This window comes from Caloenas nicobarica, chromosome 2, assembly GCF_036013445.1.
Source record: "Caloenas nicobarica isolate bCalNic1 chromosome 2, bCalNic1.hap1, whole genome shotgun sequence".
Lineage (NCBI taxonomy): Eukaryota > Metazoa > Chordata > Aves > Columbiformes > Columbidae > Caloenas > Caloenas nicobarica.
Genome location: NC_088246.1, coordinates 11,240,545 through 11,345,000, shown reverse-complemented (window position 1 = coordinate 11,345,000; position 104,456 = coordinate 11,240,545). Strand labels below are relative to the sequence as shown.

General features: G+C 38.6%; 1 protein-coding gene across 1 annotated transcript; it reads left to right on the top strand.

Annotated features, from left to right (window-relative positions):
* Positions 1 to 18,339: 18,339 nt before the first annotated feature.
* Positions 18,340 to 73,383, top strand: VIPR2 (vasoactive intestinal peptide receptor 2). The gene is made up of 13 exons (XM_065627794.1): positions 18,340 to 18,494; positions 21,640 to 21,742; positions 34,671 to 34,778; positions 38,384 to 38,481; positions 51,627 to 51,724; positions 56,109 to 56,250; positions 59,130 to 59,280; positions 60,005 to 60,065; positions 62,286 to 62,355; positions 67,519 to 67,610; positions 70,654 to 70,783; positions 70,872 to 70,913; positions 72,547 to 73,383. Exons 1-13 carry the CDS (start codon positions 18,444 to 18,446, stop codon positions 72,718 to 72,720), a joined length of 1,320 nt encoding a protein of 439 aa, XP_065483866.1. The 5' UTR covers positions 18,340 to 18,443; the 3' UTR covers positions 72,721 to 73,383.
* Positions 73,384 to 104,456: the final 31,073 nt, after the last annotated feature.

Here is a 104,456-nt window from a genome sequence, read left to right as displayed (position 1 = left end):
AAAATCAGGTTCATATGTTTTAAAACAAGAGTAGACTGTTATTAATATAGATACTCTGACTTCTTACGCAGGTGACTAAAATTCTCTAGTTCTGCTCGAATATTGGAGCAATGGATGATGTTCCAGGGAGTTCTTCTGCCTCTGAATAAGACACCAAGAAAAAGGAGAAAATCTTGATGTTGCTGTGGAATTTGGAAGACAAATGTTTGATTTCCTCCATCAGCATAGACTGTGTATATGATTCTGAACACATCATTTGGGTCTTGGTAGCAGGAAAGGTTCAGATAGCCTGATGCTAAGCCTTGCAATGCCCAACTCATAAGTTCCTGGTCTCCAAAGAAGGAGTCAATAACAGAAAGAGAAGTTCTAGATCTCTCCAATGCACAAAGAAAGCACAAACAGGATCATAACTGGCACCACATAAAGCAGGGGTCTGCCTGGAACAGTCAGCGGGCTCTAGTGAACATTTTTGAATTCTGTCTCACGCCAAGTCCTAGCTCAGGCCTGCAAAGGGCTGCCTCTCTTGAAACAGAAATAGTCTGGCTAGCTCTATCACCTGATGGGCCAAAACTTTAAATTTTGGGGGGCAATAAGAATGATTTTTACAGCTGTTATCATGCTTGCTGCTATTGTTTTCTCTGAGATCCAGATTTAGTTCCTTCCTCTGCTGTATCTCCTACATCTCTGGAGGTGCCCTAATTAGCAACTGTCAGCTATTGCAGGGCCTGGGAGTTCTTTGTCCCCCCACTGGAGCTCTACTCTTTCGCATAAAGCAGAGGTTCATGGGGTAAGAAATGGAGTTTTGGGGATCACAGTTTTGTATTTTCCCTCTATATTCCACACAATAGCTCTTTTTAAATTTTATTTTTATTTCACTAGTTTATTTTTTTTTGTCGTTTAATCTGTTGTGTCTCAGTCTCTCATCTATGGAACCAGGAGGATGGGCCTACCTGAACTATCAGCTGAGCTCTGAAAGCAAAGGCTGTACAGATTTTGAGTCATTATCATTGTTATTAGAATCATATAACTAACTTAGATATATAAAATAAAGCTAAAGCTGAGGATGTGTGTTCTTAGAGCAGTATAAATCAATTCTCTCACTTAAAAAAAGGAGATATCCAGGAAAATATTTTTGGTTAATTCCATTTTTTCTTTGTTTACAATGGACTTTTATATGCAGTATAGTACACTGAGGACAGAGTTTTTGCATTCAAATACAACCCCCCCAAAGCCATACCACCTTAGTTACCATGGAAAATGAGAAACTAAGTTGCCAGAAACTTTATGAATGTAGCTGAATCAAAAAGGAAGAATTCCAGGAGTCGATCAATCCCCACATGGGAGAAGAATACAGTTATAGTTCAGGCCTTGCTACAAAGAGGAGAATTCATGGAAGACAGAAATGTTAGAAATGTTCTAAGCATGGGAAAAATGTCAGTGGGAACTTTACCTTATTAGGCACTGATGAATGTACTCCTCCCTCAAGATTTTTCTTCCATGTGAGCTCCCTGCAGTAATGTTCTCACTTAAAGCTAAACACGAATCCTGTTCTCTTCCATTGGTCCTGCAGTTACTTTTTTGTTGTTGTTTTGGTATTTTTGTGGTGGGGTTTTTTTTGTGTGTGTGTGTGTTTGATGCAATTTAGATTTTAAAATTCTAGGAGCCTATACTTTTCTCTAGACTAAGTTTGGTACTTAGGAAAATCTGGTTGCTGGTTTCAGTAGCAAGTTTTTAAGCAATTGAAAGAATTGCATTAGATGCTTATGGAAAATCTCAGCTCAGGAGGATTTGCTCTGCTAGGTAACACAAGCAAAAATAAAATTTCCTCTCTCTATAGTATAAGGGGTTTAATGAGGTTGCAATCAAGAAAAAAAAAAAAAAGAAGAAGCTATAACGCTTTTATTCTAATATGAGCAGACTCAAAAGTCTGTCTGGAAAGATTAGTGGAATAGTGACACATCCTAGATCAGAAGTGACATCCCAAGACCAAAGGCAGTGGAACTAGAGCTATTCAGAATAGAAAGGATTTCCTCTCATGCTAATGAAAACGTTCTGGACTTTCATGGCTCTTTATTATTTGTTACTTAACTTCAGGAACTGCACTAACCCTTTAAAAAATATTCAGTATTCTTCACATTTGAAAAAAGGTATTAACAGATTACAACAAACAACTTAATATTCTCAAAATAATGATTCAACAAAACAAGATAAGAGTTGATATTTATGGGGTTTTTTTTTAAGCTACAGGTTAAAAAAAAAAAAAAAAGACAAACATTTTCCCCCAAATAATCTTCTACCCAAATCCCCATTTATTTTACAAATGGTAGGTAGCAGATTCCTATCAGCAGTGTGGTCACAAAGGACTCATCGTCTTAGGAAACCAGATACAATTTTTTGCAGATGACTTTCGAGAAAGGGCTTCAAATTTACAGCCAGGTGTCTCCAGTAAAACCCTTCATCTTAAAACTAAGTATGAGAGTTCATGAAAGAAGAGAAGTTTTCTTACTTAAAAGGCTGAGACCTCAGTTGACATATGCTTTACAGGCTATAATGGAACAGATGTTTCTCTCCATGTTCAGCAAATGAAAAATATTATAAAGAAATATATATACAAATATGAGTCTAAAATGAAAATTTCAGGATAATACTCTAGAAATTGGAACTATGAAAACTATTTTTATTACTATTTTGAGGTCATCTGATGTGAAACTGAAATAACTTCAGAATTATGTTGACACAGTATTTCAACAAGTTTATACTGTCTTTTTCATCTAGTTATTTTAATACAACTTAAATTTATGTCTATGCATTTTGGGGTAGGAGTGGTGGAAGACATTTTACTAGCTGGGGTGGGAAGTGGAGGGTATCTTACATACCAAGTTCATTCATACGTCTGCCTATGCATATACAATGAAGTAAAGAAATAAAAGGCAGTAGATGAGATACCGCAATCTCATATTGGAAACTGCTAAAAGAAAGTTTACTTTTTGTTTAATTAGCAATTGGAATATACACAAAAGACAAAAACTTGCATTTGATGTAATAGAAGAAGTTGCATTGGAGGCATTTAGAAATAATGATCAAAACTTTTGGCATGGCAGAAGTCTATGCATAGGTATATAGACTGGGGAGAGATCAAGAAGAAAACCAAACAGCTAAAGAGGAGGGTCAGAGATAGAGCTAAAAACCAAATTCTCCTGAGACTGCTATGTCCTACCCTGGTAGGCACTCCCTAAGGAGTGCTCAGTGTATTCAGTACCCGTTTGGTTGCACTTCTTAAACTTTCTTATGAGATGTATTCCACATGGAAGTACAAAAGAGAACCTGAACTTTGTTGCTTTACAGTCAGACTTATTTTTAGACATACAAAATATTTTAAAGGAGTGCCTTTTTATATGAATTAAATAGTTGGAGCACTATAGAGCAAATCGCTAAAATGAAAATTTTGCACTACTCATTATGTCATAACTTTATATTAAGTAGGTGAGTACACATCAGATAGAAGGGCACGAAAGCTATCCAGTGGCTAATATTTGGTCCCATAATCAAGCATTAGTGTCAAAGCCTTCAGAAAGAATATATGGGCTACTTCATTTCATCTGAAATGAGGAACTGGAAACAAGGACCTGTGCTAGCATTCAGGAATGTATTTAATTTTCTTTGACCTGATGCCCCATTATATGTTTTAAAACTGGGGGGATAAATTCTGTATCTTCAGTTTGTGGATGGAACTGGTTTTCAGCTGTTTATCTGATTTGTTTATAATTCGGTAGGAAGGATTTAGAAATTAGATTTATCTTTCAGAGAAAGTTATCACAGAGGAATGAAGCAGTTTGGAACAGAAATAATAAACAAGGATATGTATTAATCTTAGCAATACTGACCTTGCAGGAAATTAATTTATACTTCTGTTTCTGGGTAATTCCAGAGAAAACTTTACTAAATAATACACAGCTTGTTACTGAAATACATTTTATAAGTATAAATATTTGGAGTTAACTAAACAGTTTGAGCATTTGTATTGGGACTCAGTCCAGCCTTGTGGTGTTAAGGCTGCTTAGTCTTCACCTTGCAGCACGTTTTTAGGATGAGATCCTAAAATCATTGCCAAAGTCTAGAAACACGTTAACACATACTTTTGGAAATCACAGTCTTCCATGAACATGAACAGGAGCTCGCAACTCTTCTCACTGAGGCAGTCTGCAAGTACCAGGATTGAGCCCACAATTTTTGGAAATACATTTTTCTTTTGTCCACCAGCAATTGGTGTTGGGAATTATAGGGCTGTTTACTTTTAAAACTTGCCTTTTAGCCGTTCTTTACCAATATTTTTAAAATGTAGTCTCTGCCAGATTTTTCTTGATAAAAGAAAAAGGAAACAGAAAAAATAAGAAGAAAAAGGAATAGGAAAAGAAGAAAAAGAAAAGGAAAAAGGAAAAGGAAAAAGGAAAAGGAAAAAGGAAAAAGGAAAAAGGAAAAAGAAAAAGAGAAAGAAAAAGAGAAAGTGAAAGAAAAAGAAAAAGAGAAAGAAAGAGAAAGAGAAAGAGAAAGAGAAAGAGAAAGAGAAAGAAAGAGAAAGAGAAAGAGAAAGAGAAAGAAAAAGAAAAAGAAAAAAAAGAAAAAGAAAAAGGAAGAAAAGAGGGAGAAAATTGACTGTGAGAGAGATCCTGATATTCTTCAGAAATAATACAAACAAAGCCAGCCATATCATAATGAAGATTTAAAAATGACCATTAAACAACATTCTATCATGGATCTTAAGATGGCCCTGACATACAGTGTTTCTATAGGAATTAGCATCATATTGATGCATGCTTAACAAGATTCACAGAAGCAAATAGTCTTTCCTGTGTGCACAGTTTTTCCAAAACAACCCACAGCTACTTTGCTGCAGTAGCTGTACCAGCTCAAACCTGTGTGCAATGTTAAAGCCTGTGAACAAGTGTCCCACGTTCCTGTACCATTAAGGAAGCAACTGGTTCTATCACATTAATTACTGATCACTGTAGAAAACTACATTCTCCAAAATAAGTCATTGTTGTTGCTTAAATCAGTTACTGCTCATTTATTGGTAACAGCAACAAGCAGCTTTGTGAGGATGACATGCACCGACTATCCCAAACCACTAATGACACACATGTGGGTGTCATGTGTATGTATATATACATACCCACAAAGACTGTCTTCTGAAGGGAGACAACCTTTATGGATATCTATATACATACATATCCACACTCTTGAGTCCAAGGCTTTTCAGTCCTAACAGCATCCACAAAAGACATTCCTCCTTTGTGTGCTCTGTACTCCAGCTGGGAGGAAACCGGTTTCTCCTAAGTGTGTTTTTGCCTGTAGTGTTACACCTTGGAGTATCAGTCTTTTCTTCCTTGTGTCCCTTTGCAAAACTGAATATCGGTTTCCCTTTAGAGAGGTATATTGTCTTTTTTCTTTACATTCTGCCTACTTCATGTTCCATCACATTTTCATGTTCAGCCTGTGTAAGGGGTTGTGTTAAATGGGCATTCCTCGCATTTGTTTGGCTTAGGAGAACATGACATACCACTAGAATATCATATTTATGCTGCCAAGACCTAATAAAGAGCATCTTGGAAGATCTCTCAGTTTGACCTCTGACATAGATGAGCCATGCTGCAGACAGCAACTGGTTGCTAACACAAATTTTGTTTTGGAAGTAGTGAAACACTGCGGGTCATTCCTGATACATCGCAAGTCTTTGGAGATCCTGTTGTTATATTATTTTAAACTTCGAGAAGGAGAGGACTCCTAGACTGTATGAGGTATGTTGTACCTGACTAATGTATGGAATAAGTGGTGTAAGAATGAATTTATTTGCCAAATAAAATATCAATCTAAATGGATCTTTCTGTGCTCACTCGTTTGGGAACACAGTGTACCATGGACTTGGCTAATACATATTGCTAGTTGCTGTTTCTTCCCTTTAATAAAATCTTTTGAGGTTGATATAGTTTTGGCTTTTCATTTCCTTACAATTAAGTTGACACCAAAAAGTGCTTAAGCATACTTATAATAGTAAATATATTATCATAAAAATTATTAATAATCTTGCCTGTCAATAAGAAATAGATGTGCACTTTCATCTAGTAAATAAGGTGTTTACAGATGTGTATACACTTACACAAAGTGTATACTTGCTCCAAAGAGCAAATTAAAACTAAAACTAACGTGAAAAAAGTAATTAAAAGGCAGAATTTGTATGCTGCTTCCTCTTTTCCTGTTCTGTGTTTCTTTATCTTTCAGTCTGTTCTTATACATTTTGTGTAGAGCTGTAGAGGAGTTAAATAAACAGAGATCATTTGCCTCATTTGTTCATCTCCAAGGGAATGATTTCTAATCCCAGCTCCTGCACAGCTGCAGGTTACTGAGGATGACTCTGGAGAAGGAATTTGCCCTCTTCCTGTTAATTACTTGCAGAAGAACCAGCAGATACATTTTTTTGTTGAAATTGCTGGAACATAAAATCTAACATCATCAAGACTTCCATACTTATCCAATACCCTATCTCTTGACAGCAGCAAACAGCAAATATGTAGAGAAGAGTGTATGAACAGGACAAAGACATTTGGTCTTTCATGCATACTCTCCCTGAATCCAGTGATTTGCATTCAAAGTGCATCCTAAACTGGTGGTAATATCTTTGTATTTAAGCCTCTGTGGGTTTTTCTTCCATTAGTTTGTTCAATGTCTTACCCGTACAAACTTTTAGGAACCCCAGCATCCTCTAGAAAGGTCTATGCATTGTCTGTGCACTGTGTGCAAAAGTAGCTTGGTAGTTTAATTTCATGTCCTAACTGGTCTTTGTATTGAGAGAGAGTACCAGCAATCTTTCATTTTTCATCTCCACGCCACACACACATCCCCTGGAATACCATTTAAAAATTTGTACCATATTAACTCACTGCCACTCTTCTGCACAAATGATTTAAGTGAGAAATCGCACACTACTGTTAGATGCTCAGTTTTTTCACTTGGGAATTCCTCTAGGATCCTTTGAGAATGTTGTCAAGCCTAGCAGTCACTGTTCTTTTTGTCTGTTCCATAACTTCTACGAAAATCTTGACTAGAGAGAGATTTTCCTGAAACATCACTTACAAGTAAGAATCTCAGCTTTCAAAAGGTTTTCTCTTTCTTTTCTCTTTCTTTCTTTCTCTCTTTCTCTCTTTCTTTCTCTCTTTCTTTCTTTCTTTCTCTCTTTCTCTCTTTCTTTCTCTCTTTCTTTCTCTCTCTCTTTCTCTCTTTCTCTCTTTCTTTCTCTCTTTCTTTCTTTCTCTCTTTCTTTCTCTCTTTCTTTCTTTCTTTCTTTCAATAACCTCCTCTACCCTTCTGTTCAGCCATGCTGGATTTCTTTTTGTCTTTCTAAAATGGGATGCACTTGACCCGAATTCCTATATGGTGCCTTTGAATAATGTGTTTGCTGCTTGCCAGACCTTTACCCTTTGACTGTCCCTTTTATTGAGCTTCCTCCTCTGTGTGTAATTCTTTTTGAAAATAAGAATAAGAGGAGTGGCATCCTTGTGTATGTATCTCCTACCACAACTGAAAATACAACCGATATCTAGGCCTTACCCAGAGACATCGTTTATCCTTTAACCCAAGAGGCTCAGGGCATTCTACTCCATAGAAAGTGACAGAGTGCTGAGCATCATCCTATAGACCTTTCCATACCTTATCATTCCGTAAACACTTATTGCATTTCATCATTCCAAGAGCAAGCATCTATTTCTTGAACTTTGTGCTACCTCCTTGAATTGATTCTTCCCTTATGTGTCCTTTCTGCAGAGTCATGTCTGCATCTTTCTTCCCATCAGCATTAACATAATCAATGCACTCAGCCCTTGGCAGAACGGCAAGCCCTTCGCATCTCAGAGTAGCTACAAGAAAATAGAAGAACATACCATTCATTTTCAGAAACACATAATTCTTTTCAGAAATAACAGAAAGGCTCTTAGTTCCAAATTCAGTCAGGTTAGTGACCTCCATGAGCAATATATTCAGAATGAAGTACTAATGAAGTTGCTGTGGCTACTGTGGAAAAAATCATAGCCACTGGGTATTTTGAAGTCCAGATATTGTCCAACCATTGCACTCCCAGGGAAGCCAGCATCATGGCTTGACAAATGGGAGTTGGCAAACGACCTTAAGAAGCCGTTGCAGCAAAAAACAGTGAAATTACTACCATTTACTATCTAGTGTCCAGCCAGTACAAGGTGGATAGACAGCAGCAGAGAAAGGCCAGATGACAAAACAATGAACAGCAAGCACACAAGTAGATAACACTTTGAATGTGAGCCCTGTAATTCATCATCATATCACAGTCAAAAATCAAATCAGCAGCACAGGTGATGACCAGCAGTTCAGGGACAGAGATGCAGCAAAGGCTTGCAGGATGTGTGAGTTGGGGGCTGTGCCCAGTAATAGAGGTGAAGAATTAAATGAGTAAGATCAACATGTAAGTTTAGTATTGCATGAAAGCTGGTGTTAGCATTTGATCTTACAGTCTTTCATGTCCCCCTGTGCCAGTATGGACTGAGATACTTCTAGTGAGCAGATGCAGATAGTTCAAGCATAATGTAATTTGGAGCTCATTTACTTTAGAGCAGTCCATGCAATCAAAGCTCTGTGATGAAAGCTGTTTTTCAGATAAAACACATCAACATTAAAGGTTTGTTACCAATTGGCATATGCAAATGCATTTAGTAAAAGGGGGGCAAAGTGGAATGACTAGGAAGGGAAAGAGAGCACTGTGTGTGCTCTTGCTATGCTCTATTTGGATGGAACTTCAACCTTTCAATCCAGCTCCTCGCCCCCCACCCCCCCCAAAAAAAGAAAAAAAAGTAAACCTTAAAATCTCTGCAGAAAATTGCTCATAATCATCTTTCAGAACATTCTGAACTTGTTCCTTTGTTTTAGGTTCTTGTCTGGTTTAACTGCTTTGTGCCCCATGTCATTGCTAATGGAAGGAATATGTAAAATACCATCAAATTTGGAAAAATAGGACATTACATCCTCTCCAGTCATCTTGCTCCAGTCTAAATCACTACATAAGGTGCAAGGCAATAAAGACTGAGCACCATTGTATTTCCATAGCCTGACCTTAATATTAAATCCTATGACTGGTGAGTCAGTTTCTGTCTGGTATTTTGACATTTGCCTCTACTAATCATTCTGTATAATTCCATTAATGACAATATATATTGAAGCAGGGAAATTATATCTCTTAGGATTAATTTCTAAGTTTCCAACCCAGAATAGCATTGCAACTGGGGAAAAGTCGAACTGGCCTTTCAGTTCAGGAGACTTGGTTAGCTAATTGCTGGCATTTTTAGTTAGTGCATATCATTCCTCAATACATGAGGTGGCTCACACTATAGCTGCTCTAAGATACTTGAAAAAGGAGGAGACTGTGCCATCATTTCTCTGATGATCATGAGCCCAGCCAGCTATGTGCTCACCTCAAAAAGAGCAATGTAATTTATGGAAATTTTAGGTCTGAGCAGTATTTACATGGTTTCACAGTCAAGCGCTTGGTTGTGTTCCCAGCTGAAGCCAATGGGACTGTCACTGATCTCAAGGTGAACAGGTTTGGCCCAGAAATGCAGGATTAAGGCTAACAAGGCAATTCTCAGTTTCTCTTGAAGGTTCAGGGATTCCAGTCTGAGCTTCCTCAATACCCACTGCAGCTACACAAAACCCAAGGACACCACACCTCTCTAGAATCAGAGCAAGAAATTTTGGAAGTAGAGTCCCAGGCCTCAGTTAGCACTTGTTGAAGAATGATTCAGGAAATATGGGGCAAGACATACATTTCCCCAGCAAAATTTAAGCATCCAGGGCCTACAAGTGCTTTATTACATCTATTCAAAGCCATAGCTGGCGATGCCAATCTTTTGTGTAATACCGCAGCAATAAATGCCCTTTCCCAGAAAGAAGAAAACGTGGGTTTCCAGGGTAAACTAAGCCTGAGAGGGTTTGAACACTCAAATCCTAGCTGTCCAGTCTACCAGGCTCTCTGCTCAAAGATGTCCTTCATGTGTCCTCTAGAACCCGGGCCAGTATACAGATATGAATCCGGCTGTCGTTTTCTAGTTACCTATTTCTAACAACTTTCAAACCAGTTAGCACATCTCAACCAAAAAGAAAGTATCAAAGATGTAATTTTCCTTCATATTTCATGAAAATGGATGACCAAACAGAGGAGAGGCTTGTCTGTCACCACCATCAAGTGAAAAAGCACAGCACAATCTCGACTGTCCTGTGATATCAACGTTCCTCTGGGTTGGTAATTGGGGCTCATTCACATGATGGCCATGATTCAGGTTGAACTAGGGAAGATGTGGAAATGAAGTCCTCAGCAACCCTGAGGCTACTGTGCCACAAGGGTTCATAGCTACCTTCTCTTACTCTAATGTTGCTTTTTGGTTTTGAGGTGTTTCTTTTAAGGAATTAATTCTGCCCAACTAGGCCTTTATTTTTCACAAAGCTTTCTGGATCCCGAATGGACAAAGACATCTAATTGCTAGAGAAGGACAGAGCACACATGTGCTCCTAATATTTAATTTTGCAGACAGATGCCTGCTCAGTCAAATGCCTTTCTTCACCCACTAACACTGGCAACCTGTGTCACAATTGCCCTGTCTTTTCCTGCTTTTCAGACGTTTTCTGTTCAACTTGAACACCTGAAGTGAGTGGTATTGATTTTGTCTATGGAACATTCCTGTGGATTACAGGGGCTTGTTTTGTCAACATGTATTTCCTTTGCCCTCCTGTAATGTGGGAAAATTCTTCATACAACAGTAATCCATTCTTGATTAGACTGTCATCCAGGTCATATTACACTGGACAATTAGGTTTCACTTATTACCTTATGCTGTTAAATTTTTCTCTTAATGGAGACGCCATTTTAGAGTGTTTAAAAGTTTGACTACACAAAGATGAAGTTTCTCCTTTCATATCTCCTGGGTAAACTGGAGTTAAGCAATAGAAATCAAGCCACACATTGATCACTACCCTGAAATCTCATCTCTCTTCTTTCTAAAATTCTTGCTTTGTGTATATCCCATCAGGCTGATGGTTATAAAAAGTTTTTGACAGAATGATGTTCTGAATTTCTAAAGTATGCCAAGCTTCAATCTTCTTCCTGAAGTGTCAAAAAACCCCCATGTTGTAAACAATATTCTATCCTAAAAATACAAAAACTTAACAATCAAAACAACCTCAAGCTGTATCTTACTCTGACTAAAAATTCACTATATATTTACTTGGCTCTATTCCAAAATTTAAAATAACGCAAAATTAGCACTAAATCTTTTGGCTATATTAATGCAGCTTTGCCCTCTCTCCCTTTACCAAGACTGGAGGAAGTCTGGATTTTTAATCTCTTTTTCAATCATCCTTTAGTACAAGTCGTAATGTTTCATCTCCCCCCTATTTCTGGAGAACAGCCCAGCACAGGGTTCCTGATACAAATACTCCCAGATTACCAAAATATGAAGATCCAGATCCAGCTTTTGTAAATTGGCCTAAAATTTGCTTTGTATCAGTAAAAGATTCCACTGAACAAAAAAATCTTCAGAAAGTAGAGCCTGGTAGAGACTTTTTCTTCCCTTCTAGCAAAATTTATGGTTGTTTTGAAAAGCCTCAAGTGGAAACATTTATCCAAAAGCTAAATATTTGTATATCTGCCAAAAATATTCATATTTTTGATGGAAAATAGAAATTTTCCACAAAGGTGAGCACTTCATATAGAAAACTATGTTTTCTGTGTAAAAAGACAAAACGATCCAGCTACTAATTTTCCGTAGAACAGTGATTTTGATTGAAAAGTTTGGAGAACGACTATTTACCACAAAGTGGGATGGGGGCTTGGAAAAGACCTCTAGAAAAGTCTGGTCTGATATTGGTGCATGGAGCTTAATTACAGAATCGTTCCATGGTTTATGCTGGAAGGGAACCTCTAGTTCCACTCCCGTGCCGTGGGCAGGGACACCTTCCACTAGTCCAAGTTGCTCAAAGCCCCATCGAACCTGGCCTTCAACACTTCCAGGGATGGGGCAACCACAGCTTCTCTGGGCAACTTGTTCCAGTGTTGCACCACACTAAAAAGAAATCATTTCTTCCTAATACCTTATTTAAATCTACCGTCTCTCAGTTTAAATCCGTTACCCCTTGTCCTATCACTACAATCCCTGACAAAGAGTCTCTCCCCCATCTTTCCTGTAGGCCCTGTTTAAGTACTGCGAGGCTGCTATAAGGTCTCCCCAGAGCCTTCTCTTCTCCAGGCTGAACGACCCCAACTCTCAGCCTGTCCTTATACTGGAGGCGTCCCAGCTCCCTTCCATGACCCTCCTCTGGACCCACTTGAGTTGTGTCTTCCTTATGCTGGAGGCCCCAGAGTTGGATGCCGTACTCCAGGTGGGGTGTCTCGTGTTTGGAGTAGAGGGGGAGAATCACCTCCCTCGACCTACCAGCCACACTTCTTTTGATGCAGGCCAGAATGCTATTTGCTTCGTGGGCTGCAAGAACACGTTGCCGGCTCATATTCAGGTTTTCGTCCACCGGTACCCCCAAACCTTTCTCCGCAGGGCTGCTCTCAATGCACTCACTGCCTGGCCTATACCTATGTCTGGGATTGCCTCGACCCACGTGCAGGATTATAAAATCCTTTTTGCTGGCTGATCAGGTTCTACCTCTAAGAACAAACTATTTCTTTGCCCTCACTGTTAATATATTTGTCCAGAACAGCTACTTCGATATCATTCTGTGAATTTGCTCACACCTAGGTTAATCCACCTGTTATTCTGCCAAATTTCCATTAGTCTACATAGTTCCTTTCCTGGTGACATGTTTAATCTCAGTTCATATTTTATCAGGCTACTGAACCAAGCATTCTCCGAAACCCTTAGGTCTTCACTTATTTGCTCTGCACCTGCCCAATTCATCTTTCTTGACTTCAGATTGCTAAATTTATATGCAACGCTCCAGGTAAGATCTGACCAGTCCATCGTGTGTTACCTAGCCTCATTACTTTTCTAACTCTACAGCGAGCATATCTCCTGTATGTCCTAAGATCACATTTATTTTTCAATGGTCATGTCACATTAATATTCATATTTGCCACACACTGACTTGTACACACAGGACTTCCTGCTGTTGCCCTTTAGCTTATGGTGGATACACCTGTTCGTTGTTTGTTAGCACATGACCCTCCATTTTGCTCTTTTAAATTTCCAACTTTTTTCTAGTGCTTAGTTTTCAGTTCATCCAGTTCTGTAACATATCCAGATACTGCTTACTGTTGACAACACCTTAAATCCTTAGCAAATCTTGTTTTGTCAGAAATGAAATAATTACTAAAAATAATAAAATAGAATCCCAGCTTGATCTCTGAGGAATTTCACTGTTACTTCCTTTTGCCCTCTTATTTACACATCAGCATTATTTGTCGGGTTTCATGTAACCACATTTTGGCCAAATACATTTTTCATTAAGCTCCATCATTTCAATTTTAACTAGCAATTTCTATGGCACTGTATCAAATGCTTTACTAACAGCTATCTAGAATATATCTAATGTCTTTTCATTGAGTAGAAAAAGTCTTAGTAAAGAAAAGTATTGGATTAAGCTCATACTGACTCCTCTTAATAAACACTATTTTTATTTTATTCTATTTTTCATTCGTCTTCCCTTCTGCCCTTACTCTTCTCTACTTTTCTAAAGCCTTGCCTACTACTCTTATCAGTTCACTTTTTCAGCAGTTTTTGAGTTTTGCCTCTAGAGTTTTTTGGCAAAGTCTATCCTTTGCTTTAGGTTGTTAAAAAAATATATCATCATAATAACTAAGCATTACAAAAACCCAAAAACTAATGGGGACAATTTTCTCCTCATGGTATCAGAATAAAAAATACTTCAAATTTTCAGAATAAAAAGATTTGGTATCTTCATGTCCAGTAAAAGATGCAAAAATCACTGATCAAACCTGTAGTAAATCATAGCTAAAATGATGTTAGCCAAGTATTTTCCATTATGTCAGACACCCAAATTATTTATTTTATATTTAATTTATAAATTGAAAAGATCAGATTCTACTTCATAAATACATGTAAGTGTAACAGAATACCTATTAATTTAATGTGTTCAACAAGTATTAATGAAAGGACCTGCCTGTAATAGAAATATGAAAAATAGAATATCCTGGCCAAGAAATTGGAAAGACTTATTGTACTGAAAGGACTTATTGAAACTACAAAAGACTTGGAAGTCTTATAAAATTGAGGGAGAGAGGACAAAATTGCATACTTCTACACAAAGTATTATGGACTACACTCTGTGTCTTTGGTGAACGATGTCCTTGTGTCATATCCTGATGGAAGACTTCACAGTTACAGACATCTCCTTAATCAAGCCATTTAAAAGCTGCAGATAAAACACATCAGTGAGTTTCTTTCATTTATTCAGAGAATCTGCATTTCACCTTCTCCTCTTTCTGCAGCTACTACAATATCTGGTGCAGGAGGGTCAACTGTTGGACAGAAGCAACACTGTGCTGCTTCTCCCAGGGTGGTGTCATAGCCAGATGTCCCCTGGAGCCTGTCCAAGGTCTGAATTCCCGTTGTCATGAGCCAAATACACATCGTTTGCCCCACTCAGGCTGGCACCTTCTTTGTCGTGCTTCCATCCGATCACTGAAAGAGGCTCATTAAGATCATCTACATTAATAGTTAACAATGTTTAAATTTTGGGGAACTTTAATCTTCTCCAATATAAAAGGTCCAAACAGCACATACAGTAAAGTTGTAATTCCTTTTTCTTGGAAATCCTCTCTGATGTCTGTTTCCATGGCTGATAAAATCTTTCCTTAAGTATTTGGACTGCAGGAAAAAAAAAAAAAAAAGCCGTACAAAATGCAGTAGAGAGTGCCTTTGGGAGATTTAGGAATATCTGGTGAAGACCTAGTCTCTTCGCTGAGTGTGAAGACTTAGGAAGAGCATCCCTTTTGCAATGAGACTTAGTACAGCTTTTGGCATAAAGTGAAAGCAAAAAATCTCCCTGTGGTCTTGAAAGCAGGACTGAAAACATATGAAATAGCTTGAGCAGCTCAAAGATAGCCACCCTTGAAAGAGGGACATTGTCCGAGATGGCTAGTGCACATGCTTTAAGTGAAATCCTTTTAAGTGTCAGGTATTTCTGGCAAGTGTACGTTATGCATTGTGTAAACAATAATTGTTAGATGATTGAACAAAAGAAAATCTCCTTTTAAACAATGAAAGCAATGGGGTTTTAGTCTTTATACATGACAAGAACATGATTTGTGGATAGAATACAAATTGTCAAAACATCTTGAACTGCACAAACAATTTAAATAAGGATTCAGCTCAAAGGGGATTGATGTCATTGCTTCAGTATGCAAAGCTGTCAGCTTCTTCTCCATGGGTCTGACCAAAATCACATCAGCTACTTATTGCCAACACTGTGTATCAAAGGCCTCAGAATAGGCAGCTGGTCAGGCAGAAGGTACTTGTTACTTATAACTCTGCTGGCACACACGTTTCTTTGGTAGGCAGACTCTTCCAGCTGCTGGAATTGGAGCAAGCCTTCTGGCTCCTGCATATGCCATGGGAGCAGACAGCTTGCAGTACCTCGGCACTGCTTGTCACTAAGACCATTACCTGCCACTGAACTTTCCATTTCCACTTTTAGTGCCCTCTCTCTAGTACCCAGGCTCTGCTGATTCAAAATAATATCTATCGTGAAGAGGGGATGAATTTCCCTCCGTGTTTGGCCGCCACCCTTGTCCTCCATGTCTATGTAGTCCTTCTGTACCTCATGGATACCTCCACAAAATCTCTCTCTCTGTTCTTTCATTTGAATTTGACAGGCCCTTCTTGGCAATGGAATCAAATCTACACTGACTGTCTAAACTCATATGACTCCTTGGTGCCTTCATAACCCTATCTGTTCTTTGCTGCATAAGAGTATCAGCCTCATCGGTATATATCGCTATGTAACAACAGCTGTTTTAGTTCCATTCTTGTTCTTTTTTTCCCTCTCTACATCTACTGTCACAGGGTACTGAACTGTGCTATGTTTAAGCAAAATGAACCATGTTTTCTGGGCTTCATTTTTCAATAATTTGTATTCCTTTTTTAGGGGGAGGCGGGGAGGGGAAGCACTTAGCTATACCTAAACAAAAAATATTACTGTTTGATGCATCTCTTTTATCTGGTGTCAAAGAGTCACTGGGATATAACTGATGATTTTTCTTTTCACCTTAAAATGCTGATTCATTGGAAACAAAACATCACAAAAAACTGACTCTGGACAATCTTCTGATAGAACAGATACAAGTTTCAAAACTTCTATGCCAGTTCTGGGATATGTGGCCTGCCTACTACCCAAGATACTAGTTTCTGTCATTCCACAGAAGGAATAATGATGACAGTTCCCAAGACTGTTTCTACACAGAATGTTAACACTAATTTGTTAATTGGTTTCCCAGGCTACTCAGCTTCAACAGCATAATGAATCATCTGCTCGAGGAATCAAGCACTGGGTTTTGGTGTCTGGCAACTCGTGTGTCCTCAGCTGCTGGGCAGCCAGGCTGGTGGACAGTCTGCCCGACAGCTTCTCTGCAAAGCCGCTGCTGTTGGGTTTGCTGCTGAAGTACTTGAAGAGCCTTGACATGTATAAATTTCACTCATGAGGGTGACTGGGTTTAAAGACTGGTTTCTTAGCAGGATGCCAGTCATCACAAAGTACAAGAAATAACTGCTAAAGAGAGAGAAAACAGCTTTTTCCAAAGCCTTGCAACAATGATAAGACATCAGATTCCTGTAAAACAGAAGATTAGAGAAATGTTTTTGAGATTGTTATTCTGGAAGGTTTGACTCTGGAAATCCCAGAATTAGAGTTCTGAGAGAATCTCAGAACTAGAGGCACTACCAGGGTCTTCCCCAACCCAGCTGTTTTAGAAGTAGGTGCAATTTGGCATTTCGGTCCACATATCACATACAAATCAAAGTAAATCCAAAGGGATACTGTTTTCTGTTACAATGAAAATATTTTCAATCATATGCCATCCTACAGGAAGTTTTTCTCTCTACATTAATGTTTCTCTCTGCTCTGAGCATGTAGGTTTTAACACTGCCCATTATGGTTTGCAGTATTTCTTTTTAATGATACCGCAGAGGTTATAAGCAAGTCTTTCTTCTCAATATATGATTTTTTTCCAAAACCATTAAAAAAATGAAAATTCTCCTCAGCTTTTTTGTGGAAGCGTACTTGCTTTGCTTATAGCTGATTATTTTGGGTGGCATAAGGCTATTTAGGAGTCTTATGTTGCCCACTCAGTCCCTTTTAACACATACTACTTAAATTACAGCACATATAGGACAGTGGAAAGACAATTCTAATTTATTCTCATCCTCAGCTAAAAGCCAGTATATAAACTCTGCTTTTTCTTTGACAAAAGGCATGGGCTAATATAAATGTCAATTATATATTTTATATGCCTTGTAAAGGAAACCCCAAGATCTATGCTTGGTAAACTGCCAGGCAATAATACAGAGTTGCCTTGAGATGTTGGTCCTGTACTGAGACCTCAAAAAAAAACCAGCTTGGGGGGAAGAAAGATTTGTAATACATTTGCTGATCTGCCCAGTGAGAAGACTAACCCTGCTAGGGATCACTTCCCTTACCCCATATCTGTGGGGGAGTTTTTGTGTGTGTCTATCTTGAGGGAAACCGTGCTCTATTATCCTGATGGTTTCACGGGCAAAACGCATCCCGGCATCAGTCCGGGCACCCAGACCCCTCTGGATGTGTGCGCAGGAGAAGAGGGGACTTATCCAGCACCTGGGGACGGACGGGCGGGCGGGGTAAACCCTCCCCATAACCCGGCACCAGCCCGGGATGGCAGAGAAGCACCTGAGGATGGGCGAGAGGCATCCCGGCTGAGGGGAACGTCTCGCACCTCTTATGGAGGGAGCAACCGTGGCAGGGAGAGGGAGGAGGAGAAAAGGAAGCGGAGGAGAGGGGCTGAGGAGAAGCAGGAGAGAAAGGAGCCGGGGGCTAGAGGAGGAGCTGAGCGCAGAGAGGCGGCGGGCAGGGAGCTGACGGCCGCCGAAGCGGGAGGCGGCCGGGGGCAGGTGCGGGAGCCGCCTACAGCCGCAGGGCGGCGGCCGCCCGCGGGGCGGGGGGCTCGGGGCTCGGCTCGGCGCCCCGGCAGCGCGGCGGGGGGCTCGGCTCGGCGCCCCGGCAGCGGGGCTCGGGGCTCGGCTCGGCGCCCCGGCAGCGCGGCGGCGGCCCCCGGGCCCTATGCTGCCGCGGCGGGACCCGGCTCCTGCTCGCCGCCTTCGGAAGGCGCCCGCGGAGCGGCGCGGGGCAGCGGAGCCCGCCGGCTCTCGGCTGGCATGAGGAACCTGCCGATCCTCCTCCTATCCATCTGCTGGAGCTTGGGGCGGGTAAGTCACGCCGCGCTCTCCCCCGGCAGAACGGTAAAACTCGCCCCTCCAGACCGCGGACGGGGTGACCCCTACGGCTCTACCCGCCGCCCCGGTCCATGAGGTGCCCGTGCGGTACCCGGCGGGCTGGCGGTTCCCTTACAGCTTCCCCGTTCCCCGGAGCGGAGGGCTCAGCCGTAGCAGGTGCGGAGACTTCGGCCCCGCCGCACTCCGGGAGCAAGTAAGTCCCGCCGGCCGCGCTTACCGGGTGTCCCCGGGCGGGGATGTCGCAGGGAGGGGGCTCCTGCCCCCGGTGGATCTCCCTGCCCATCTCCCCTCCGGCGCTCCCCGAGCAGGCTCCCGGGCCGCTCAGGCAGCGGCGGGCCGGTCGGAGGCGCAGGTGGCGGGAGGCGCTGCCCCGCAGCCCCGTGCGCGACTCGGGGGCCGGGACGGCTCCGCCCCGGCCGGGCAGCGCGGGCCGGGCCCGGGCCCCATCCCGGTCCTCATCCCGGTCGTCACTCCCGGTCCCCATCCGCGGCGGAGCGGGGCCGGCGCCGTTTGTCGCCGAGTCACTCGTTCCCCGCTGTTTCCCCCGCAACCGGTGGCCACCACTAGTTTGCGAGGAGTTTTCACAGAGCACCGTCCTGGTACCGTCTGGAGGGTCGTTAGCAACCATAATATGGTGAAAAAAACGGCGCATGTTTAATTTGTCTTTAATGCATGCAACCGGATAACAATGTACGAAGCATTCAGAATATTAAAGACTTCCAATGTGGAGCGTCTGCTTTTAACATCTTTACATTTTTAAGCATTTCTTCAGTTGTCAGTCTATAACATTGCTAGAAACATGATTTATGAAATAAAACCCAAAATCTGCCCTCTAAATTTTTCCATTTTTTGTTACTGTAAATTTAAAATAACAGATGATGTTCGCCAAAAGTCGGAAAACCATGCTGAAGGTAAATGTAAGCTGCTTGTCAGAAGTGTTTTTCCGGTCAAACTGCTGTTCTGGATGCCTTAAAAATTGTTAAGTCACTAAAACCACAGAGTCCTCAGCTGGATTGCCAGCTGTGTACCTTTACAGTGTGCAACACAGCACACGGTTCTGTGTTCGGTAGTTACAAAGGATAACCTACCCCTGGTAAAGCAGGGGTTTGAGCACCAGCCCTGAAAAGTGGTGAGTGCCCTCAAAATCCATTTTGGGGTTCTCGATGTATTTTGGGATGTGGTCAGTGCCACGTAGTCTTGAATGTGAATCTCTTTAACTTGGTGAAGTACATCTGAATAAAACTGATGTATATATTAGGACAAGAGTATATTATAGTTTGGTATGCAGCCCAGGTTTGAAAAAGTAATGTTGTGTTAGCTTTGGGCACTAACAAATTTATCTTCTCAAAGTAACCTTTGCTATTGCATCACCGATACTGACGAACTTGCATGTCTTTCTTAAGTATGAGAGGGAAAAGTCACTTATTCTGCAGGTTTCTTAATTGCAGTAGCTGCTTTGATTTACTTCTGATTTAGTTAACATTTCCATTTCTGTATTTATAATATGTTTTGATGAGTAGGAGATCTACTCTCAGTTACCGAATGTTTGCAATCAGAAAGAAAAAAGAAAAAAAATCTATGATGTGAAAGGAAAATGCAATTAAAAACATTAGATATACATGGGACTTCATTTTACATGGGAGCAATTGGGAATGTAGATAATACATAAGAAAACACAGATATTTTCAGTATAACGCTGCAATTTCTACTGTAAGTGCTAAAACCCCTAATTTATGTTAAGGATCTGTACAAATTCACTCCAAAGGAAAAAAATCTGCCTTGAAAACATATAATTTCAACTGTCAATATAGAGAAAAGATGGAGAAAAGGAAATAAAGTTCTGATGTCGTAGACAGTGAAACGAGACATTTGGAGAAGAGACAGGTTTTCGTGAGTTTTCATAACAGCTCCTGCTGTTACCCTTATGGCTGTTACGCTGTATTTTTAAAAGCTGCGCAAGTGGCTTGCCCACAAAGAGACTGCAGAATAACCAGTTTCTCCATCCTAACTCTGGGTCCTAGGTTCTGGGTTCATGGTCACAGCTTAATTAATTATTACTTTTTTTTTTTAAGTGTCTCATGAATCCGATACTATTACCAGATTCTACTATTAAAAGTCTCCTAGAAAAAGTGAGAGAATGAAAAGGGCCGGGGAGAAGCTTGGAGAGAGACCACACTTTTATTGGTACTACAAGTGTGAGGATGACTGAAGTACAGCGTAGTCACATTTTATTTCATTATGATGTTATTTCATTTGAGCTAATCTCGCTGTCCCCTCAGGGCCAGTGGCATTTCCTATTTTTCCATTGTCACCTCCTACAGTCATTTTTCCTGTGCCGTCTCTTGCGGTCTCTGCATGTTTCTCTCTTAGATTCTGTCTGCCCCTGTGAATCCAACTGACTTCAGTACAACTTCTTAGTGTCTTGTTTCTCTCCCCAGTGCTGCTGCATCCCTGTCTCTTCCCATGGACATAAATAATCCTTTCTGAAAACCAAGGAACTGGGGGCAGGGCTAAAAATGAGTAAAGGCAATAGTGCTTTCATTTTTAAAGGAGTGGGCCTTTTTTCCTCTGTAGCATTTGCTTGAATCAAATAATCATGATCTGGGGCCTTCGGGAGTCAAAACATACATGGGGGGGGGGAAGGGAAGAAAAGCAAAATTTACCATGTCAGAGAGAATGCAGTTTGATCAGTTTTCATGTTCAGCGATTTGTATGAAACTTTCAGCTTCCTAACTTACTGCAAAAGCAAAAAATGCAAATCTGTTTACTTTCCTGCTTCAGTTTAACTCACAGTTTTTCTCAAGGAAAAAATTGCATGAAACGATATTGCAGAATGCACCAGAAAGTTAAACATTTTCTTGTAAATGACAATTGGCCTTGAAATGCTACAGAAAGGAGCCAGTGAATGCTCCAGTACATTATTTTAACATTTTGTTTTGAAAAGTCAATGTGTGAGAAGCTAAAATGGGCAATGACTGTGTCTGTAAAATGCCTAGCACGTACTTGGGCAAAACCAGTGACAGTTACAGTTATGGATTTCATTATTGGTAGTTGCATCCTTCATAAAGCACTTAAATTCATGTTTCAAGACCCTGGCCTGTTTGTGAAATTGACACAGGTGAATGGTGTCCATCCAGAATGCAGATTTCAGCTGGAGATTCACAAGGAGGAAACAAGGTGCATGGAACTTCTAAAGAATGCAAAGCCAGTGGACTACAAAGGTAAGAAAAGAGAAACTGTAATGCAAAGACAACTGGAGTATTCAAGATTTTCTCCCTTTACCTTCTTTGCTGTTGCGGTTTAAGTTGCTGTGTTTGTCTGTACTGTGCTTATAGTTTTATGGCTTTTAGAATTTATGCAGATTTTGTGTTAAAGGTACAGCTGCAGCAAGCATGCAGGGAGAGGTGTGCCAGGCAGTGGGCACGCACCGGGTGGGATGCTGCTTGGGACCAAATGCATTCTCCTGTTTTCAGCTGTTGCTGCTGGTGTTTTCTGACTGGCAGAGAAGCTGCAGGCTGGTGATGCCAGGATCAGCGCTAAGAACAAGTCTGAGGAAAACCTGAAAGCCTTGGATCCGAGCATCTCTCTAGCTGTGGCTGGAAGTAAAGTACTAGCGGCAGGAATGACCTCTGGGTTTCCCAGGCAGAAGATGTTTCAGACAGAAGATCAGATTCACACCCAGCCTACTACGGAGTCATGCAAAGGAAAAACTGGATAGTAGTGTTACATTCAAAAAACCCCAAATTCTATCTGTTACTTCATTGTTCTTATTTTCTCTTTATGTAGGAAGATACATATATAGGTACAGATATGGCCAACTGTAATTTAATAGAACAAAGAAGGAAGAGGGGATGTTGTTTATTATTTTTTAACTTTAGATTTGACTAGATTTCCTTGCTCCATTTTCACGTGAGTAGAACATAAGATTATGAAAAAAAATTACATTTTTCTTGCAAGTTGGAACTGCTGATAAAGCCATTTGTTCAGCAAGCAAAATACAAAGGTGACAGATAAATCCGGACAGCCAAACTAAAAGCAAATCTGTAACGTTAAAGTAGCTAGGGCAGAACTTGCCCCAGTTTTTTGTCTTTACAGGAAAGTTGGAAGTGTGTATTACTTTTTATTATGACAAAAGTATTTACAATTAACTAATCATAAAACCTTACGATAATTATCTTTTGTAAACTGTATGCCAGAACTTGTGAGTAGAAAATGTGAAAAGGTAAAAGCTCTTCTTGAAGAGCTTCATTTACATGCTGCCCAGCACTCCTCTGGTAACATGTAGATATTGAAGGGAAGGATGGGCTTTCAGTGAGACTTAGGAAAAGGGGAAAGAAATTTTAGATCTAAAGGCAACTGAACACTTTCCAGGTCAAAATTCAATTTTGATTTTTACAAAGTAATGACATGTCTAAAACTAATCATTAAATTTCTCTTGTTAAATGATCTGAAAGTATCTGGAAGTATTTAATTTCACATTAGTTCTACAAAGCCGTAAACATCATTGTTGTCCTGCCTTTTGACATGGTAGTCCAGCAATGTATTATCTTGGGAAAAACTGGGCTCCGTGGAATACTACAGCTCTTGCAGTGCAGTTTTTTTGCTTTGGCTGAACTAAGTAATACATAGTGTATTTGGGGTGTTTTTCCCACATTCAGTCCTTTTTGAATGGGCTGTGGAAATGGATACGATACTTCAGGGACCTGCCATCTGCAGTGCCTTCTGAGCATAAACATGAGTCCCAACTCATGACACTTTCTCTACCTCTCTTCTTTGTTTGAATGTCTAACTCCTTCAGCACATACTCTAGTATCAATTTGTATACAACAAAATAATTAAAAGGATCATCAACAGTTTGTATTTTACTATAATTTTTCCTTTTGGTTGATCCACATCAGTAATTAGAAAAATTATAGTAGCGGAGAATGATTTACACAGATATCTCTTCCAAGGAAAATCTTACTAGTGTGAAGCCAGATAGATGAGTACTAGGACAACTTAATGAATTAAATCTTGAATAAATAAATTAAGTAGTAGCTATTACACAGTTTTGAAAGTCAAGCTTTCTTTGAGATCCTCTTTTGTGACCCAGATGCTGGGCTGCTCTAAGGGTATCCTTGTGATGAACACCAGTTTTATTCTGGGTTCCTTAGGGGAAGAAAGAAGTTTTCTGTCAATATTTTCTTTACAGCATCTTTTCACTGGAAGGGGCTGCCTCCTGAAGGCAAACTGCTGTGTAAGAACGTCATGTCTTGGAAGGCGACAGTATGTCTGATGGTGTTGATTCAGCCCTGCAGGTAGTGACAAAACAGCAGGGGAAGGACTTATACATTTAATTGAATGCCTAAATAAAACTAAGGAATATTCCATTTCGTAGGAGACCGGAATAAAGCCCCTCTGGTAATGAACCCTTAAAAGCTGTATGTTTAATGTTATAGGAGAATTTATCCTGTTCTTCGTGTTATAGATACCTTTACCAAGAACATGTCCAGAAGAGCCCATGTTAAATATATGGATTTGCATTTCCAGAAATATCCATTCGCTATGTGTCCTTATTTTCCTAATAAGCTCTCTGTATTCATACAAAGATGTAAGGAGTATTTTGAACAGAGATTTGCAGATTGTTACAGTGATACTCTGACTGCTGATAAAGAAGAATTACTAATGAAAATTGGCAAGCTGGAACTAAGCCAAGTCCTGGCTCCACACCTAAAACTTGTAGTACACTTGAAACACAATTCATTACAATAAATTCACAAAACCTCTTTCACTTTTTTTTTTAATGGAACTATTATACAGCCCTTGTCACGCTTCTCTAACTTTAGTACGTGCTACCTGCCTCACAAAAGCTATAATGAAATTTAGTGGAAGATCCTGACTAGAATTTGGAAATAAAGTTTCACTGAGATTTTCCACAAGAGGTTTGGGCCTCTATTATCAAAATCAGTGGGGATTTTTTTCATTAACTTCTTGTGCACCTGAGAAGCCTTCGCATCTCTATGTAGCAGGCTCTAGAATTTGGCCAGCTGGCATGCACTGCTACTGACTTTTGGAAGACCCAAATTTTATGGGACAGGCCTTTTCTCTTTTGGCCTAGATGGCAGTTAGGTACGGAATACCTTATCTAATGCTCCCAGTTAAGGAGACATAAAGGAAAGATTTAAAGGCGATTGTGGTTTGTTTGTTTGTTTGTTTTACATAATAAACTGATGTTGTAGTCATCTTACCTGAGCTGCCTTAAAATACGAGCTCAGGAATTTCACTGAGTAATTTTTGTAGTGCACCTCAAATCATTGGCTATGAAGTCTATGGAGGACTTGTTTACTTCATGGCTTAATAAAACAATAGTGTGTTTTGGAAAGGAAACATTGTATGCATACTGTGTGAATATCCTCTGAACAACACTAAGAGTGTATTAAAACCACAGGACCCAGTTTGTCTAAATTCTGCCCATTTGCCAACATGAAACTCTTAGACATCCAGGCCTCCTGCTTTGCACCCTTTGGGGGATGTTCAGGCATTAGAACATACTCTTTCATCAATTGAGAGAATTACACTCCAATTAGGGAAGAAAGTCATTCACCAGGGATCTGTGGCAGTGCCTTCCTCTCTATTGTGCTCTCCAGCAAATCTAGTTGTTTATTTTATGAAGACTGCATTAGCTTCCATCTGTATTTGTTTTCTTCTTTCCTCCTATAATTTGATACCCAAGGTAGGGATGCACCTTAGCTGGAAGACTAGGAGAGGATTTTTTTTTTTTCGTTCTCATTATTGGAGTGCAGATTAATTGCATTCTAAGTAGCTCATAATGGCTACAGATTTTGTGGGAAAACACTAATTTATCTTTCATCTACTACCCGTGACTTGGCTTGTCTTCTTAAAAACATAGAAAGCTCCCAACAGAAAATTTCAAACTGCAAATTTCTGTCTTTATTTAGTATTTAGAATTTTACCTTATAAATCAATTGATTCATTTCCATTCACCTTTAAATGGCAAGTGAAATCTTACAGCCAAAAATGTTAAAACTCAATCAGCAGACTTTTTGATAGGGTTCTACATCAAAAAAGTTCTGAAAAGATCTCATTATGAAAAAATGAAGCCTGGGGTTGGTTGGTTTGTTTGTTTGTTTTTTCATTTTGGATACAGTGGCTGTACAATTAAACAAGTCTTTTAAGCTCTTGTTTTCCGAAATTTGTTTTTGTGAGACCCATATGCCAGACAACATTTTTAATTTTACTTATGGCATCTTAACTTTGAGAAAGGGATGTAGACAGAAAGAGAAATGGCTTTGGAAAGAATTTCATAAACCTCTCAAAGAGAGGCTTCATAATGCAGCTAGTAATAGGAAATTAAAACAGACAGGTCTACCAAAGTGACACACTCATTCATAAATTTAAAGCAAGATATCACTATGTAATCTGATCTCCCGAATTACACTGCCAGTAGAATTTGACTTGGTGATTCCAGCACTGAGCTCATGATGTTGTGGATGAAACAGGGCGCATCTTTCTGAAAGCTCTTTAGAATGGTGGGATGAATATTCAAATATTGGACCCATGGCAAGTTGTCCAAAAATTAGTTTATCCAAGTAACCTCTGCTGTTAAGGTTATTTCTCCAGTAAGAAAGGTGCCTATTTTATATTCCAACCCTCCCCCCGCCCCCACACCCACGTATGTCTGCATTGCACAAAAGAAGGACTGACTGTGAGCATAACTAAGCCAACCTGATGACCACTGTCTATTCTGCATCGGTAAACAGCAGGAGACTTACACAAAGAGAAATGATGCTGTTCTTTTGCTGCGTAAAAAGGAATCTCCTCAAGGTTCCTCCATTCTTAATCCTCCCAATCTCATCAAGGTCTGCCATCATTTGGGGGGTGGGGTGGCTGTTTGTTTGGTTTGTTTGTTTGTTTCCAGCTATTTTTCCTGTAAAATGAGTCAGTATTTCAAACTATAGTGTTTCTTAGAGTTAACCAAGGTAGCATTAAAGGCAGAATTAAATGAAATAGTGGGGTCATAGAACTTTCATGCAGCATCAGTAGCTCTTGGCAGGAGAACTTTAGCTTTCTTGAATCTCTGTGCTGCTGCTTTTCTAGCTGTAGTACAGACCTGTTACTACTTTTTGGTTCACACTTCTTTTTATGAGGGCAGCTAAAGGGGCTGCTTTGAACATTTGTCTACTTTGGATTTCATTAATTGAACTGTCATCGTTAATGACACCACATAAAAGTGATCATCCTTATGGTGTTGACAATGCCCGGGCTTTGTGGAAGCTGTACTTAGTTACTGAGGGCAGAAGAGAGGCAGAGCTGGCTTATCTTTTGAGGAGGCTAGGTGATAGGTGAGAAAGAACCTTGAATGAAAGGAGTTGCCTACTGAAAAATAACCAACAGGAAATAAGCGGTGAAAATGTCCTGATCAGCCTCATTCAGAAATCTCAAATAATAAAGGTTAGTAAGAGTGACAATAACAAAATTTTTTTGAAAGAAGAGAGGCAACATGTGGCCACAGATACATTCCACAATTTTGAAAGTCTGAAGTCCGCCCCCCCTCCCCAAACTTAAATAGAAATTCAGCAGTAGACATTAATAAATGACATTTGGAGCCCTGAAAAGGGAAAGTGCACAGCCGTAAGTGAATTTATTGTGTTTTTCAAAAGATTCTGGAAGAAATACTGCTCCAGATAGTTTTGCGCTTGAGTCGTGATAAGGCAGCTGTGGTCATGGCAGTCTGCTCTCCGTGACATCCAAAGTTCAAATACCACGAGGAAGCAATCTCAAATACCAACACAGTAAAAAAGCTCCAGCTAATACAACAAATAGCATGTGGGTTAGACATAATCCAAACGAACAGAAATATATCGTCCAAATACTTTACAGAGATTTTAATATTTTGTGGTGGGGTTCATATGAACAGGAAATTGATATTTCAAAATATTTTTGGAAGAATCTACGGCATGTCTAAATTGGGGCAACATAAAGATGAAGGTACCTCTTACAGCTTTGACTATACATCCATTAATATCTTTCCAGTATAACAGTAAATGGTGTTCTTAGGATAAGATTAAAGTGTTGTCCAGTCATACAAAAATAAATGCTGCTGTCTCCAAAGAACATTTTGAGCAATTGGAAAGCAGGATTTACATGGTAGAAAAATTGCAGCAAAATGTGTTTTCTTTTTCAGAGGGTTTTATTCGAAGTTTTTAGCTGGCAATTCTATATTTCCTTACAGTACCCTTAAAATATGTTAATTACATTTAAAACTAAAGTTGACTTATGGATTTTTGATTTCTGATGGGAAACTGTTCTTCAGAAAGGAAATAAGGCATTTCTTCTGAAATGTTTCATTTGGTGAAAATTCAGTAAGCCCCTAGAAATCTCAGCAACAGTACTTTTGCCATTCCTGGTAATAGGACTGGCTTTTGAAAACCTATATACTGCGAACATTTTATGTTAATATGAGATAAACACTACTGGTTTCATCATTCTGTTTAACTAGTTAAATCTGATGCGTACTGTAGAGTTCCAAAATTCTGCTTGCTGTGTATGAGTAGCTTCTGTTAACCAGTAATTTTAAGAAGTTTGTGTTCGCGTTTCCTCAGTATTTCTGAATGATCAGAGCCTGTATGCGCTCTGTACAATTTCACAACAGCGCTTTAGTTCAACACAGGCGTATTGGAGCTGCTTCCTGACTGTTGGGACAAGGGACAGCTGGTGAGGGGCCAGGATCTGGCCCAGGGCAGGGGGCCAGGGTGGGACACGGCCCTGAGGTGGCCGGGCAGGGCCATAATGGTGGGTCAGGCCCCCACGTACAGACCCAGGCCCTGCTGTGAGGAACCTGAACTCAGGGGTACCCACAGCATCGCTGGAGGCCCAGGCTGGAGCTCGACGGGACTCTGGTCAGGGGTGTGAGGCTGATCAGGGCCATTAAAGTTCTATTAGTGCTTGCAGGGCCCTGACAAAAGTAGACAGCAAATAACTTTAGCAAAGCAGCTTGGAGCAAGAGTATTTTTGCTACTGTCTTCTTCCTATCACCGCTTTAAGCAGATCTGCTGCGCGCTTTGCTAGCTCGCTATTTCTCTCGCACCTGCTTTTCTGCTTAATTGTGTGAAAACACAAAAAGAATATCAGTCCGTATATGTTAATAAATTCTCATGCGGCCTAAATTGCATGCTGGGGCGTTGAGACCTACAGTCTAGAAAACACTGCCCATAAGAGGTGAGATTGCTTCTGCTTTGTCAAGTTAAGTACAAAAATCAAAACGTTTCCCTGCTTGAAAAATAAACCCTGGACTAGCCGACAACTTTCTGGCTGATTTTCAAAGCACTTTCTTTTTGTTTCATGTATCATGCATACCTAAAGAGCTTAAAAAATGCTAAACCTCTCTGTTAATTGGCAATGTTAAAAATCCAAATGCATAGTGCCACCTAGTGGTTAATATATGGATAAAATTTATATCTAAACAAAACTTGGCAGTGCAAACTCAGTGTTACACATTTTTCTAGGTGAAGAAGCAAACGTGGGTAAGCAAATTTGTTGTTCAAAGACTGGATCTCAGATCGCAGGATGACAAAAGTGGTGGCAATACTTATGTACGCTGAAAAAAATGAGAAAATGTAGTTTATATTCTGTTCCATTTCTTTCATTATAGAGTATCTGCAAATTCATCACTAGCATTAAAAACGAAACATTAAAATAAGGTCAGTGATCTCATTGAGACTAAGAATAGCATTTGCAATATCATCTGGAGGAGCAAGAGGGAAGAGCAATAGAGGTGTGAGACACCATGGCCACACTTTTGAGCCAGTCATTGTGCAAAGGTTTTCTGTGAAGATTGATTGTTTCCTTGGGTATGCTGTGAATGACACACCAGAAAAATAAATTATGCATATGAAGAGGCGGAAAAGAGATTGTTACATGTAGGGTGAAGGGGAGTTCCTCTAGACACCACAGAAACAGAGATGAAGAACGTTGTGGTTTTGTTGTTGTTGTTTTGGTTTTGTTTTGTTTGTTTTCTTGGTTGTGTGTATGTGTGTGTTTGTTTTGTTTTTCTCTTTTTCTTTGCTAGCTTTATTAATAGGTAAAGAAGGAGGTAAATAGTAGTGGGAAAAGCTGGAGAGCTAAGACGGATCAGGAGCTGGACTGGTTTTACGTGTCTGCATATCAGGATGAAAGGACAAAACCATTCAAGGCTTGAGAATTTATTGAAGCTGGGTACAGAGACTAAATCAATGAATGAACATAAAAAGCCGTAAATATACTTTAAAATACTTTGAGATACTTAGAATAATTTTAAAAATATGATAAATAAAGAAAATTGCAGATATGAAAATAAGCACTGGAGTAATTTAAGTTTCGTTTAAAATGTGGGATATTTTCTACAGAATTATTGGTAGAATTGTTACTAAATGCAAAACTTAAAACCTCATTAAAGCTACAAATAAATATGTTTTGTATCTTAATTGATTAATATCCTTTGGACATAGCAGGAAACAGATTTATATATGCAGAAAATTGGTAAAACTTCCAGAGAATAAGAGTGTACATAATGATTTTATGAATTGTGGCAGTGATGAATGACAGTCCAGAAATCCTAACACTGAATGTATGAATGGCTGGACAGAAGTAGTAGAGAGTGAGTAGAGAGGAGAATATCAAGCTCGATCAAGCTAGATATTCTATGTGCAGAAAGAGACACATTTAACATAGCACTTATCACGCCTTCATTTTTCAACAGTATAGATATTTATAGCACTGTAGGCTGCTCTATAGTCACTGGAGAGAAACAGGCAATTATTGGGAGCGATTAATCTGGTCTATTTTCATCTGGTTTAGCATGAAGTGAATCATGTTCTGTCACTCTCTGACAACATTGCATACACCATTGTTGTTACTAAAGGATACTATGGTGGACAGTGAGCAATATCTATTTGGAAGATCTGTGAAACTCATCAAGGTCTCCAGGTGTGCCACATCTTGAATTTCCAAGATCAGTGGGAAATTAATTGATAGCTTCAGCTGTGCACAATCAAGCTCGTGCTGCACAATAGAGATATGTTTTTGGGGTGGAAGAGGCAAATTGATTCAAACGTAGTAAGAATGGACTTGTTAATTGTATCCCACCTCTGCATAAGGGTGTGTTTTGTTAACAGAATCAAAAGATATATGGCTGCAATGTTGTCAAAAATCTGTAGTAATAGGAGGAGGAAGAAGAAATGTGTGAGCTGAAAGCCCAGAAAAGTGCATGTTGTTTAACAGTTGTACTTCTAACAGCCCCTAGCAGGGCACCAGTAGCATCACCATTCCAGCATTCAGCTCTAGACCAGTTTTCAGAAGCACACGGTAGTCATTCAGTGGCTATAAATGCCTCCAGGACCTCTCAGCAGTTTTCTCAGCTTTCTAGTACCATAATAAATAAGGCTGGAAATATACATAAATTGAGGCTTATTGTTCTTCTTGAAATTCTGATGACAGCCACACAAGTTTCACCGATGCATCTGAATGTAGTCTAGATGTAAGAAATACAGCTTTTGTGTTGTTTCATCTATTTGACTTAAGGAGTCTGAAAAAGTAGTATTCTCTCCTGTGCCATAGATGCCTGTAAAGTCATAAAATACTGAGGAAAAACTGAGGTAAAAAATACATTCCCCAGAAAACATTAGTGACTTGTAATGTTTTAAATGTAAAGAATTTGTATTCTGATTTCCTTCCTGCAAGGTAGCTTCAAGTTCTGATGCAAATTGTGTTGATGTAGTTTATTTGGAATAGGACTTGGAACTCTGTTTTTCTGTATAATATTTCATATAAATGAAGCTTGAAGAAGAATTTTGGGTTTTTTTTTGTGGAAAAGGTACTAATGGAGCTCTGAAGTCCATGTTGTTCAGCTGCCTGTTTAGCAAAACCTTAATCCAGTCCATAAAGCTGTGTAGCAAAAATTTATAAAGGCCTCTGAATTGTTTGCAGATTACAGTAGCAAATCCACCATTTTACAGAGAGTATACTGAACAAAAGGGAAAATTTGTGAAAGTCATCAGCTTTTATGGGTGTGCATGAACACTTTCATGACTCATCTCAGCTCTCACTTGTTAGTGGAATTCGGGATGAACTAAAAAGGTCTGAAGTCGCACAAGATGTTAATTATTCTTGTGTACTCCAGGGCTTGTTTATGCTGGCTCAGGCAGTACATCCATCAAAGCCAAAAGAGTTGCATTTTGTCACTGTAGTTGAGCGTGCTGGCAGATGAAGAAAATAGTTTCTTTGTCTTTCTTGCATGTCACGTTGTTGATGTTGCTTCTGGCTTAAAATCAATTGGGAAGAAGCATGACCTGAATTGACTGAATTAAATATTCTTTTGCTTTGCGTAAGCCCTGATGTTGCATCATAGAGATGTAGGACTTGATTTTAATCCAGTCCTGGAACTCAGGAAGCACCTAAGCATGTTTAAGTTCCATTGACTTCAAAGGGTACGAAGGCGATTTGCTCAGATGTAGACCTCTTGAATTATATATGCATGGCAAAGTCAACATCACCTTGGAGATATCATTACTAATGCTAAAAGAAAAGCCACAAGTACTAGAGAGAGTAGAAGGTAGTCAGGTAAAAGAGAACATACTTAAAACTCATAGGAGTTAATTCTTAAAGAAAGATATGAGCCCACTGTAGGGGCAGATACACTAGAAAGGACAAACTCTGCCTGATCATCAGGAAAAAAAGGAATGATTATGGAGTTCAAAGAGTATTACATCGAATCATTTGCTAAAAACACTCATTCAAGAGTTAAGGACCAGAAACCTGGAAAGAGTGAATCGTCAATGGGAACAGGAACTTCTCAGCCAGCTGTGGGATACAGATAAAAAGAATGCCACTCTCACAGTTCCTAGTCCTAAGTAAATCTCCCTTACCCTAAGGTAAGGCTAAAAGAAGAAATACGATATATTGGTCTAGGAGTCAGAGTTACTAAAGGTACAAAAAATAATTTGACCTCTTCAGGTAACTGGAGGACGTGACAGGCTGAGGTTAGTCACACAGTGTTAAGCAAATAAGGGTGAGATTGATTAAAGACAGTTACCTACAGTCTAAATTCTGCAACTGAATCAACAACTTCAGGCTCTTCTGGGCAGAAATAAATGATTTTTAGGATGAAATTCTTTGGACCCGTTTTAGATTTTTACTTTAGAAATACGTTATTTAAACACAAATCAGCAGTGCGCCTTTACGGAGGTGAGGTTTAGCCATATAGTGTGCTACATGAGCAAACTGGCCGATCAAGAGAAGCAGTTCTCTGTCTCACTTTTGCTCTTGTGAGACTGCATCTCAGCAGAATACTGTGTCCAGTTTGAGCCTCCTCTGTACGGGAAAGCCACTCATGGGCTCAGCAAAGAGCATGGAGACGGCACTGCAATATGTAGCATATTGACTGAAAGCTGGGTTTGTCCAGCTTGGAGAAGAGTGATCTGATTGCTGTCTTCATTTACCTAATGGGTTATAGAGAAGATGAAGCCAAACTCTTCTCAGATGTGAACAGAAAAAGAGAGAGAGAAAAAAAAAAGGAAACAAACAAACAAAAACCCAAACCCAAACAAACCCAAAAAACCCCACAACAAGAAGCAGTGGAAACAACCTGCAGTAAGGGAGTCCTGATGAGATGCATGACAAAATTCTTCATGCGGGAAGTTGTGTGTGTGCAGGTTGCCCAGAGAGATTGTGATAGACTGGAGATCTGGAATGTCCAGATCTCTTTGGAGATTTTTGGTGCTTGACGGGAAAAGACATTGAAGCGAGTATGGGTGAGTGTGTGAGGTAATGAACAGTAATACATTTGTTGCATCCTTCTTTGGAGGTTGATACAGCATACAAGGCAGTGGAGAATAAAGCATTATATATTATCTACGCACACAAATAAATTTTGTGAAGTGTTTCCACTAGTAATCCCGTATTTTGGCATCATCTTTCTGAATATAGAACAGATGCTGCATTTAGAGCTGTATAATCCAAGAGGGAGTGAAGAAAGACCCAGTCCCCATGAACAAGCGACTCCTCTGGAGAATAGCAGTTCCTTGGAAAACTCTGTAAAGATGGCTCTACAGAACTGGTGTCCAAATGCTGAATTTAGCCACTTTGGGCATGACCTCACTAGCACAGAGTAAATGAATAGCGAATTGCTAATACTATACGTATTCTGAAGAACAGTGTTATACATGGATGTGAGTAGTTCCTAATCCAAGTTTCATGTTCTCTACTGAAGGAAGCAAACTGTCCCTTATACTTTCTAGTAATCTTATGGAGGTGATACTGGTAGGATAAAAGTTTTGTTTCTCTCTTTAGCATTTATTACAAATTTAAATTATCAACTGCCAATTGCCTTATTTGAAGTCATAAATTCCCAGAAGTCAGAAGTTTGCACATGATTTTTTTTTTTTTTTGAGTGAGAGAGAACTTGAACTGAGATGATATGAGTAACGTTTCCTTACTTCTTTGTACTCATAAACCTTCATAAGGCTTATACTCAGAAATCTTTGTAACTCTTTCCTTAGCTTAGAAGGCCTGCATTATGCATTATTAGCATTCACCTTTAAACAAATAGAGCATGCGTGATCGGAGTGCCTGTGCCAAGCTACAGGAAGATTTATGCTCATTCACAAGACACTGCTTTGGAACCACATTTATAGAGACATCAGCATGGACAAGACTGTAACTTATTATATACTAGTAACATGTTGTTAACTAATACTACTATAAAAAATGCCTATAACATTTTATGACCTCTCCCTTCCTGAAATAAATACACAGAAACATTCTTTGTTCAAATCTCTGTTATTTAGTTTAGGGTACATGACTTTAGGGTACATGGGTCCATACCCATTGTTCCAAAAAATTCTCCAGTCATGATGCACTTTCATTGTATTTGTGATGCTGAGTCCGATGAGCCACTTTTACTTTTTAAAATATTTTCGTATATTATCTTTTCTTAGCATGACCCCATCAAAATGACGTAGTTTTAAGGAGACATTTTGCAAACAACGTATTAACTGACCTAAAAATCAGCTGTTTCCAAAGCTTCCACCATGTCTTTATAGGGTAAATACAGTAGGGTGATTTGGACCAGTCTGAGCTTTCAAGTCTGGTTTCAAACTGCTGGTTTTGTTTCAGGATGTGTTGGAGTTTGGGATAACATCACCTGTTGGCGTCCTGCGAAGATTGGAGAGACTGTCACTGTCCCTTGTCCAAAAGTATTTAGCCTTTTTTCTGGCAAACCAGGTATTTCATTTTAGTGTGTATTTTTGCAGGCTTCCCTTTTGTATTTCGTAACATAATATGCTACTTTTTTCAGTGTAAGGTTTTAATTTTCTTTTTATATAGCTAACATTCTTAACAGATTCTTAACAGAGCTGTTCATGATGCATCATGAAAAGACCAAATAATTGTCTTTGTGGTCCGTATGGTATTATTTGAGTCAAATACTAAATATATATGCTGATATAGCGATACTCATCTAGGCTGAAGACATTGCTTGCTCTTTTTGACCAATTTATGGTAATTATTAAGGCAGCTGAGCCTGACTGACATCTTTAACAGTTGCCAGAAGGTCACATGTAGGTTGTTCCTTCTGTATTCAGGAGGGGAGCTCTGCCTTGCCTTCAGGAGAATAATGAGCCCAAATTAACACATAATACCTAAACATTATCACTATTTAAATTTAAAGTAGTTATTATAAAAGCTTTTATTCTGCTTTTTATAGGAACTTGGGAAAAGCTCACTAGTGTCTCAGACTGCTGAAACATTTAACTGTTTTAAGTCTACCATCTTCTGCACCATCTTGTCAATATATCATTTTGCACTTTGGCTTGTTAGTGGGGTTTTAAAAATAGAAGATGCACACATAGCATTTCACATACGTATCTCAAAATGCAGCAGGAAAATCTTATCCCCATTGCTCAGGTGGGAAACCTTCATCATGGAGAGCTGGTGAAAGATGCAAAATTTATCAGGGTGATTCAATTCTGCTTTTGAGGTCTCTGTGGATAGCTTTATAACAATATTACTTTTAAAACAGAGTCTAACTTGTGGTATGACTAAAATACCTTTATTCTCAAACTGTTGATTAAATCTTATTCCAGTAAAAAATAGATAACTAAAACAATATACAGATGAGCAAAGGTTTTCATTCCTGGAGCTGGTGAATCTTGGTTAGTTTATCATGGATAGTCTAAACAGTTTATAAAGGAGAAAGTATGAGTAATCTTCACTAAATCTTGTGAAATCTATAAAAGTATTCAAATCACTCAAACAAAGATATTACAGTCTTGTCATGAGACAAGGCAAACTAATAAATATCAAAATTTTGAAGTCTGATTTAAAACACACCGCTTATGTCTCTTTGCCAAAAGCTAGAGCATACACGCTCTCTCTGGTGTGTGGATGTTTGATATTTAACAACTGCTGGTATCTTATATTAAAATAACATTTTAAATTTCCTATAAAACTACAAGAAATATTTAAGTCTGAAACCTTCACAATGCATTACAACTCCATCTCACTTGGGCATGGCATTGCCAAGACTGAAAGATCACTTCCTTTATATAGTTTCCCATATACAGCTTTTTTATAGCTACCTGCTTATTTCTTGCTTGTGGAACTAGCAGGTTGGGTTTTTGTTCAATTAAGAGGATTTTTAAAATCTTGACTTTCTATAATTTAGAGAAGGAAGACAGAAAAACATACTGCATGGTTGATTCAATTAAGATCTAACTGAGCATCTCAGCACCTTTATAATTCGATTGTGCTCAGAAACATATAATTTATTTAATTCATACACAGCACATTTCAAATTAGTTTGATTCTTATGACAGGAAATTATGAAAATATCTTTAAATGAGAAATATAACTCTTTTTATTTAGCCAGATTTCTGAGATGTAGCGGGGGGGGAGGTTGCCTTCTTTTTAATGGAACTATTCCAAATCATAAGTAGGATTTTAAATACTATCAATTCTTTAAATGATTTCTTAATTTAAATTGTGATTTTAAAAAGTAATTGTATTCTCATCTTTACAACTTTTTGAGAACTATCTCCTAATTTCTACTGTGATGGTCACGGTTATAGTTTAAGCGTACCACATAATTATTTCTCTATTGAATATTAGTAACTTTATATTAAGTTACTTTTTACTGTAAAAGTGATCATATCATTCTATAATATTTTTCATTTATTGTACATGACAATGTAAGTATATGAGTATCAGAAAGTTATTCGGTGAATTTTTTGTTCAATGTATGTGTCAAGTTAAGTTTTAAATGAGGTTGCCATCTGAAATATTTAATTGCATAGAATGATGGTGTAGAAATAAACCATGTCTTCCATAAAACATTGCCTAACTGTCTTTAAGTTAGAAGGTCTTATAGTACTTATAGTACAAAATACTTCATCATCTTGAGTACGCAGAGTCTTTTTCTTGTAAGACTGGCTTTGACGTACTTTGTGGTTCTGTTAACACTTCGCTCTGCTCTGCAGAGTCAGAGAATCTTGATGTAGTTTTGAAGAGAAGACTCTTCAGAGTGTATAAATAGGTAACATTTTCTATAAAAAATGCTATTTCTATGCCAAATGGCAGAAGTGTTCCTGTTGTTTGAGGAGACACTGTGGTTTGAGGTCAAGGCCTTGTTGTAAGCTAGAAAGATTTGGTTGTTGGTTGGTCAACCATTTGTAGGGTATTTACAACTTTCCACTGAAGACTTTATACAAAGAAGAAATTCCAGTAACCAATCAGCAAGATAAAATCACAAAAGCTTTAGTTTGGAGTATATATAAACACCTCTGGTTATTCGTGGGCAAAGCTGATCTGTGATACATACATATGTTTGTTCTTGTGTGGTGAAAACCAGGCATCTGTAAGTCAAAGGCCAGTGGTAAACTCCAAACGAAAGCAGTATGTTATTATACATTTGAAGTATCATGGATATAAAAATTGCTGTAAGAAAGATGAGGGGAAGTTGCTTATGATTTAAAATTGCAAGATTAAGTTAGAATAATTGTAATTACCGTTCTTTATCCTAACATTAGACTCTTCAGTTTTCTCCTATTGAAGCTGTCCCGCATTGTATGAACATTAGTTCACATTAATTAGATTAAGGAGTAGAATCATGGGTTGCCCTCATCTCATCTGTGTGACTTCATCTGGGAACAGAGTCAACTTCTCTCAGTTCTAGCTGGAAAATCCATTCTGAAATTAATAGATGTTCAAAATTCCTTTCCAACCACACTTGCACGTCACCTGTGCATTCCTTGGACTACATTTTTTCATGGATTGGTTCAAAGAGTCAGATTCAGCATGCATCTTTATTTCCTTGTTCTTTAACCTATCACATAATTTAGCCTTTAAAGTTCATTACCAGCTCTACCAACATTTACTTTATTCATCATCATGATATCTAAGAACTTTTATAACTCTTCAGTAGATCGTTCGATATTACCTTCTCAGAAAAGCTTAAATAGGAGGTTAGAACAACTCTCACTTAAATTACTTCTCCATCAAATTACTTTACCAATGAATTATCTTCTTTATAGAGTGAGCTGAAGGACTCCTTCCGGAATACTTTACATAAAACAGTAAAATATTTCAGGCTTTTGTAGATGTAACAGAAATAGCTGTTATACCAGAGCAAAAGCCTCTCATCACAGCTTGCAATTACTTTTCTTTTTCTTTAATGCGAATGTAACTCAGAGCAAGAGTAAAAGCCAAAGTAACAGGAGGGCTGGGAAGTACAGCATGTGAACAGAGAATGGTGAAGTTAGATTATCTAAAGGTTCATTGATCAGGAAACTTTTGAATCTTTCTGATTTAAACTCTCTAATTTTGCTTTGCAGGAAATATTAGCAAAAATTGTACAAGTAAGGGATGGTCAGATATTTTTCCTGACATCTTAAGTACTTGTGGATATAATGACTATGAAGATGATTATAAGGTAGGAAAAATACTTTTTCTGTTCATTTACATGTGGGTGTTCAATACAGCTGTCAGACATACTCTGCTTCTAATAATTCAAATTTTAGTCTATCATCAGAATTAATGGAAATCCGTAGTAATTTTTGGTAGCATTGATTGCCATATGCTTGGATTGCAAATGCCATATAAGATAGAATCAGAAACGTAGAATTCAGTAACTGAAACTCAAGGCTATAAATCTGTATTTCTAATATTGCAGTGTTACTGGGCTTATGCACAGTAAGTTTTTCATCATGTTATTTCTAGAAGTTTCTATTATAACAAGGCCTAATACTGTAATAATCTGTTAATAGTATATGAACCACTTGATTGCTGGTATGTGTTTAAGTTATAAGTAAAATAGGGTGAATTGAGGTCATTGGAATTATTGCAAATTTATATTGGACTTCAAAATGTGTTAGGAATTAGAAGTGGTTCAAAAAGCTATCAAGAAATCTTAAATAGACTATAAATGGAAAAAACAAATTTATTCACTTGGTGGATCCTATTTTTCATTCTTTTTCATGAGGGAAGTACTTTTTCCATCATGTTTTACCTATTTTCTATCTGTTTTTCTGCTGAGGCTAACAGAGCAAGGTTTTATTTACAAGGATGAGCACATAATGTCAGTAAAACTTGTTATCATGAACAGAATAAGTCTTCTCATGAATAAAGATGCTTGGCTGGTTGGGTTTTTCTGAATTTTCATATGTATGGAATGGCTCTAGCAGACCTGCTCTGTCTGTTTTGCAGAGATGTGCTGGCATTCTAGCTAAGACATGCAGTTCTTGCCATCTCTTTCTGTATTTAAAAGCTCATCCCAGCCATTACTGTAGTTGAAAATAGATAATAAAGAAAATGGGTGGAGTATGTTGTTTTCCCAACTTTTCTGAAGACACATTCTAAAACATTGGTATCACCTGACAGCTTGGGGACGCACACACATTACTGCTAAAACAGCCATTTTAAAACATTGTCATCCAACCCAGACATTGTCACGTGGAGTGAAAATGGGTCAAGATGTAAAAATTTGCATTAACAAAAGATAACATTTGAAGCAGTGAGAAGTATTTAATTAGCAGTAGTATATTAGTATAATAGAAAAGCAGTTCTTGTTTGACATATTCATTAGCAACCTCAAGGAGAAGAATCAAATGTAAGTTGACCGTACTTGCAGGAATGAACCTAGAGAAACTGGAAATAGGAACAGTACCAACACTTACAAAAGCCTGGAAAAGAGCAAATAATAATCCAGTGAGGATAAAAATCAAAAGACAGGTGTGTAAAACAGGTACTGAAAAAAATTATTAATTTATAATTATTAATTATTAACAAAAGTACGACAGATAGATAGAATATCATAGATCTCTAACAGATTGTGTACAGAATAAGTGCACAGCACACTGCAGGGAGGGAAAGGGGAAATGCAAGCATTGATTGCATTTCATCAGCATGGCCCGAGGGCCCTTTCCTTTTTTCTCAGGTACCAGTGTCATTGCTCAGGGAATATTCTTTCCCTGAAGATCATAAACTGGTTATTTCATGGGACAAGTCAATAACTCTTTATTAAACTTAAAGTTGATGAGTCAAAAAGTGGATACAATAGTGCTGGCTTGTCAGAAGATAACCTGTTCATCTGCAAATATTATATTTTTGGTAGATAAAGAGAGGACAAAAAGAATAAAATCTGAAAAGGAAAACAGGAAAGTTTATGTTTAAACCCGTATCTTCATGTGAGGCAATATAAAAAATACAAGTATCATGCAGTTGTGAGATTTCAGGGGGCGTTTAAGGTTCCGCATCAGTTAACTGTTACGCAGAAATATGTTTTCTGGAATTGCATCTTAGTGCTCCTCAAACCAAAAAATCTTTACTCAAAATGAATCAGAATAGTTCATTTTTATTTGACCTAGAATTTCAACAAAAAGAACTGAAAATGAAATCCTAAGAATTTATATACAAAATCCTAAGTATTTTGGATACAAAATATTTTGGACATATATAATATGACAATATGCTTTGTGGGTGATGTATGAGGTTGCCCTCATGTTACAGTAACTAAGGGCATCATATTTAGTGAAGGTGGCAAAATACTTTTCTTATGGTAAGTCTTAAATTTTCTTCTATATGTTTTCTCTGAAGACAATGTTAAAGGGTTAGGTAGAAACTGTCTCAGGTGTCAGTTAAGTGCCTGCATCTTACTGCTGAATGAATCTCCATTATAGATCCAATTGAATATTTCTTACTTTTTTTTTTCCCTGTCTTTTAGGATGTAGACTTGTATCTTTACTTCAAAGGGGACTTACTTCTATACATATTTTATATTTATTTTTATATATGTATCTCTCCAGATATGCATCTATTTTGGGCAGTTTTGAATATTCTAGGGAATGTTTAAATGATAAAGATTAGTGAGCAATTATTGAACAGGCAATATGTTAATAGGTACCAAATTTTTATGCTGAAATGCACTGAAATGAGAATGTTTATTTAAAAATACCATAAGTATGTTATCTATTATTTCTCTGCCAAGTTCACTGATACTGTTCAGGGTATGAAAGAACTTGTCTGCTTCCAGAGTTTGCATTGATTTTACGCAGAGTCAAAACATTCAATTTTTATTCCATGTCAAATGGGTATATTAGCAGGTTCTATAAAAATAGACGATCTGCTTAACACTTTGAAATTACCTATAAGTTCCTGATACAGCACCCTTAAATAGAATGTTTTATTTTATGTTAGATCTCCTGTTAGTATTCTCTAAAGCTCCTGTCTGTATTTAGAGGGGACCAATTTGACAAGTATGACAGTGTCTCTACAAACGTATCTGTATGTTGTTATCGCATCAAATTGTAGATCTAAATATTATTAATATATACTTGCAGTCTCTTTCCTATAAGTAAACAAGTTACTGCTAACCTTCAGGATCAAGTTTTAGGTTCATCAAATGAGTGTCTTTTTTTTTTCTTTTATATTTCTGTTGAGGTCATGGCAGCACAAAAGGAAAATGAGTAGCTTGATTCGACCACACTAGAAATGCAGGCCAAGGTCTGTTAACCCAATCCAAGCCTCACCTCAGTCTTTCCTTTTATGTGGACATATCTTGACACCTTCCATCTAGACTGAACGAGCTAGAGATGTGTCCTAGCTGTCCTCAGAGGGTATTAGACTCTCTGTCAACATTATTAATATATGTCAACACTATGAATATCTGCCAAGATGCTTGGTGAATGTAAAGGATTGAAACGTGTCCACTTAAAAGAATGACTGGGTCAGTTCATAGAGTGTTGTATAATCTTAGCGTGAACTGGCCTGAGGTTTATTCGATCACACAAAAAACGGTATATACAAGTTACAGGCTGTGTGATTTGAATGCATAGGGTCATACAAAGACAAATTAATGGAGAGAAAGATCCTCAGGGCTGTCAAATGTGCAGCTTGTGCATAAGTAGAATCATCTACGGAAGAAGCGTTCCTCTATTTGGCTGGTTTCCTGAAGCACCCCTCTTAGGCTGCTGTCAGAGATAACGTCCTGGGTGTGCTACCCACTGCAGATACACCACGGCACTGAGGACAGGACTGACACAAACACTGTCTTGAATGTCTGCAGCCACCTTTAGAACACAGATATATTTGTTCTTCGTGGAGTGGATCATTGCTCCGGACTAATGGATTGTTTGTATTGAACCTAAATTGAACTCTTCCCCATCAACGAAACATCATGCAGGGCAGCCATCTACCAATGCTTTTTCTGTGGGCTGATGAGTCATGTCATATTTATTTACGTTACACTCTGCATTTTTCATTACTTAATGATGCTACTACTACTAAGAGACACTTAAAGCAATGCTGGTCTCATCTTTGTTACTATGATTAAGAGACACTTAAGGCAATACCGCTCTCATCTTTTTGGGGTGATGTTTAAACTTAAGGCGAATTGAAGGAGAAATATGTCAGAAAAGGCATATTGTTAATTATTTGCATAAAGATTATTAACTACCATCAGGAATACCAATTTTATTACATATATTTTTAGTAAATTCTGTGTTGCTCTGCAACATTTTAAAAAGTGTACAAATGCCTAATAAGAAAAAAATAAATTGTCCACAACATGTAATCCATCTCTTTATGTCAGTTTATATTTATTCTCTTCTAAATAAGTACTACCAGATTTTAGAAATGGCTACTGTGTTGTCTAAGTTCATTGTGCAAAGGGAGAGAACTAGGGTTCTTTATTCAACTTCTATTTGCATTTGCCCATTCCAGTGTTTCTAAAGCACTGAACTCATTTGTTAGGCCCAGTTCTGATTTTACAGTGTTTGTATGGTTTCAGGTTTTCTGCTATGTTCTTCTAGTATGAATATTTAGACATTGTGGAATGTACTCTGACACATGTATGGTGAGAATGTAAGACCACGAATTTTAGTATACTTGTGATTAATCGTATCTGCAAATACTCAACTCTCTTACCTACAGTATTACAGGAATATATTAGCCCACAGAATAAACAAAATGAAAAGTCAGCCAGGATTCTAATGATCCTAAATAGTTTAGTAGTGATCAATTAGATTTTTGGTTAAAGTAATAAAGAGGTGTGGGTTTTTCTTTTATGTTAAGGATGATGTGTGCTCAATAGTAAAACTATTCAAGCCCTAAACTGTCTTCAGAGCGTTTTGTCCTGCAGCACTGACTTACCCTCTCGCCCCTAGAGGTCCTTCCAAACCAAGGCTGAGGCTGGAATAGCCACTGGGTAACTGTCAGCTTTGCATAGGAAGCTTCTGCGATATGTCTGTTCTGTAAATAAACAGGAAACTTCTGTCTCCTGAACCTAGTAAAAATAACACGAAACAAACTTTGGAGGAAAGAATTGCAGAAAAATGTGTCTGTTCTAAGAAAACGAAGCACAAGTGTTTGCAAGAATAGCTTTCACAAAAAAGAGTATTCAGGATAACACTAATTACATGAACCTGTACTAATACAATTTATTTTTATATGTGTGGTTTTTCCGTACTCTTTTAAAAACTGTTAACATTAGATAGCCACAAAAAAAGAGGAAACATTTTAGGATTAGGTATTTATAGACTAGAAAGCAGTTACAGATTCTTCAAATATTTCCATAGAACTGCTCTGAAATACGTAAGCCACTGATTTTTGCTGTGCCTAACTACCTATTGAGTTTAGTTTAGTGACTATAATTTGAATATTTTCCTTAAAACTTTAAAAGTAAATTGGTGGATTTCAGTTTTGGAATCAGTATTGCTCAGGTAATCCTGTGAATATTTTGCAGAGGCCAGATGTTCTTACTACTGTTGCAAAAGTACTATTTTTGTTAGACATGCAGAAAATTTCATGGCATTTCAATTTCATAATGACATTTCAGCTTCACATGCATGACTCTAATCAGTTTTGACTACAGTTACAAAATCTAAGCAGGTTTTGGTATTTATCCTGTATTAAAATATTTTAAAAATATAATTTAATTTAAAATTCTGTTTTGAACAATCCACACCTTTGCACTCATTTTACTCCTGCCAATCTTGCAATTTTTTATTAAGTTCAGAGGTTAAAGCTAAAGTGATTTCCAGGTTTTCAACTACCACAATACAATGCAGAATTTAGTTATTTTTCTTTATGCAGGTAATGTGTATATTTAATACATATTTTATTTCAGAATACCATTTGCCAATCTTTTTGTTGAGTCACTGATAGTTATAGAGGTCTTAAAAGAAAATTAAGACACTTCTATTTACGCTCATACAGGAAATTTAAGTCTGAGTCTGATAAAGCGCTTCATGCTAATCATCTAAAATTTTGCTTGTTTTTGAAAATTGTAACACCTGAATTTAAATAATTATATTTTTTATGTAATGGATTCAAAATGTAGTAGTGCTTACTTGACTTTGCAATAGTGTGAGAAGCAGGGTTAATTTTTGATCAGTAGAAAATTTAAAAACATTTAAGATTTCTGGCCATCATAATACCAGACCATTAAAATGATCTGAAAGAAGGAAATGGGCTCATTTGCCACAATTTCAAATGCAGCATAGAGAATAATTAAAAATCTGTGTTGTATGATAAAATAATTTCAATTGTGCAATTAGACCTTATTTGCTTTTACTTAGTTTGAACAAAATGACCATGGTTAGTATTAAGATAATGTCAAAGTACTCTTGGCTGAGTAGCTTCAGTCCTGACTTACACCTCCTTGTAGCTGTCCCGTGTTCACCCAGCAGACAGACTCGGTCCTGCTGACACTGACAGCTGTTGTGCTGGACTAAAAGTATACTGGATTCTTGTTTTGATTTTAGTCAGACTGTTTGTTGTAGGGGTCATGCATGTGTACAGAGTGCTAGAAACATTATTTTAAATAATGTTTTGGGTTTTTTTCTGGACAAAGACAACCTCTTCTGTTCTCCCTGGTGGGTAGGAGTGACAGGAGTCATCTTACATCTAGGCTGCCCAACAGCTACTGTCAAGCTCAGACTGCGTAGCCAGAGGCTAAATTAGAGGCGCAATAACATCAGTGTGGCTGGACAACCGAGGCTTTGTTACAAAGTTCATGCGGCATCTCATCTTTTTTTCCTTCATTTAAGAATTCTGGAATCATACAAGACAGGTTCAATTTCAAAAGATTCCGTCAGTGGAGTTTTTCTGAAATAAAATCTATGCAGATTTTTCAAGACGATACGGAATGATAAGAATAATCAAAACAAGTCCAAGTTTTTTGTTGGGCATGTTTCAATCAACCCAGTGCTGTTTGAACCACAGCTACTTTCTTTATGCCACAGTACAAAACACTTTCTTGTTATATAGTCCAATGGCTGAAAAGTAATGTTTTCAATTTGGTAATATCAACACCTGCCTTGCAAGCTTGTTTATGGATGGAAACAATTTTGGTAAGTTTATGCAGTTGAATTCAATGTATGCATCTACATCTGCAGTTGGAGTTATTAGACAGTAGTCCAGCTCCCAACATAAATAATGGTGGTTTATGATGCCTTTAAAAATCGACAAGGTGAAGGACCTTTCAAGTTTCAATTCTATGAACATAGTGCATATGGCTGGTATAGTTCCATCTACTTCAAGAAGTGACACATTGCTTACATATAGAGGGCATGATTCTTGGGAGAATGCAAATATTATGGCTCCTGTATTTCTTGCCAGTGCTAAAGAATTGGCCACTAGATGCTTTCTAAGGACTGAGATCATCTCACCTGAAAGTTGATAACAGCTGAAGAGTGAGAGAACTGGGGTAAAGGATGCCTCTAGTGGGGATCCTTTATTGCCCTCAGGCGATTTCTGGACCATTCACCATTCTTTTTAGCAGATGCATTTACTACCGACTTTGGAAATTCACTCCTTACATGTAAAAATAATCTCACAAATGCTGTTAGGTATTTTTTGTTGAATTCAGAGACTGCCTGCAAATCCATTTAAGCTATTTTCCTCCTCTTTGAATGTTTATGAACATTTTTCTTAAATAACATCCTTCATTTTTTTCTTCGTATGTTATTCCTTTTGTCTGTTTATTTGATGCCTTTGCAAACTGACAGCCTCCAAAGTTGGTTAACTTGGCAGCATGATGGCAGATCATAGTCTAGCCAGACCAGTTAAGAGCAGACCTGAAAGGAACAATTTGTCCACTTAACCATAAGAACTGAGGGGTTACGAATTAGATGTAAACTCTCCAGGATGTTGTGGAGTCATTACTACAGACAGTTGAGAGCTTTGTGCAGTACACTTTGGTAAAAACAGCAGATAGTGTTTTATTCATGAGGGAAGGAGTCCCTTAGGCAAAAAATACCTTTCAGTTGTTCTCTCTCCCTCTACCTGTTTGAGTTTAGATTCACACCTCATGAAATAGACAGTACAAGTCAAAAGACAAGTTACACAGTGAGGTATTAAGAGGAGACGTAGCTTTAAGACATTGATTGTGAGATAAAAAATGTGTTAGAGACGGGCTTTTAACTCTTAATGTTTCTATCAGAACTTTTCCTCAAACAAATACAACATAGGGATGCTATTAAAAACCAACAAATTTGAAACGAACATCTTGGTTTTCTTTAACATACTATAAAATCATTCCACAGCACTGTCTTCTACAAGACACCGTTTAAGAGAAAAGCACAGGATATTTTGAGCAATAATAACATCTGCATTTTGCAGCAGCCAGAACTGGAGCGGTGCTCACTGTGTGCTCTGTGCTCATTTTAGATCTGGTGAGAGCGACAACTCCTTTTGACCAGTGTCTTGCTTTGAACAAATGTAAACTACAACAGAAGAAATGAACTAAAAAGAGTAAGGCTCAAATTCTGGCTACCCAGAAAGAGAAACAGAAATCCCTTTGACTATGTGGTTTTGAAGTAAGCTGCATTGATGAACACTGTATTTAATTTTGTTCAAAATAGGTTTACTTATCTTAATTTCTAACTGACTTATAAAGTATACATCATCTGTGTGCATACATAGCTGTATACACACATTAAAACCCCTCCCTATTGTGAGAATGTTGCAACACAAGATTGAAATCCACAATTTTTATATATTTCTGTGGGAAAACAGTATTTAAAGTGTAGCTTAATCAGTAGCTTCTGACACCTGACCTTTTAGTGAATTACCCTTCAAAAATGCCTCCTCCCTCACTTCCCTGTAATTTCTCTGTACCAAGCACTGCTGGTTTATTTTTCATTAGTCTTTAGTAACGTTGAGATACAAGATCATCATGTTACGCGCTGGCATCACGAGGACCGTCTGCAGTTACCAGTAGTAGTGTGATGGCTGCTAATTTAAGGATACATCACAAAACTGAGATTTTTGAACACTAAGCAAAAAATATGTACTTTTGCATGACTAGGATTACAAGTCAGATGAATTTCATCTGACAAGATTTTACAAAGTACTCATCTGCATTTCATCCAGACAGCCTATGGCTTCTCTACAGTCAAAGGAGATCTAGTCTTTGGAGCCTGGATGGAAATCATATCATCCACATTTCTTCAAATTACTACAACCACAATGAAGCACATTAATTGTAGTGCAGAAGAGTCTGTTCTTCTCCATTGCCTCCCCCACCTTTTGGGAGACAATGACTAATTCTGTTGAGTTGCCTGCCTTTTATAAAGATTATATCCCATTGTTACATGTATTAAGCTAAATGAGTCTGACCTTCTTCATTTCCCCTAGTCACCAGTAGTTATTTGAAAGGTTTTAAAATAATGTTATATTTTTTCTTTGTGACATTATTACTGAGAAAAAAACCCTTGTGGTATCAGAAATCCCATGAGAGTTGGACCTCAGTTGGAAAAATTCAAAATAAAAGCAAAAACAAATGCCAAACTTCTAATGTTGGCCTTCAAAATGAGTTGGAAAAAAAAGAATAAGGGAAAAAATCTTAATGAAGAAAGAACCCAAAGTTTTGTAATGCTTTTACTGCCCAATGGAAAGCTGACCAAACCACTGGAGAAACTCCTGGGACAGGGTCCTGTTGTTTGACTTCAGACATCTGTCATCTGCATCTGCACTTGTCTCTCTAGGTTCCATTCATATTTAATGAAGAAAAGGTGTTTTTACCTCACTATCCTTCTAAATTATTTTAGATGCCTGTTTTAGGATGACATTAATAAGCACTCTGCTGCTCCTAGTCACTGGTTATAAAGAGATTCTTGAGATTCAGCTCAGATGACCTCATCCCTGCAAAATTCAGTGGCTATTAATGCATCTGTTTCTTTATTGTACTGTCCTGCGCTTTATTCTAACTTGTTTTGAGGAAATAAACAGGGACTCTGCATTCCTGGACATGGAAAACACTTACAGGAAGGCAAAATCGCTTATCCTAAAATCAACTTTATAGAGATCTCAAAAAATTTATTCTACAAAAAGTCAAAAAAATACTCAGTTGAATTACATAAACCAGATGAATTTCAGTGTTGTTACTCAATGTAATGGATTCCAAGAAAAGGGGAAGTAAAAGATACTTGAGTTCAAATTGTTGACATGAAGCAATGCAGAACATATAAGCAGAATCAAAGCTTTCCCATGGGAACATTGGTCTGACTGCAATTTCCCAATAACTACTTTGATGCAGAATAATTCCTATAAAAATCGTAATGCATGCCATCGAATGACTATAGTGACCATGTATTCTTAGAGTCTGTAAATCAGTTGATTCTGTGTTCTTAATTTATGAAAGTATAATGGGTGCTGTGTCTACGACAGGAATGGGGAGATGAAAAGAATGTATGAGCGGTGTATTTCATTCTGAAACAATTATGAGAGAAGTATGGAAAAAAATGAGTAAAGGCAATGCAGACTAAACACAGGTAGAATTTTGATATACTTAGCACCAAACAATTTGCATATTTCCTGAACAAAATCTTCCTAGGCAAGACAAAAATTAAGGAGAACATATAATCTCCGTCTAGGTCCGGCATGCATGCTTGGACCTTTTAAAGGATTATTAATGTAATAAAAATATAATACATAGATGAGAGAATTATATAATAGCACAAGTGGTGACTGTTTTATAAGCAGTGAACTTGTTGAATTGCAAATAATTGCATCAGAAGACAAGAGATTTGTTCTTACTCGTTCAGAGTAGAAGCCGAATGTGAAAACTTCCACTCACTGTATGCATCAGGTTTTCTTACCTGGTGGGCACTGACTCGGCCTTGTCCAGAACATCAGAGCAGGTGCTGGAACAAATTTTTTTGATCTCTCAGTCATGGCTGTGCCAACACAGTCAACCACACCAAATTCTTCCCAGTCATTTACATTCACATGCTTACCATGTATTTTGAACCCTGGAAGGCTGAAATTTAACTTGCAAATCAAAATTCCTGAAGTCAGATATTTACTTGAATTGTAGGTGTCTAAGCAGTATTGTGTGGAAACGGGGCTTGATGTGATTGCCTGAGCACAGGTATCTAGTGCCAGGTGACTCGCCGCTGCCATTCCAGCAAACAGGTCCCTTGTCACATCTGCCACGCAGCTGTCTTGGGTACCCCAGGGGCATCCCAGGTAGTACCAGATCACTCCAGTTAGGCAAGTAGGTCCAGTTTGTTCATTGTGTCAGGGGAACTTGCGTTGACCAAACAGTGATGTCTGCTTAAGGGTGAACTGAACGTCTCTCTTGACTGCGTTTTTTCATGTCTTGATTCTGTAATCAGTATCTCTGGCTGTGTAAGGAGGGGAGCTATATGTCTGTTGGGCAAACCTTTCGGTAACGTAAAATGTTGCGAGTGGGATCTTGGCAGATGAGAACATATCTCTATCCTTTCCTACGTGGTAATAAATTGTCATCCATGATAGCCAGCAAAGCTGTTTTTATCTCAAGGACTGATGTGAAATCAGCTGGTGCTACATCTGACGTGTTCATTCCAGTGTAGTGAGTTTGTATCTTCACTGTATTCAGTCTGGCCAACAAAAAAAAAGGCAATTTGATAACAGGGGTTTATTGCTTAGACATTTTATAGCTATTTCATTTTCCTTTACGTAGTTCAAAGGAGAATGAATATCAATGAGTTGAGATATTCTATACTGATGAGCAGACTGCACGCTCTAGACTTAGTGCGATTTAAGACATTTCAGACATTAAATGTAAAGGTGCTGATACGGCTTAACTGCATCATTATATGTGATAGTAAGATGTGTAGTATGCAATAGGGTAAATCTTTAGGTTTTACCACTTTAACCACTGAGGGACACCACTTTTTTTTTAAAAAAAAAAAAGGCAAGGGGTTTTTTTAGGATTTTAACTCAGGAACTTTCTTATGGTCTTTCCAATGGCACTGGAAACTTCATTCAGTCTATATTTTCCTTCTTTATTTCTGCAGTAAATGAATCTGATATAAAGCAAGCAAAACATGAAAATGCCAGAGCTGTTGTCGAAAAGGCCATCACAGCTTACTTTTCTAACTGAAAAAAAAATCCGTTTCCTGTGACAGCTCATATACCCCTTTTAGCTCCTGACAAACATGAGAGTTCCTATGAATACAAATAAGATTTATGGCAGTTATGTTTGTTTTATTTTTCACCTTTAACCATATCTGCTATAGTGCAGTTTCAAGATTCTGCATTTCACTTCACATTTCATTAGACCTTTACATATCTGTATAATATTTGCTAAGTGAATGTCCAGCTAATTTCATAATGAATTGGGATTGCTAAAGTGCCATAAAAATATATTAAGTGATTTGCTTTTCCTTTTGCTGTCTTAGTTTATTTAAAAGTATTGTTTCCTTGCTACTTTTTACAATGTTCGAGAAGCTGAGTAATATACCCATGTGCACTAAATATTGAAATTCTGTCTGTTATGCATAGCACATTTTATGCTGCTATTAAAAACTTTAAGTTCATAACATAGTAAAAAACTTTACAATTTAAATATTTTATCCAGCTTCAGTGGAAAATAACTTCAGTCTAATTACTTTGTTGCAGGCATAAATGAGCAGCTTAATTCTGAGTGTATTTAGCATTATTTTCCTTGATGTCATTCAGAATAGGTTTTAATGTAATATGTAGCTGGTAAATTTACAGATAACTGCAGTTAATCAGCAGACTGTGCACTTCAGTCTGCTTTCCTTCTGTTGAAAAATTTCCTTTCCAAGTTTTAGCAAATAACTTTACTAAGGAGAGAAAGGGTTGTTTGGGTCACAATTTAATAAAGTCTTTGAACATTTAGATTAGGAAATTAATGAGACTTAAACATGTTTTAAAATTAAACTCATGTATAAATGCATTACGGAGTACACTGGAGCAGAAGGACTGAGAGACTCTTTTTCAGAGATAATCCATTCTGTCAAACTGTGCCTCATTATTCCCAGTTTGATTGTGTTTATGGAAGTTGTTGAATCTGATATTTTCCTTAATCTCATTGACATTGAATAATCAGCTGAAATGGTACTAGCTTGTGTGTCTAAGTTTTGAGTTCCCGAGGCTGAATTTTCCACTGAGATCAATTGCAAAAATATGTTGGACTAAAGTTTTAACATTCTCTTACTGTAGAGCAAAGAGTGAAAATAATGCTTTTTATTTAGCTGTCAGAGCTCTTTAATGGAAAGTGGTATCATTTCACAGTCAATTTTACATATCAGTAAGTGATTTCTGCTTATACATTTTTCTGTGCAGGTCAACTTCTATGTAAGGGTGAAGGCAATTTACACTCTTGGACATAGCGTATCTCTGATTGCTCTTACAACAGGAAGTATAATTCTTTGCCTCTTCAGGTATGTATTTTTCATAAGTAAATATGAACAATGAGAAGACGTTTTAACTGTTGTCTTATTGCTCAGATGTTTAGGAAATGCGTCAGCTTTACACTTTTCTCAATTAAATAGCTGACAATAATGTAATGTAATTTTTGATTTTGTCATACTAAAAAATTTCAAAGCACTTTACAGATTTACAACCATTACAGCCCAAGTAAGAAAGAACAGTCATTTAGGAATATATATAAAGCATTTTCTATTTGATTATTAAAATCAACACCTTGAATTGCTCTTGAAAATTAGTAGGATGCTGGTCTGAACACTGGATGAGTGAGCAGCCAGATTTTGCAGAAGCTTCTAAGTCATCTCCAGGGGTACTGTAATCAAAGGTTATTGTTAATTTGTCCAAGTTGTACAGGAATGGATAATTGTGCTGAAGGATAGTGCTGGGTGTGCAATGTTTTTGTTAGTCAGTGTTAGGAAAGGCAGTACTGCCTGTTGGTTTTGCCTAGTTTCTGGAAGCTTTCTGAGACTGAAAGCAATCTCTGTCTAGTAAAAGAGATTGCAAAATGGTATTCTTGGTATCATAGCTTTTCTCAGTCTCTCCACCTTCGTGCCTTTATATATCATTTCTACATCTCTAAAAGAACAGCCTTTATATTCTCCATTATAAACTTAACACAACTTGTCTGTTCCACTCTGCACCATGAAAAACAAGAAAATGCATTGCTCAGATTGGGTAGAAAAGAAGTATATGTGATAAGTAGAGGACAGCATGTTGTTTGTCAGAGCCTCATTCCTCTGATGAACTATTCCTATAGCAAGCTCTGTAAGCCTTTCAGTCTGACATCAAATTTTCTCAATATTTAAATATTCAGAGACTATTCAGAGCAGATACATAACCCATAATTACATTCTGGAATATTTTTGAAAAAAAATAATTGAGTCACTCGTGGTTATCTTCTTTCTACCAGCAAATACCACAGGCAGACGGTGCATTTTCAAAACTGCTGAAACATAATAATGCATTTAAGACAGTGTGTTGTAGACATCTGAATGTTGTCCATCACCAGAAGTCAGTTATAACAAACAGATCAAGAATTTCAGAGGTGTACTCAAAACCTTCACTTTAAACATCCAAGTCGAGAACTCCCCAATCTCTCTGTTGAGTCAGTGGAAAGACCCAGGCTTTTTTTTTTAGGGGGGAACATATGGTCTTTTAAGTCTCCTCCTAAAGAAGCCTGTCCCCCTGTTAGTGACAGAGAGTGTAGGGGCTTCCTAACATAGTGAGTTGAATTAGGAACCCAAATAAGTTGTAAAAACACCCTATTCAATATTTAGATTCCCAAGCATGTAGCAAGCGGACAGTTATTATGGAAGGCTGCAGCTGAAGCAATTGTAAATTATCAATAATAGAAGTGAATGCAAATGGCTATGTGTGTATGTTTGTCTTTCAGGCATGTTGTAGGGCATCCTATACATTATGGTCCTTTTTAAGGACAGAGTTTGGAAAATAAAAATATTTCTGTAATTTTAAAATTTTTGCTACTCAGGTGGTAACACCTCCTATCCAAGTAACATACTTTGCCCTGAAAAGTCTCAGGGTTCTTTATAGAGAATGTCAATATACTGATTATAAAGATCAGTCACTCACTCCTGAAACACATTCAACTTTGAATGTAACCAGCAAACTTTCACCTTGCTGTGTTTAAAAAGGAGAACAAAGAACAACTTTTCTAAATGGAACTATCTGAAGGAGATTTGGTAGTTAAATGATGAGTTAAAAATTGGAAGTTATTAACTCAGTAGGGTTGTAAAAATCCTGACTTCATCTAGCAGAATTAGAATTTGAACTCTGGACATTAGTAACACAAGAGATTATTAAAATTGTGCATTGCTGGATTTGTATATGTATGCTTCAAATTATATTGCATTTAATCCTGAATATGTGCAGTATATGTAATAAAAAAAAAAACAACCATGGAATAATGTGGAGTTTAATTTAATTGTAGGTAATGTGTTCATGACAAGGAAGTGGAAATTCCTTTTTAAGTATTATGGCTTGACTTCTGCAGTCTGTTATATATTGTTTTGTACTGTCTGGCAGAACAGATACAGCCCCAGGGCTTTGCAGTTGTTCACAGGATCAGCCAGCAGCACATGAAAGGCAGAACTGTTGAGTGGGGAAAGGAGAGTTGTTTCTGAAAGGTTCCATGCAGTTGCAGTGTTCTGGTTTGCATTTCTTGCAAAGAACTGGACTTGATTTTAATCTGTACAGAAACATTATGTGGGTTCCCATTATTAATATCTGTAAAGGGCACATTCAGAAGCATTGTAAAAGGAAAAGATTCTATATCTGGCTAATCTTTTAATCTCAAAACAAAGACATAAAACATGAATATATGTAAATACAGTGCCAGACTAAGCTGACAGCATTTTTCAAGTTACTATGGTGCCATTCCCCACATAATACTCTATGTACTTATTATAATTAAAGCTAATTTTTAACCTTCCAGCACAATATTTTCCTGTTGGAGTTTCCCAATTTTTCAGGCACATTCATGCTTCTGCAAACTAAATTTATAAACAGCAAAGCTAATAATTTTCATTTTTTCAAAAGAAATCTCTTTACGCTTTCTTAGAATGCAAGTTTCTGTTTCTTCATTTTGAATGTCTGAGTTATAATATATCATAAAGTTTTAGAAAAGTGGAAATCAAAATTATTGAAAATTGAAATTTTTTTTTCAGATATTTTTAAAAAGGTTAGTTTGTTCCAACACACAATGAAAATAAATCATAGAACAGCATATTTCTGCATGACACCGACGTTCTAGACCTTACTATTGATCTTCTTATACTTCCTTCAGGGTTACTCCTGTATAACAAAACCTTTCAAAAAAATGTCAGTTTCTCTTATGTTTCTTACCAAGGAGAAAAATATGAATCTCCATCATTTCTTTAAGATGTGCTCTCGTGTGTCAACTGTCAGCAAACATCCCTCACATGGTAGTTTTGTACCATGAGGCACTCATACCAAAGGAATAAGCATGACAGCTGCTGTTCCGTTGTTACAGAACAGCATTTCTTTGTTATTCTGATTCACCATATATACCCAAAATAAAAATACTTTCTTGCCCACTACCTCATATATACTCAATATTTATTACTTCAGCTACTAAATGGGATGAAGAATTAATAATCTAAATTAGTTACTCAAGAAAAATATTTTCCTCCCATTTGCAGCTTGCATGTATCTCTGAATTCTATAGGAACATATGATGCAGTCCAACGTAATAGTGGTATTTCAGTTTTTCTCAGAACCTGTTTCAGCATAGCCACAGAACTCACTGGATTTTTGACAACTGCTTGAAGTTCAGCCTGGTATTATGTCCTTTGCCAAACCGGATGCTAGTAAGATGTATCAGTTATTTATTTCCCTATGCTCACTGTAACTGTCCTTGCTTTAGTAGTTTCAGAATAGATTATTTAGTGTTCTTCAGTAAAAATCAAATCACGACGAATACTTGGAAGCTACTGCTGCACACCACCATAACATCCTATTGCATCTTCATTCTTTTCATCACTCACACTTGCTAAAATGCCCTGGCTTCTGGCTTATTTCCAGGTGCAGTTCAAGGTCCTGGTTTTGACCAAATAATCCTCTTAGCAGTTTGATTTCTAGCAATTTGCTATTAAAAATTCTGTTAAATGGAAAGATCTTCAAGGGAATGTCTTTTAAGAGAAAAGCCTTCAACTTACAACTTGCTTCTCATAAGTACTCATTCACTTCTGTGGAATATTTAATTTGTCATTTGTTTGTCAGGTTTCCACATGGTTGCTGGACTGAAAAGGGGGTGTTATGTACCACTGGATAGAAAGGATAGGCAATCAAGTGTTTGAATGCATTTTTTAATTGTTCCTGCATAAACTCACATCACGGGATGAAAAGCCATTATATAGCAAAATGCAGGAGTTAAATAAAAAACTTTAACCAGAAAATAATAGGTGAGAGCATGTCTGAAATATATCCAGGATAATCAAACTTTTGTTTGCAAGACAAACACTAGGATGAGTGCACACACAGACGGATATCATAAACTATGTTTATTGTCAGCTTATGTTAAAGCATGGGAGAAACACCACTCGGATCTTTTGGCTGTGATACTGAAAAGGTGTGAGAGATACTTTATTTGTATATTTTGGACAGCCTATAACGATGATGAGGATATGATTATGATAAAAGAAAACAGCCAGGCAGCACTGACAGTGTGACGGAGGAGGAAAGGGCAGGCTCTTACTCAAGGTTCATGTTACTAAGAAATACAACAGGAGAGTAACAGAAGTCTGTTCAAGAGCTTTCTGTCTCAAAATCTAAAATGCCTGTTTTTAAATCTCTTCTTAGAAAACTTCATTGTACTCGGAACTACATCCATCTGAACCTGTTCCTCTCTTTCATTCTAAGAGCAATCTCTGTTTTAGTCAAGGATGATATTCTCTATTCCAGCTCCAACACAGCTCACTGTCCAGAGGATCAAACCTCATGGGTAATAAACCTCATTTGCTACCTGCTATAACACTGTTGTGTCATTACATTTTCCTCCCCAATCCTTTTAAATATTTAGGAATATAATGACTAGCAAAATGGTCTATTAGAAGCAGCCAAAGAAAGAATGTTGCAGCACAAGTAAGAGAAGTTAATGTCGTTTTGCATGTCTGTGAAGGGACAATACGTTATCTGCCAAAAGAAATCAAGACCAGCTATAGCTAAGAATAAATATGGCCAATGCATTAATCAGCTGGAAGAGTTTATGACAAGCAGGAGTGTCATCAGCTGGAAGTGTTCCTACAGCTTTAACAGGGATCCATGAATTGGACAGGTATCAATAAAGGGATATAAATGAGTCAGGGAATTAAATATTTGCAGGAGTTGTCTTTATTAACTCCTCTTTACTTTTTGGCTATGACAGAAGTGTTGTCATCTTCATTCTTGGCAAGCTAATATGTTTACTGCATTTTCATGCAGAGTTGTTAAAAAAAAATCTCAAGTCTTGCTGTTAAAAGACCACTATATGATATTTCTCATTCTCTGCCTCTGTTGTTTCAGTCAAAAGTGCTGCAAAACAACCCTACAGATACTGCTGACTAACTTCTGAATTTAATTTACTACAGTTTAAGTTTGTGAGAAAATATGGATGGAAGATATTTTTATATTGATGAAGTCATATTGTCTCAAAGCATAAAGTTCTTAGCAGTGACTACCAAGCTGTAGGTATGAATTTGTAATCTGGGATATTTCTAATGAAGACAAATAGGCTCAAAGTTAGTAGACCCAAAGTAGGCAAAGTAGTTAGGAGGCAGACTGCCAGGAGTAATCAAAAGCTCTTAGGTCCTTGAAAGATTAGTCAATGGGCTCCCAAATACTACTTGATTTCTGCAATTTCTTGTATTCTCCAGTTATTGGCTGCAAAACCTCATACTTTCCTATTTGGATATGTCCAGTTTTGTGGACTGTTGAGTAGTTTCTGTTGCATTACATGTTGCATTACATGTGGGATGATCTGAGGCCGGCTTGGCAAGGCCGTTCTGTCTTGCACTGGCTGGATGCTGCCTCACTGCATGGGGGGTTTGCCCCTTTTGTCACATGTGTGATGTTCCACGGTTCTGCTGCATGCACAGATGTCTAGAAGCACACAATTCAAAACGCAGTGTAACTAGGTCCTGGATCCTGATGACACAGAGCCATCCTTTTGGCTGACTCTTTACTGTGGATACCTTCCCTGTTCAGTGTCTGGAAATACACCTGATACAGGATTAGCTGCAAGCGGAAGGGAAAATATGTTGGTGCAAGATTCTGGTATGTGATTCAATAATATAGTAAAGGGGAGTATTGGAATTTAAAAGAGATTACAAAAATTTTAGACTTTTACTGCTAATCTGGTTGTAAGTCGTCATAAGCATAAATGAAATTTCGACTTGCATTTTGAAATGTTTAATTTTCTCCATATAATTTTCTGGCTCATTACTGGTCTGCAATGGATATCACTTCAGTGGGCAAAAAGTCCAGAGGTAAAATTAGTCTTACCAAATGAGACGACTGAATTAAGCAGTTTCTCTGTGCTTCTGTCTTTCTCACTGGACAGTTTGTCTCGTCTGTTTTAAGATTTTCTCTGGACATGCCTGTCTCTCTTCATGAGCTGTACAAGGAGCTAGCTGGCTAGCAAGTGGCTACCTTTTATGAGAAACCTTGCTTGCAGGCAGCTAAAATTAGGTGAAGCGAATTCAAGCCTTTGGATTCTCATTCAGTTACCTGTATAGGCATGTACACAGGCATCAGTATAGGTGTGTACGTTACTTGGGGTGCACTGAGATATCTGAGACACCAGAAGGGGCTGATGGATATACAGAAGTATCTCTAGGAGGTCTGTGTCCATCTGGCTTAGCAGTTGGTGCCTGGAGTCCCTGAGGGCATCTCACTTCATAACAGACACTTATGTTTAGACAGAGGAATCAGTCGCTAAATGAGTAAGTTACCTACTTAGGTATTTGGTGTACTTGGAATTTTAACAGAAACAGTGGAGGTACGAGCCATATTTAAAATGGGGAAGGGAGTACAGCAGGCAGAAATGAGAAGTTTTATTTAGTCCATCTTGTTTAGTCTGTTAAATTCACCATACCATCGCATTTCTTGGCTCAGTCTCAGCAGAAACATTTTTATATTCACTTCTCACATCCGAGATTCCTGATGGGAAGTACCAAAGTAGCAGCAGCCAGCACTGTAGAACATCAGCATCACAGACATCAAAAATTAATTCTGAAAAGCAGCACGCAGACTATAAATATATTGGGACTTCATTTTATGGTACATGCTTATGTGTTTTGTTAATTAAGAAACACTACAGCATTTTCTAAAAGGAAAATGTAATTTTAAAAAGTCCAGTCAAATTTTTCTTCTAAGTCTACTTACAGTCCTCATCATGTAAATTTTTTTTTTTCACTCCATTTCCCATTTAGCCTTGAAAAATCCATAAAGCAGTTTCTTTGTTAATTTTTACAGCTGAGATTTTATTATATTTATTAGCCACCCAGTAGATGATCATTTAATCTAATAGCCATTCATTAACTACCTATTGCAAATGTGTACATTTATGATAACCACCACCTTTTACAATATTTGTGCTATGAAGTTTTCAACATTTCTGAGTGAATTTGCTATGAGATCCATCTAAATGATTTTTTCATAATTGTCTTTTATATATACAGTAACATTTACATTGACTCGATTTGTTTAACTGAAGAAAAAAAAATTCTAGTGGACCTGGGTTACTAGTATGACATGGACAGTTAAGACCTATAGGATATATTAATAACAGAATAATACAATATCTTGCCTGCAACAACTTTGATCCCTGTTTTCATTTTTCAGATGGGGTGCAAGGCTATTTTGGTGTTTTTTCAGTATGGTGTTATGGCAAACTTTTACTGGCTCTTAGTTGAAGGACTTTACCTCCACATCCTCCTTGTGCTAATATTCTCCCCCAACAGACACTTCACAATCTACCTGCTGATTGGATGGGGTAAGAACATCAATTCTTCAATAATATTCTTTGTGCTGTATGTACGTATTAGTCAGGTTCAATGTTTCATACCAAGGCAGTCGTGCCATTTCTGTTGGATGACTCCTCAGACTCGCTAGTTCCTCAGTTCAACTCCAGCTCCAGCTGCTGAACCATGGGCTATTCTGTGCTATTTGACTTTTTAAAAAGCACAATAATATTGTCTATCTGGTTTTAAATATGTTATTCCTTTCATTTCCAGAAAGTGCAATGATATTCATATGGAGCACTTTAAAGCTTCTAGTAAAAGGTGGTCATACAACATTTAGGTATTGCTGGGAAATGAGAATAATCCAGTGCGTGGGAGTGGTTCCTTATGAAATGATTTACACTTCGGTTTTATATTGTAGTCCTTGGAATTGCATTGGGAATGCACAACTTGTATCTGTCTCCTGGTAGGTCACTCTGACAACTTGAAAGAAACCTAAGAAAGGCACGTTCTTCGTGTATTAGTCATTACAGCTACATTTTTATAAGAAATAACCCCACTTCCCTGCAGTCTTTGTTTGTAACACATTGCTTACATGACGTGGCTCATCAGATGGGTCTCTCCCTCCATTCAATAAACTGTTTACTATATGCTATATATTTGGGGAATAATTGGTTACCAGCAGGCTAAACTTTTTTTTTGTTTGTGAACTTGTATTTTTGTGGTCATCCTCTAAACTTCTTTGGGTTTTTTCAGGAATTCCTACCATATTCATTATTACATGGACAGTGACACGAATCATTTTAGAGGACACGGGGTAAGTGTATGGGGGAGAGAAAGCTTAAAGCCTCCAACTGTGCCCTTGCAATCCTTGCCTTGGATATGGTGGTGTTCACACGTGGCTGGTTTGCAGTTCTGAAGGGAGCGAGCACAGAACTGAAATTCCAGATAACGGCAATAAAGGGGCAGGTGTTGAGGAGCTCTTCAGCGCGCTGTTTATGCTTGTTATTTATTTGAAAAGCTCTAAGGGCAGGAGAGGGCAGAGATAGGTTATGACTAATGTTTGATGACACCAAGCTGGGAGGAGTGGCTGACACGCCAGAGGCTGTGCTGCCATCCAGAGACCTGGACAGGCTGGAGAGTTGGGTGGGGAAAAATTTAATGAAATATAACAAGAGAAAATGTAGAGTCTTGCATCTGGGCAGGAACAACCCCAGGTTCCAGTATAAGTTGGGGAACAACCTGTTGGAGAGCAGTGTAGGGGAAAGGGACCTGGGGGTCCTGGGGACAGCAGGATGACCATGAGCCAGCACTGTGCCCTTGTGGCCAAGAAGGCCAATGGCACCTGGGGTGGATTAGAAGGGGGTGGTCAGTAGGTCAGAGAGGTTCTCCTGCCCCTCTACTCTGCCCTGGTGAGACCTCATCTGGAATATTGTGTCCAGCTCTGGGTCCCCCCAGTTCGAGAAGGACAGGGAACTGCTGGAGAGAGTCCAGCGCAGGGCAACGAAGATGCCGAAGGGAGTGGAGCATCTCCCGTGTGAGGAAAGGCTGAGGGAGCTGGGGCTCTTTAGCTTGGAGAAGAGGAGACTGAGGGGTGACCTCATTAATGTTTATGAATACGTAAAGGGTGGGTGTCACGAGGATGGAGCCAGGCTCTTCTCGGTGACAACCAATGACAGGACAAGGGGCAAATGGTAGAAACTGGAACACAGGAGGTTCCACTTAAATTTGAGAAGAAACTTCTTCACGGTGAGGGTGACGTAGCCCTGGAACAGGCTGCCCAGGGGGGTTGTGGAGTCTCCTTCTCTGCAGACATTCCAACCCGCCTGGACACCTTCCTGTGTAACCTCATCTGGGTGTTCCTGCTCTGGCAGGGGGATTGGACTGGATGATCTTTCGAGGTCCCTTCCAATCCCTGACATTCTGTGATTCTGTGATTCTGTAATGTTACCCCTCGAGACCCACATTTAGAGCTGTGTGCTTTGGAAGTCAAAATAATACTTAAAATAGTGGGGGTCCTTGGGTCCAGTGCTGCTGTGTAGTATGATGCTGGGTATTCTAATTTGTTAACTAGCAATGCAAAAGATTGTAATCTAGATAACTTTGGATATATCTAAATTACATTCCCAGAAGTGAAGCAATGCGATGTAAACGTATGTAAAACGCAGGTAGTCAGGTAAAACTATGACTAACTAGGGCTAGGCCTGGCTCCTGGCTTGGGAAGAGGAATTGAAATAAGAATTTTGTAGGAAGATCAGACTTGATGCTCCTGTTGGCGCCATGGAGTGGGAGAACATTCCTAGTTAGTGACACAAATGGTTTTCACACTCCTTTTTTTTAACCTGACTTATATTTTTCAATTGATTCTGCAATTAAACTGAAAAATTGTGTCCTACAATAATTTCTAAGTTTTCTTTGCAAGACCTCTAACATGTAAACCGAAGGCTAACTCCTTTTTCCTTTGGCACTGTGATCACAGTTAGAGGAACTCTGAAGGTTACTGCCCTTGCTTAAGATGAATCTTTCAGAGCACTCGTTCTCAGAGTATTTGGACAAAAAGTGCTGAGCTCGCAGTGAAAATTAAATTTTCTTTTTTTCAGACAAAGTTTCAGGTTTGGTCTCACATTTTTCTAAACCAGTTCCAGCCATCGGTAACCTAAATATCCCACAGGAATTATGTAATTTCAGTTGTAGCTGTCGGTTGCTGTAGATCTTCCTGCTACTCAGAGGCTGGTGTGAAGAGTTTATTGGAAAAAGTGTCCTTACACAGTGAAAATAAGCTGGGTTTACCTACCAACCAACCTCCTCCATGATGTCTAATGGTACAGTGTAGTGTGCCTAATGTTGTGGCTGATTTGCATAAGCATATTAAAACCAGGGTAATAAAATTAAAAGCAGAAGATTGAATGCCAAATTCTAGGCTAGAGCAGGCATTATTTCAGTGTGCTTTGACTTGTATGTAAGAAATACTTCTCTTCATAGGTTTTAGTTGCCAGATGATATTAATATCAACATCATTTTCCCTCTTTTTTTATAGTTGCTGGGATACAAATGAGCATGGTGGTCCCTGGTGGGTTATACGAATACCAATTTTAATTTCTATTATAGTAAGTAAACTTTGAAGCATGAATTATAGATCAGTTCAGCATTGTGCAGTGCATATAGCTATTATTCTTTGCTGCTAGTTGCAGATAGACGAGAATTCTGTTTTAATGAAAAGAAATTGCACTGTAGGAGAAATGTTAAACAGATGCCAAGGCCATTAAAATTTGTTGCCTTCAAAATTTATCTGCCTCCTATTAAATGAACAATTTCTTTTATTTGTATGTTGTTCTTTCCTTAACATCTCTCCTGTTTATGAGCCTGGGGGAAGCAAAAATCTAATTATACTTTTCAATGAATCGCAGATTTGATTTTGCATGTAAATAGATAGCCCTGCAATTGAGAATCTGACATTATTGCAGCCATAAAAAACTACGACTGTGTATATCTTTCTTTAATTGGTAGCTTACTGGGATATATATTGAACATGAAGTATTTGCAAACCAATATCATTTGAGAATGTTTCATTGGGCTTTTCCTATGTGGAACTCATTAGAATTACTGGAATAGCATAATAAAATTCCTATTCATTGTGCAATTCAGTTTGGACATAATATACTGTGGTTTTATATCTATTTCTGAAAACAGTCAGAGTGTAAATGAATATATTTCAGATACACTTGCCTTATTTTTAACATTTTAGTCAGAAAAATTAGGACATTATTAGATTACACATTTTAAGAGTCCACATTACATTTGGGCTTGCCTGCTGAAAATTATTTTGAGAGAACTTCCTATCATCTTCATCAGAGTGAATTCTACAGTGTGTAAAGAGAAAGCAAAGTAGGCATATGTGTGAAGTGACATAAAGTAAGGACTCACAGAAAAGATGATTTACAATATGAAGAAATGGGCATTCAACAGAACTACAGCAGGAAGGTAATGCATGAACCTCAAAGGAGCTGGAGAATGGGCGATGGTCCAGAGTGAAGAAAATATGCTGAAAAATAAAAGCAAAACAAACCAGCTGGTGTTTACAGAAAGATGAATGTCTGTTCTCTGGATGTTCAATTTAAACAGCTGATAGGCAGCTGAGACTTCATGTGGCAGAAAGCAGTGCTTCTCCTAAGTCCTAGACCTGGAAACAGAAGTTATCCAAGTCCTCATTGGCAGACTTACATTTCAGCTGGATCTTAGCAAAGACTGGGAAGGAGTTGGGAGTTATGAAAACGGAGAACTAGTCAGTCAGCAAGTCCAGTGTATCGTAAAACATGGAGCAGAATCACTGTTTGAGGCAAATGAACAGTCGTTCTTTTTTTCTTTAATGGCTCTATTACTGATTTGATACAAAGGGCTTGTAAGATACAGGGAAATATTTTGCAAATGACCTTTTTTGGTTTACCAGGTGCACATGTTTAGGATCTGCTATCTCCTTCCAGATGTGTTTCTTCACTTAAACAGCATGTTTTAGATTTGAGGGCAACTAAAGAGGGCCAAGTGATTCTGCAGTGTGAACTGTGTGAAGCCGGTTACTCCTCTGATTAGATGATTCTTCAGCTGTTTGATCAACTGCATTTTGCATTCAAGAAGTTAAGTTGTGAAAGGGAGTTATAATAGCAGTGATACTCACCCGTTCCTGCTGGATAAGTAGCGTATCTTACTGGAGCACCAAATTACAACCAGCACATTCATTGTGACAGCTAGGATGCCGTGCAAACTTACCGCTGTGCAAAGGAGAGCATGCATTCACAGAGCTAGTGAAATGTCACATAAAATTCGTCATTGTTGAGTGAAAAACACTACGTTCATGGGAACATAATTTTTAATATACATACACCATAATGAGCCTTAACACTTCCTGTCACCTTCTAGAAAAAATAGAAGTTGAAGATTCAAACCTTTGAATAATGAGTTTAGTGCTGCCTGCCATTCAGCAGTGGAAAGAGACCATTGCAAATTCTTTGGACACCTGTCGTGAAAGAGACATGATGTTTCTCAATAAAAGTATGAGGTACTTATGTCACACGGTGCCTTCAGTCTGCTCGGGAGTGTAGCAAGACAAGACTCACAGAGAATGGTGACAAGGGTGATCAGCAATAACAAATGACTTCAGCAGTAGGAAGGACATCTGTGTAAGTCATCGATGAGGTGAACACAGGAAAAATCTGAAAGAAGCTGAATTTCAGGAGAATAAAGGAGAGCAGAACACCTAAGCTGAGAACTCTCATTGACTGTCTCATAATGGCATGAAAGGGAAGCCCAGAGTATGGCTGATATGGAAAATCTTTAAGAGGAAGAAGAGTGAAGAAAATACGAGTAGAATAGAGCCTGCTTGTGAGGATGGTGCCATGAATATGCTTTAGAAAGACAGAGGGAGTCAGGCAAAGGTTTTAAAGAACAATAGTTTAACTGTGTTTGATTTAACAGGAAATCTGCTCAGTCTTCATGCCTTATTCACTGTCTTCCATCAATTTCTGTGTTAACTGCAAACATTTCCACTGCTTTCTATAAGGTTATTATCCAACAGTAAACAGTATTGTGAAAGTTCTGAAGTCACTTCTCAAAATGGGGGTGGCTTCTGTTAACTCAGTATGTCAGAAACCTTCCCTGGTGTCTTCTCCTGGCAATTTTGGCTTGAGATAAATTATTTGTCAGGCTTCCACACTTCGAACCGTGCATGTTTCAGAGTTATTTAATTGGGAGTGACTATTCCAAAGAGTTAATGTGGTGTTACTCATATTCACCATTTAGCAAATGCCTCCACAGCTGCCTTCTCCATGCCTCCACTTGCATAAGCTGCCCTCATTTGGGCAGGAGTGGTGTTCGGGTGGAAACAGGACTTCTGTCACATCAGAGTAGCTGAGAAATGTTTGTCTTGTTATCTCACATTGCAGCGAGTGTAAGGGACTAAAGAGCAAGAAAGAAGCAAAGTGAAGACACTTTAAATTATACATGCCCAGACAATGTGTTTAGACTCAAAAACTTATTGTCCGAGGAAGCCAACCAGAAGAAAAGAGTACCAGCAGCATCGTACTGTTAGTCCACTAAAGAGGCATCATTTGTTGTCACTGTCTTGCAGTTTCTCTGGATTCACATTATTTTCTCATTTTCCTGTTCTTAGATGTTCATATACATATTCTATTCTATGATTTTATGGGACTGAAAAGCTACAATACTAAACATAAAATTCCAGGGCACTATTTCTTTCATATTTTATTGAAATATTCTGTTCTAAATCAGATATATCCTTTAAAGGATTTTAACAAATGATCAATAATAATCTTAGATAGATTAATTCAGAATTGTAGTAATTCAGTGGCAGTGGCCACCTTTAGATTCTTAATACCCAGTTTCAGCTGGCTGGATTCACAAGCTCAGTAGTGCCAAGGACTCCAATCAAGAATGTATGTTTTTCATTAATCCAAGGTTGCGCTTACAGACAGAAGGGTATGTGTTTGAAAACAGACTTAAAAGTAATACATGAGTGTCAGTCAAGAATATGGGTCACCGAGTGTAGTTTTGCAGATGATTTGATGCTTCAGAAACCAAACAGATAACAGTTTATTCCATTACAGTAGGAGCTAGTGATGCCTGTGAAGAAGTTATTCTGCCAGTCCTTTTGCAAATAGAGAGTAAAGATTTTTTTTCCTTCTCCTATTTTGTGGCTAAGAAACATTAAATTAAAGCTCTCTCCTTGACCACTAATACTGGCTTCGGTGCATATCGCAAACTAAATGTATATCCCTTGGTCTGTACACTCTGCTGTGGTAAGTCTGTAGACACGATCAGCAATAACAGGCTTCTGCCTGTTACTTTTATAGGAGACTTCATCGTGGAAAACTTCTAAGTCATCATCTGCATGAAAAATGTATGTTAAGTTCAGTAAATGCATATATTTTCTAACATTTCTAATTTTCCTAATTTTTTATTTAATACCTGTCAGTTCCTGTCACTTCCCTTCACCTGTCATTTCTAACAAATTATTAAATACAGAGGGGCATGAAGTTGCAATGACCATAGTTTATTTATTAACCTCACAAATTGTGGTGGGTATGTCAGAGAAGACACAGACATTCATTGAAGCTGAAAAGCTTACAGCCCAATTGTGGAAAAAGAAGAGTTCCAACAATACATCAAGGCAGAGACTGCAGGTTTATAGCAGTGAGGCAGGCACCATCTGGTTGGGTAGCAAACCTCCTGGTTCTGGGCTTTGAGATGGCATTAGTTAAAAACAATAAAATGCTCATTTTCACAGTGACAGAAATTTTTCTCTAGGTTGATTTCTTCTGAAATGTGTGCCTTTGATGCAGCTGTTTATGTAGCTGTAGTTTTTAGCTCACATTGCTGTGAAGGTGTGGATTTGAAGTGTTCCCTCCCTTTAGTATGGGCATGATATATTTAGTGTGTGATTTTCTATACCACACCAAATAGTTCAGCACCAGAAGGGCTGTTGAACACAAGATGCCAAAAGCCAAGGATGATGAAATAATGCGAGCGAGACGTAGGATCTACCGAGCTTTATACTTCAGTTTGCTAGATTGACCAGGGTCTGATAGTAACTTTTGTTATGCATGTGCCTTTCCATTAAATAAAACCTGAAATAAAATAATACTGCTGTTCTATGTCAGAGGGCCATCACAAGAATTAGACTGCAGGGATTCAGTTCCTTCAGTGATAATATCTCCATCAATATCCATGACGGATGCCTGTGAGAGGCCCTTTTAATGCTTGATTGAAGTGGACAGATCACCTGTGCAACAATCTCTTTCTGTCATTCAGAAAGAAAATATTAAAAGTTAAGGCAAGAGAGAATCAAAACTCTGTATGGGACTCACCTTTTCCTTGGGCTTCCAGTCACGAATTCACATGACAATTTAGGACAATGCTTGATTGCACCAAATCACATCCGATGTCCCATCCTGCTAGGAAACTTGTCTTAAGCTGAGATTTTGCAAGGAGGGCATTTCTGGGTGGGGACAACTGGGGCTTTCAAAGGCTTTTGCCAGCCAGACTAGAACTGGTGGCCATGCAAAAGGGTGCTGGACATAACAAACCTGGTGAGGCCAAACACAGGCAATAGGTTTAACCATGTAGAACTCGGTGTTTTCTGGCAGGAGGTACACAACACCCACCGCTGAGCTGATTTGTCTGACTTTATAAGCATTTTTTTTGTGCTGTGTATTGAGCAGAGTGGGCAGAAATAACCATTATATTGGTTTTCTTTTCAGGTGAATTTTATACTTTTCATTAGTATTATAAGAATCCTACTGCAGAAGTTAAGATCTCCAGATGTTGGAGGAAATGACCAGTCACAGTACAAGTGAGTTGTATTTCTAGATATTATACACAGAACCAAAATAACCTCTGTAAGATTTCCTCTGCTGAAACCTACTACCAACAACTGCTGTGAAACTATAATTGCATTTAATTCGGAAGTACTTTTAGATGTGGTTTAATAAAGATTTAATCACTATGATGAAATAGAGATAAACATAAATTGTACATCAAACAAAATTTATTTTAAAATATGCAATTTCATAAAGACCAACAAACTATTTTCTTGTACTATTTACATATCTTATAAGAGCTGGAAAGAAGTTATGTTATTCCCAAAAAGTAAAAAGTGAAATACAATATTTTAGGTTCATTTAAAATAGTATCTTTATTTTCTTAGAGGAAAACAAATGTTTCTGATGTAGATCAACTTCACTTGTTTAGGCTTTCTTCTTTCATGTTTTGGTTTGAACATCAAATCCAGACATTCATTGTTTCCACAGCTTTAGAATCAAGGAGTGTTGGGATGCAATTTAAATACATTGCTAAAATTGGATTTGTTCCTTATTATATTGCCATGTCACTTGTTGTTTATTACAATAGCTGCTGGATACTGTAATTCAGAATCAAGAGTCTGTTGTAATAGGTCTTATGTTAAAGCCCAGATATAGACAGAGAATTTAACACTTCAGGATGTTAATATGATATTTCAATGATAAATCCTGACATGAACACTGAAAATTCAAAACCATGCAAATGGCCTTTGAAAATGTGCTCCTGGATAACACCTCTTCTTCATTTCAAAAATACTGAATTCCTGTCCTAAAAGCAGATAATACATGGTGTGCTAAAGTAAAGCATATCTTTAAAGCCAAAAGAAGTAGGACTTCAAGTGTTTTGTAAACACCATGACACATTAAATGCAAAAAGAGAAGAATGCTGATGTGCCGTGGAAAAGGTGGCACAAGTAGGTTGACATAAGGCTTTTCCTTGTAGGGCCACAAGTGTCCTTTTTGTGTTTTCTGCTTGAATTAACTAAACATATGGGAGAACTGAATCAACCTAGATGAAATTATGCAGTTACCACATTATTATTTAGCACAATGACCAACCTATGGGCTGGAAATCCCCTCAAGTTTACTCCTTGTGATAGGAACTTTACTTTGGTTTCCGTGTGGTATTTATGCATTGTAGGAAAATGAGGCATTCCCTTCCTATCAGTCCCATAGTTTTCCACAGTTTACTGTAGCACTTCATTGTAAAAACTGTTCATTAATAGCAACCTTGTCCTTCATTATCCAGCCCTGTGAATTCGTTGCTTTTAGCATTTGATTGCCTGATTAAGTTTGGATTGGACGGTCTTTAGCTGATACCCATGAGAACAGTAGATTAACCTCCTCAAGAAATACTGCATCTACAGAGCAAATTAAAGGTCTGGAAAGCTCGTTATTCAAAATGAAAATGCATTTTCTAAAATGCAGAGAAGAATAGGCTATTTTATCTGTCCCTTTCCTTCACTAAAACATAAGTGCAGTATAAAGAAAGTAACATCAGCTAGACAAATATTATTAAAACAAGAATGGAGTGAAAGTGAGCAAGGAGTCTAAAATGAATACTACTCTTGCAATTCACCATTTTTCTTCCCTTCTTCTCTCCCTCTTGCTTGTACCTGGTTCCATCCTTTTTGCTGCTCGTTTTACTTTTGCAGCGGGTAAGGTTAAGTTCAAATAAAATCAGTTTTCCATTTCACTTTGGAAACTGGGAAATTTGCTGCCGTCATCATCTCCCCTAGTTGCAAATGAATTTCTTCTGCTAAGGAAATCCTATTTGCCCCACTTACTGGTATCACCTTTAGATGTGAGTGTTTTACTATTCTTGAGAAACTTTGCTGTCAGAACTGATTTTTTCCACATAAACAGATGCAGCCTCTGGGACTTTATGGACAAAGCAAGGCCATGAAGACTGACACAGGAAAAATGAAACTGCCTGAAATACCTTGAGTTTTCTGTTAAAATAGGTGAATTCATGACAGCATCATTTCATTGTTGAATCAAGTTATATTCACTGAGACAGTGATTAACTATAGGACTCAACATTATAACTTCTTGAATTTTATCTGATACCAGACATCCATAATCATGCATGACTGGCCCTGCATAATATATTAAACTGATGTTATTAGAGTGAAATAAGTGACAGATAAGGGATAATTGGCAATTCATCATTTCAGTGGTTTCACAGTTTGTCAGAGCTGCTCTGCTTAATAATTAAACTTCTTCCATAACTTCAGTAGTGTCTTGTGGTAAAATGTATTATGTAATTGACATTAAACATTAGTTAATGGTATATGCTTAATACCATCGGTACAGTTACGAGATTTTAGTATTTGGGGATAAACCTGAAATGACTCATGAAAATCTCACAATTGAGATTATTCTGGGTTACATTTCCTAGGTACCATTTGCATACTGTGTATGTGCAATGTACGGACTCGCCATACAGTTGCTCATTTAAAGGAAATTAATTAATTTCAAGAGAGAGATTTTAGATTTTACCTCCCAGAGGATCTGTCAGTATGTCTTTGGAGGAAGGCGTTATTCCTTTCTATTCTAGACCCTTTATGCCAGGTAAAAAATGTCTTGTGAGATCTGATGGCAGCTCACACCAATTTGCTGAATGCGGTCCCATGGAATAATGCAGTAAAACCTCTCCCCAAAACCTGTGCCGTGAAACCAGGCTGGCGGCTGGATGTGCATCAGAGAGACAGAGCAGAGAGCAGGTCCTACACGCTGCTGCTGTCCAGGGGGAAACTGAAAAATGCTCTTTTTGTGCTGAGAGGCCCTGCAGCCTTTTGCTGGCTTTTGGAAGAGTGTGAGGTCAGAAAATTCAAGTATAATGTTGAATTGCACACGTTAATTGATGAGGTTACTATTTGGCTAATCTCATAGCAAGCCTGAAACACAATTTGCAATAAATGACTCTTACTAAGACTGTTTATAAATCTGAAGTCGTATGAGGTTTATGTAAACGACACTGCGTATTAGTAAAACAAGAGCTTATCATTAACTCCAGCTTTTTTATTTACCCAGGAGACTTGCAAAATCCACGTTGTTGCTTATTCCATTGTTTGGAGTTCACTACACAGTGTTTGCTCTGTTCCCTGACCGCAGTTCCAATAATTATAAAATAATCTTTGAGTTGTGTTTGGGATCTTTTCAGGTAAATTTAAAAGTTTTTATTGAAAACAAGTTTTATTGACCTAGGTGGGTGCTGCCTACTAACTAAGGAATATTGTCTTTTTTTCCAGGGGTTGATTGTTGCAGTCCTGTATTGTTTCCTGAACAGTGAAGTAAGTCTCACCTTTCCTACTGAGGATGTTAAATATTGTTTTCAGCCCCTATAATTCTGTTCTGATACATTAAGCTGTTTTAGAAGGATGTTTGCATTCCTATCTATAGAATAAATATGTGGCAGTTTCTACACAACAGGAGAAATTAGTGTATTTGGGTGAAGAGTTAAGAGCTGTTTGAAATCTAATTCCTTGCAAACCGAGGTGTTAGTAAATGTGTCTTCTGTGATTTAACATGAATCTAATTCTAGCTCTATCACAAGCAATGTGGATTGTGCAAGTGAGGTGCAGCAAGTCTAGAAATTTATCCAAAACTTGAAACACCATTTAACAAGTGTTTAGGGGTAATCTGCCAGAACAGCAGCAGATTTTCAGAAGTGCTCAGCATGTAGCAGCTCTCCTAATCTCAGCTGAGGAAGATGCAAATAATTCCTTTCGGTGTCAGGCAATTTTTAAGGTAGAATATACATGAAACAGCATGCAGTGTCTGACAGGAGGAATCTGTCTGAAGAAGACGATTGCACAGGGAATCGACATGCAGGTGTCCTGAGTGCTATTCTGGTCTTTCATATTCATGAGATGCCTGCGTTTGGGCTAATCATTTGACTCTGTGCTTTAAGTACATGTGATTAACAGCTAGATAGCAAAAGCTAATGTTGCAGCACAAGTGATACGTAACTGATTTTGAAAGTGGCCTTGGGACATCTCCTCAGACAGTGTAGGCATAGTCTTCACTTCAGTTTTGTAATCTTTGATTTGGTATCCTAGAGGGAAGGGATGCCATCCAGAGGGACCTTGACAGGCTTGTGGAGTGGGTCCATGTCAACCTCATGAAGTTCAGCAAGTCCAAGTGCAAGGTCCTGCACCCGGGTCAGGGCAGTCCCCAAAATCAGGGATGAATGGATTGAGAGCAGTCCAGCAGAGAAGGACTTGGTGATACTGGGGGATGAACAATTGGACATGAGCTGGCAATGTGCACTTGCAGCCCAGAAGGCCAGTCGTATCCTGCATTGAAAGCAGTGTGGCCAGCAGGTCAAGCTAGGTGGTTGTCCTTCAGTACAAGAGTGACGTGGACCTTTTGGAGTGAGTTCAGAGGAGGCCACGGAGGTGATCCGGAGGCTGGAGCAGATCTCCTGGGAAGAGATGCTGAGACAGCTGGGGTTGTTTGGCCTGGAGAAGAGAAGGCTCCAGGGAGACCTTATTGCGGCCTTTCAGTATAAGGACTGGGGATTACAAGGAAGATGGAGAAAGACTTTTTAGCAGGGCCTGTAGTGACAGGACAAGAGGGGACAGTTTTAAAGTGAAAAAAGGTAGATTTAGGTTGCAAGTAAGGAAGAAATTTTTTCTATGAGGGTGATGGAGACACTGGAACAGGTTGCCCAGTGAAGCTGTGGATATTCCAGCACTGGAAGTGTTCAAGATCACGTTGGGTGAGGCTTTGAGCAACCTGATCTAGTGATAGATGTCCCTACCCATGGCAGGGGGGTTGGACTAGGTGATCTTTAGAAGTCAGCCCAAAACGTTCTATGACTCTGTTCCTAGAGGTCCCGATTTGACAGCAAATAAACGCGGAAAGGTTCCTCCCATAAAAGAACATTTTCAGTTCATGTTGTGCATTTCCTTTTTAACACAGGTGCAAGGGGAGCTGAAAAGAAAATGGCGGAGTTTGTGCTGGAAGCAGACAGCAGGCAGAGATTACAGATTCCACAGCTCGTCCATTTCTCGAAATGGATCAGAAAGCGTTTCTCAGCTCCACCGGAATTCAAGGGCTCAGTCATTTATGCAGACAGAGACCACCATGATATAAATCAGCTAGTTGCCCCAGGACATGAAAAACTGTGGGATATATCATTCATTATGCAGCTTGATGTGATATTTTATAAAATGTACAGTTCAGTGCTTTGCTTTTCTACATGTTGGTATTTGGGAAATTGGTTTGTGCAACCAACTAGTTAATAACAGAGAGGACTGCCCCATGGATGCTTTCTGGGTTTTCTGGAGGTTTTTTAATGGTATCCATATTCATTCTGATGTTCTGTTGCCATTTACGAGCCGTAACTATACAAAAACTCATTTACTATAATGGTCCGTTTACCCTCCAGCATGTCTACAAGATAGATGTATGGTATCCTGTTCAATGCAGACTGCTTTGGTACATGCTGAAAAGGCGGAGATGGGAAACAGGAAAATTTCTTACACTTTATTTATACTTTAGGAAAAATTTATTTCCTTGAGCATTTGGAAATTCTCTCCTAATTATGGAAAATGAAGTAAAAATAAAGAAATGTAAGAATATAATTAACCACACTGGGAGTTTAGTGTGCTAATCCAGGAAATTGTTAGCATTATTTATACAGAGGGGAAAAAAGTTAGTACTTCTTGGCTAACTGTATAGATTTCAGGTTACAGAGTTTTATTCCAATCCTGTTTTTCCTTTCAGAAGTGCTTGGGTTTATGTTTAGGTGCAGAAAGTAGGGCTACCTTTGCAGTCCATATAGAACAGGCTATGTAATAATTTTGACTAAAACATGAGCATTTTCCAATAGTGCGATTGCAATCACCAGTTGTTCTCTTCTGTTTAAAATCAAAGAGATTTGTGTTGATCTTTTGTTAAACAATTTTCTGAAGAGGTGCTTTATTGCTAGAGCAGTCTGGCCTAGGATAAACAGCCTTGGATAGCATATTACCCATTGAAAGTAGCATTTTTATATAATATTTTCACTGAAATATGTCCCTAGAACTACATATTTGGCAGCTAAAACAAGGAATATTGCAATAAAGTTACAACTCCCGTTTAAGGAATAATGTAAATTCTTTTAGCTTAGTTTTATTCTGTATCTCTCTGAGCTGATTTAAAATTTAATCCTGACCATGACTCCAGCAAAAAAAACATTAGACGGGATCCCTAAAAATTACCATAAAAGGCATAAATAGAAGGCATTCTCAACAACGCCAAGGCTCTTATGGAGCCATTTTGTAAAAAAAAAAGACATGGAACTGACAGATTCTTATAAATATATACAGAACATTTGCACTCTTTAAAAGAAATAAACCAAATGATGTTTACTTCCCATGTCAAGTTTAACCAAGTCCACTCTAAATAGCAAGTGGGAATAATATATATTTGCATTAATTCCTCTGATCCATAAAAGCAATTGCCCTGATATTTCAAATAACAGACTGTATGGAGCTGGCAGAATCCAAAGTCCGTCATATTGCCAGGTAAAGGGAAGAACAACAGCAAGGGCAGGTCTTGGCAGGCTTGCATGTACATTCTTGAAAATATTACCAGTACTGGGATATATTGCTGGCAGTCATCAAAGGGTCCATACATGACTTGGTCTGATTTAATTTAGCTAGTTATCAGTCAAACACAATTTATTTTAATGGGAATACCCAGGAGTGATGCAAAGTTGTGTGAGACCAAAGACAGAAGAGTCTCCATGGTTCACATGAGTACTGCAAAACACATATTGTAATTCTGTGAATGTTACATGACACAAAACTTTACATAGTAGTTATCATTTGAGTTAAACAATAATCACTTGAGGAATTGTTACTTTGCCAAATTTGACTTCAAAGAAGCTGCTGACCACCTGCAGTCATTCAGTGTTTTCTGCTGTCACTTGGTGAAGTTAACTATGAGGCTCTGCAGTGAAGCAGGCTGCCCCCTGACAGTCCCATGGGGTCTAAAGATAAGCCCTACACCTCTGTTTAAATTAAGTATATTCCCAAAGGTTTAGACTCAGAAGCCACTGTTACACCTTAGTATTTTTCCTGGATCACTGAACAACCTTATCAACAATCTTAATTGCAAATATATGAAGATACGTGGGAGATTTGGGGGCTGCTCCTACACCTAAATTAAATACATCTGCGCCCTTTAGGCTTCTTTGTATGACGTTCAGCTCCCTGCGATGTGATGTGCAGGATGTATTTTTTTCGCCAGATTTCTAGGATAGAAAGGCACACATGACAAGCGTTCAAGTGTACTCATCTTCGTGCTCAAGGGAGGTTCTTTGACTGAGCTGGCACATAGAATGATCATATAAAAATAGAGATTTCAAGCAATCAGTTCCATCAGTCTGTTCTGCATGATGCATCACCAATTATATGTGTTTATAATTCACTGTATTCTAGGGCAAACTATCATTGTTCTAATTGGGTGAGCAGGGAAAAAATCTGCATCTCTGGATTATAAGACAGAAAAGCTTAAATAAGAAAATGCATTTTAAGTTGCAACAGAAGAGCATAGTTGCTTTTAACAGGGCGCAGATGCATGTGGACTTGATTCTGCTTTTCTTGGAGGGAGTAATGCCATATGAGATGATGAAGTTGCAGCAGTGGGAAAACATAGATGAAATCACTACGTTTGTAAAGGACTACGTGGGCATACAAAGAATGCCACACAAGGGAGAGAGATGCTGCAAATATTCTTCTTTCAAACCAGTGAAAAGCGCAGTACTTTGTAGAACCTCATCCCCCTATTAAAAATCATAGAATCTAAATACAGAAAATTTGTTTTCTGTGAGACAATTAAACTTCATAATGCTTTGTGCAAGCATTTCCATGTCAGTAAAGGCCTAGAAGGCACTGTGCTCACTTGTTTCCACTCCCAGAAAATTCCGATTTCCAAATAATTTTATGCAAAGTTACAGTATCAACCCCATCATCACCTGTTTGACTTTCAGCTGCCTTTTCACACACAGATACACATCATAATAAAATATATGTAAATGCTGCAAAACAGTTTGACAGATCTGGTACTTGATCAATCTTTATATGACACCAGAAACAAGAGAGCTTCTCACGGCTTTGTCTTTCTTCGCATTTTTCACGGGGGTGTGGAGTTAAATGCTCCTGCTCTCTGCTGTGGTGACTCTAAGAGTTAAAAAGACAATGCAAGCAAACAACATTCGACCTTCTGTCATCCCTAAACTTAGTTCTTGCTCAGTCCTAGCAGCACCAGCGAAGGAGATAGAAGCAGGAAGACAAGTGTCACATAATGCTCCTCCCTTTATTCCTTTACTGCCTTTCTCTGGTTACATCAGGATCCAAGCTGAGTTGTAAAGTCTTCAGAGCAGGAAATCTGTTTTTTCGTCCCCACTGGAAAGTCAGTAGCACATCATGTAAAGTTACCAAGCAAGAATGATACTAGAATTCACTCTCGTACTGCAGTTAATTGTTGTAGTTTCCTTGGAGCTGCCAGGGTGGCACCATTCATCCTGGGTGATTTTTATCAGCGTTACCTACTCCGGATGCGTGAGGGACACAGCAACAGATTGCTCTCCAGTTGCTAACTATAATCAAAATCTGAAAACTTAGCAAGCATTGACTTAAATTTTCCTCTGCAGAGCCAATTTCAGCTGCGTGCTTGATAAACTCAGGTGAAATTCATCTGCCCTGGTTTCCCTATCTAAAAGCTGAATGTCTGTCTCTGAGCTAAAGGTTCTTCTTAAGTGCCTTCCATAGTCGTCACAGAGGAATTGGCAATAATTGAAGATGAATCATCCTGTGTTTAGCTGAACATCTAAGGTAGGTAAGCTGCATCACCTTTTTCCCTTTACTTACTATAAAATGAGCCCAGGGTAGCTGGCTAGTACTTAGATTTCTCACTCTACATCTAAAATTAGGCAAGATTAATCTCTCCAGAAGAGGCCATTCAGTTATCTGGCTGGTATTACCCAGATATTCCTTTTTAAGCCAAGTAACTTGGGTTGGCCAAAGTTCTCCAAGAAATGTGCAGGATGCTTCAAAAGTTCATGCAGTGGAAGATCCTTCAGTTTATTTGGGTGTCCCTGTGGTTGACTGCCTTCTGTGATAAAGCCTTATGTGCTGTTTTGACTTGCCTGGCTTCAGCTTTCAACAATTTTTTTTCTTGTTTCAGATTAGGTGTTTGGCTTTTTGTCTTCTGTAGACAGGCCATGTGCTAAAACAAAATCCTTTAGCCTACCAGAAATTTTCTTTATGTGAAATCTGTTGAAAGTCACTCTTTAAATCATGTCTTGATTTCCTCTCCTGAGAAAGTGACATGTCAAATATTTCAAATTCTGACAGTGAGGCATTTTCTAAATATTCCTCCTGATTCTCTTCTGTGCCCTGTTCCATTGGCCAAGAGAAGTAAAGAAATTATTTCAGTATCTTCTCCTTCAGGAGGGCACACACCATTGACCATATTTCTCACTCCCACTTGCAGCTCACCTGGTTATACCTTTGAAATCTTTGACTTTACGTGGTCATTTTAACTGACCTGGAACTGGCTAGTGACATGCAATGAGATTATTGCTGGCCTGTTTTTTGCCATATAAACTAGTACCATTTTAAACTGTGTTGGCCTTGTTGTCTGAGTCAGACTTTGCAAAATCACCTTAGGAATACAGAGAGCACCCTTTTAGCTGTTGAAAGCAGTGCTGGCTTTCATGAAATTTTAAGAATTTGACATGTATTTAAGTGCTCTATACAGGAGTGTGTGAGAGCCCAACAGGTTGCATCTGAGCAGCATGGTGATGGGTGCTGCAGGCAGCCAGCTGAGGAACCACCCCGTTTAAGCATACATTGGAACTGGACTGCGGAGGCAATAACTAACTGTGGTGAAAAGCATGACAAAAAGCCTTCTACAGTCAAGCTGGAGGCAGCCTGTCCCACTCTGTAGCATCTACTTCAAGTCCTGGTGCACCCAGACAGGTGTCCCTCTGCCTTTGACATGGTGAAGAGGAGAGCAACAGGTACAGACCCTCAGCAAAGCACGGAGTCTGTCCGGGGCGTCTTTATGAAACAAGGCATTGCCAAGTGTACATGTCTCACAGTCCACGTGTAAGGACTAAGATGGGTCACTTGCATTATTTGTCTCCTATTTTTGTGAGTTTAATAAACATGTTCTGTTGACTGTGAATTTGCAGATTTCAGGAAAGCAATTGTGAATAAAGTCCAAATCCACATTTTACAGATTTTTTTCAGACATGTCCAGTGAAAAATAAAGCATTAAATATGTCTGATAAAAAGGAAGAACTGGCAAGTAACCTGCAGGAAAAGCTGCTACGTATATAAGGGTTATTGTCCGAGCAATTACTGTCTGTGCAGAGGGATACAGGAAATGCTTCTACTAACAAAAGTACCTTCACAGTACCATGAGTGCCTATATAAGCTGCGGGCTGTCAGTACTACCCTGACATAACCAAATAGCAGAAGTTAGTATGCAGTGCTATTCTGTCGATGAGAAAACAATACTAACATAATAATAATGTGTTACAACATGTATGTTACAAGAGTAAATCAAGATAACACTTAAAAGGAGCATTCTGTGATATGGTTTAGCCAGTCTGTGTTGGACCTGGTTCTGCCCAATGATAACAGCATGTAGTTAAATCTAAGTCAGTAACATTTCCATTGTCAGATAAACCAGTGGCTGAATGTCCCAACGCCCTTTATTTCCCAAAGCGCTGTAGTGAGTTTATGATAACCTGCAGCTTTTTTTTTTTTTCCTGGCACATTAGTATGAATATTGTTTAGAAATTCTCTTTTGTTGTCTTTATCAATAACTTTTTATCTGTCGAGTATGGTAAAAATTAAAGATGATGTAAATGAATGTGATTATTTTTTACAAAATGTACAGACTATGATGTTGTATAGATTAATGTGTGTAAATAGATTTCCTTTTCATACTGTAATTCACTATATGTTTCTTCTGGTTTTGCTGTATTGTTCTTTTCTGTTTTCAGCTTTTAATGTCACGTACCTAACAGCCTTCTCTGAGATGTTATATATAAAGCTGTGAACAAATAAGCATTTACATCTTTATGCTATTAGAGATAATAGTACTTAATAACACCATAATGGACTGAAGAGGAATCAGAGAATAAAAATTTTAGAGGTTTTGCACAGAACTTCTTTCATTAATGTGATTTATATATGTATGAGACGCACTAACGAACCATATTTTCAAAACTGAAAATGGTCCTCCTGCCTTGGCACCTCAGGGTTCCTCAGCAATGTGATTAAAATTGGGTTGTATTGAATGGAAAAGGAAAGGCTGAGGCTGCTCCCGCCATGGGAAGGGACAGGGGGAAGAGACAGAGCAGGGCAAGGCTGGCAGCGGTGGCTGCTGCTGGGGCCAGCGAGGAAGGTGAGCTCATGGAGAAGGAGGTGGCAGCTTATGGGGCAGCGTATGTCCCCTGGCAGCAGCACCCAACGGGGACAAAGGACAGACCGCTGTTGGCTGTCCCTCACGGACCAGGGAATCTGTCCCCTTGTGTGTTTATCTATACTTATCACACAAGCCACATCTCCAGGAGGGTTCTTCTGACCCTTTGAGAGACCTGAGCTCCCATCCTCTCCCACCGCGTGCGTGTGCCTGCGTGAGCTGCCTGGCAGTCTGTCCTTGCCCACGTGCTTGTTCTCCGTCCCCCGTTGCTGCCTGGGTGCCTCCACAACCAGATCACCTTGACTTCTGCCAGTGAGCTGCTTTGGGGCTGAGGAGCCTGAACGTGCAGCAGGAACAGGTGAGCAGGGGCGCTGGCAACCGGACCGATTCCCATCAGTGCTGGCGAGTCTGACTCCTGTCAAATGCAAAAAGTGGATCCCTTTAAAAAATGCCGGATAATTTTAACACCGTCAATGCTGACAGACTCCTGTAGCTAGAGAAATGGATGTTCCCAGAACAAAGGCAAAAGTCAGCATGTTGGGGAGGAAAGTAAGGGAGACTGCGCTCAAAAGACAGCTTAAGAAAGCAAACAATTACAATTTCTGCTTGGTTGTGCAAGGCAGGTTCACCTGCAGGAGTCTCTTCTCAGCTCTGTACCTGTAGCCACTGGCCCACAGCCAATATAGAGCACAAAGCTCCCAGTTTTATCTGGTTGTACCAAGGAGCTTCTAACTGGGGCGTTTGAAAAGGTAAAGGAGATCAGTGCCGGGGATAGTGAAACAGTTAGAAAGACTGGACGCGTTCCCTGCCCCTCCTCTCCATGAGAGAACTGAACCAAAGAACTGCAGCAGACAGCAAAAGAAAAGGGATTGCAGACTGTATGTTTCTGCATGTGTGTAAATCGGGGTGTGGACTGCAGAACGAGGTTGCTGTCACAGGACAGCTTGTTTTCCCTTGGCAGCGCACAAGCCAAATCCCAGTCTCACTCCCAGTTCCAGCTCTGTTTGCCCGTACCTAGGGAGAGTTTGGCCCTCAGGCGACAGCGATAATCTAAAAGGGGATGTGCACAGACCAGCAGGAGGAACCGGGCGCGCGGTGCAGGGCTGTATAAGGGCAGCCGCCCTGCAGCACAGCCTCGTCCGTGGGGTTCGGGGGTGACTCCTGCCGCAGGGGCTCGGTGGCAGCATTAGAGGGCATTCCAGTTTGCAAAGGGTATTCCACAGACTGCACAAGGCTATTGAGCTAATACAAAGTCTCTGCGTGTCCAACTGAGTAAAATAAAATGCTGTCTATTAATTAGGTTCTATTATTTATAATTGATTGTATTTTGATACCCTCATCTTTCCTTAACAGCATAGGCTGGGATATATTGTGAGATAGCTGACATGCAATTTAAGTTGAACTATTGTATCAAACCATTTAATAATTAAGTATATGTTGTATCAAACTAGTTATAGATTTTTCTCATAGGAAAATAAATATTTTACTAGTAATACCCTACAGAACATAGTCAGTGCCCTGGGGTATTCAATTAAATACGAAAATTGGATTTGGAAGACAAAAGAAAGCAAAATGAAGAGCTGTGCTTTATGTCGAAGCCCTTCTGTATTTCTGAGCTGATGCCTTTGTAATTGAGACTGCTTCTCAACACAATCCTGTTAAGCCGTGAAATTCTCTATTCAGAAAGGCTCTATTCAGCAGTAGCCCTCAGCCACTGCTTATCCCTGATTTCCTGCTTATATTCTTCACCTGCTCTTAATTAGTGCCTTGGGCTTTGGCTGCCTGTCTCTGCAGGATATGAAAAAATACTCTGCAAATGATGAGGGAATCAGTAAGCAAGTTTATAACAATATAATTAATAATGGATCCTGACTACTAGGGGACGTTTTATTATACAGAGATGTATTCATGAGAAGCAATTTGAAAATTAGAATACAATCTGAGTAATACAGCAAATTGTGCTGTAGAGGATGATTGTGTCTCAGCCAGGTAACGAACCGAACAAATTAATCATTCCTGCAGATTCTAGTTTCTGTTATTCAGGTAAGTACCCAAACCATACGGCCTGTTTTAAAAACACTTAACTTGACCTTATTACTCAACAATAAAAACATGAAGAAAAATACTGTTTCTCTCAAATACACAACATGTTTAAAGAATCATTTTCATTTGCCTATAAAGACCATAACATCCTGTTTCTTGGATTAGGCCAAGAATTTATCAGTTTAGACACTTGAAAGTACTATTTTGTTAATAAGTTTTAAAAAAACCCAGCATACACCTTACCTAGGGTATCACTCCGGCTGCTCATCATGATGCCCCAAATATGAGGTGACTCCAGCTTGGAAGACACATGCAACATTGGGGTTTTTTGTCATTTAGGCCCAGTTCATTTCTGTCTAACTTTAAACATCTCAGTTAAGTGCTCTATTTATAAATCCTCTTTTTGGCTGAATGCAAAGCCAAAAATCCAGCCTGCGCATGGACGGATCTTGCCTCTGGGGTATCTCATGTCCCGCCCGAAGGGAGGGCTGCACCGAGGACCTGACCCGTGTCCCCGCACAGGGTTCAGCAAGTCCTGACAGTGCCGCTGACCCACACACAGCTTCCCTCTCGTGGGCACTCTGGCATGGCTGTGCCATAGAGAAATTGAGGTTTTCCCATTCTTTCAGCTGCTTATGAAAGCTGAATCTTAATTTAAACCAGGTGATTATTAGTTTTATTGTCCCACTCCCATGACATTCAATAGCGAGATGTTTACAACCTTCTCTAACTTTGCTGCAATGAAATATTGAACCGATATCAATGCTTTGAAAGAGCCTAATGAGGAGGAGGAGGAGGGTTTTATTTAAAAGGACTGATGTTGAGTAACAGCTGTCCTTGGATGTATAAACGTTAACAGAAGGAGTTTTTCATGGTTCTGCTACCTGTGCAAATTTCCATACAAAGGTCAAATATTGACTGGCATCGCATAAGCTGAGGCTGAAAGTTAGAAAGTTGTTTTTAATCACCAGAGGAGTAAGGTTTTGAAAAAGCCTCATGGTATCTAAGGAAAAGTCTACTTTCAGATTCCTGTTAATATGGCTTAGAGGGAGTAATATGGTATGAGTCTAAGGCAGCAGGGCATTAGCCCTCATGACCCATGCGCTTATACTTCCTACGCTCCCATAAGACTGTGTAATCTTGACTGCATTAATATGTCCGAAGTTTTGGAAAGAAAAAGGAAAAGTTAGAAAAAAGGTTATAAACTTTTCCAAATCTGAGAGTTTAAACATGTAAACGAATCACAAAAATCATTAAGTTTTGATCTGCTGTCAATTGCTATCATAAAACTCTCTATTAATGCTATTTCAGTCACTTCTTTCAGCTGCAGATCCAGTCCAAAATGTTTCCATTGTGTCTGGATGAACAGAAGCTGCTGTTGACATAGATACTTGGGAAGAAAATGAGATTTTTAGTCTAAGTTCATCTTCTCCCTCTATTGTGCTGTGCATTCATCTCTGGCCTAAGAAAGTTATTCTAATTACCTATTTATATACTGATCCATGAATAGTACAACTGTACTTCTATATATGTTCTCCAAATGTCTGGGCTGAATAGCTTATTTTCTTTGAGTTGTAATTATTCATCTCAGCATTTGGCAATGTTTTTGAGTGGCTTTAACTTTCCTCATGCAATGTGTCGTCATGTTTAAAAAATAGTAGTTTCTTTGGACAATCTGGATGCTGAAATATTTGGTTGGCTCATAGGATGGAAAGCATCTTCTGACCCTCAAAACCAATTTGCAGTTAGCTTTAGTACATTTTAAAAAATCAGATTATCTGAAAATGATAAATTAAAAGAAAAACATACAGAAAAAGATGTGAAGTTGGGGAATAAAATAGGGTCAAAGCTAGGATCTAACTTTGAGGAAATAAGATTATGCTCTAGAAAGATGGAAGGGTAAAGAGAAGCTCAGTTTTCGGGGCCACATGTAGTACAAGGTGGGCGGAAAAAGGGTTGTGACAGGAAGTCAAGAGCTTTGCCGAAGATCCCATTTAAGTCAGTCACTCCTTGGGGACCATTTTCATGGGGAACTGTGAATGATCTTGAAAAAACTTTCCATTGTGTATTTATGAAGCTAATCTAGAAGCTAAATTTTCAGAAAAAGTGGACTGCATATAAAACCTCAGCAGCTTTGCTCCAGTTTGCAGCAAAGTTATACAGGCTGAAAAGTTCGGGTATTCAGGGACAACCTACCTATCAACTGATATCTATGTTTCTCTCCTCCTACATAGAAATTTTACATATTTTAGGTAATATGAAAGCTATTTTTTGGCTGTCTGCATATGAAAGAATGAACATTTTTCTGAGAAAAGAATAGAATTGGCAAACACTGATTCATTTGCTAAAATAGAAAAGGCACATCACCAGACGAAAAAAGCATTTTTACACAAAGAAGCAAATAAGGTAATACGTTTGGGAGGCATTTAATATAAATCATGACATAAATCTAGACTTTCATGTTGCTTGAAACATTTCCACTATATCAGATTTTTTTTTTTTTTGGACACAGCATGGCTTTATTCTTCCATTCTCCCAGACCAAAACACAACCATTTTGGCTTTCACAAGTGTCTGCTTTGTATTTGTTTAATTGCAAATGATTCACTAATGGCACAATTACAGTAGCCAGCAGGCTGCTAACCATCAAAGTATAACTCAAAACCAGCGAAGCAGAATGCCAGTTTTTGATGATGACTCATTAATTTGCCCTTCAGTTTTGTACTCGTGAATTGTTAACATTTTGTTTCTTTATTAATACAGCTTAAAGGTTGCCATCTGCCTTTGTAAAGCCATAGATTTCAGCCATGCAAAGTCAAATTCCCGCAAGGTCACCTATTGCCTATCCCAGTCTCAATTGTCTCTGCTACTCCTGACGTATTCATTCAATCTGTTCTTCATGTCCCTCATCATCAGGGACTAAACAATCTTCCTGGGGCAGAAATCCCATCAGGGAAGATTTTTGTCACAAGCTGTGGCTGCTTGAAGACCTCTGCTTTGTGTATAGCCCTTCTTCAAGCGGGATCCACAGATGTCCTGCTATCATAGTGCCTTTTGGCAGGAAAGTAATTCTGCTCTAAACGAAGTCTTCTGCAATATGTTTTAGTTCATCTTCTTCAATGAACAAAAAACAAAAGCAACAAAAAACATCTGGATATCTGTTTACCATGAAGTTTTGTTGCTTTAAATATTCAAATTTTCAGCTACTCCTGTACAGTATCTGCTGGGGGTGTACGAATGACAGTATGATACCAGCTAGGAATATGAGCCCATCTCCTACAAAGGAACGTTGTCTCAGGCCCATTCAACACACATTTCAAGCTTTAAACCTAAAACACCAGCAGATCTTAAGAAGCTGTTCTGGGGTTTTGCTCATCATAAACACAGTTTGGAGCTACAGTGTTTGTTCTTCCCCTGTTTATGCTTCATGGTTTCCATTATGTTAAATTATATATGATCTTGAGAATCCCTTACCAATACTTACCCGTCTTACAGCATCTGCTTGTAATTCATCTTTTGCAGTTCCCCAGGATGCAGTTTCTTCTTTTGCAATACTGTGAATACTTTATTATGTTGTACGCATTTCCCTTTAATTTATATAGACATTACTTTTTTGCTGGCATCAGTCTATGCCTTATTATTGTCTCTGGATGCATTTTCAGAATCCTTATGGCATGAAGAAAACAAGATCAGAGGTACATCTGAGACAAGACAGTCATGAGAACCCTCAGGGCAGGAAAAGGAGACTGGAACATTAAGCTAAGAGGGTGAGTGCCAAGGCAGAGAGCTGAAAGATCAGAGCATGTCAACAAGCTGGAGGAAAGAGCCTCAAGCACCCATAATACTGTGGGCAGAGCCCACAAGATACAACTGGAGCCTCCCACTGAGGGTCTGAAACCCCTTCCTAGTGATCTCGGTGTTGACATAAATTGACACCCCATTAGAAGAGCATAAGGGAGGACTTGGATCAGCTGCACCGGTGCTCAGGCAGCTCTTCTGAAGGCTTTAGCTGACTTATTTCAGTGAGTGATCTTAAGGGACAGCCATCTCATCTGGGGCCACTGGACGCAGTGCAGACAGCTCCAAAATTGCAGTATGACCTCCCAGTTGTGGGTTCCAGCAGGATCTCTGGCTCATACATGAGAAAGTCTCACTATCATTGCTCGAGATTCTGTTTACTATTTCAGATATCTTCTTGCAAATATTTGTTTTAACTCCTGACGTTGTGTTTCAAGTACAGAGGTGACTGCTAACTATGGATCTGATGTATGGCTTGAGAATATCATGAGAGTTACTGAAATTGAGATGGCTTTGATCACAGTTAATTACTAAGAACTTGAGAGATTTGATGTAGCATTGCTTGGAATAGATGCTACCAGGCCTATAACTATGTTACAGTAGAAGGAGAGAGCTTGAGTAAATTAAAAACAGTTTCAGATTTTGAAGATCTAGGATGCACTGTGCTGTTTGTAAGACATAAGAACAACCAGCCAAAATGCAGAGCATCATTAGGCCAGATTTTGTTTCTTCTGTTCTTGGTGAATAATAACTGGGAGCTAGCTTCTAACCGGATTTTAACTGACATTAAACAAGTAAACACTTATGCAAGTCCGTGCAGGTCCCAGTATTACTTACCATTCTTTAAAAATCAGCCTCTGTAAGGTAAATGAGGTTTTTAAACAAGTGAAGAGACCACTAGACTTCCCTTCTAACCTCCAATGCAATTCTATTTTTAAAATTGTTCTGTGTTCTGGATGGATAATAAGAATAGTAGTCTATATCACTACTTGCACAGCTGAGTAATTCTGAATGACATTTGCAGTAGTTCTTGCTTCTTCCTACAGCCTTGTTTCTCATACATAGTTTCTTTCATCTTTTCTCCCCCACACAGCAATATTGTTTCTGATTTATCACATGCTGTTTTAGTGCCAAATTAACAAGCCCCAGAGGTGATGACTGGACACTGAAAATATAGGATGTAAATCACTGACACGGGACACTGAATTAGTGGAGAAGTTTCTGTGCAGTTAATGATTGTACTTGAGAATGGCATGGTGTATTTAAAGTACTTCAAGATCTCCAGTGAAGTCACACATGATCCAAATGAGATGATTGTCAAAGTCATGTTTTTGATGGGGAAAAGTAAGAAAGCTAGAGCTTGTGACTTTTTTCAAGTCAACAGCACTGTCAGTGATTGGAACACAGAGGTTTGCCTACAGGTACAATTAGTGTTCCAGAAACGGAAACTCTGTGGACTTGTGACGGGTGTCTTTCTATTTGTCTGCATAGCATCAGATTGTCATAAATTTACTTCAAATACCATTTTACTCCACAAACCATACAACTGGATTCTATGAGATGTCCCTGCAAAGGGGAATAATTGGTGTAAAACAGTGATGAAGACTGCAACGATCTATTATAAACTGGCTATCATGTATATGTCTGCTAGCTTTCAAGAGGAGGTTGTTTGATTGGTTGGTTGGGGTTTTTTACCTATTTACAAATATTTCTGAATGCATTACTATATCATAGATAGTACAGCACGGCATATTAGATCAAATCAATGATCTTACCATCATCTGTACCACATGCTTCAGGAAAAAAACACATCTAAACATTGTTACTGAACAACCTCTGCTTGGTTTCTTTCTCACCCAAATTGTTCATGATCTACATGCAACACCCAGCTCCCCCTGTTGCATTTTAACTATTCCATAACACTCCTCCGGGACTTTTTTTTTCCACTGGTACCCCACCATAGACTGTTCTTGCTAAAGGTTAACTTTCTTTCCAGCTGTTGTTGTTGAGCTGACCAACGCATTTTCCAAGTTTGACATTTCCATGCTATATAATACAATACTTCCAGTAGTCTAAAGCTTCCAACTAAGACATTGCATTTTCTTATTGACATGTAGCCTCTGGGCTCAAACACTGCTCTGTGTTGCTTCATTCTGCTTTGCTGCACACAAAGAGATTTTCTTGCTACTACTGATCACTGGAAGATGTTCCTTCCCCTTCCCCAGCCCTTAAGACAGCAATTTCCGGGCTGCTTACAAAGATGAAAACACTGGGATGTACCAATGATTTTTCTCAGTATTTCCACTCCCAGAGGAATGGAAAGCTTCATTACACATCAAATTTCTCAGACTCTACTGTTCCATAAACCTTACAGATTCACAAGATCAGATGTAATTGCAAAACCTCGGTAGACTAATAATGAAAACCTCCCTTGGTTGCTTTCATCCCAATTTCAACCAAGGTGGAATTAACTCTCTGACGTTAAGATGGAGTTTTAAGAATGTGAAAGCAGCAACTTCTTCCTGACTCTACCCTCTTCTCTCTCTTTAAGGACACACCCAAAAGACAGAATTTTCATGTGCTCACATAAACTAGAAAACCTTCTTGTGGCCATTTGTCTGTTATAAAACTTTGCCTCTTTGTTTCTTGCTGTTGCTAGGGAACACCTTATGATACCTCTTTTTCCAATAAGGAAAATTTTCTTCTTCAAATTGTGTAATACTCTTTAATACTTTTATTCATGTATTTCTGCTTTCATCTGTCATGTCCTTCTGAAAATGCTCTAGTAAAACCTTTTGCATCATTAGATGAATAATTTTCAAAGCACATTTTTTGCCAGATTCAAAGCTGTTTTCTACCTGTGAGGCTGTAAAAAGCTCTGAATATGATATCACAGGTGGTGATAAATAAACCTACTTAATTCGACTAATATCCCTTTCCCTAATACATGGTGTTTAGGACCCCATTCCATTCATATTCTATTCCATCCATGAATAAATCATGGGCATGCTGGCAGCATTTGTGGGTTTCAGCTCTCAGTATTTCTGAGGGTGACATCCAGAATTTAAATAATGCAGCATACCCCTGTATTGCCAGCTCTGAGTGATTTTGTGTAAGGAAGTGCAGCTTACTTCTGTGTGGAGCTGGAAAGAGCAATTGAAATCATTTTTTTGGAAAGGAGCAAGACTGTGTTTGGGCATTAATTAAGCAATCAAAGTGTTTTGTTTACGATACTGCAAGGGCTGTCAATTCACATTATTTGTCAGATTAGTTTCACTGGAGTGGAGCTGAGAGTTAAGGGGCTGGTTTCTGTCTCTCTCCTGCAAACCAGCAGCGATAGCTGGTGCAGAGCAATCGTCAGGCTCCTGGTCCAGCAGGCAAGCGAAGGGAATTGTAGTATTTTGGCACGAGTTGTCCTGCCAATCAACCATACATTCTTTCTCTGAGCCTTTGGCAAAGGAGTGATTCTGTCTCTGTGCACATGTATCCCCACAAGAAAAACACCTTGCAAAATGTGATAGTTTTAGCTTAGAGCAGTTCCGAGCTCTGTTTCACCATGCTGCCTGGCACACGGTTAATTCGTCACACTGAGAGATGGTGTAGGCAAAGGAATGGTGTGGGAAAAGGGGGTCAGAGTCTGCTTAAAACAGAAAGAAAGACTTGTCACACCCTGCCCATCTATGGGGATAGTACAAGATCCTACCTGTGGCCTTTCAGAGGAGCTACAAGTTTCTTCTTAGAGCAGGATCCATTGGTAAAGTATGAATGCAGGGTAATTTTAGTAGCTTGAAGAGAAGGGAATCAAGAATTAATGAAGAAGCAAGAAATCAAAGAAAATTAATTTTATCAAGTGAAATATAATATTATGCTGATCTTTTGTGTTTAAAATCTGCAGTGGACAAATAATTTAGACTCTTATAAAGAAACAGAATAAGTTCCAGGTGTAGACACCCTGTAGTGCACAGTGACAAAATACAATTTATATTAGCCTTTTGCAGCTCTATACTGTCTCAAACAAGTGTATCAAAGGGCTTGAAAAATAACAGCTAGTTTATTAGCTTGATAGAACTAATCACATTTTCCTAGGATGAAAACTAAATATTTTAGATAGGCTTAGTTCATAGAGGAAGTGTGTGGCAGTCCAGGATGTAGTCCAGAGCTTCTGAATCACAGACCTGCAGTTTAGCTATGAATTCAGCTTTCCTTAGACTTGACTTGTTTTGAGTCACATCTCATAGTCTGAAACAGCCCACTCCCCCACCAAAGTTTTAAATCAAAAGGATTAAGGGTATGATTTTGGAGTGGATTTAGGAACTTCTGGTGAATATACACATGGAGACAAGCCTCAAATTTACCAACAGACAGGCTGGCTTGACATCAATAAGGAAGAGAAAACACAGAAACTTCAAGAATAGACATTTTCAAAAGGTTTTAGTTGGCAGGTTGCAGGGTTGCATGTAAAGCGTACTACAATGAAGTATGCTGTCATTAACACCCTCTACTCCTTTTCTAGATGACGGCAAAGCCAAATCAGCCATTTGTCTGCCAATATTCTCCTTTTCAAGAAATATGTGCAAGTTTACTAAAACCGTTGTAGACTGCCCTGGGCTATTCTTGTGAAATCATTCAAGAGGAGACAAATAGCCTGTGTGATGTGATTTTCTTGAGAGCTGAAAATTCTTACCCTCCGTTTCCTCCTTCACCTGCTATGACAGCATCAGTGTGATGGAATTTCTCAAAGCGTACAATATTCAGAGCTTTGGAAAAAAAGTAAGACCGTAACGTTGCAATGTATCCTGCTGTCCAGACTGCAGCAACCCCAGAATCCCCTCTATATTAGATTTCTTCATCTTTTACTTATATTCCATCTTTCTTACTTTTGAAAATGTTAATTGCTCTAGGTTATCTTCTGCTAAAGCATGGCTTTGTGTTTTAAAACTCCCACAAATGTTTTGTGTTTTATGATGCACTTGTTAGAATTAAAAGCTCCAGGCAGATACATCCCAAGTCCTGGCTGACTCATAGTCTTATCTTGCTCTTCTAGCACCTTTTTAAGTTGAAATTAATCTTTTACAACCACAGGTTACTAAAGCTGTATAAAGTGTCTGACTCGAAAACCCACATTTTCCCAAATCCCTTCTTATTTCTACAGGAAATATGTCACCAGACACTCGGGACTGCAAGTTCTTCCTCAGAGTAGTGATGGCAGTTCATAGTCAGTGATGCTACTAATATGTCAGCCTTTCATTCTCTCATTCATTCTCACAGAAATGTGGTTGGAAAAGATCTCTGGATCCTTCTCGCAGATGGAAACTGTTGCCACCCTGGATGATGACAGCTTTAGCTTTGTCTAGCCAAGCCTTGGAACCTCCAATGATGGCACTTTGGTGTGTAGCCAAAGTTTACAGTAGTAGCCCTTTGCACAAAAGGCTTCCATCTCATGTTATGTTTAATCCCATTTCTAAAATGTTAGAATTCTAAAATGATCTTCAAGTGCCATGTAACTATATTTTCTTTACACAACAAATCTCTCTATGATGATAATTTTTCTTGACTTCGTGTCATCAGCAGTTTTCATTAGGAAATTCTTACATTTCTGGACGAAGGCCTTATGAATTTAATTCATGAGCACTGTTAAATAAGATTAGCCTCAAGACAGATTCCTGAGGAATTCCCCTGATACCTCTCTCCACCATAAATAGGATTGCCTGCCATTTCAGCTTTTTTTCTACACTGCTTATACTAATCCCCATCTTCTCTGCCTAACTCACATTTTCAGACAGTCACATGCCAAATGTTGTGCACTAATTCAAGTACATATATCTTTCTTTGCCTGAGAGATCAGCTGTTATCAAACAAGGATATAGGATTTTCCAGCACAGTTAGCTGCCACAAACTCATATTTGATTTCCTCCCATTTTCTGTTGATTCCATTCCTTAAGTTACTTTTTCCTTCATATATAAAGAAAGAGAGGTGTTCTGAAACTTTGCATCCCATTCAAGTTGCACTACTTGTGTGGCTGTCTGTCTGGTGTCCTTTCTTTCCATATGTTTAGTTACTATGCCTGCTGTTCTCTAGACATATGATACAAGTTTGGCGCTTTGGACTACAGACTTTTTGCTAGAGGATTTACAATTTTGTGTGCCAACTAGTGACATGAATTTTTAGCTGGCGCTTTTAACAGCAAGTGACACTCTGACCATGAGCTGACTCCTATGCTGATGAATTAATTCAATGGATTTAATACAGTTATACAAATCTATTTCTCAGAAACATGTATAGCTATATGCTGGTGATTATTTAAATGACTAGAAATGCATTTGTGTTTCTTTTCTAGCCTGAAGGAGGCCATTTTTAGCTCCAAATTCTTGTTTATAGAAATCAGTGGAGATGTCCTTGAAATGTCTACTATTGTAAATGAGGACAGAGGTGGTTTACCAGTCCCCGTGCAGCTATGGCAACGGGAGCATTTTCTAGAATACTGGAAGTGCGGCAAGGCTTCTGACCCTGTGAGCTGCACACCAGATATTACATGTGGTCAAGAGCCATGAGTAACATTCCACATCCACTAGACAACTAGAAAGAAGGGGATCTCAAAAACGATGTGAATGGATGAGATCGTAACAGCTTCCATAGTTTCCCCTATTTCCAGCCAGTTTGAGGCTTTTCAGGGTCCCTGGACAACATCACAACTAGTCCCACTGGCTGTACCTGGCTCATTTCCACTGAAACCCACTCAGTTTATCTACCAGCTCTCCTGGAAGTCCCATGGGGCTGTCCTGGCATGCAAGCACACAGAAAATTATTTTCCAGCTGAACACAACTTGAGAACAGTCATCATCATTTTTGAAAGTTCAAGTTATCCTTTTAGAAGTTAATTGAAATAATATTTGAATGTCAAGTTGTCCTCCTTTCATGCTTGCTTCAACTGGAAAATATACAGATCTCTACCTGTTTCCAAAAGTAGCAAAGTCAAAGACATGAATAACTGGAAGCATACCTGGAAGTATGCACCTAGCACGATTCTCCATGACAGCGCAACATGACATCAGGTGGTGTCTGAGCTCATCAAAGGACCGTTCATGTATCTCCCAGAATCTTCTTTGCCTTTTTGATCTTGGTGTCTTTTCTCTGCTGGTCACAGCTGACCTGCCCAGTTGTGTTGGACTGAACGCAAGGTGCAGAGGGCTTGGCAAGCTGGCTGTGAAAGGGATGCGTTCCAGCCCGAGGAAAGCAAGAGTTCATCATTAAACACTTGCTAAATAATGGCCTGCTCATAAAGAACAAAAACTGAAGCAGAATAGCTTGGAAACTCATGAGCATTTTGAAATGGCAGGAACCATGTTTCCCGGCCTCTGAAATACATTTAAATTACTTTAAATGTTGTGGATCGATGATTGCTAAACTGCATACTGGAAGGAAACTGGTGATATAAAAAGTAATGAGAAAAGCCAGAACTGAACATTAGTAATTTTCTTCATAAAAAGCAAGTTTCCATGACTCATTCATATACTATCAATTACATGTGTTTAGAGGCTGAAGTTTAAGATTAAAATAGTCAACTAAATTTAACTGTGCCATTATCTTTATGTTCTTGCAGAAATGTTTTGCCCTGGCAATTGCAAAGAACAGCATAGTGATTGTGAGCATAGGTTACAATAACATCCGTCCATAAACTGCATTTACTGCTTATATAAACATATGGATAACATTGAGGATTTTTTTCCATTCTTCCAAACGCCAATGTGACACTGTTTAATTCACGTCTTCACTGAGCTTTATTTTTAGAGATGCATTTTTAGTCTTTTCATAAAGCTGTTATTTACGTGTAATGTGAACTGAACTTCCTAATATCCTGGACTGTGATGTTTAGAGATTGCAGCAGCCATACTGGCTCACATTAGGCATGAGGATTTTCACTTCTTCAGTCTTGGTTTGTGTTGACCTGGGAATAACTTCTTTGAGAATTAGAACATAAATGCCATACTATATCAACCCAGAGATAAGCCCAGGTGATTAGCCTGTCTCTGGTGGGAATTTGTGGTGGATACAGGTGGAAAAGTGATGAGAAGAAAACTATGGATAAAATGATTTTTTCCTGCATATGGTCTTCTACTTTGTAGCTTATACTAGTCTTGAGTCAAAGTTGCATCTGGCAACTGCTTACTACTTAATACTCACTCTTAGGTTTGTCGTCCATGAATTGGACTGAACAAAATTATATCTTTTTGACTGCCACAGCATCCTCAAAGTCTGAGTACTACAATTTCACTATGCATTATCTGAAAAAGTAATTATTTTTATTTTAACACTGTAACCTAATGATTTAATTGGTTGTCCCTTAAGTTTTATGAGACGTTGTGAATAATGTTTCCCTTTTTGCCCAGTTTGTGAGTTGACTGTAGGGTATCTCTCTGCAGTCATCACTCTTCTAAACCAAGAAGTGCTAGGATATTGTACTGGTCTTGGCTGGGATGGAGGTCATTTTCTTCACAGCAGCCCCTAAAGTGCTGGTTTGGATTTGTGACCAAAACAGTGTTGATAACACAGTGATGTTTTAGCTATTGCTGAGCAGTGCTTACACAGCGTCAAGGCCTTCTCCATGTCTTGCTGCCCCCTCAGCAAGAAGGCTGGGGGTGCACGAGCGGTTGGGAGAGCATACAGCCAGGGCAGCTGACCCCAACCAACCACAGATATTGTACACCATGTGACATCATGCTCAGCAATAAAGCCTTGGGAAAGAAAGAAGAAGGAGGACGTTCAGAGTGATGGTGTTTGCCTTCCCAAGTCACCGTTACGTGTGATGGAGCCCGGTTTTCCTGGAGATGGCTGAACACCTGCCTGCTCATGGGAAGTGGCGAATTAATCCCTTGTTTTGCTTCGCTTGTGTGTGCAGCTTTGGCTTTACCTGTTAAACTGTATTTATCTGAACCCACAAGTTTTCTCAATTTTGCCCTTCTGTTTCTCTCCCCTTTCCCACTGTGGGAGAGCAAGTGAGCAGCTGCGTGGGGCTGAGCTGCTGGCCAGGGTTAACCCACAACAGCTGTTTAATCTGTCCTGATATGGTAGATGCTCTGTCCCTCTGATCATGCTTTTCTTCCCTCTGTATCATCTCTAGCTTTGCTGCACCCCTTTTGCAATAGGAATCAGAGCTGCACATAGCGATAAGGAAGTGCGTGCACCATTGATTCCTACAATGAATTTCTGATTATTTCTGTTTGCTAAGAAATAAATATTAAAGGATCTTTGTCAAAGATCCTCAATATTCTCTTTGACTTTTGACTACTACTGAGCACCAAGACAGCATTTTCACAAAATTATCTAAAGACACCTTTCTGAATGGCTATCGTTCACATATATGTGTCTGTAGCCATATATACAGACAGCTAAGGGCTTTATTCCCCATCTACATTCTTTTGTCAGGAGTAGCTTCCAGAATAAAACTGACTTAAAGCTAAACGGACCTCAGAAAATAATACATCAGAAATTTCTGAACACCATCCATAACGTATTCAATTTCTTCTTTTCCGAATGCCTCACCTTTAAAGCCTTACAGCACAGAAGTCCTGTGGATTTACCTTAAATATTTGAGCAAAAAAGGAATTGTTGAAGATTAATCTGAATTCTTCTATTAGCAGAATATTCTTTTCTCTTACAATTGGTCTCCTTTTTGTTATGTGGCATTGCAGGAGTATTTTGAGTTAATTGAAAAGTAATTTATAGTCAGTGGAAAACAGAACATAAAAAGCTGAATTTAATAACCATTTCTTTTCTCATCCATCTCCTGATGAGCCTCTCACTTTTTTTCTCACATGATTTTGCCCTGTCTTAGGAAATACTGCAATTACAGTCAACTAAAATCAATGCAGTCATTAATTAGAATAATTTGATTCCTAAGGAAATGAAAAAAAAAAATAAACCAAATAACTAAAACCAGTTACTTCAGCTGCATATTTTTGTTATAGCTGTGTTTGGAGAGCTTGTAACAGAATGCTTCTTCCTTTAATGGTAATGGTTTTGTCTAAACAAACAAAAAGAACTTCTAATTCTCAAATATTAGCTGTAAGTCCTTTTTACTAAGTCAGGATTACAAATGGCTGAGAGATGGTGAGAGCAGTTTCACTTAAATGCAAGTCATTCTTATTAGTTTATCATGGATTATCAGAACAGTTTATAAAATGAGAAAATATGAACAGGTGAGTAATCTCATGGAATTTATGTTAATTAAAATGGTTGAATAAAAATTATCTCATGAAGGACTATCCTAAAGAGATACAGATTAAATGATTCCTAGGTGTTTTAAACCTAAGAGAAATCCTGCTGTTTTTCTCTTTACAAATAGGTAGTTATTAATAATAGGTAATAAGATAAAGATATGTCTTCAGGAACACCTGAGAGCCTAAAGCAAGGCTTCCCAAACTCAGTTTAATTGAATGACAGGATCAGTTTGAAAAATATTTTGGTACATGAGTGTCTGTGTTTGCTTCCCCTCTCTGCCAAGTCTTGATGTGTCTTGAGCAACAGATACCTTTGGAGCCAGTGAACTGCAAGAGCCAGCACTGGTGTGGCTGAGAAGACACCTCTTTAATCACTGTTATTTTGACTAGCCAGTATCCATCTTGGCAAGTCCTCCTTAAGTCTGGTTTAATAACAAAAACAGTGGGGTTTTTTTTGTTCTGTTTCTGTCTTCAGTCTTTCTTCCGTGTTACAGATTCTTTCCTTGCTCTTTGTTTTTTTCCTATATCTAGACCATCTTTGATGGTCATTCCAACACGCACTTCCTATAGCGATTCTGACTTTGGCTTTTGTATAATTGCAGGGCACATACAATAATGATCTTCATAATTTCAGAACTTGTGAAAAACAAACCTGCAATGACGGAAAGGTCATCTTTCGGCAGGAGCATTGAGGTGGAGGAATACCTTCTTTAATTTCTTTTATATAGTTGCCTTAACAGTTCATATAGTTTTATTTGGGGACACCAGCCATTTGCTGCTTTTATTTAACTGTCTGTGGCTTATTGTGCTATTGCACCCACAACAATTCAACCTTTAACCAGACGTTAGTACTGTATACTCAAGTGACTTTAAATTCTCTGACACAAAGCATTCTATTCTTTCCTCTGTGCCTTTGCAATAAATATTTATTTCAAACCCTACATTTTAAGGAGATAATGGGTTATTTTTCTCTAGAGTATTCCCCAGTCCGGGGATAAGAAGCGTGGCGCTCAGATCAGCCTTTCTCAGGGGAAGTGTCTTCCTTGCAGTCCCTGAAGGACATAACTTCACACCACACTATTGCCAGGGAGCTGTTTTGTCATCAGGCTCATCTCAGACATAAATGATTTGCTACTATTGATGACACAGGGTTGTGATTTTCCCCACACTAGATGATTTCATACTTCCTTTGCCGTTGTGATGAAAATTCTAAAAGCGACTTTAAACTGGCAGTTTTCATTTATCTTTTAGTCACTTCTAGTCACTCTGAGGTACATCTTTTGTTTCTGTGGGGTTTAGCAGTGGTTATTTGTGAAACCAATCTGAATGCTATGCTGATGTCTTAAAGAAAATGCAGTTATCTAGAATTCCTGTGGTGCAGACCTGCAGCTCCCTGTGGGGGACTTGGGGGCCACAGGCAGAGATGGCAGGGATGGCAGAGATGGCAGGGATGGCAGAGATGGCAGGGATGGCAGAGATGGCAGGGATGGCAGAGATGGCAGGGATGGCAGAGATGGCAGGGATGGCAGGGATGGCAGGGACGGAAGGGATGGCAGAGATGGCAGGGATGGCAGGGATGGCAGAGATGGCAGAGATGGCAGGGCAGAGATGGCATAGATGGCATAGATGGCAGAGAGGGCAGAGATGGCAGGCAGGGCCCACTCCACTCCCAGCCAGGAAAGCTGTGGGGACAGCAGGGGCAGCCCCAGCCTTGGACATCAGGCACCACCCTGGGGACAGGGACAACCAGGAGTCTCTCCCACAGCCGGGGACAGGGAGACCCGCAGCCCTGGGCAGCAGCAGCAAAACCCCTGACGCTGGGCCACTCTGAGAGACATGACAGCCTGTTTTTTTCTGGATTTAGTAAGGATTACTATTGAACAATGCCAGATAATAAATTTCCCTCTTAATATAAATTATTTGTAGCATTTTTCAGGAAGAACCACTCACAGCATTCAAGGCCCATTCTCACTTCCCAATTAATCATGTATTATACACATAGCACAAGTGCCCGGGAGTGGGTTTGCTTGGTGAAGGTTTCCATCAAAATGCAACGTGTTTGTGAACGTATTCTCAGCAGATGTTTGTCTATGAATATTAGCACGTGGTTACTCCAAAAGAAATCTATGAAATGCCTCATTTGCCAAGTACTTCAGTGAACCGAGTCAAGGCATAAATCACCAAAATGAATAAATCCATTCAGATAAATCCAAATCTGCCTGCTCTCATAGTTTGTAAACAAAGCCTGTATTTGTGCGGTGTTTCATGGTGTGCAGTTGGGCTTGTCGTGTGCCATTTGCAGAGCAGGTGATCAAGTTGCTTCATGGACAGTCTCAAAATTTGCTCAAAGAATATTAAACAAAGCTTGGTTTTATGATCATTTCATATCTCAGCATTAATAAGATTACTGTGAGATCAAACATCCAGTGAAGAAAAATCATAGTGTTTTTTTTTTAATTAGTTCATTAGCTGCTCAGGGAAATCAAGTGGATTATATGGAATGTTAATCTGACATTCAGTAGCTCCTACTTAAACCAATGATTCCTCAGCAAGAAAAGTCCCAGTAAAACACATCAGTTTGTATGGTCACCAGGGATAACTGATGATGAAGATCTATGCAATGCCAGCTGAATTGCTGCTGGGTTGCTACAAAGCTATTTAAGTTAATTTAATGGCACAACGTCCCTGGTTCAGTGTATACAGTGACTTAGTATTGAATTAGTTCGAGTTACAAGGAAGTGCCTCAGAAGCCAGGCAGCATTAGATAATTACCATTATGTGCTGACAGGATAATCTAATTTTTTTCATAGACCTTGACTAAGCAAATCACTCATGTGCCTGCTTCCCTGGCAAACCATTGACATTTGATTAAGAATCCCATACACATGAAGCATATGCCTGGGATACACTATGACCAGTCATCACCTGTTTTTCGAGAGATTTAAATAGACTTTGGATCAAGTCTCAGACTGCAGACTGATGAGAACATGAAAAGGTCCTGAAATTTTATTTTATAAGATCTGTGTAACTGAACAGTGTAAAGAAAGGGCACAAAACACTCCATAATGTTAAGTATTTGTGTGCTACTTCCTGGTCCCACAAAATATTATTCCATATTGCTAAAAATATTGTCTTCCATTGCTTCTATTTTCCAGTTCTTTGTGCTCATGGTTCTTTGGGCGCAAACGTTCAGTGTACATGTCACTCAAGCTCAGATTTTTTTCAAGCAGACTGGAGAAGTCAGCTCATAGTTATCATACTGGCTTTTACATGTGCTAGTGCACAATTTATATATGCAAATGACCACTTGCATAGTTTGCATGACTCAAGGTTGAAGGACTTTGCAAATGTCGCCTTCACAGAGCTTAAAAAGAAAGAAGAATCAGAGAGAGTTGCAGAACGACATCAAGAGCTTTTCACTCACAGTAACTATGGTATGGTATTTCTACCACAGTCAAATAACAAATGCAAGAGTTACTTCCTTTGTTATTCTTCATATGAGATATGTTGCTAACACAATATTGAGTGCATGTGTGAAACAAGTTGTTTCACACACAGCAGTCATTTTAGTGTCCATTTGTTTAGTCTTGGCAAGTACAACCCACGTACTTATGCTGCTGAATTCAATTTATTTCATTTGTCTGTTCCTCTTGCTGCTGTTATGTTTGATTTTTGCCATTCACAGAAGTAGATGTCTTTAAGCAAGACACGCCATTTAGTGTTCTATAATGAAATAGCACTGACCTACATATATGCCAGCAATAGCATAGGAACACTATACAAAGAATAATAGAAGTTCATTTCCTCCAAATTTTGTTAAATGAGTTATTTGAAAAAGTTTGATAAATGGTTGGTAAAGGATTGCATGTATGCAAAATGCTTCTTCAGTCAATTCTGGTCTTTCTTATGCACCTCATGAGGCTGTTCATCAGCTCTTAGTAACATCTATACCAAAGGCTTTGTATGTTTTGGTTTGAAGTTTTGTAATTTACAGGGGAAATGGACCTTTGACATTTGTTTCAGCAGAATGGACTATCACCAAACAAGGTGAGCAGTAGAGTTTAATGCAATATAGCTATACCCACTATTAAATGCCTTTTGGTTAATATGCTAACAAGCATTCCGTGCAGTCTTAGAACAGTGACAGAGATAAGAAACTTGTATCCATAGCAGCAATTCACGGTAACCAGTCTCTATTTCTACTTACTGTCTATTGTAAGAAAAGTGCATAAAATATTCAGTACAGTGGGGAGGAAAGAAGTTAGTCTCCCACTTGCTGCTTTTGTTAATAGGAAAGTGGAGTGATTAACCATTAAGGAACAAAATGTAATATATTTTGTAGGAACAATGGTACTATCAGTAAGAGCAACACAAAGGGCACCTACACAGGTAGAAAATGCATGTTAAACCATGTTGGGGATTATGCCATTTTGGATAAAAATCAAGACTGAATTCCTAACAGTTTTCAAATTTGTGAATGTTTTTCATTTTTCTAACTTCTGTGTGTCTTGAGGTACAAAGAACATTTTCTCCATCTCTGAAACCAAACTCTCAAACGTTTTTTGGGATATTTATTCCCTGTTTAGAAAAACAGTTTACCCTCAAAGTGACGAAGTTCAAATGATCTTATTCAGCTTGCCACTTTACTCAGCTGTTCAGTCCCAGAAGCATATTGCAACACCATATTGTTTATATGTCTTTTGGGGTTGTCTTTTCATTCTTTCTTTCAGTTACTAGAGTGTTTTATGATTATTTCTACAGTGGCAGGCTAAATGCACAAAAACCACAGGCATTTAGAGAAGAAGCAGAAGATAAGCCAAGACAGTAACTTTTAGTGCAAGAACGCAGGTTGCTGATTTAGTTCTTCAGACTAGAATCAGGAAGACAGGCCAATGGTCCCTTATTCTTTAATCTAAACTGGAGACTGGGATATAAATCACTTTCTGAAAAGCTGCTTTCAAACAACCATCTAAAGAGAGGAAGAGGCTTCTTTTCTCATTCTCTGCAAGGGAATTTTCTCATTTCCTTTTGAAGGCACAAAGGCTAATAGAGAAAATAAGACGGAGACTGATGTTTTAGAAGTTATCAGGGCTCCAGTCCTGACTCCCACTGCTTCACATTTTTTTTTAATACTAAAGACCATTGACTAAAACACATAGGTGGCTAGATGTTGCCAAAAGCCAAACCCCTTCTCCCAGAATGACTAATCAACAAGCAGCACTTCGGTTCTGATTTTGTGACTCTGCCTTCCCATTTCAGTCTAGTGGCACAGCTTCACTAGAAGAGATGAAGGTTTGACACATTTTATAATCTTTTGTTAGCCTTTAAGCAAGAGAATGACAGCACTCAGGTATGTGACTGAACTGTCTAAATAATTCTTTAATTAAAGTCAAGTCAGTGCTGTACAAAACAGGTTCACAGTGTTACAGTTGCAGCTCCTTCTGTAGCTGCCAGGGACAGGAATGACAGGAAGACTATGACTCTAGGACTGTGTCCTTTCTGTTGTCCTCACCAAAACAGGAACCACTGGATCCGTCTTTTTCTTCATATATCATTATAGATCTTCGAAGAAATTCTGTGTTTACTAATATGCATTGGACTTCTTTCCATCCTCCAATTTTACTGGGTTTTTTACACTCAGGACCACCATGTCCTTGAGTAATGACATCTGCAGTTGGATAGAACAAGTCGGAGAGTTTAGATCAGGTAGTAGCTTGACACGTTTTCTTCCTTTCCTAGAAACCTTTGGGTTTGGAGCCTCCAAAGCATGGAAAGACATGGGGTTTACCTGTTCACTATATTGATGCTTAAGAGACTGGTTTAAATTCTAGTAGCCTGGGAACCGGTTGTGTTATCTATCTGAAAAGATAAGGGTAGTTTCAGTAAGTTTACAATGGAACAGACATATTTTAGTTGTAATATTCTCTGGGAAAGCACTTCAAAGAGCTAATTCCTGGAAGAAGAGCGTGAAGTCATAGGTGATAAATCCAGATAATGTTTATAAAATATGTAAAGTTTTGAAATTACTGAGGGAAATCTACTCACAGAAAATCAGACAGAAAGAAGACCTTTTGTTCTTGGCCTTACAGTTTGTTTGACAGTCCAAATGAAATGTGGGGTGAGGGACACTCCCGCTGTACCAAGGGCAGGAGGCAAATATTTTACTAGTGTAGGAGTGGGCTGTCCAGAGTCATGTCTAGGGTATAGAGCAAGGAGAAGATGAGGGAGTGAATAATTGGGGTTTTTCCGAGGCCCATTGCACTTCTCATTGGTCCTGAGAAGTTCATTATGCACCGGGTCCTGTCTGAAGATAGAGATATTCCTCAAGGTTTTCTGTTAATGAAAATTCAGGGCAAAATTTTGCCCATTCAATGTCCAGCTGGGGACTGAGAGGTCACTGTCTGCCCGTGTGCAATTGCAGACTGAGACATGGCAGGTCCATAAGGAGTGAGAGATCACCAAAAGGTGCTGCCCAAGGAGCCAAGGCTGACTGTAGACCAGAGGAATAACAAAAACTGTCTCCACTTGGTCCATTTTGTTCAAAGTAGTCCAATACTGGATGTGTGGGACCAAAACACACTGAGGCCATAAATGTAAAATACTGGCATTGGGAATTCTAAACCTTACAGCCTCTCATAGGGATCTCCTTTCTGAAGATCTCGTATCTGTTGCTGGCTCTGAGGCTGTCTAGGCAGTGGTCAGCTTTTGAAATAGCTGTTTCACTGTGTTGTTTTGATATCTTTTGTGTTCTTTTTTTTTAACTGTAAAAATCTTTATTTTTCTCAATAAAATAACGATTCGGTTTGATCACTACCAGGCGAATCATGTCTCCTGGAGAGAAGCTGCAACTTCTCAGCAAGTTTGTTGATCAAGCCATTTGGCAAGGAGTCTGACACTGTGACCCTGGAGAGACACAAATATGTTCTCAGATGCCAGTGGATGACTGGGACTCCAGAGAAAAAAACTCATCCCTCCAGATACGCAGGTACCACTGATGACAGGAAGACGTTTTAGAGAAGACGGCAGCTGAGAAGGTGTGTACTAAATCACAAAAAAGTTCTGTTGGAGTGTTAAACTTGCAACATATCATCAACATTGCAGTGGACTCCAACCTGCACCACTCCAAACCCTGCCACCTCTTTTCCCCAAAACACCCAGCAGGCAGCTCCTGAATCAGGACACCCATGCTCCGCAGGGATGTTGTAGCACATGCCCTGCAGAAATGGAATAAAGTCTATTGTCCATCAAGGTCACACAAATTTCTGTGCATTGAAAATATTAATATCTCAAATATAATTTCCATAAACAGGTACATAAATACCAGCCTTTAAGCTACGTGCAACACATGGTTTCACAATTTCCTTTTCTTTAGTAAAATGTCTATTTAAATAAATAGTAAAGCATCTTGAGTCATAATTTCAAGATAAAAAAACAGGTTGCAGCATAGTCTCTGTTAATTAATGGAAATATTAATAACAATGCACCATCTTTAGCAGCAGAAAAATAGTTTAACCTAATAATCAGTTGTCATTTAATTAAGGGCCACATAGGAGATTTTTGTCTTGGATATAACTTTTACACAGAAAACAGATAGACTAGCTCAAGAAATCAAAAGAAGGAGAAACTCCGTACACAGCTCACAGTTCAAGAATGTTTTCTGCAGGAATCAGTGATAAATGTTCCTTCAGAGATATCTGTCTCTGCAGAAAGGAAAAACAGCTAATGAAATATATGCTGCTGTACAGAAAATTTATGAGTAAGTGAATTCATTGAGACCATGCCATGTATAAAAATGAATCAGCATACAGACACATCAACACCATGATGTTGGCATTAGCATTAATACACACAAAAAGAAAGATATCCAAAGACATCCACACTGAACTTTAAAAAAAAATCTCAGAAAGATGGTTAGGATATTTGTTCTAGTTCTGCCTTCTCAATTTTTTTCTTAATTTGTCACACTTAATTTGACTGGTTTTGTAAATAGGTCACAGAATCAGAGAACCCTGAACCTTCTGTAAGAAACCTCAAGGATCAACTGATTCTAAACCATTTACTTCAGTGTTGTCGTGCCATGAAGACTGAAGGAGCTTTCCTGATAAACCTTGCTAAATGATTCCCGAAGCATATTGCCTGATTTGTACTAAAAATCTTCCATCCGCATAAATTCGTAGAGTAACTGGCCAACATGCTTAACAACCTTTTTCTTTTTATTCTGAATTGTTTGATATGTTTCAGGCTATCAGTCCCCTGATGAACTATTTTCTGCTATAATGGAAATAGGAGTTTACACTCAGAAATGACTGTTTGCCATTAAATTACATTTAGGTATCCCAGTGTACAGTTCATTTATACTTCATTCTGAATTTTTACAGAAATACTATGTGGCAACTGCAACAGAGGAGATGGAAACTCTTTCTTAAATCGTGCCACATTTTCATCCCATAACATTTCCCAGGACATCATACTTCTGCTTGCTTTTAAAAATAGCAGTAGAAGAGGAAAAAAGGGAACAAATGATATAATCTTAAATTTCTCACTGCTTAATTCCTTTCACTGACATTCACATGGCAATATTTTTCATATATTTCAGTTTCCTAAATACAGGACTGTTTGAGAAAATCACTTCAATAATCATTAGATCATTATTGCCATTCAAAGAAAAAGCATTTAAAATGTCACTGCACTACTTATCTCATAAATAAAGCACTCAGAAACTGAGTACAGTTTTATGAGGGCAAAGAGCATTTTGCAGTTAATATGCTTTTCTGACAATGAAATATGAAAGGACAGTCTTATTACAGTCAGAGATATCCTCATGTTTTATAGGAATATGTTCTGTATCACTGCCATAGCTTGACTATTCTCTTATTTAAACTTAGTTTAGGCACTTAGTCAGTGCCTTCTTAGTGACTGTTCTCTATTTGTTATACTTTACAGCTTGCTCTTGTATGTAACAAACATATCATATATCTCCCAGAGCACTTGAAGAAATACTACACTTCCCGTTCAGTCTTCCAGAGTACACAGCTCTGTAGTCAGGAGCTGAGGACACGTTTTGGCTTTTTGCTTGCTTCACTTAGTTCTGGGGAATTCCCTCCAGAGTCAGAGCTCAGCCGGTCGGTACCACCAGCCCATCCAGGGGCTGCTCCTTTGCACCCAAGATGCTCCATGCGTCTGCTGTCTCATGCTTGTGTAGAGATTGCGGTTGCATTTCACGCTGATTACCAAGTCAACAAACTGTGCTGTGAAAAACTGCTCCACTGTGTAACATTTACTATCCTTTCAAGTAATACTAAATACTAATTTCTGCATTGTGCTTTTCCTCTGTTTTTCTATCAT

Excerpts from the sequence above, each read along its gene's own strand:
- VIPR2 (XM_065627794.1), top strand. The coding sequence starts at position 18,444 with ATGAGGAACCTGCCGATCCTCCTCCTATCCATCTGCTGGAGCTTGGGG. Across the intron at positions 67,611-70,653 it reads AATGACCAGTCACAGTACAA|GAGACTTGCAAAATCCACGT; the intron begins GTGAGTTGTATT and ends TTATTTACCCAG. Across the intron at positions 70,914-72,546 it reads ATTGTTTCCTGAACAGTGAA|GTGCAAGGGGAGCTGAAAAG; the intron begins GTAAGTCTCACC and ends TTTTTAACACAG.